Genomic DNA, 126515 nt, shown 5'->3' on the forward strand with positions numbered 1-126515 from the left:
CAGCACTTCAACAGCTATCACCCATGGTAATGTTTACAATTAACCCACTGATGTGCGCAAATATGCATCAAGCCACTTCAGCTCCAAAATAACCTTAATTTAACATGTACTTGAAAGCAAAAACATAAGTGATTTTTTTCTTCTTTATAGCTGGAAATACATGTAGATGTCAAGGGGTTAAAGCATACCATTTGGGCGTGGTAAATATCTAATAAAAAATCCAATTTAAAGAAATAAACATTTGATTTTTGTTGTTTTGAACTGTTTCTTTCTTGGAATGTCCTCTAAAGGAAGAAGAAGAAGAGATGAAGTGACCCACTACGATGAAATTTTGGTTTTTGGTGTTTTTAACATGTTCTTGTAGCATTTTCTCATAATGGAGGGGGTATATCAAGAAATTTAGTTTAAAATTGCATTTCTGAGTATTTCTTTATTCCAATCCTTGTAAATGAAGAGCAGACAAGAAAATGCTTTTGGAAAATTTCATATTTTGTACGGAGAAATACTGTGGGCAAGCCACAAGCTCCCTGCTCTGCTCCATTCTGATGCATCCATTGGCAGATGACTAGATAAATGCACGTCTTTATTTTCCTCGTCTGAGCTGGAATCAAAACTGCTGGAAAGCTCCAATATTTTACACCAGTTTTGGTGCACCAGTGATTTTAGATTGGGGATGTGAGGGACTGTAAGCTAGCGTGAGAGCATGCAAACAGAAAGCTCTCAGCAACAAGGAGGGGAAGGGGGGTGGTGTTGCTTTGTGTCAACACTTCAGTCCACAGCTCAGAGGTGAATTTATAATAAATGTGTGCTGCTTTGCAGAAACCATGCCCTAAAAAAACACAGTTTTTTTTAATTTTGACTAAAAGCGGCAAAATCATCATTAAATTAAAAAAAACACTGGAAACACATTAAAAATAGATCAAAAGATGGATGGAGTGGGTCTTTCAATCATTGATTTAAACCAAAATCTCGAGACTGAGCTAAATTAGGGACAATTTTAACCTTAAAGTGATCAAAGCTCATTCACAAAAAGCAGTTTATACTTCTAATGTCCCTCGAAAACAGGGTCCGTTTGGTTAAATTTTTTGACAAGAAATATTTTTAAATGTAATACCATCTCAAGAGACCGATGCTTGCCAAAAGGTTATGCTTTTCATGGCGTTTTCGCCTGCTGGCCCATTGAGCTTCATCCAAACCTCAATCAGATGCACTAAGATGCTTGGTTGGTTATTTATAAAATGTTGTAATTTCAAATGTTTCCTCTTAATTAGGCTGCTGCTTGGATTTCAGTCTTTAAATGCAAAAATCTTAGCTTTTCATTTAAATCCACCACAAATGTCGTTCTTTTTTCAATGAATATTTCTACTTTCCTGTTAGATTACCCTTAATGATAATTGAGATCAGGAAATGTGGTGTAAACCTTTGAATGGTTACATTTTTCAGAGTAAATTGGTTTTGATTAACTCTATATTTGTGCATTTTTTTCTGACAAATAATAGTCTTGTATTTTATTGAACACTGCAAAAAAGAATCTCTTCTATTGTTTGCAGGAAAGGGGACCTGGTCAGAAAGAAAGAGCCGAACAAATGATCGACTGCAGTGTGGCAGGAACTATTTAGGAGAAAAATTGAACTGGAAAAAGGAAGAAAATGATAAGAGAATGACAGAAAAGCTGCTGAAATGAAAATCTGAGTGGAAATATTAAGTAAAAAAAAGTACTGATGGATGGATGGATGACTAAGTAAGATGAGAAAAAAGGGCGGTGGAAATGGCTCAAGGGAATCTGCCATTATAAATGCAACTGCCACTCAAGATTAGTGACATAATTAAGCTCCTGTCGCTCCACTCGTGGCTACAAATGACTGGTGTGAGCATATTTGTGAGTATACCTGTGTGTATGTTTCTTGGGTTTGGGTGTAGGAGGAGCAGCCTCTGACAGAGATTGATGGTGAAGGGGAAGCAGCCGTTATGTTGTATTGCCAGAGCAGTGATGGCCCTCTCCACCTCAGTGTCTGTTAAAGCTACTTGCCATTTTAGGCGTGGCACACTTAAACCATAAAGACTCATGTTCTGCAAAATTTTAATAACTTGAAGTTTCAAGATTCATACATGCAAATACCTTATGAACTGCAAACAAATCACAAGACCTCATATTTCTGTTGTCTTTCATACTTTTGGAGCACAGGCAGAGGATGAAAGCTCCTATAGAGAGAGACTATAATTAGTTAATTTATGGAGAAAACAAGCAAACAAACAGGAACACTGCCTGGTGACACAGCCTGGATGATCGTGGGTGAGTTCATGCCCACGAGCAGCTGCACAGTCAGGCTTCCTCTTTCCCTGTCGGCTTGTGTTTGAGGGGGTGAAAGAACCCCGCCGCTCCCCCGCCGAGCTCAGTCTCAGAACCGACAAGTCAGCGTGCAGGAGCACATGAGCAGGGATGCTTGCCTTCAAAATAAAAGCCTTTTCAAAAAAAAAACTCCCAAGCTTTTGTGACAGTATTTCATTTCACAGGAACGCCTATAATTTCTTTGGAGCAAATTCAATTAACTGCAATATGACTCTGTGCATTGAATGACACCCTATTATTGCTGAATTGGTTAAATTAAAAAATGTAACACATTTTCTGTGCTGCAGTTAAGATTTTGGACAAAATGACCACATCTGCAACTAAGTACAGACTTCAACCATCATCTTTGGCTTTCATTGTCTGTACGGTACTAACTCCTAAACTATTACAAAAAATCTAAAGCAAAATCCTAAAGTCAGAAAATGTTGTGGCAAAAGCCCAGATGTCTCAACTGCCAGCAACGGGAATGTGTCCTTCGTAGAGGACATTTCTAAAGCAGAAAATCTCCCAACCACTAGTGAAGTGACCTCTTTTACCATCTACAGAGGGCATTTGGGGTTTTCAATGACACCAAATGTGAACTGGTGGAGCTCTCGGAATTGTATATTATGGAGAATTTGACTGGACTTTTTTCCTTTTGTTCTGTGGTCAACCCAAAGGGCTTGCATGGTTTGCCTCAGCTGCCCTACGAATGCAGGGGATGACCTACTGTATATCTTTTTAAAAGCAGAGACCGGTGCAAGTAAGCACTGTACAGGCAAAACAGATACCACTATTTGTTTTGTCTGCACTTTGTTTTAATATTAATCACATATTGCCCATTTTCTGTTTATTCTATCAAAATTTCTGTCTTGGCACATACAAACATGAATGTGACCGTCTACAGCTAGGTTCCTCCCATCAAGATTTTTTTGGTGCTATTGAAATAAGTGAGTTTGCCAAATAGGGGGTAATTTCAATAATGCATGGCACCAAAAAAGAGGCAGGGCAAAATGAAATAAGATAAAAGTTTATAATACATATTTGCAGCAATTAACCCATTAAGACCCACATTTATTGGAATTACACATTTAGTGGAATTTTTGCACTTTAAGTCACGTAAATAACGTTGGTAAAAATATTATTAATAAGTCACAATACAAGCTAGTGTAATATTTTTTAGAAATGTATTCGTATCTAAATTCGAATGTTTTTATGAAGGAAAACAACCTAAATGTACAGTCAATGGCAGGACCACACGGAAAGACTTTTATTATGAAATTCCGTTCCGGCGCAGGCGCACGAAGGCGTGTTATTTGACTTGACAGATGGCGGGCGGGAGACGCTCCTCTCGGCTGTCTCCCTCGGTCCGTTGGTCCATCCTGGTTTCCATTGTCTCCCCTCTTTCCACTCCTTGAAGACAAGCCCGAGATGACAACATAAACTTCCTGCGCTCCTCTTTTCCGCGGCGTTTCATTGGAGACTTAACCTGGAAAACGAATTTCACAACCATGTTTTCCTCCGAAATCTGGACATGTGGTATTTTCTGTTTTTGTTTATTTATTTTTTTCTCCCCCATGTGATCTTTGCTGCTGTAAAGGAGGCTGCGATCTTTGCTCACCCAAATGTGGCTGTTTAAAGAGAATCTGCTGTGGAGATGAACCGGAGGAGGAGGAGGACTCATCATCCAGAGATCTTCTGCTTCTTCTTCTTCTGGTAGCTGGTGATATTTCTTAACATCCATGCAACAAAATGTGCAAGGATGGATTCAACACAGCATTTTGAATAATAATAATGATAATAAATCTGAGAGCAGAAGTTTTCTTCTTCTGAGGATTCATGATTGTTTCTTCCCCAGAGAGAAGAGGAGAGGAAGAGCTAGGGACCACTTTCACTTGTTTACTCCGCCTGGAAACAAATTAGGCTTTTCTAATAAGCCATAACACAAAGTGGTGCTTAATTGCATTACTAAACAAGCGATCTAATCTGAATATCTCCATCTAATACCAACATTTGGCTCTAACTCTGCTTTAAATGATGGGGACGAGAATGCAGCCTTACTGGAATTAGTAGGTCAGGGGGTGCTGGAGTGGACACGGCTTTTTGGCACCTTTTTTTCCCTAAATAAACCAAGCCCTGATTTATTTGTCTCTAGGAGATTCCTCCAATTGTCAGTTAAAATGCATCCCACCAGCTGAATCATTTGTTGTTTCGCCCCCCCCCCCCCCCCCCCCCCCCATCTTTGGGCCCCTGGAAATCCAGTGGAGGCTTCAGGAGCCCCTCCGTCTGAACGAAGCAGACAGCTTTGATTCCCCCGAGCCCCCCAGAGCACAGGGGCTGAACTGCTCGCTTTGAAGCCGCCCCTACCTGGGCTGCTGGCCAGACAGACGACCCCCCCCCCATTCCAAAAAAAAAAAAAAATCAGGGAAGGGAGGGAGCTGTCGGATTGTAACGGGAGGAATCTGGGAGCTCTCCCGAGCTTTTGCTCCACGTGGACCACCGCAGAGAGGGAGGAGAACATCATGGGGTGCTGTAGTGGCAGATGCACCTTGGCCTTCATCTGTGGCATGCAGCTGGTAAGTACTACAATTACTATTGATCCTGTAAGGGGGGGGCGATCAATCAGAGGAGCGGAAACAGTTTTTTTTAGTGAAAACTAAACAAACAAACAGGTTATCCTGGGGAATCAGCCAGAGACACGTCTTCAGTGTGACACTGAGCTGAAGAGGAGGATCTGCAGACAAGAGGTTAGATGGATTACTCAAAGGTCACATTTTCAGACCGTAATAGGTGTCTAAAAGGTCATGACGTTGCTTGAGATATTGAGTAATTGAAATATGCTGCAGATGAGAGCTTTCAGCGTCAACACCGACCTCTGATGGGATTGGAAGAGGGAGGAAAAACGTGATTTGGATGGATCGGCATCGCATTCCTCCGACATATGCTCAGCTTTGTGCAGGATGAGAGAATATTTGACCTAACTTTCTGGCAGTAACCCTTCAGTCTCCCATCACCATCTGTGTCTGTTGAACCAGTCTAGACTGGGGGGGAAAAAAAGGCAAGGAGCAGCAAGCGGGCCTCCCATGATGCAATTTCTAAAACACAACTAAATGAAAAATAGGGTAAAAATGACTGCAGTTGACTAAACCAAATTCAATATTTTAGATGTGAAGCATTTCACAAAGATTTTTTTTGCATACTTGTTCCTTCTTAAATTGTTACTGGACTGATGTTGAAACAAGAGTGGGGCAAACAAACTGCCCTACTTAGGACTATAAATATTGTTATCAATTGTTATTAATAAATGACATAGTTCCTAGTTACTATGCATGAAAATAGTTCAAAGCCTTTAATCTAAAGACAAAAAAAGCAAAATATCCCAAATTCACCCCTTCTTTTGATGTAGTCCATGCATTATTCAGCTTTACCTGCAAATGTAGTCGTTTTGCTCCTACATGTGTTTGCCTTTAAAGAGTTTTTTTTTCTTTCCTGAACAGAAATCATCAAAGGAGTCTGATTTAGATTCAGAGGTATGGAAAGCCTGTCATGCGTGCAACAGTGATATTGCACAACAGATGTCAGCTGTCACAATTTGCAAACAATACTCTAGAAACTGAACGAACTGATGCCTTACTATGGTTCTTGTGTTATATATAAAAAAACAACAGTGTTTGTACAAATTTATCTTTATTTTTGCTTTGAGTATTCTAAAAAATAGAGAATTGGGAGCTCCTCCGAGGAACCACATACTTTTCTAGGGCTCTTTATGGCACATTTGCACTTCACAGAATTGCTGAAGAAATGTGTTGGCAAACGCGTAGGCGGCAAAACAGTGAAAATCATATTATTTCTATTGTATATTGGCTCAGTAAATGCTGTGCCGCTCTTCTGGCCTTTTGAGTTTCTTTTAGGTTTTAACAGGCTGGCAGAATGGGTGTGTTTAGACATCCTTAGTCTGATTTAGCTGGAAATCCCAAAATTGTTACCGCTTTTTGTGTGTGTTTGGCTTGAGTTCACATTACACGTTAGAGAGTGAACAAATCCACCCCTACAAGGTCACACAGTTTTTTAAACTCCTGTTTGAGGCTGGAATAACCAACACTTGAGCTGCTGAACAGGAGACAAGTTATGGTGGACTGGCAAACCATCCAGGGTGAACTCCACCTTTGCCCAATAATAAAGATAGGCTCCAGCAACCCCAAAAGAGATGAATCCTTTAGCACCAGCAATGTTGCCGGTGACACCTACACAACACACACTCTTTGATCATCGTGAATCAGCTGATTCTGATGCAGACAAAGCGGCTTTTCATATCGGCTTTGCATCGATTTGCATTATGGCGCTGACTTTTAGAATGTCAACACTGGAGCTAGAGCTCCGGTGTTAAAGGGTTAAGTGGGTTTGGAAAATGGCTGGATAGATAGATGGGAGTACAAAGTGCTAACATTTTCCTTTAACTGCCAGTACCTACTTGACATCTAACAACAACACTGTTTCAGGATTTTCCCTTTCTTTACTGTAAATGGAGAATTATTGTGGCGCTTTTTCATTAACTAGAAAATTTGGTAAAAAAAATCAGTATCTTGTGTGTACCAGACAGACCCCATTAAAGTTTAGGAGAACTTGGGGACAGCTGTGGTGCAGAGGTAGGGCGCTTGATCTCTGATAGAAAGATCAAATATTGGGTTCACGCCTTGCATGTCCATATGTCGAAGAGTCCTTGGGCTAGGCGCTTGAATCCCACATTGGTCCTGGTGGTTATAGGTTGGCGCCAGCGTTCGTCAGCGGAGCCACCATCAGTGTGTGAATGTGTGTGCGCATGGGTGTTTGAGACGGTGACTGTGATGCTATGTTCACGCCGGGCATGTGACCAGCTTTTCTTTGCTGAAACTGTGAAGGAGATGGACCATCATAGATCTGGCTCAAGCGTACTTGGTCTGAGTGCACTCTGAAGACCTTTTTTATTTCACTGCAACATTTTAATTTAATTAAGAGCTAACATACCTTAAATTATACTCCAAATGACCCTAGTCTACATAGGAGGCGGGTATCTAATCTGAAAGGGCTCCATCCGATTGATCAACACTGTGAAGGGGTCCATGCGATGATGTCACATCTGATGTCACAAATGGTTCTCACAACGATAACTGCCCCCCAAAAAAAACAGTGCCTCCTGAAACTCTTTGGTTGTTTTTGCGAAAGTAACCCATTAGGGAGAGACCTTTTTCCTATTGGAACTCCTAGTTACTTTACTGGGTGTGATTTACTTTTCATGTGTGGTTTCTCACCTTTTACAGTTCATTTCCCATTACCCAACAACGTTTCATGGGATAGAATAGTGACACAGGGTACATTGTGGGGAAAAAAAATCAAGACAACATTATTGGTGAGGTATTAAATACAAAACTATTTTTGGCCTGGATTTCTATTTACAAAATAATATTTTAGAGGTTTTTTGTTTGTTTATTTGTCTGGAATTGGATGCGTTCCTGTGTAGAATGAAAAAGTTACATGGCTTTATATGTGCACATCTCCATTATAGGCACATTAGTTATGCCAACCAAATGAAACCTTGTTGAATGGACTTTTATGAGCTCAGTAAAAGTGAATCACTAAGATGTTATATGTATGACTCGGATGTAAGAGTGTGTGCTTGAAAAGCGCCAGTTATGCCGTGGAAGAAAGACCCCGCCTGGCTCATTTTCTTCTGAATAGGAGATACAACTGTGCCAGTGAACATGTTTACATCAGAGTGCTAATGGCATTTCCACATGCGGCGAATATACATGAAACACGCCACTGTGCTGTAAATGGGAAGGCTGCAGATTTTTGCTGATGATAGGAAGGGAGTGTGTGCGCCTGTGAATGAGATGCTGTCACAAAGATAGTGATTGTGTCTAATGCAGTGGAACTAATGCCAAACCACAGTCAACAACATGTTTTGCTCTGTTAGCTGCTGTAATAGCTAAGCTAGATGATAGCATCACAAGCTGCGCTGGATGTCTAACTGTTTGTTAGTTTGGTTGTGGACAATTAGCTCTCTCTGTAGTGAAAAAGCTAGATTTTACACTTTTTAACCCTTGTGCTATCCAAGGCACTTTAACGTTGGGAGTTGGGTCATCTAGACCCCACTAGACAGTGTACTGAACCTTTTTTTCTTCAATAATGTGATCTTCACTGGTGTCCATGGATTGCATGAAATCCTCTTCACATTTATCCACCTTTGTCATGGTAGGGGTAACACGTCACTGTAAGGGTGGGGTCATTTTGACCCCACAAGATGGTACAAGGGTTACGGGATACTTCACTATGAAAAGGCATTTCCTTTGCACAACGACCAGTAACCGCAGTGCCCTCAGTCTTTTGTTGAAACCAACCCTGCTAACCACAAATTAAGTCTCTGAGACTCATAGCTGAAAGTAATTGTTTTTGCCATGTGATTTTCTATTTTTTCTTTTTCTTTTTTGCAGGCCTCACATAGTGAAAAACACTTCTGGTCAGTGTGCCTTAAGTGGAAAAACTGGCGGTTTGTGTAATTTAACAGCAGTTTTTCTCCCGCTTCATTAGCTACGCTAATTGCATAGAGCTGACGCTACTGCAGCTGAGCAGAGATCAATCAGTCAGGCTTGAAGATGTGTGTGCTTCAAAAGTTATGTCATCATGGGTTCATAATTAATAAAAACAATATGCACTTGTTCTTGACAGATTGCACCTGGTCATCACGTCTTTTCTGAAACTTCTACAGTTACCTCCAATTAAGTATTTTCTTTTTTTGCCTAAAATAGTTCTCACACTCATGGTTAAATAAAAAAACAAAGTTAAACATCATCTCTGCTTTCAATAAACTCTCATTAACTGGATTTGGGCTATAGCAACAGTAACAAATATTGGAAGATTTGTTTCCAGTCTAAAAAAATACCAGTAACAGTGTGTTTGATAAAAAAGTAATTCAACCATTTTCTGCTTTTTAGGCTTAGTAATCTTGTAAGAAAAAAACAAAGTGGCTTGTTGAAGCTAAAAAAGACTTTAGAATTGTTAAATTAGATGTTCTATAAGATAAAAAGTTGGATTGATCACAGCGAAAGCATAACGTGATCAGATGGTGTTTTTCTACCAACAACATCACACAAGCACCCACACGCTATTACACGAAAGCACGTATGCCAGCGAATACACAAATACATTTCATGTCATCGGTGACTCACTGTCTGTGTCAGTAGTCCTCATCGCTGTATCAGGCCATAGTGCCCACCGGCTGCTGTCACCGAAACCATGACTCAGACCTCCAGCGCTAGTAGATGACACAACCGTGACTTCCCACTATCGGCTGGCTGAGTGGAGCCGTGCAGATGACTCGTGGGTATTTGATGTTGATGGATCTTTAATTATGTTGCTGGTTTGTGCGTTAATTGAATGGAGTCAATGGAGTGAAATTACAGGCTTGTAATGCAGTGTAGTGATTAATTACATTCTGATGATAATTCATAATCCGATGGCAAAAAAGACACAATAATCAATCTTTCAGATATGAGACTATAGATGATGTTACTCGTATAGGTAATTTATTAAAACCAATTTCAAGATACAGTATTTTGTTCATAAATTTTGAAAGTGTAAGGATTTTCTTACTTGAGGCTAAAAAACAAAGGCTATCTGAGACATAGTGTTTGTCTGTCTGGGGCAGTACATTCCTGTGACATTTCCACCACTGAGGGACATGATGAATAATTTACCCCTTGGAAGCTGTGGCATGAATGCAGAAATGCTATCAGTGCATGTGAGTGGGATGCATTTTCCTGATTGCAAATCAGTGGAGATTGTGTTAACAGTCCAATCTTAAAAGTCAAAAGCCCAGAAAACCTTCAAAAAGACAAATCCTACAGACAAACTAACATTAAAGCTGACGTACATTTTATAAAACAGAAAAAAGATCATTTTCTTCTATTTACATCTGCAAAATTGGTCTACAAATTTATGCAATAGTCTTATTTTCTTTTTGTTTTTTGCAGATTCGCAAATTATTTTCTTTCTCAGATAAATTCAGGCTTACCTGCTGTACCATGTCAATTTATTAGTAATACTCGGTCACAGTTGTTTTGTAATCTGCATCTAACTCATGCTGTTAGTTTTTGAGGCTTTCAAAGAAAATCTACTGAGAGTGTTTAAGCTGAAAGCAAACACTGCTCCGGCTTTGTAGCAACAAGTGGAATCTTTAGATATGTTTCTGTATTGAAACAACTTGGTAAGATTTTTTTCAATAGTAGGTTTTTTTTTGTTGATTTTGTGCTATGCTGCACTCAACAAGACCCACACAGAGTTTTAGCTCTTCTAGCCTATAGATTTCCTGTCGGGCTTCTTTTTTCACAACTCTAATTTATCAGCCTTTCTTGTTCATGTTCTCCATCTTTTCACACACATCCACCTTTTGTGTTCATGTTTCTGGCCATTTTCATGTCTCCATCCGTCTTCACCTTGCTTTCCTTTCTGTTCCAAAGAGTGCAGCAGCTGTCACACCTTGACCTGTGACTAAACTGGTGGTCCATTCAGTGGGCTTAAATGGATTTTGTGCACAAAACCGCTTTTTTTCCTGCTGTAGCTCTCATGAGATACATGTACACAGCAGGTCCTAGGGCTTGCAGGTTGCTTCCAGGAACATTCTTTTGGTTCTTAGTGTTTTTCTAAATCTAACATTTCTCCGATTTTTTTTAATCTATTTTGTTTTGAAGACAGTAATTTACAGTTTTCAGTACTTTTATATACTTTAATTTGTAGATTAATTTTTAACTTAACGTGTTTATAGATAAGTTAGTTGCACCATGAATATTGTTTGAACCCAAGCATTAATTTGTGAGGGCACAGGGAGTCCTTTGGACAGAGCACAGCATCCAAGATTCATAGTTACGTAGTTACAGTAGTTAGGGTTATGGAAGTAGAGCGGTCAACCTCTGATTGGATGGGAGGTTTTGTTCCCCCATTGCCTGTCCTTATGTCGAAGTGTCCTTAGGCAAGACACTAAACTCCAGGTCCGGTGTAGGTACCATTACTATTCGGCCTGCAACAACCGTTCGGGGTCCTTCGAGTAGTGCTGACGTCACATAATGTGATTGGCTGTCCGTTGGTCCGATGACGTGTCAGATAGTGATTGGTCTGGACAAATTACGATACTACCATAGTAGAAGATATTATGCCATCCGTTGTAAACAGACAGAGCTCCGAAACAGAGCGAGATTATCTTCTAAACGTGCTTTTATTATTGTCATGATTATTATTAAGTGGATTTGCAGCCAAACGGACTGCGGTCCAAACCCTTCTCCGGACTGCACACTATAACAAAGTGCCTTCCCTGCCTCCGAACACGAAGCTACGAGACTCCAGCTGGTCTGCTCAGAGACACGGTTCGCTTGTGTAGAGCAGCAGGTTCATTCTAACAGCCACACATCTTTTTACAAAGTGGGTTGTGGTAAAATCTCTCTATAAACATTGCAAAGAATAATGTCAGACACAACTTATGAGGGAAAAGAACTTTATGTTACAAAAGGAAACGTGAAATGAAAATATGTAGAGCCCGAGTAGATCTCCACGCTACATAGTTTGTCCAAGTGGGGCTACCATAGTGTGACATTATCCTCAGTCGAAAGGACCCCGAACGGTTATTGCAAGCCGAATGGTTACGGTACCTTCACCTGCTACATCCTTGCATGGCACCTCTGCCCCCATCAGTGTGTATCTACATGGGTGTTACGAGATTGTGACTGCAAAGCGCTTTGGGTCTTAATGTTGGAAGTAAACAGTTATATAAATATTTGCAATTTATCACTTATAATTTTCACATACATGCTACCTTACCTGTTTGTCTCTAGGGTCTTGCAATTTTTTTCGATCTATACTTAGTAAATTCTGTCAGCACATATAATTAATCAATGTATTATGCCCAAATCCCCAAAATGTCTGCTAAATCTAAAAGCTAACACATAACATTCATGTAATGTAACTCTTGTAACTCGCTGAGCAAGGATTTATAGAAAAGGATGACAAAAAAATCTTGATTTTGTTGGCTTTTCTTAAATTTTGATAAATATAACTCATGTCAAAATCACAATTATGTATAAAGGTGCAAAATTGGTATGTGGGAGGGGCACAGACGTATATGCTGCTCATTGCAAAACTAAAGAGTTTCAAGCCAAACCCAGATGTGGAGGTTTAGCTGCAAGTGAAAAATCGATCGATTTATTAATCCCTTAAGACCGGAGATGGCAACACCTAAGTAGCCCAGGCTCTATGATATACCATAACACTTAGACCGTTAACACGATCAATCAGCCGATTCTGACCCGGAGAAAAGCAGCTTTGCACTTTAGCTTAGTAATGTGTTGCATAACGGCTCACTCACTTTTCTCTGTGACAGAATCAGCTGTTTTACGTTGATTACAAAAGCAATTCACTATTGAAAAGTGTTGCATATCAGTGAAAGGCTGCTGTTCTCCACTCCGAATTACCAATTGTAATTGTAATTAAGTTAATTGAGTTAACAGTTGAAGAATTACCTAAGTCAAAAAATGTAAACACTGGAGTAAAAGCGCTGGTGTGAAGGGGTTAAATAAACTTGAACAACTTCTGAAAAGTAGAAAATACATAAATAAATAAAACTTGGAACACAAAACAGAGACTTGACAACAGACTTCTCCAAGCTACCTTGGCACATAAACTGGCAAATGACAAGTGAATCCATGGAACTACTTTCACACACACAGACAAATGAGACCAGAGGCAGCTGTGGTGAACAGAACTCAACAGCAGGTGTGAGCAATTAACCAGAACTTAAAACCTGCAGGACAGAACTCAACTCGGGTCTGTGAAAATAGAAATCCCCCAAAATAAGTAATACATTATAAAAAGAATTATCAACCAAGAGAGTTTAAAAGGAAAACTGAAGTAAAGATGCAAACTCCTAACATCTATCTCTCCATTTTCCAAACCTACTGACCCCCTTAAGGAGTCATGGGGTTGCTGGAGCCTATCCCAGTAACTGTTGGGTGAAGGCAGGGTCCACCTTGGACAGATGGCCAGTCTGTCGCAGGGTCACACAACCACACAGAGAATCCAACACACACTCATACCTAGAGACAGTTCTGAATCATCAGTTAACCTATAGAGCATGTTTTTGGACCTGGGGGTGGGTGGGATGGGGTGGGGGTATAATGCCAAGAGAAAACCCACACATACATGGGAAGAACATGCACTCGCCACACAGAAAGAACCCAGCTGGGATTTGAACCAGGGCCCTCTCACTGTGCAGCCCCCAAATTCTAACAGTTTGCACATCATAGTCTCCAGAACTCTTTAAGAACAGCAAAGCAAAAGTTTCTAGGTGTTTTTTTCAAGTTTTTGCCACATTAATCTAAAAACAAAAAAAGTTTATTAATATTTGATTTGTAAGTTGTAATTTAGGCAACATTGCTACACACAAACAAGACGAAAAATGATAACACTAGCTGGAATCAGCTAAAACAGGGCAGTGGTTTATAACGATTATAACTCAGTGCTGCTGCTTGAGCAGTGAGAGTGCATAATCGGCGCAAACGTTTATTAGAGGTTTATGTTGGCCTTTACTCACTCAATTCATCTGCTACTAATTGGTGGTTGTGAAAATCCGACGAGCCAACCTGCACCAAAGGTACTTAAATTAAAAACTTTATTGCAACTCAAAGGTAATGTGTCCGCTGCAGTAATTAAATCTAAGGCGTTTGAACTTTCCAAAATAATTGAACCGCTATTGTTAGTCAGCTTCACTTAGAGACTTTAGGCAACCGTGTGCTGCTGGGATACAAATGATGTCCCATCTAGCAAAAGATTAGCTTTATTCAAGCTAAGACTGACTTTCAATTACCCAGTTTGGACCATTTGCTTCCTTCAATGAAGAACACTGACGATAAAGGAAGATTTTTTTATCACCTTAGTTTTAAGCATTGATTTGTTTTTCTATTTGGTCTTTTGAGGCTTTTTACAAATTCAAGTACCTAATCATACTTTTAGACACATTCAGTACTTAAACTATTGTTTGAAAACAAAGAAAAAATTAACTAAAAACACTTGACTGATAGATTTGCAGTTTTTTTCCCATTTCTGCCGCGTCTGAATGTTTATTTTTGTTGTTTGAAACGTGACACACTGGTGGTTGTGGGGAAACTCCATTAGCCCATCAAAAAACTGTCCCCAAACAACATTCATTCTATCCAAAGCTCCTCCAACGAAGTTGACACATGCAGTTTGGAATAGAAACCAACTCTGGAAATGAAAAACAAACCCAGGTGCATTTTGTTGTCTGACTTCCGCTGTTTGAAAGAAATGCTCCAAAACACCTCGGGGTGAAGCACCGGGATCCTTCCTGTGAAGGTTTTGACGCCGCAAGCAGACATACATCATTGCGCAGTCATCTGGATATCTGAGACCTGCTCTTAGCTCCTGGTATCATATTTGTGTTCATTACTCATTTTGACAACAGAGCGGTGTCTTTTCCCGCTTGGTCAGGTTGTGTTAGCCCTTCTGTAAAAAGCTAAAATATCTCTCCGTTTTTGGCCTAATTTTGATCCCAAGCTTTCAAAGGTTGTCGTACGTTTTAATGTTTTTTTTTTTTTTTTAAGAAATGAAAATAGCATTAGTGGTTACAGATTAAATATGTATATATGAGTTTGAACATTTAAAAACATAAGGGGGCCGTGATAGTTTTTTGTCAAATTGTCTGCATGTGTTTTGAGGGTAAAACAGCTGTCTAAGATGGCAGTTTACACCAAACGTCTGGTCTGTTTCATAGAATTTTTTTTTTATCTAAATGAGTCTTTTGATCCCCTTTTAACCAATGAAAAACAAATATAAGAAAAGAGACGTCTGTTCTGGGACCCAGTGGTGGTGCAAGGAACAAAGTACTGTTTTTGATCAGGATGGGTCATCAGGGCTGTAATCTGGGAGTCAATGAGGAAGAACATTTTCATAAGTGCTTAATAAAGGTAGGCTACCGCTACTTTGGGACATTGTGGGCATGCTGCCGTATTTCCGTTATTTGTGATAAATTGGTGTCAAATGCAATCGATACTGTTATTACATTTCATGGAAAACACTCGTATGGTTTAAATAAACCCCACTTACAGCCTGTTTACACCGTCGTGTTTTTAATAAAGTTAGACGATAAACTATGAGGAATAATCCAGGAAATCTTTCTCATTGTTCCAAAAGACTTAGAAGCTTTCCCCTTTCTCTCCATAAAGCCATTGGGAATTTAAATATGCAATATGGCTGCCATTGAAGACTGACCAATGTGACTAAAAAAGAGAAGAAGTTTCTTCTCTGGATTGTAATATATCTGAGGTGGCAAATTATACGTGTTCTCTTCTCATGAATATTCCTACATATTGTAGGGAAATAATAAACTATACAGAAAATCTCACAGCCTTAATTCTTTATTGGTTATATCAGATTTTATGTATCTTGTGACAGATTTAAACCTGTGTAGAATTATGTCACAATTATTTACATGTATTATTTACTTTACTTTGTACACTTCCCCTCCACCTGTAGTCCAAGTAGTTGAGTATTGAGGATACTAGGATTATCTGCAAAAGAAATGAGGATACAAAGTAAATCCATCCATCCATCCATCCATCCATCCATCCATCCATCCATCCATCCATCCATCCATCCATCCATCCATCCATCCATCCATCCATCCATCCATCCATCCATCCATCCATCCATCCATCCATCCATTTTCCAAGTACACTTGATCCCTTTTAGGGTCACAGGGTTGCTGGAGCCTATCCTTTCTATTCACATTCATACCCATTAGGCCTGCACAATTAATCGCAAATTTATCGTTATCGCGATTTCAAGCTGTGGTATATCCATATCGCAAAAGTCGACAAAAATCACAATAAATGGTAAACCTTAAATGTGCTAAAACAATCTTTTGGCAACTTGGACTATTTAATGAATTGAATAAATCCTTTTATGCATTTGACCAATCAGATGGAGCTTTTATGTTAGCTGTTGCCCTCCTAATTAGACGAAGATCATTTGGAGAATAATTTAAGGTATTTTGACTCTTATTTAAATTAAACTTTTGCAGTGAAATGGAAATGTTTTTGTTGTTTTTGCTACTTGTTCATTTATCGCAATTTATATCGTCATCGCAATATTGATCACTAATATCGCATATCCCTAGTTTTCCTCATATCGTTCCGCCCTAATACCCATGGGCAATTTCGAACCATCAGTTAACCTATGAAGCATGTTTTTGGACTGTGGAATGTAACTGGACAAAACCCATGCATGCACAAGGAGAGCATGTAAACTCTACCCAGAAAGGTCCCAGCTGGGATTTGAACCAGGGCCTTCTAGCTGTTAGGTGAGATTTCTAACCAATACACCCCTGTGCAGCCCTTAAATCCAAGAGATCTACAACCAAAAATAATTAAGAAATGCTGCTGTCTTAAAGGAATTTAGTTAGGCACCAAAAACCTAAAAGCATGATTTTTCCTTAAGAGCCAAAATGAGGGTTTTAGTTCAGCATAAATTACTTTCCCATCATTGCTTCTAGAAGAAAACACAAGTTTTTCCTATTGACTCTGACAGTGGATAGTCTGGTGAAGGCAACTCACAATTCAGCAGGATTGATAGGAAACCAGGAGGCTGCGTCTCCTCATGCTGACATAATAAACCCGTCTGTGGAGAAGAGTGAAAAGTAAAATCCTGTCCTTTGATTTAGAAAAGCTGACTCAATCTATATTCCTGTGCAGCTTAGCAGAGGCTTTAAATTGATCTCTAATACTGCTGAATTATTTGTTATATAGTCTCAGCGATCGTACGCCGCCTCATGTTGAAATCACTTCCAACACATCAAACCTTTGAAAGAAGATATGCTTCACTAAGCAGCATTATCACATCACACTGATTTGATTAAGAATCAAAAACATTTGCCTAAAAATATTAATGGGTTTCAGTTCCAATTCAACTCCAACTCCTCAGTAGTTATTAAAAAAACCAAAAAAACAAAACAAACATCACTTATCTAAGCTAAATCTTCACTCAGAAACGCCATTTCTTTTAAGAAAAAAGAAAACACTTTTCATTTTTTAAACACTTTATTCTTCTTAAACTTTGATTTTTTATTACCTATTCTGTTAGAATTAGTTTTATACTGTTGTAAAGATCAAAACTATTTTTCCTTTGTTGTCCTGCTCTTTTTTAAAAACTTCTTTAAAATAGCCAGTTGGATTTTACTTCAATCACACTTCGATTTTGTCCTCTTATATATTTTGTTCTATAACCCTCCATTTGTTAAACTCATGTGACCCTAAAAGGAAGTCTCATTTGGAAGCTATATCTGTATATGTTAAGCTTTCTGAGTTTGTTCTTTAGAGGATTTCATCCTGTTTAAACTTGTTCAGGTTTTCTCAAGGTTATATTTAGTCCTTTGTGTTTTTCACTCTGGTTTATTTTGACACCAGAGTTTTTTTTATTTATTTTCCAATCAAGCCAGCTGCTTTGTATTAGATAATTACCTTTAATCTATTTGAGAAGTTGATTTGTCAGTTTTATTCTTTCCCTGACCTTCTGTTTATTACTGTTTGGTTCAAGTTTTTCTTTTGCCTTCTCCACCAAATCATTTATTTCCCTTATTGTGTTTAAAGAAGAAAGAAAAAACCCTCCTCTGTCCCCCTCCTTTGTCCATTCATTTATCAAGTTAATTTAGCCAAATGAGTTTCATGTTTTCGTGTGAACACAGAAAGTGCTAAAGCTCTTTTTCAATATTTTTCTTTCCAAGTAAAGATTTACATTTAAATAATTAAATAATTAAATATTTTTTGTTTTTTTCTTGTCGAGTCAAACGGTTATCTGTTCTCAAAGTGAGTTTTCAAGCATTACTTATCTTCAGATTTTATTGCAGTCTAAGATGATGCAAGTCAATCAATGATGTAGCTCAACTTATTTTTGACATGCTTTAGGATCTCTGTATTTACACTTTAAAGTAATTTTTATTTTGTTGGATTTTCTTTTTCCACTTGGATGCATGCAGTGTTCTGGGGCCATTTCTTTAAGTGGTTTCATTTATAAAAGACACAGGTTGTGTCCGAATTCCTTCACTACTCAATACTTAGTGCACTATTTAGTTTGATGTGCTGTGAAATTTCCCAGAAGTCTCTGTGAAAAACCGGTGTGCATCAATGCTCAGTGGATTGGGGACTATAGACCATAAGCCATCACAGTTTTCAACATCAGAACATAGTGGATTCATAAATAGTCTTCATAAAATGCTCATATTTATTAGGTTTGTTACTTCAGGAAATTGATAATGTCATATTTGCCCTTTAAAAAAAGAACATGGTGTTTGAATTGCTTTTAAAATCCAGGGAGCGAGATACTATTTAGTTTTTATCGTCGTTAGGGAGTAGGGCGGAAATTTGGCCATATTGTCCTTAACACCTTTCAGCAAACTTTTATTCAAACTTTATTTTCAGGTCTAAAAAAAGTCCGATCTGAATGGCTAAAAAACAAAACCTGTCATTGTAGCACACACATAAGCATGGCTTCTTTAATTGATGCAACAGGCTTTTGTCATCAGCTGTCAATCCAGTTAAGAAACATTACTTTGTCCTTGGGTTGATTTTAGGTTCTGTACTTTTTAGTTTATACTGCCACTTGAGGATGTCATCAGCAGACAGCATTAACTTTTCACAGCTACGCTGTTGATACACTGCTTTACATCACTGCGTCTCCTGATGACCGTGAACCTATTTACTCTTTAAAATTGTATTTGAGACATAAAGTCACTTATTACAGCTCAACCAGGACAAAACAGAAGTTTTAATTATTGGTTCCGAAGACAAAAGACAAGTGATCTTACCACCCTTCAGAGTTTTAAGCTTTTTCACTGTGTGAGAAACCTGAGCATACTTTTCGATTCTAAATTTTATCCCACATATTAAAAATATCATTAAGACAGGTTTTTATCATCTTAAAAACATTGCCAGAGCCCTTTCCTCTTTCTTGCCAGCTGATGCATGCTTTTATTTTCAGTAGTTTGGATTATTGTAATGCCCTGCTCTCTGGTTTACCTAAAACATCGTTTGTAGGCCTACAATTATTACAGAACTCAGCGGCACGAGTACTGACGAGGACCAGGGGGTGGGAACACATTACAACCATTTTTAAATCGCTGTATTGGCTTCCTGTGTGTTGTAGGATTGATTTTAAGATCCTTTTCAATGTTTTATAAATGTTTTAATGGTCTTGGGTCTTCTTATTTAAGTGATTTGCTTTTCAAGTATGGGCCCTCATCGACCCTGAGGTCCTCCAGTGCTGGCCTTTTAGTTGTTTTTAAGATGAGGATCAAAACTTACGGTCCTCGTCTCTGGAACAGCCTGTCGAAGAACCTCAGAGTCGCAGAGACCATAGAGGTTTTTTTAATTTTGCTTTAAGATAATCACATCGCTTATTTATTAGTTTTATTAGTTTTATCATGTATTATCTTCAGTACCTAATTTTATTTTGTGTTTAATTTATGTTCTATTTAATGTTTTTACATTTGTGTTTTTTTTATTTTAATCTCGTTCCTATTGTGATTTTAGCCCCAATGTTCCTCTGTGGGGATCCTTTATGCCAGGGCTTGCCGGCTTGGTCGGTGGTTGTTGCTGAGTAGCCAGGGAAGCTGGGGTCCAACATTTCAGCCTCACGGCTGTGGAGTGGCCCCTGTTGCTGTCCTGATCTGGGTGGGCACTGTGGATGTTCCTGTGTCTGAGCTGGCTCCTTGTATGAAGAGGCTCCCACAGTAGAGCCAAGCCTTACACTTCTTTTAGAAGTTACTTTTATACGTATTCATTGTGTGGGGGATTATGGGATGTATTTTCTAATGGAAGGGAGAGGGTAAAGGGTGGGTTGCAGGGGTTGACATAGCCCAGAAATTTGCACTGGCCCACAGGGCCAGTAGTTTTTGAAAGTTACTGGCCCGACACCGCACACAGCGAGACCCGCCGCTCCGCAGGTGCTTGCAACTTTAGGGGGGTCCGGGGGCATGCCCCCCCCGGAAAATTTTAATATGGTGCAATTTGGTGCATTCTGGTGACATCTAGCACTTATTTATACACTTTTCAATGACTAAAAATAGAGCATATCAAACTTAAATCTGCTCTAGTCTGTTTCAGATGTTTTGAAGAGAGCGCTGCAGTGTAGTAGTTAACACTAGTTAAGAAGTTTTCATGCTGCTTCTAATCACTGCTATTTCACATTTGTTCCTAATCAATAGTTAAGAAGTTTTATTGACTTTTTTGCCCTGACTGCCTTAAGGTTCTGCTTTTTGTTACTGTTGCAAAGTTACATTTACTTTTTAGTTACTTTAGTTACCTAATTAAATTAAATAATTGAAAAAGTGAATACAATTAAATTACTGAGATCATTCAGCTAACTAGAAATACTTACTGCTTACAGTGTTGTAAAGAAAAACAAACAAAAAAATAGTTTGACCTTATACTCCATTTGAGTCTGAGATTCAGGTATTTTGAGTTGCCTTTGATTCTTTGACATTCAGCTTAAAGCTTAGTGCATACAGTTTCATCTTCAATGCATTCATTAAATATCTTGCTGTCCATACTACTAATTAATAACTACTAACATATTCCTATCTATTCCTGCCATGTCTTCCACATCTCTGACATGCTTCAGTCTCTCTTCAGTGACGGTGTTGAATTTATGATCATCGCGGTGAAAAACCACCAGGGGGCGCGCTGATATGTGTGTCAGTTTAAATATATCTGCCTAAAATGTAATAATAACCCACTGGCTTGTTCCTTCGTTGTTGCTGTTTAACATTGTTTAGTATTGAATTGTTACATTCAATAAAGTTTGAAAAAAAAATGAGTGAGCGCGTGCCGCGTGGTGCTCGGCAGTGACAGCCGCGCGTGCAGGCGGGAGAGGAGGAGAAGAGTGATAAAAGGTTTCCCATAGAAACCCTTGAAGTCTGAACACAGGACTAGCAGAAAAAGTGAATTATAAAGACGAGGTAAATCTACACGTTTTCGCAAAATATACTTTATTGTAAAAGGTGAAAATTGTATTAATTGTTAGATATTTTAGTGGCCCGAGCGGACAAGTAAAAAATAAAGTCTTGTGGTCCGTACTGCTCGAAAAACAGGACCGGGCCAGCGGACAAATGGCTATGTCGAGCCCTGGGTTGAGTTTGTATTTTAATTTCTGTCCTTTTTTGTTTTTAACTGAAAAACTCTTTGAGCTTTGCAATGTATGAGAAGTACTTTTTATAAAAAAAGTTTGATTTGATTGTGTTGCCATAATTAAATCAATTTTAGAGTTTTGGAGGTACACAAATCCTGTTTTGAATTAAAATGAAAATTATAATCATAATCTATAATTTGTTATTGACTTCAAAGAGTTGTATGTCCAGACCAGCAAAAAAAAGAAAATAGCCTTGGCTTTGAGTTGCTTACTGTGGTTTGCTCAGAAAAGGAATTGATCGGATTTCCAGACGTTTCCCATTATTGTCTTGTCCTTCTTCTAATAGGTGATTTTTAGGATCTAAGATATGTTTTTTTGGAATTTTTTTTTTTAATCTTCACTAAAAGAGACAATAAATCCCAAAAAATATTTTAAAAATTCAATGTATAATTCATCTCAGAGGACATTTTTCCTTTTTCAAATAATAAAATAACATTAGTTTGCCTCAGTAATCTCATTAATCTAGATATGTAAAATAAACACCAAACATAAAAGGTTTTATTGCTTCAAAAAAGCACTAGTAGGTTATATTAAAAAAAAAAAATGAAGGTTTAAATTTTTTGATTTCACACTGCAGCTGTGAAGAAGTTTGACAAAGCCATTCCAGGCAGATCCCTGTCTTCTTTCATTATTCCCCCAAGGCTTCACCCCACCTCTGGAAGTCGCAGCAGGTTTCACATTGGTGTGCAGTGACAGAAACGTGAGGTGGCGATGAACAGCAGAGGTCATCAGGTACCCCAAGCACAGGATCCTGCTAAGATGCCTATCGATGGAGCTGGAAGCTGACCTTGTTGCAGATCAGTACTGATGGATGAGCTGCAGTGTTGCATCGCACAACTCTGCTTCATTGTTTACACACAAGCAGACAAAAGGACAGCGATTTGTTTTTCACTTTCATTTCATCTGCCATGGCTGCTCCTTTTGTTTTTTTTTTACCCCTGGAGGTGAACTGCTTCTTTCTCCCAGAACTTCCGATTGAAGCAGCTGTTGTTGCAGCAAATCCTGATATTTTGCCTGTGCAGACAGTTCTGATCTCATTACATCAAAGAAGCTCTTGAATTATGACGGTGTGTTTGTGCAAAGAAAGGCCTTATGGATTATTTAAAACTTTTATAAGTCATCAGTATAGATGTGGATGGTTTCAATTTCAACAGTTCATTTTTCCTGTTTTTAAAGCTTTTGTTGGAACTTGGAGAAGTTTTCATTTTTGAGTATAAAGTTTAGAACCCAGTTTATAAGCCTCATAAATAAGATTTTTGTTGATATTTACTGAAGCTCTACATTTTGTTCTCCTTCCACCATTGTTAAATCTAGCTTTTCTTCACTTTTTTTTTTACTCTCCCTTCCAGTGCTCTGCCCTGTCACTCCCGGGCCATTTGAGTTGCTCATGGAGCTGTGAAAACAATTTGCGTGCGTCTTTGCGTCTGCATCCGTCTTTGTGCGGTTGTCAGTTTGTGTGTGTTCCCAAGCAGGGACAACAGAGGTCGTGGACCGTGTTAAGCCTCACCACAGAAGCCCTTCGACTTGGATAAGGAGCTGAGGGAGAAGGGCGGAAGGGCAGGAAGAAGGGATGGTTGGACAGATGGAGGATAGATGAGTGTTTGCGTGGATCAATAGTGGGGTGGGGGAAGCTGAATGAATGAGGAGAGAGGCTCTTGGGGGATGATCTGGGGATTCAGGGGATCGGAAGATGAAAACTGAAAAATGGAAGGGGAGAAATTTAAAGAGATGATCAGTGGACAAATAAGTCATTTAAAGCTTAGGTTTGCAGTTTCAGTGGGAGACATTGGGGAGCAAAATATAGTATTTTATGAGATCAATCTGAATTAGAGGCTCTAACCTGATATCACTACGACACTCAATCATCAATTGAATCTGGAATTTAAAGGAACCATTCAGAGGGCTAAAACTAAGGTATATAACAAGAAAATATGCTTTAAAAACTACTTAACTGTGGTTTTACCTATACCCTGGTTGTTACATCCTAGTTTTTATTCATTTTTAACCCTTTACCCTCAAGTTTTGTATGCCCTTATGACTGGTCTTTTTTTTATTTTCCAAAATGACTTTCATCCATGTTAAAAGGCCAGCTAGTAGAAACTCTTATTACGGTCCTTCTTAAAATCGGATATTTCAAATTCTGCAGACAAGATTGGCTATCATTTAATGAGTTAAATGTACCGGTATGCATTTTTTGAACACTAGTTAATATTCCTGAATATTTGGTAGCTACACCTGACATTTGCATTCATCATTCTGTTTTAGCATTTTTTTCTTTTCATGTACACAGAAATCGTAAGAAATGTTAGGTAGCAGTGACAGATTTAAGAAATTTAGGTTTTTATTTCATTAAAAAAGGTATTGAGGAGTTCCGCTGAGAAACGTTAAAAACATGTAAATTACCAAAGATTCCTTCCTTTATTCTACTCGTCTTGCATCTCTGTTGATCAGGTTTAAGAAAAAAACTTTTTGTGTAGCACCTGTTATAGATTTATTGAAAGCCTTTGACACTTAGGACCAAACAGGTTGACTCGCTTGGTTACATATCGGCGTATTGGCTAGTTTCCAAAACTTTCTCTGAGATCAAAAGTGTTAGGCTTTAAGGTCTTCCTTCCAACTTTATCATTAACATAGGCGTTCTACAAGGCTTTTTGTTTTGACTTACACTTTTTATAATATCTATTCCGAAGATGAGGATTTTTAACAATACATGTATATAGCTTTATGCTGATGATACAATGGTTTGATAGTTTATTGCAGAAGTTACAGAGCTACATTTTTCACAATATTAAATATCTATTTTGTAAGGGAAATAAGAATTAGAATTGGAAGTAGATGACCTCAACTTGGACATTGGGTCAAGGTGTAAAGGATGGTTCATTTGTGGGAAACGAGACATTTTGTCTCATATAGTTAAAACAGTCCTAGTGGTCATTACAGCCATGATATGTCACACTTCAGTTGAGGCTGAAATGCAAAGCTTCTCTGAAATTCTCCCTGGGTTTCCTTCTTCTATTCACGTCATTTTCTACTGTTGCAATAAATAAGTGAAAACTACAAAACAAAAAACGGCTGTTTTTAAGTTGATTGTTGGAGAAGATACAGTACCTGTATGTTTGAAGCAAAGGAAGAATATTAGTTGTTTTTATAAGCTATTGTGAAATAACTGGAGATACTCTATAAAAACACACTTACTGGATCACACGTCCCCACACCTTCAAACATATGACCAATCAATTAAATGTTTTCAAATCTGTAAGATCTTTGAGGAAAAAGGGATGCAGTTTTTGTCTTAGAACATACCTTTGAGATTGTTCTTTTAATTTGCCATTGCTTGAGAACAGCTTTAGCCCATTTCAGATAATGTTATCATAAAATTTTGAGGTTGATTTTTTGTTTTGTTCCCCAAAAGTGTCCTACCATCAGTGACATAATGCCCCAAAGTAACAAAAGCCTAAAGTTCAGACCCATTTACATCAAAACGTGTCATAATGAGGCCAAAACCACCTTCACGCTGGTGTGGAAAAGTAAATTTAGGATCGTTTTTTATTTTTGGAAAATAGCATAAGTGTTCTTGGGAAAACATACTGGTTGAAAATAATGTCTCTCTCGGCATGTTTGGATTCTACTCTGGCACAAAAAACTTGCAATTCAGACCATCTGGGTGTGTCCTTGTGTGTCTGGCATCTGGGATGCTGGTAGCAGGTCCTTTTGATTATATATGATCTCTCTTTGACTGTGATGTTGCAGCTGAGCGCAGAGTTTGGCAATTTGCAGGTTGGACTCTCATTATGGCTTCTTGTGTCATTTCTGGGAAATTGTCAAAGTTCGTTCTTCTATGGTAGCATCTTTACATCTAGCTGAGCTGTGCTCATTGAAGGGGCCAAGTGGTTTGCTTCAATGCTGTTTTGTATTCAAGTATTACACAAGATAGGCATAAATTAACTGAAAGTGATCTTTTTAGTTATTTCTCTATAGTTGCAAAACACTTGAATATTAGACATGTACATTACCTTTTATTCTTTTTTTTACTACATTTGTGCTTTGAAAACATGAGACTAAGCACTGCAATTTTATTTCTCTGATAATGGGTAGCCTATGTTCTTTTGGTGGCATGAAAAGCTTTCTTATCTGCAGTGGGTCACATTTCTGCTGCCGCCTGCCAAGCTCTTCTGTCAGCGCTCCAAGAGCAGACATTATTTTGATCTATAAATATAATACTTGGTTCTTTGTTGTGTGACACACAAAAATGAACACCCACTGTCATGCGCGGCATAAATTCATATCCGTTGACACACAGACATGCAGAATCAGTCTTGATGTGCTTTGGTGTCTTATGAACACTCAGAATCCTTGTTTTGTCTTCTGCCTTCGGGGGGAAGGCACTAATGAAGGAGAGTTTTGTTTCAGATTTAGGTACCTTTAAGGAACATGTGAGGTATTGGCTGATGTGTGGGAGCAGAAAGGGCTTCATACTTTGTATTTCACTTTCATCTTCATCTGCAGTTACTTTTTTGCTAATGTAGATTCTTCTTTTTTTCCTAGTCTCCTTCCCAGTATAAACTGATTAAACTTGCTTCATTATATACGGACCTCTGCATTTACTCTGGTACTATCTACTCCTTATGCAAAGTGCCACCTTAATTTTTTGTTTTTTTTCAGTTGGTCCCACTGTTGTACTGAAATGGTGACTCACAGAGACTCTACCAGACATGTCTTTGTTGAGTGTTTTCTACTCCAAGTTGAGACGATATATAGTATTTTTTTTAAACCTTTCCTTTAAACCAAGTATCAAAGCTTTAGCAAGAAATGTAAAAATCTAAAACTAAGAATTAACCAAGATACATGGTGTTTATACATCTCCAGGATTGCATCTACCACAAATTTGTCACAAGCATTTACATTATTCCTTTTTCCGTCTTAGATTTAAGAACCTACTTTTACACTTACATTCAGCCATTGACTAGATACTTTTATCCAAAGCAACTAAGAAATGAGATGCATGTCAAGCATAAAAGGACTCAAGAGTCAACCAGTTCCAACATAAGCACTGTAAGAAAAATATTTCAACTACAAGAAATATCAAGGAATAAAGTATGATATCTCTTTCTGTGAGATCACAGAGCTCAAAAGTTTAGCTAGTGGTTCATTGCTGCGTGGTGCAGAAATCGGCAGTCACTGTTCATTGGCTGAGCAAAGGGTGTTTGAGTAGGATGGTGCTTTTGAATATGTAACCTTGTAGATAGGAGTCAAGACAACCCCAGAAACCTAGTGTAGAGATTCAAATGGTGGTGGCATCTGTAGGAGCTTGATTCTCCAGGAGCGTTGCATTAATGAAGCAGAAGCATACATGGGAGTTGGGTAAACCAAAAAGAAGCTTTCAGACTCCCTGATGTTATAGAGAGCAGCATGAAGATCAGCATGCCTGTGAAGTTAGAGATATTTTCTTTGAAGTTAAGATGCTTGTCAACGAAAGACCCCAAATTTCTCACAGACTTTGCCAAAACGATCATAGAAGATCTCAAATTGACAAAGAAGTTGTATTGTATGGAAGGGCCAGCTGGATTTCTGAATTTGAGAGATTAAGTTCAAAGAAATGTTTTTTTTACACTCAAGCAAAAAATGCGAGACAAGCAGAGATTTATGATGGCAGTCATGTAGAAAAACGAGACAAGAGCTGAGACTTATGAGCTTAGAAATAGTATAAAAAACAATGCTTAGAAATGATGGACCTCAGAGATAAGGTAGGAGAAGAGAAGAGGGCTGAGAACAGAACCTTGCGGAACACCAGTGGAGAGGCAATGCAAGTTGGATTTCTCAAATAACTTTGATAGATGATTTATGGTGTCAAAGTGCTGACAGACTGAGGTAATGGTCTTCTTGAGATGACCACCTGTTTGATCATCCCTATTTCAAGGAACTTGGGTCTCTCACAACGGGGCAGCTTGGTTTTGCTGAACACTGATGAAAGTTTCCCTACAGCATGGGCCCAAAAACTGTGAATTGAGGCATACTGATACTTGGAGCAGACATCTCCTGACCATGGCAATTTTATTAAGACAAAAACTCAAAAACCAAAAAACTGCAACCCTTCTTAGGAGGAATAGTTCCTCTGAATCCGGCCTAATCACTCACCAAGCCTGATGAAAGCAAACCAATATCATTTGGCAATCTGTGGGCCTTTTGCAGCAGAGGGGTGATTGATTGAAATAAAGGGAGATGAAGCGTAATGCCGACACTGTCAGCTGTCCAATCCCCAGAAAGGATTTTATGATTGATGGCAGGCTGGAGCACTGAGAGCTCTCGCACCTTTGCACTACACTCTCAGCACTCAGCGTGATTAGATCGGAGTGTATGCGCACCAACGTGTGCACGACTGACAGGGCGCTGAGGTTTGTGTGCACGTGTGCACATGTGGGGCTGATTACAGTGCCAAAGTGTCTGTCTGCTTGCATCTGTTAGAGTGAGCATGTGCAGGAAGGTGATAATGGTGTCTGTCTATGTGCGATTTTTGTGCGTTGCTGTTGGAAACCAGAGCGCACGGGCCATAATGTAGGTCTAAAGGAGGAAGGAAAGCAATGAAGGACAAGTTAGGATGTTGCAAAGAGGGATAGGCTTGTGTGTGTGTGGAGGGGGGGTCAGAAAGTGAAGAATGCTCTTGATGGAAAGGAAGAAAAAATGTTTCTCAACCTCAGCCAAGGAGGGAACTTAAAGAGATGAAGACTATATTGAGGTTTAGAAGATGTATAGGAATAAAAAGGCATAGTGATGTATTTTTGTGGCATTTTAAAAGAAATGGGAGATATTTGCACATATTATGATCAAATAAGATAACACATAAAGCAGAAAGTCACTGCACTGGGATTGGCTGGTATGGGTGTTGTGGTTTTCAGGTTGTCTGGCCCTTTGAGGGGTCAGAGGTTGGAATGCAGGTCTGTCTTGCAGTTCACTTGAGGTTTGTTCAGCCATCTGAAGGGACGTCGTGACAATAAAACACACTATTGCTGTATCGTACGGCCACGGTGTGTTCTATTGGTGTGTTCAGTGTATCGGGAAGTTTTTGCATTGATAACGCACGTTACATGCACTAATGATGTACGGGTAATGCTTTATGCCTTTATGCCACACTCTTGACATTAGTGAGGTGCATGCACTGGTCCTTACTGGCAATTGCTGCACACACCGGGAGTGCTTGTAATATCTAAGTGTCCAAAGGATGTCCACATAAACTACAGCCCAACAGTTGGGCTGCAAGCAGGGGGCACGCACTTAAACAGCACCAATGAGCCTATTGCTCCTGTGCAGGTTCTAGAGGCGGTTAAAAAAATAAAACATCTGTGCCTTCATCTCACCTATTTCATCCTTACTTACCTATACATGTTTAAGTATTCACTACGACCTGTCACCCCCCAGTGGTCTACAAATCTTGAAATTGATTGCCCTATACAGGTTTGCCAATTTTTTCACCCACAGACATCCCATATCCATCCATAAGGGCACTTGTGACTAAGTCTTTATGTGGAGCCCCATTAATGTTCAGGTTGAAGGGCAAGTCCCAACTCAAACATATTACTTTTCTTATCAGGCTGTCTGAGCCAATCTTTGTAAAGTATATCCACAATTCCTTCACTGTGCTGAACATTTTCAAGCTGCTGGGCTTAGTCTTACTTTCATAAGCACTTAAATCTTTTACACAAATGCTTTCCAAGGTGCTAAAATTTGGCACAGCCTGACCTAATCTCAATTGAAACTAATGTAATTCAGCTCTTTGCCTTTAAAGCACCAGGCTGCTTACCAAAACCCCAGTAAGCAATGAGCAAGTGCTCCTTCTTAGAGGAAAGATGTGCACTGCGCGATCTGTTGATGAGTTTGCCTAGTGCTTAGAGTTTCAGAAGAGGAAGCTTTGATAAAATAGAAAGTGTTGAAAATCAATATTGGATTGCTTTTTTGTGTTTTATTACACCCTAAACTTCACAAATTGATCATAACTGAGGAGAACTTTTTTTTAGCAACTGTCGTTGATTTGGAAAGCAAGAATTTGCCTGTTGGATTGCTCCAAACACCCAAATGTCAGCCTGATATTATATAAATGTTTCTATTTTTATCCCAAACTGTTTGATAACTGTTTTTTTGTTGGATCAAAAAGTGCAAACTCATTATGGATTTTTTTTGTTTTATAAATGGAGAACTTCATATCAATTTTCATGTCTCTTGTTTTGACTCTCGGGGCAGCTGTGGTGCAGATAGCACTGGGTTGATAAAATAGATTTATTGATCGGAATCAAGCCAAGCTTAATGCATCAAATATTGATTTATAACAGTAGAGATCATGTATGTCTTTCCTTTTCCGGTGACCTCACACTAAACAGCAGCAAAAGTGATGCTAACGCTTGAGCGACCTAAACACATATAGCTGCCTAAATGAAAAGCTTTATATACTCACAGGCATGAATTTTCCCAAATTTTTTTTATAGTAACCATTTGTGGTCTAAGGCACAATTTTTGCTCAATCTTCTGAAATAAAGTGTAATGCTATAGCAAAGCTCCACCTAGTGGCCAACCTGAAATGCCTTCCAGGAGAGGCAAATCATGATGACTGACATATTTATGTTGAAGCTTCTACGTTTGAGAACTCATTGAGCACTGTATGGTGTTAAAAGTCTGATTGGTTTAATATTTAACAAACATATTTTACAGTATCTTCAAAAAATATATAGAATATTATTGTATTTCTATGCAAATATGTCTACATGTGTACACGCTGTAAATTCAAAATTGAATTGAATTGAATCGATTCGAGTGGATTGAAAGAATCGAATCGGTCCAGGCTCTGGTGGATCGAATCGATTCTGGAAATCATTGTCGATACCTGATCCTAGGCACACAGGTAGAGCGGTCATCATCTTATTGGAAGATGGAGGTTAAGGCTCCCAACCTGCCCTCCCGTGTGTTGAAGTGTCCCTGGGCAACACACTGAACCGCCATCAGTGTGTGAATGTGTGTGTGTGTGGAGGGGTGATTGGGACTGTGACTGTAAGCACTGTATAGGTACACGCCATTTCATTGGATGTACTTTTACGATAATAAAATGGTTAAAAAAAATAAAAGCACAGCTTCGATTCTATTCTAAGAGTATAAATTATTCAAATGTATCCACCAATTTATTTTCTAACGTCAGCAAGAATAAATACAGCACCTGTCATACTTTAAGCTATTTTGTGTACACAATGAAATCTACATGAATAGCGACAAAAGAGAGCTGGGAGTTCATTGTTCGCCACAACGCCACAGGTTCTGCCTCACATTCAGGCCGGGACGCAAAGTTAATTTGGTTTTGGCTCATAACCAAACTAAATGGACCACACTCAACTACGGTCTCCTGATTTATTAAGAGAGCTGGAATATTTTAGAGAGCTGCGTCTGCCGGGAAATGTGTACCTGGTTTCCACACTCCAGGCAGATATATGATACAACAAACTTGCATACGAATCCAATTTTAGATCATTTATTTCCTTTAAGAGATCTCTTTTACCAAAGACACCAATTACTCAACACACACACACACACTCACTCGGATGCTTTCTACTGAGACACACATGCACACACCACAACCACCAATAATGTGGTTGATTTCATTCGGCTCCCATGTGGTTGTTCGGAGAGAGGGAGAGGCCAGTATCTGCTTACCATTCTGTGTGTGTATGTGTGTGTTAATGTGTTTGTGCACTCTTAATGTTTCTCGACCCGCTGGGCATCCATCTGTGGGTTTATCTGGTGTGATTTCCACAATTTTTCTTTTTCCCGCACACACTTGCACACATTTTGCACCGCGAACCCCTCTCGACACACACTGCATTTACCGCCACCACGAGCAAACACTCGACAAAAAGCACAGACATTTAACATGCAGACACTTAACACACACACACAAAACAAGCCCCTGGGTACGATTGAGGTTCCTCCCAGTACTTCAACTTTATCATCTAGCTGTCCAGCCTATTAGAACACACGCACACAAACACACACATTATTCCCATAAAAGCATTGCCTGTATAGATCGGCCATTAAGAAATAAGAGTGTACGAATGGAAAATCATTGTTGGGTTGATAATTCATTTACAGACTGACTGAGGAAGCACGCTGCTGCGCGAGCGTGCGCCTCTCAAATAGTGACACAGAAACTGATTACGAGAGGGAGGAAGATAAAGGTGCGGGAAGAGAGGAAGAGAAAAAAGGAAGGGCAGATAATGGAAAATAGATGGTTGAAAGCTGAAGGAACGAAGGAGAAAAAGAGAAGGCTGGATTAGGAAGAACAAAGGAAATCGCTAAAATAACAAGAGAGAGAAAGGATAAAGGAGGAGAGCTGGGTAAGAGGAGACGCAGAAGATGGGAGGGGAAAAAAGCAATAAGCAGTTGAGGCTGATGTTGTTAGGTAAAGAAAAAGCAGCAAGCTTTTGCACAAATCGTATTAGTCCCCACATCTGGTTGAAGCATCTTTGAATATTCACTTCCCAGGAAATTAATTATTATAAAACCACAGGATGTAACAATCTGTTAACACAAACTGCTTTAGAATCTGTCATAGATTGCTTCAAACATATATGACATTTACTGTCTTGTAGAGTATTCCAGCTATATCCAACTTTTTTGACATTTTGATTGGGCTTTAAACTTTTTATTCCTCCTTCTATCCACTGACGTCACTGTCTTTGCTGAGATTTAAAAAGGGCAGTCAAATGGAGGAAGAGTTTTCGAAAGTTGTGTACACGGACAAGCCCCGAATAACGGTAATAGCCAAATCCGAAAAGTTTGACTCATACAGTAAAACACAGATAAGATCAGCGAAAAGAGTCCAGAGGTGGAGGGAAACAAAAACACACAAGAGAAGCAGGACAAGAGGGAAATTATGTGTATGATATTAATGATAATCAGTTGATCATTCATTGTAAATGACTTTAAAGAGCCAGCGCTGCAACCAGCAATTATCACTAATGACACATTCAACAAGGTATCAGTGCACAGTCCAGTGCGCATAATGTGTGTATGCACATGTTCTTGTCTGAGGCAGGCTAATCATACCTGATTGATATTCAGAGAAAGAGAGCATCCTCCATCTGTGTGTGAGTCTGCCTGCATTTGTGTTGTTGTTTTTGCAGCTTGTTCACTTCTGATCTTTGTGCATGTGAATGCATTAACATTTAGATGTCATTGCTATAAATAACCCTGATGCTCTTTGTGCGTTGGGATGCGGGACATGCCAAAGGTGGAGGTTAAACTCAGAGGCTCTTTGACAACAAGGTTTTGTTGGTTTGATTTAAAGCAAGACTCACTAGGTGTCAGCACCCGGACAGTGATTTATTGATCAGTTTTGTACTATAATATTTCCCCTACCCCTTACTTGATTCTGTGTATCATTTTAAATGTGCACATGCTGTTTTCTTCAGGAGTCATAGACATCCCTTTTTAAAATCTGGCCTAAGAAATGAGCAAACTGCTTATGTAGTGTTGCAGAAAAGAGCTGTATCTTTTTTTTAAATATTTTATGTAGTGATGCTCAAATAAAACATGCATTTTAATTCACTTAAGGTGCAACATGTTTTGATTTTGTCATTGGAGTAAAGCCATAAATTCACCGTCTTGTGACATAAACTGAGTTTAGCATTAATTCTTTACAGGTCTTTTTTCTGTAATGAGTTCCTTCCTCTGTGTTTTTTTGAACTCTGTTTTAGCTGGAAAAACCTTGATTTATAAATTATTAAGCATTTAGGTATTTTTGACATGTTCGAGAACTGTATGGTTATTAGCTTTATAGTTTATGTTCTTTTTAGCCTATTGTTTTAGTCTATTAAAGCATTTTGTTTGAGACAGACCCTCCTTTCATAGCTACATAATGTATAAATTTTTTAATCAATTTGTGATATTTGACCTGTTTCCAAACAGTATGTATAAAGTTTTCTCTCTTAATAAATCAGTTATTATGTTGAATCAAACCAAGTTTTTGGTGTTCATTTCTTTCCAGAAGGAAGGTCTAAGGGCAAGGATTTCCAGAGTCTGTCTAGTATAGCTTAGCAGTTAGCTATTGTTCATTTTTATGACTAATTCTATGTTTTGTACAATTATAGGTGTGAAGCCTGTAGAGACAACTGTGTTTAGATATTGGCTATATAAAAAGAAAAATTGAATTGAATTGAATTATTTTCTACCGTATCCAGAAGATTTTCCTGTCTGTCTCCACTGCAAACCAAACCTGTGTCATCAGCAAACAATGTTGTTTTTAGAACACTAGACTTTAAATGGATTATTGATGCATAAAATAAAAATCAGTGGTCCCAAGAGCAAACCTTGTGGAACACCAAACTGAATCTTCAGAGGTTCACTACTACTACTCCATTATGCGTTACTCCTTATGGTTTCATTATTACCCCATAGGCAATGATGTCAAAAATCAACTTTATATCTAAAACAAATGAAGTATTTTAATTGTCTACGTACAAAGTAGTATTTCTTATGTTCTCTGTGTTTGAAACATTAAGTGGCATCAAATTTATGGTAAAAATCCTAACTAATGTGTTGCATTTGAGTAGAACTGTCCTTGGAAAGCCCTGCTCTTGTGTGTGCCTCAGTGTGCTGCAGCATAAAAATAGGCTAGTAAAAGTGTAAACACAACTCATTGCTTTATACTCACCCCTCCTTTGTGCTCCCTGCAGTTTATTTCACTAGGAAGTATTTAGTTGTTGTTTTGACAATTAGGAGGCTGAGAGTCAAAACCTTCTCTGATTGGACAATTCTGATATTGGTCTCTTCGCATTTCTAGTTCATTTTTGTATTTGGTCATTATATTAACCAATCAGAGAAATGGCACAATGTCAAACCTGTTCCTGATTTAAACCACCAGTTTTAGATGAGTTATGTTTTAATCGTATGAAGGCCTTTCAAAAATGATAGCCTTAGCCTTATTATTTTTAGAAGACAACCTGTACTGCACTGCAAATACTCAGTTTGGAAATATGCTTCTAGTTTCACGCAAATAGATTATGAAAATAAATTTTTAATTAAACAATGCGAGTCAGTTATATAGCATTAAAAATAAACACCTTGCAGACATTTTTAAAAGCAACCTTTTATCACCTGAGTACTATAAACTTCTGTAGTTTGCAGTAGATTTTCAGCAGTGTTGTACGAGTTAAAAAAAAAGTACTGATTACTTGTTACTGTTTTCTTCAAGTTATCTGTTACTTCACTAGACAGTTTCGTAAATGTACTCCATTACATGACTTGCACATCATGTTTTTGGTTCAATGTTACTGAAGATCTAAAAAAATTTAGAAGAAAAAAATTCTTTACTGATAAACAGTCTTGAATATTTATCTGACAGTGTTTACAATCATCTGCAACATTAGAGAAAAAAGAAAACTACAGTTGGGATACCACATCTCAGTCTTATTTATGTCCTTTATACTCATTAATTTTTACTGTTGTTTTTATAATATGGACCTAAGCTTGATCCGATGGTCCTAAAATATTTTTTTTTACTTTAACATAAGCCTGTCTTACAAATCTTTTTATTCAATTTGCTTGTTTGTGTTTTTTTATCTTTTCTTTTTTTTCCTTTTTCTTTCTCCTTTTGCTTTTTTAACATTTTCTTTGCTTAAACACTGCTGACTTTTACTTTGCTCTCACAAAAATCCCAGCATTATGATTGATTGTCTGTTATTGTATTTCTGGGATTTTCCTGCCCTAAAATACTACCTTCATACGTTCATACTTTTGCTGTCAAAAAAAAACGGATCACCGTTTCTACAGGAATCAAGGCCTGGTTTATCAGCTTTGACATAAGAGCTGTGCTTTATTTCCAGACGGCTGATTACTTTGCTTGTTTTTGAGTGTTGTTTGATGTCTCCTTTGTTAATTTAATACTATATTACATGGTAGTACGTTTTATTCCGAAACCAAATTGAGAGACCTTTTCTTGAAATTCATCTTTTGCCTTTGTGGCTTGTCTCTTGGGCCCCATTATGTTACCTTTGCTTGAGTGGCCTGGTCTCAGTCTGGTGACTGCTGACTGCTGATGATGGAGGATTTCAAGGAGAAGCAGGAGATGCTCCTGTGTTGTCCTCCCACATTATTTTTCCTTCTTTTAAAGAAACACAAAGTCAGCAAAAAATTACTCCAAAGTGATGAGAAGCTGAGGAAATTGGACCTAATGGATCTTTAAATTTGAATAAGATAAATAAAAAGACAAAATCATTTTTTTTAACTATTCGTGGTGGTGTGGATGAAATTCCCAAGTTTTGATTTGAACAGTCAGATTCCTTTAAAAAAAAGCTGCACAGGTGCTGGAGCTTATTTTGGCAAATTAGGAGAAAAATCTGTATTTCACCTGTGGCTCTGCCAGTTCCTCACCGTGCTTCTAAATAGTCTGTCTAGAGCTGTGGTATAAAGATGAGTGACCATAATACCAGGATGTGAGAGCTTCTCTCTAAGCACGGCTTTCATTAACACTCTGCCATCTTGATTCATCGTGGTAGTTCCACACGAAACTCAGTGTTACTAAGTTTGCCTCTGTCATTCTCTTGGCCACCATGAAAGTATGATGTGTATAAAATGGCATTATGACCCGCTAACAAACGTGGAAACCAGATGAATCCAACATACACCATCTGAACTTGGATTTACTCGTGTGACTAGATATTCAAACATTTAAAAAATCAGTGAGTACAGTATAAGTGTCCAGGGATTGCCCAAAGGTTAAATAAAGACTTATCTTCTTAGAAAGCTTTACTAGAGTTGGTGGCATCTTATTATTATATTATATTATTTCCCACACTATATGGAATATATATTCATTAAGATGTACCCTTAATGAATAGTCCATTTTTGAACTTATGTCTCAGAAAGGCACATCAAATCATAAGGCGCATTCAATCCCTGTACAGTCACTGCGGGTTTTTGGGTTGTCTGGTTGTAGAGTGAGGTTGCATCTAAAGAGCAGCGCAGGTGTGTCCTGCACTTCCCTTGAGACCCATATAACCACCTCATGAAAATGGAACGTAGCGTTGTCGTACTACGTGTGAGTGTGTAAGTGTGTCGTGAAATATTTGTAACGGTAATGTAAGTTACATGCACCAATGACGTACGGTTGATGCTGTCGGAAGTCACCCTTTACAGAGCACTCCAGTCATTAGTGAAGTGCGTGCATTGACTCCTGGGTGATCGCGTGCAATGCTGCACACACGGGATGTGCAAGTTATATAAGTACCTATAGGACGCTCTCACACACGACACAATTGTCTTATTTCCTCATTTCTAACATCCAGGCTGAGCACAAGGGACGTGCGAGGAGTGTGCACCTTTCCCTTGGAAAGCACTAATGGGCTTCCTGTGCTGTGTGCAGTGTTCAGGGGGGGTAAAAAAAATGAAAAAATCTATATGACATGCCTGCGTCTCACCTACATACCCTGTGTTGTTTCTCTACAACCTGACACCTGCATGCCTTCAGAAGAAGACATACTTGAACATTTTTGCCTTATGGTTGTCTACCATCCTTGTACAAATTTGCCCTTTTTTCACTTGCAGACAGTCCATATCCACCCAAAAGAGCCGTTATGACTAAAGCACCTGTTGTGTTTTATGCTGTTGCTTTTACATTTTTGTTTTTCATTTTCTCAATTTGTAATCTCTATTTATTGTCAAGTGCTTTGTTACCCCCCTGATGGCGTTGGAAATACATCAAAGCCAAGTACCACAGCTGAAAAAACAGATAAAAGAAAAAAAACTCTCCTCAAATATTACAATTCACGATTCTTCGAGGCTGCTTTAGTTTGTAAAAACCTACCCAAATTATAGAGTCAACTTTAATCTGGTCAATCCATGTAAAAATGATTTTCTTCAGTTTCTCAACAGTCCACGGTCCACTCAACAGGGTGCTGAATATCTGCGGACGTCACTGGAGAGCGACAAGGGTTTTTGACTACCTGATAGACACGCCACAGACTGTGAGGTTGAAGATTGTGTAGGTTTGAATGGGTGGTCAGCGGCACATTAGCACGTCTGGGAAATGCACTTTTCCCAATTTCTATTCACCTTGAATAATCAAGACTTTCCAAAAAAAAACTCAGAGTGCTGTCATCTCTGAAAAATTCTTCAGACGGCAGTGAGAGGTTTATCACTGATGGGCAGGAGGATGGGTTCTGAAAACTGATCACTCTGTTGAATGGTGTGAGAATATTCTCCACCTCATGATGAAGAACATGCAGGATTTTGGATGCGTTGACTTCCAAGGATCTCAAAAAAGAAAGATAACCGTCTTCCATGTTTATTGAAAGTTTAGTCTTGACACTTTTTTTATTCAGTCACAAGCAGAATTTACTTGAAATGGGCGTTGAGGTAAGTTAGCCATACTATTATTGCTAAAAAAGAAAGCTATATATTTTCATTTTATATATAAAGATAATAATTTAGACTGAGTACAGTTTTATTGGCTTTTTCATTCTTTCCTTCCTGGTGCCTCCTCAAAAAACACAAAACTCTAAAAAATAATCAAAACATTTAGAGATTGGAAAAGAGTGAAACAACATCTCTTAGCAGTCACCAAGTTACTTTTTATATTGGTTCTTAATTTAGTTTCCCAAAGTGACTGCTTCCTACCTGTGATTACACACACTTGCTGAGCTCCTTAACACATATTTAAGTAATAAAAACTATTTTGCTCCACTTTCTTCTTGTTGTGAAGAAATTAGTTTTAGAATTGACTTTCCCCCCTTCGCTGCGTATATTTTTAAACAAAGATTGAAGTGTAGTTGTTGGCACATCACTGTATTTGTGGTACGTTGGTAAGAATCCAGCATGCTGGACTTTAAATGCGGCTTTTTTGCCCTTTCCTTTTGTAAGCCTTTCAGCAATGCTTTGTTGTCTTCTGGGCTTCACACCACCTGCAGCTCACAATTCCTAGTATGTGTCCTCAGCATCTTTGCTGGAAGCAATAAAACAAATTAAGCTGCAAAAACTGAACCTAAAGCATATTTTTATTTATTATAGTTTGTTTGACTTGAGTAATAATGCCTCTTCGAAGAGTAGCTTCTAATTTCAGAGCCATCAATTCTCATATTGGGCTGCTATTACTCTTGCTTTAATAACCTGCTTTATTATGTATCAAATAATGCAATAAACTACCGTACATTTTTATCATGAATAAAAGCTCTAAAGTATCATTTTAAAATTGTATATGGCACTGAAGTTTAGGTAAAGATATCTGGCTGTAACTGTAATTGAAGTAGGTTTGCGTTTGTTGTCGTTGTCTGAGTAAAGCTGAGTGACGAGGGGAATTATGGGTATTACAAATATGATTGAATGGTTGTGATGACGATAAGTGAGCTGGGATTGGAGGAGGGAAATTGGAGATTTAATGGAGAGATTTTCACATGTGATAGTCACTGTCATTCCATCACCGCTCTTCCTCACTTTGTGTCTCAGCCCCCTCTTCTGCAGTCTTTTCTTTCTCATCTCTTTCCTCCTTTCATCTTTTTTCCTTTTGCTCGGCTCGGCCCGTCTTCCCTGCTGTCCTCTCTGTTCTGTGAGAGGAGCCTAAGTAGTCACAAATAGTCCCTAATAGCCTCCAATGGAGATGAATTGATCCTCTCATGAACCAAATCGATAGGGGATTGCTTTTGCTGCACACTGTGGGATCTTGTGCAGGCAGCTTTAATTAAGTTAATAGTAAGCCAGCATTGCTGGAGTTTTATTGCAAGTAAATGATGATTATAGAAACAGAAAAATAACAGAAAGTTGCATTTGGAAAGCCCTGGAGGCAAAAGGGCACATATTCACTTCTGATTTGTTGGGATGCTGCTGCCCAGCCGTGATTTTCTCTGTGTGACTCATAAAGCCTGTTGGGGTGTCCTTTTTTTTTTTTTTTTACCTTCTCTGCTCACTTTTTCATCGCTCCATCCCTCTTTTTTCTCCATATTCTTCTAGGTTTCATCCCTTCCTATCTGATCTATGATCCCGGTCTTCATCCCTCGCTTTCTCTTCGTCATCAAGTTTGAATTTGATCAGCAGGTTTTTTTTATTTTTTATTAAAGGTAATACCACCAGGAGAAAATTTCTTAGCCAAAGTGCAGCAGAGGCGAGGATGAACACAGGAGAGGAAGAGTTAGACAAAAAAACAACAACGAGGGCAACAAAAAGGTAAAGAAAGATGTGTGGCAATGGAGACAAAAGAGGACAAATGAAAGGAGAAAGATGGAAAACTTTGTAAAAAATGAATGAGGCAGATCAGGTTATTTTCTGGTTTGTGTCAAAACATATCTGGTAACGGATGAATGCATATTAAATATGCAAAAGATGAGGGGAAGTAGAAAAGATGATCTTATAAGGAAAGCCGATGGGAGAAAATTAGAGTTTGGATGGATTATCCAGAGAAGAAAAAGAGGAGAAAGGATATCTAGGTATCAATTCATTTCTTTTACTTAATAACTCCATTTCCTGTCTTCATCTTTCCCCTCATCCTAAATTTCTATGCCGTCTCATCCCCCGCCTCAATCTTTGAGTTTTATTTTTTCCTCTATTCGTGATAAAAGAGGCTCTGTAGTGAGTGTAATGGTCACACAGTGGCTTACCGTATGGAGCAATGGAAGGTCTTTGATAAACTTCAATGCTTTATCATCATACAGAACAGAATCTTTTCCCAAAGCCCATGAAGGCTCTCTCTGCTGTCCCTTTCATCAGCTGCTAGTCTGTACATCTCAGTTCATCAGTAGCTCCATCTCTGTGCTGCATTCAGAAAGGGTTGAAGAGTGAAACAAAACATTTCCATACATGGGTTTGTAGGTCCAAAAAAACAAAGGAAAGCATTGAGGATATTGGTTGAAAGTTAGAAAAAACATGATCTACATATAAAGAAATCACATCACTAGGCATGAGCTGCAAACAAAAGCAAGTTTAATGCATTTATGGCTCATAACTGTGCACACACAAAACAGAGAAATTCACATTAAAAACAGGAGTTTTTGTCGTTTTAAGATACTTTTTGACAGAATTTTCTATGAAAAGGTAGAATTTAGGGGGCAAACATGACAAAACAATTTAAGATTTGTTTTCGTCATAAAAGGTAAACAACTGATTTTTATTTGTTATCTATGTTAAATGAGAATAATGTACATCACTTCACAGTGGTTAGTGCTTACTGATTCAAATCATTCGCCAGAATCTTGCCTCTAAGTTGTGGGCGGGACTGTTAGCGCGGAGCAACCCCTCCCCCCATTCCCGTCCCCCTTTAACTCAGAGCTATCATTTTGTGCTCTTTCCCACTCGCTTACAGCCCCTCACAATCCCAACCCAACATTAGCAGTGCAACAAATATGGCGAGGAATATTTGAGCTATCCAGCTGTACAGTTTTGAGCCGGATGTCAGCTCAGATGACAAAACGAAGACGTACATGGATCTATTTGTCTGCAAGTGGATGCATCAGAATGGAGCAGAGCAGCGAGCTTGTGGCCCACCCAGTGTATTTTTCTATTTCACTAATACCATCTTTTTAAAATGGAAATTTTTAATCTGGTCCAGATTTACAACTATTCGTATAAAGAAATACTCACAAATGCAATTCTGACCTTAATTCTCTTTCCATATGTCCTCCATCAACAGAAAAATACCACAAAAACATGTTAAAACACCACAAACACAATTTTTATTAAAACTTATTAAGTGGGTCATTATAAAGTGGTTTCAACAGCTTTACCAGAGTTTAAGATTTAGCAATATATATAATATGCACAAAAAGTACCAAATAGTGTACAAAAAAAGATAGTAATAGATAGTAGAATAAAAAAGAGAATAGAATAATAAACATTCTCTGTCCCTGTGTGGTTTGGGTTTATCAGGTTGTCAAAAAGGACTTCTCAAAGTTTTTCATGTATTTTGTCAGCTATAATAAAGAAAGAAGAGTTTAAAAAAAGATTCCAAACGATTTAGTCAAAGCAAACGCAATTTTTTTTGTTACTCTTACAGTGAATGTCTGAAGTGGCGCAGTAACCTGAATGCAAGCGTACCAGTGTCCAAACAGGCAGCGCGAGCATCAAATGAAACATCTCTTTGCAGCTTCAGAGCCTGTCGCAGGCGATCCCACAGGAGCCGGCAAGGCAGCTTAAAGCTCCACCCGTACGCTGCCGAATCTTTCATCAGGCACCTTCCAAATACTATATCTACTAACATCTGCTTCTGTGCTCTCAGCACACCCTATCCATATCTGTCCCTGCAGAGTCAAAGTTGTTGAAAAGCCAGGGAGATTCAAGACCTTCTGAGGGGGTTCTTCTGCCGTTTGATGGGTGTTAGGGATGCTGGGAGTAGGGAATGGGATGTGTGTGCGTGTTTTGGTCTTTTGTCTGTCAAGAGGACTGGATTTCAAAGAAGACTTCAAGACAGCTGATGTTGTTCTGCAGCTGAGCCATGTAATAATTTCACATGAAAAGGCGATTGCAGGACAAAAGAAACAGATGGCCTGGAATTAAACCTGGATTTTTCCTGGTTTCTATACCATCCCAGGTCAGGGAAACAAATCCACAAACAATTAATGCATAGCTTGACTAATTTCATTCAAGTGTGGTAACTTGTTTTCCTTGAAACTCCCCTAAACACGCTTTTGTGCAACTTATTGAGTGTGGTTCTAAGGGGAGGGTGTCTGTGTGCAGCAGCTGGGGTGAGGAGTGTTCATATTATTGGCAGTGAAGGAGGGCCCCCCAAGGGCCTGATGGGGCCTCTGACTTCCTATAATGGCTTATGTATGGGTGTGCGTCCACACTTGTAAAGGAGGTATACAATTGCAGTGGTATGTAATTGTCAACGAGATGACACACTTCTGCGTTACACAATGACGGAAATTTACAAGGGAGGGAAAAAAAATAAGAGAGTGGAACAAAAGGAGTCCCCTCTTTCCGACACACACATTTACACAAACACTCACTAACACATTGTGGTGCCAGCTGAGCCCAGTGTGTCCAATAACAGCAGGTGCTGTCAAGTGCTAACGTCGCAGACCTGCCCTGACATGGAAACACACACAAAAAGGAGTGGGAGGGCATATATCACTCCCCCTCACTCATTCATTTGTCCTTCTCTGCTTCGTTTTCCAATTCTCACCTAAAATTTGTTGGATTTTCTGTTTGTCAAGATGTATTTTTTTGTGTGCCTCTGACTCTGTAGTTGCAGCGCTGCCATATGGCCTCACATCGGGACACCATAAACTCATCCATGCAAGATTTTTTTTCTGCGTCTGGGTGTGAAAAGAGCGTGGGGATGAAAGTTGGACCTTTGATATATGGGCTGCTGACTCTTTAACACTTCAAGCTGAGATCATGCCGCATCAACAACAAAAAAAGTGTAGCTTCTGAATTGTCTTATTTCTACCCCCTTTTAAAAAACCATTCTTTTCTTTCTGGCCTGCTTGCACTCAATGTGTCTGTGTATTAGTATATTTAGCAGCACCGCATTATATGCTGCGCCAACTTCATTAACTATCTCAGCATGAGACTCCAGTGATTGAATGATAATAAGCTCAAATACACACTTGGCCCTGCAAGCTTAACAGCAGTGTGTGTATAACTAATTGCAGGTTACTTCATTATGATAAAGTGTTTGTGAGTTATGACAAATTCAGATTAATAGTCTCCACAGACCCTTTCAAGAGTTAATTACTGTGGTGGGGCGGGTTTTAAGGAGAAATCAACAAAAAATGTTCAATTTAAAGAAAAGTAGGCTTAAGGGAGCTGAAGGAAAGTAATGGAAAAGGAATTTGTATCACTATAAACCACTGACTGTATATGAGAACTGGACTGAGTGATTCCTTCCCCCCCGGTGTTCCAAACAGGAAGTACCTACTGGTTCCAAGAAGGCAAAACCCCATAGAAACAAACTTCTATTACTCAGTCATTATATCATTTTTTATTGACACTTTTCTATTGCAAGTTATCCAAGTTATAAACTGATGCCTCAATAAAAGGATGTAGTTTCACATTGAAGTTTATAAACGTTTGACAGCTTTTCCTAAGCTCGCTTTCAAGTGGTAGGGGTGCGGACTTCCAACAAGCTCATTCCTGATTGGCCAGGGCGTTTGCCATAGAGACCGACTCAAACTAATTACTGCTTACTGATGATTTCTGGTTCCAAAATGGCGACATCCATATCAGAAAAAAATGGCGACTGAATTGATCTACTTTCGTTGGAGCCAGATGTAAGTGATGACAGTCAATGGCTGAAAAAGAAACTTTCTCGGAAAATACAGTTGAAACAATTTGTAATTTTGAATCGTTTTTGTTACTTTTATTTAAAAGTAACAGAGCAACAATGGAAGCTTCACATAAATACGTTTAAAGTACAACAATACATCAAAAAATGTTGTTTACTTTTATCTTTTTTTGTAAATCCATAAAAAATAAATATTAAAAGTATCGCATTCATGTGTAGCTATGCAAATGTCTAGGACCATTTTTGAGCTCAATGTACAAAGTGAAAGTTAACTAGGTCGAACTTTGACCAACTAGGAACTTGCATTTGGTCAGAAAATTCAACCATTAGCAAATTGATTATGAAAGAGAAATTAATATTTGCAGCTTCTGCCCGGATGGAATTCCATGACACCAAGTGTTTCATATATTGGAATAAAGCTGTGAAAAACAAAAGCCTGGAGCAAGATTTGGGAGATTTGCACCTCTTCAACATTTCGCATCAAGCCTCTTTCAACTGCAGTTCGTGGACAGTAACAGAAGAAAAAAGAAGAAGAAACCCCTCCCTGATCGTCCAGTGTGAAAACCATGGGCTATATGCACTAACAGGAATGCGCATTTAGCACGTTCTTGAACGTGCATCACATGCCCGGGCTGAACTTAGCTTTAGTGTGTCATCTAAAGGCTTTCTCTGGCTCTAGTGTGTTAAAATCTATTGATGTCTCTTCATTTCTTAATTAAACACACAGATATTTTTCAATTCTATCTTTGTCGCTGAAAGTTGTTAATTTTAAATCCTGTTTAGCAATTGCTTTTATGTAAAGTTTATTCCTCAGACTGTTCTTATGTCTCATGTTCAAGGACTTGGTGCTTCTTCATCAGGAAGAAGTCTTGATATTAAACTTCATTTCAAATCAAACAACTAAAATATGGACAGTTTTTTCCCCCCTTCCTTTTGTTTGACAACTATAAATCCCTGTAAATAAAACGTTGCTTGTCCTCTCTGTCTCCTCCTTTAGGTCAGTGTACTGGAGCGTCAGGTGATAGACTTCCTGGGATACCAGTGGGCTCCCATCCTGACCAACTTCTTTCACATCATTATCGTCATCTTGGGGCTGTTCGGCACAATTCAGTTCCGACCGCGATACGTCACCGGTGTAAGTTGTACGCCCACCGAAGACAGACATTTCCCATCATGTTCCTCTGTGGATTAAGCAGCAGCCTCTCATTAAGTGATCCTTAGGTTTCTGCTTTCAGTAATGAGGGCTGAATGTTATTGGAGTCACTGTTTAATGAAGCGAGGGCGCCCGCAACTGAAATCGAAAGGAGATATTTTAATAAGTCTGCAAATTTTAACATCTTTTTACATCTCACTGGGTGGTATCTGGCAGAGGATTTAATTAAATTAACCCTGCAGAAGTCTGATGCTCGAGCTTTTTAAAAGGCCTTCGTATCAAGCAGAACAATTCAGACCATAAAGTTCTGTAAATCCTATCTTTTAGTCATTCCTTTGGGAAACTGTGTTCCGTGTAGACGCACAAATGTCTCAATCCATCTCTGTCTTATTTGATTCAGAACATCAGTTGTTCTCATATCAGATGTTTTTGTTTCTCTACATTGTAACAAAATGGGAAGTGAAGCTCTGTCTTTTCTCTCCACCTTACTTAAATCATAATGCAACATGTTGCTTTTTCGTAAATGCAGTCCCTGCAGCCCAAAAAAAGTGCTGTTGGATCATCTTTTTATCTGATTGTTTGTCCCCGTGTGTCTCTGTATCTGCAGTACGCAGCCTGGCTCGTCGTGTGGATGACCTGGAATGTTTTTATCATTTGTTTCTACCTGGAGGTCGGAGATCTTTCAAGAGTAAGGAAGCATTTTTTCCTGTTCTATTAATTCTGAGGAGTAACTAGCTGTCTCGCTTCGGCAAAAAATAGAGGGGAGTTTTCCCGTTGTCTCATTTACACTTGCATTTCACCAGTTTTAGGTTCAAGGCACAGGCAGTCAATAACTCCCATGAAAAGGCCAAAGCAAGCTGTGCATCGATCCCTCTAACAAGTGTTGCTTTAAACCCTATTGTATAATCTTGGTCCTCAATGCAAAAGACCCCAGAAGTCTTTCAAAAAGTTAAGAAATATGTCCTCAAACCTAATTGGATCTGGAGAGCCCTGCTCCACAGCAAACTTGACTTAAATCGTAAAAAAGCATGATTTTTTTAAATATAGACCTTTGAATTCTATTGGGTTTGACATAAAGACCTGGTAAATACAGATCAATTCAAATAAAAGGAAATGCACCCTGGAATACTTTATAAAAGCATAGCTTTTACTCACTGAAGTGAATTTAGAAAAATTATAAATTCAGAAATGGCCCTACTCTGCCTCTAAGATCTTGCATTGCCTCGTCTGCTGTGATGAGAAAGGTCACATGATCGTGGCGTGATCTTAGCCTCGTTTGAGAGGCGGTAATCACAGGGACAGGACCCTTTCAGCAGCCACTCTCCGACTGCCGTATTCACACATTTGCACTTCAGACACGACCAAATCCATGCATCTGAGAAAGATGCGTGGATTTACACCTGTCATTCACACCTGCGTGGGCTGTGAGACATAAAAGGGAAACACTGAATAACCATTAGATGTGACAAGTAACAGTAGAGTGTGAATGTGAGAATAAATGTATAAAAAAACGTGTTAATGCATGTTCATTTCATTAAAGAAAAAAATCGTTCTTAAATATTCTCTTTTAGACTCTTTAAGACTTAACGTTTTAAATCTGTACCAAATTGCACCAAATTTTTCAAAATAAAAGTAAATTTGCCAATGTGTTTCTTAGCAGCTGTTTTAGATAGCATATATTTTATATATGTGATAAGGCATTAAAAATTAATAACTGAAACAAATGTTGGCATCATTTTAAAGCCATCCAATAATACATAACCCCCAAAAAATATTTTTCCATAATATTTCAGGAGGTAGGAGTTGAGAAAAAAAATGTGTTCTTTTATAAACAGCATCACTGAAACTGTTCTGTATGGACTTCCTTCCAAATCTGAACACCCAAAAGAGCCGAAAGTGCAGAACAGCCAACAAAATGTTGAAGAAATTGAAATCTTTTTTGCAGGAAAACAAACTGAAAGCTGTTGCAAATTGTGTTACCAAGCTGTGACTTGAGGAGGTGTTAAAAGCTAGCTGATCAAGCTTCTCAGCATATGCTTTGAAAACCGCAACGTTTCTTTTTTTCTTGACAAAAGAAGTAAAAAAAAAGTCCTTGAGTATAAAAAAAGAAAAATTTGATCACAAATCCCACCTGAAGGTGAGAATTTATATTGTACCTGTACTTACTCTATAACATTTATCCACATATATTAGTCATTTAATTTCTAAAGGTAACGTTTTTCTTGCTTTCACTTTGCATTATAAAAAAAATATTTATATTATTTATAAAAATATATTTTTTTTTTATAATGACTAAACAAGTTGAGTATAAACCCTTATTTTCATTTGAGTTGTCAGGACTAAGGCAGATTTGGTAAAATCCAAAATCCACTGCTTGTTTGTTTGAAGTAATTGTCTTAATATTGGAATTGGTTTCTTTTAATACATAAAATAAGATAATAATAATATATCTTTTTATAATATATCATAATAATGATAATAAGTCATAGATATTAAGATATTAAATCATAAATTGATTGGAAAATAAAAAAAATATCACTCTTAATTATAAATAGACATTAGGTTGGAAGAAGCAAATTTATGTCCACCCCTATTAGGTCTTACTTATTTCTTTTTGCCATAATCTGCTCAAACATATCTTAAATTAAATCTTAAATATTATATAAATATATCAAATATTTCAAAAGGAACTAATTGTTCCCCTTTTTAGCCACTGTTTATTATTCCTTCTTTGTTAATCTTGCAGAATGCTGAAGATTCTATTGGAAAAAGATCAGTTTGGAGTCTCAGCCACACAACAGTGACATAATCTTTATAGTTTTTAGCAATTGTTGGTTTAAATGAGGCATCCACTCAAACTTACCTGCAAAAATGCTGTTAGTTTATAAAAACAACAACAAAATAAATAAATTAAATCTGTCTTTGAAATGCAATCAGTGGTGCACCCAAAAAGCAGAATTTCAGTGACTGGATGCACTGATTAGAGTTGATTACACCAAACAGCAGCTTTAAAGGAAAATCTGTTTTTTTCCGTCATAATTCCCTCCAATTTATTCAGTGTTGAAAAGTCATTTAAGATGTTTGCCGTTATTTTATTAAATCACAAAAAAATGTCACCCGCAGAAGCAGCAGGCATCAACCTCCTCTTCATCACATTGATTTTACCATCATTTCAATTAAAAGGAGCATTGGTCAGATATATTTGGTATAATCTGCAGCCTATGACAATTTCTTATGCTCTATACATGCTTTGATTTTCACACATTAGCTGACATTGTGTAATTTTATTGCCATCAGTTCCCTACCGAAGGTTTTTAAGGGGTTTCCTTGTTTCGTCATGAAGCTGAAAACATCATGGATCTCGAATTCTAACAGCGTTTTCTCCTTCATGGTCAAATAGTTTCAAGAAAATCAACTCATCTTATAGGAGAAGCACCTTTTAATGAAGTTACCTTTTATTACACCAAGATTACAAGCCCACCTGCTGCTTTAATCCAGTCAGAAAGCAGATTCTTAACATATCTAAAGTTATACAGTACATTATATCACCACAGGTGTCCTTTGTCTTCCTCTAAAGTTGAACGAGTGCACTCTTTTTCATCTTCCTCATCTAAAAAGTCACTTGAAAGGCTTCATCTCCCCTGACCAAAATCCACCCATCTGATTACTAATGAGAGCAAAGCAAACTACTAATCAGCAACACCATTGCCAATTACAGTCCGACCAATCAGTAAGAGGCGCGCAGCAGACGCTGAACAGCTTGGTTTTATGGCCAGGAGCCTCGCTGAAAGCCCATCAACCTTGACCCAGTTTTTTGAAGGGAAAGGGGAAGCCACAAAGTCCCTAAGCTCCACCCCTTAATGGTTGAATCCACCAGCTGTACGGTGTGAGGCGAGCATTCATCACCTTCAGTTGAGGAGTTTGTTTACCTACCCGAGCTCTGTTTTACAGCAGTCTTATGAATGTTGCCTCTCTAGTAGCAGTAGCAAGTGAAAAAAAGAGTGACTTTTTAAAAGAAAAATGCAAAACCTAAGACAATAACCTTTTAAAGCAATCAAAACGCATCTAAAAACGTTTTTTTATATATAGAAACCACAGATATTAATTTGTATTTGCAGAATGTTAAAGTTAACTTTGCCCTTTAGAAAGTGCTAATGAAGATATAATCCATTTTGAGTGGATCATATTAGTCTTCATACCAATTATACTGAGTTTCTGTCAGATAGACAGACGTACACATATTTGAATTCTGTTTCTAATCTAAACTTTATTGATTACATCACAACTATGTGACAAATCAACACCGACTTACATCAATAGAAAACACATTATTTACGGCTGACATCACTGCAAGGTTACAGGATCTCAGTTGTGTATCAGAGAGGGAGATGAGCCCCTGCCTTTTTGTGAATATTGCATCTTTGTTCCATAGCGGTAACGATGCCACATTCTGTGTTCCAGGAATACAACGGTGTCGATGATATCTAGATCAGCTTCCCTCTCTGTTGTTTTATCTATTTTTTTTAATGTCTCCTCCTGCGCCTCGCTCTCTTCATCTCCAGGGTTATTCATCCCTCCTCTTTCCTGTTCTGCCTATAAAGAAGTTTTTTTTTTTAGTTGTTTTGCATAGAGTGACTCCATTCCATCCTTTGTCACATCTAAATCCTAATCTCCTGCTCACTGTTGCTTAGGATCATGAAGCATCTTTCTGTCAGGACGCCACATTTATTTATGGTCGTAGTTTGAATGCAGTTTTCTGTGCTGTCAGTACCTTTGATTATTTTAATAGCATAGAGGGATTTCTATTTATTATGCAGATCTGTAATTTGATGCAAAACAGAATAAACCCCCTCAAATTTATGTTGCCACTGCTTTTGAAGTTTATTCTGTGCAAATAATCTATTTTAGATCTCAAAACATTTTAAAGATATTGAATAATCGGACAGTTTCCTAGAGTTTTATGTTGAACTCATTCAAGGAAATACACGAGAATTCTAAAAAGTAGTGCAAAAATGTAACTTAAGTTCTTTTTTGAAAGAACTTTTCCTTTTTTGTTTGTTTGATATAAATCAATCGATTGATTGATCGATCACTTTATTTGACATCAACAGGCTGGAGAACACAAGGTGCTTGACATAAAGTACATGTATAAACATAGATTAAAACAATAAAAACTATTAAGACGCAATAGATTAAAAGCAACACTGATAAAAAAAAAAAACTTATAAAATGAAAGGAGAAGCTGTGGCTAAACACTTTGAGGAGGCATTGTAAAGAGTAGGCGATAGAAAGGGTAAAATGTGCAAACAATTAACCAAGAAAGTCATAAAATATTCAAAATCCAAATAAATAAATGAGTTCATGAAATGACAGCTGAAAAAAACATTTAAAAACCTCCACAAATCCAGACACGTTCAGATTTTAAATGAACTTTACCTGTTCTTAGACAGCAGGTAAAAACACTTCATCTCCCACATCTCTCTGTTATTTTGAAAAGTAAACCAGAAACGAACGCCTCTGTTTGTCTGCTGGGCTCGGCGTCCTGAAGTCAGGCGAGCAGATGGACGGTCATTGGAGGAAAGATCAGATCATTACCTTAGGTTTGATGACGGGGAGCCAGCTTTGAAAAGAGTCAGCTCGGTCAGTCGGGAGTCACTGGTGTTGCTTTAAGTCAGGTCTTAAAGCAACATTATTTATTAATGCACAAGTTTTCCTTCGCAGCCAACAAAGGAAGGAAAACTGCAGTTCAAAAACCAGCTTTACATTTAGTGCGGGCGTTCTACCCGCCTGCCAACATTTCACAGTCCTCACCGGCCAGATGGACTTCTTTTCCCTCCATATACCTGTCAGTTCGTCTGTCTTGACCGCTGATCTGTCAAATATAGCCACCATTCATGATATTTCAAAATAAAAGGATTTCAAAAACAAAAAATTACTTCAATAACTAATTAGATTCAAGATTATATTCTGCAGTGCATATGTGAGGATGTACATGCAAGTTTATTGTTAAATTAGTGACATCAATTCAAATATTAGTAGTTGTGCATCAGTGGTATCAGGTTGTAGTAGCTAGTATTAGAAGTAACTTGTGATGTTTTTTCATAAAAAGTTATTTGTTTTTAGTCAGAAGAATTGATTTTCTGCCTCTGATTAATATATATATATATTTTATCCGTTCAGGACATTTCATAAGTGTGTGCCCACTAAAACATAACTAAAGGCCTTATCATTTCACACCTCACATGTAATGCACCTCTGAGTTGCAGTCTGACTACAACATGCTTTACAGTCCATCAGCATCCGAATCTACACAGTATTTTTTCTAGGTTTATCTTCCGACTGACAACCAGTCGGATAATTTGCTTTTCCTGATTCGATCTGTAGGTTTAAGCAATATTTTCTCCTCCTTTTCAACTGTCTGTGTTTAATAGAACTTCCTGTCTCGCCTGTATCTTCACCTCCCACAAGGCCCCGGCAGACTCCCAGCGGCAAGATGAGGTGTATATCCCATTTTGACAGCAATTGGAGTTTAAGTCAAAGATTCGCACCACATTTCATTGTGTCACATTCCCATCCTTCCTGTCAGCCGCCGCTACATTATCTAATGTAGCAGCAATGCCATAAAATGAATCTTTGAAAAGATTGGCGATATGGCATCCCTGACAGATTCGGGGACAGACCTGTGGAGGAATGGCTGCTGTCGAAATGTTTACCGGTGGACACACATTTTTCCCCCCACATATTTACATGGTTTCTTCCAGATGGCTACTGTCCGCCGTGTCAAAAAAAAAAAAAAAGAGGTTGGGACGCCTTCTGGACATCAGTTACCTCACTGATACACGAGCTCAACCGTCAGAAATCGTCTCTGACTTTGTCGTGTATACACAGACGCATTGCGTTTTGATCAGTCGAAGCTTGCGACACACCTCCAAAAAAAATTTTCAGATTGAGGTGTCGCTTATCAGTCAGGGAAAATGAAAGAACATGGGAAAAAAAGGGCAGAATGATTGGTTAAAAATAAAAAAAAATGGAGATGGGAGCAGCTTAAAAAATCTGACAGTCTGGTGGAGGAGAAAGGCCTAAGTGGCAGACAGCCTGACAGAAAGGTTTAGACAGGTTAGATAAGAGTTATTGAAGATGATGTGTTTTGGTATGAAGCCACATGTGATTCAGGGCTGCAAGGAAGAAAAAAAAAGGACTTGAAACAGAGAAAGCTCCACAATAAAATCTCATGGGAGGGTAGCATTTCTTATCTGACAGTGCAGAAAAAAAAAAAATCAAATGCACCTTTCAAATCAATTTCATATCAACTTCAATGGATTCTGGTGCTGATGCTGGGGAGCGTTTTTTAGCTGCGGGATGAAATGTGAAATAAACATGTCACAAAATCAAAGGGCAAATAACCCATCATCCCTCGGGAAAGCAAAAAGAAAAACAGATCAGCCGCATGAAAGCTAATAGTTGCGTAATTTTATTCCCCTCGTTCCTGACTCATGCAGCGTAGCCAATCGGGGCGATAAATGGGAGGACCCCTCACATTTCTCAAGTGAAATCTTCTACTTTGATTCAGTGAGTTAATCCATCAGCCAGTAACTGAGTCTGATCAGTGGATTTATTTGTGGAAATCATACCATGAAATTATTATTTTTTTCCTGGTACTCCTAGAAGAGACCTGATGGATTTTATTAATGAAGCTCGAAATTATGTCTTTTCATTATCGTACAATTTTGTACACAAAAACAAGCTGCTGTGTAGTGACTTCTGCTTCATGAAACTGTTCAGCAACCAGGAAATCAGGATTCATAATTACTGACTATTACTTTTTGCTGCTTCCTCTTCTTGTCAGATACACATTCAGGGTAGATCAAGTTGGATTTTGACAAAAATCATTATAAATTATTTAATATGAAGCAACATCTTTACAGAAAAACATGCTTAAGAATCCATAACCTTTTGAAATTATTTAACTTTTTGGATTCTTGTTTTTTCTACTGTTTTATGTGGCAGATAGACAACTAGACTGCAAACAGAGGTACCCTAAACATAAGAAAAGAGCACTCATTTAAAAAAGAAAATCACTAGAAAGTAGTAAAATGATCTGTTCATGTAGCAAGGAGTTTTACTATTAAGAAATAATATAATAGGATATTAAAATCTAGAACCAAGGAGGTCCACACAAACATTCAATAAGGGAAAAAATAATCTGAAAAAAGTTGATTGATAGAATTACTTCAAATTGAATGCTAGACAACCCAAAAATAACCATTTCCTTTGGTAGTTCTTAGCAAACTTTTTACATTTTTTAAGTTCTTATCTACCTAATTGTAATTCATTTTAATTAAAATGACAAAAAGCTAGTTTAATAGGTGGAAATGAGTCGTTTTAGAACAAAATGTGAACAAAATGAGAATTCAGTTTCAGTACAAATTTATTGGCCCGTCTTAATAAGTCTTCATGAAATCTAAAAGTAGCACCTGTTCTGAAAAAATAAATCTACATTTTAGTTTCCAAAATAATGACAAAAAATTCCAATTGCATTTGTCAACATTTATTCAAAAAACATCCTTAAAATTGAACCAAAAATTACAATGTAATATAAGTTATTTTGTCTAAAAGCAAGTTTTTCTATTCTTAAGAATTTGGACATCATCAATCATTTTAATCATTAGTCCGTATTTCTAGATCCAAAAATCTTAATTGCTGATTTTGAGAAAACTTGGAAAGGTGCAGAGAAAGAAGTTAAAACAAATTAAAGGCTGGTGCAATATCTTTAAATGTTGTATTTCTTTGGATTACCTGACAAAGTACTAGATCTTTATCGAGGTTTAAATGTTCTTCTCCGTCTAATCATTTCTAATTCTAATTTCTAATTCTCTTGTTTTTAACGCACAGTTTCATAACTTCAATTATTCTCACACAGACTCTTAACCAAGTCATTTAATTAACAAAGTAATGAGTTCTTTAGGTAAAATAAAAGAAGGAAAAGTCAAAAGCAAAAACACACATTTATTGAAATATGGTGTGTTTTGCACCAAAAGAAACATGATTGTTGCAACAAAAGCCATTTACACATGTATCATGTAGAATTTCTCTTGTTTTATCGAGCAAAGATGCAGCAAAAACAGAAAAAGTAAAGACCATTTTAGCTCTAATGAAGTTCTGACAATTAAAACAGTTTTTGTCATTTAAGTTAATGGAACAAGTACAAACAGGAAACTTAACAGATGAGATATATCCTCTAAAATCCAATCAAAGAACTGTGCGGGGGTTTTTACAGTTTAAAAATTGATAGATAATTTTTTACGTATAGATGAGCAAAAAGGAGACACAAATATGACAAATATGACATTATTTTTGTTGTTGTTTTTTGTGTGTAAAATGTGATTATTTTTTAAATCTCAAAACGAAATTATAGAAGGAAGTAGCTTCTCTGTTGGATCCAAAAGATAGTAGGTTCAAATCTACATGGGGGGGCACATGCATCATTCACACACACAAAAAGGAGAGGGAGGTATGGAAAAGACAAATAGTCGGTTCAAGGTTTGTTCTGAACATGAGTTACATGGGTGGGCCAGTGTAAAAGACCACTATACCAAAGTAGGTTGGTAAATTGGTACTTGGCACGATGAAAACTGACCCAAAGGGCACTTTAACCATCCAGATTTATTGCAGACTTGTGGCTGGGTTGATTGACAAATCAAAGAGTTACCTCACTGAAAGTTTTTATCTGCGGTCTTAGGCCTCAATGAAAATAAAGATTCTCAGGAGTGCTTGAACAGCCCAAACATGTGGAAAGTTTGGAGAAGGACAATGGGAGTTTGTGGTATTTTTATTAGATGTATGACCGAATTTAGCTTGCTTTAAGTCAGGGTTAAGGTCTGAAATGGACTACATCTCTATCTACCCTTTGGCAAATTTGCACACAAACCTAAACCCCCCCCCCCCCCCCCCCAACCAATCTGATAGGCGCGAATGGCCTCAGGCAAAATAGATTAAGGCTTCATCTAAGACCCATGGGAAATCATTGAAAAATAATGCAGTGAGATGCACCGTGACCGATTGTGTTGGTGTGAAATAAGGCAGACAAGGCCACACGGAGAAACACCGGAGAGGAGAATTGGAAAAAGGGGCCCGAACCCCAAATATAGGTAGGAGTCTATTTAAACAAGTTAGTTTAAGTTAAGTTTAAGGTGAGTAAAACAAAGATCTCCTATAATGATTTTTCTGATTTTTGAAAAATCCTCGGAAAACAAATGTCAAATGGCACTCCTATTTCATTATATGGAGTTTTTGAAAAGTTCTTTAACTTAATGCCCTCTCTGATGAAAATGTCATTTATGGTGCTTTAACATGTTCTTGTGGCACTTTTCTGATAATGGAGGACATATACGACTGCATTTCTCAGTATTTCTTAATCCAAATCGTTGTGAATAGATTGTGACGTAGAAAATATGCTGGGCGGGCCCAAAGCTCCCTGCTCCGCTCCATTCCGCTGCATCCGATGCAGTCGACTAAATCCATGTAAGTCTTCGTTTACCTGAGTTGGCATCTGGCTCAAAACTTTATGGCTAGATAGTGCTGATATTGCTCGCCATTGTTGTCACACCGCAAACATTAGGTTGGGGGTGTGAGGGGCTGTAAGCTAGCAGGAGAGTATGTAAACAGAAAGCTCAGTTATGGGTAATGGGATGGGGGGTGGGGTTTGTCCATGCCAACAGTACCAATTCAGAGGTGACATTCTAATGAACTGCTGCTCTGCAGAAATCTTAGAAATTTTTTTTAAATGTCTATTAAAATTGGCATAATCATAATTAAAAGACCACTGAGAATGCTTTTAAAATAGATAAAAAGATTACTAGAGCGGGTCTTTAACAGTTTGTGCTTCAAATAACATAACTCATATCCACTTAGAAGGATAAGGGTTAAAGATAAAAATGACACGTTTAGTAAAATACAGACAGAAATGGAAATGTGCTATGAAATCAGCATATAAATGAAAACTAGGGTTGGAACATGAACCATTCTGCTGCATTCACATCTGACTTGATTGAAACAAATCAAAAATGTCATCAAGCCCTTCATCATTCATGTTCAAAAGTCAGTTTTTTAACTGTAGATCCCAATCAGGAACAGCACAGTCCTGCTGCCACAAATACCTGATTGTGACCACTGATGGCACTTCTTACACATCTATCACTGACTTTTTTGTTTCTTCACTCCATTTATTTTTGTACGGAGCCCGTGACCTGACATGGATAAAATATTCAAAATTTCGTTCCCAAAAATTAATATTTTGTTCCCACAAATTAATATCTTGTTCCCACAAAATAATATCTCATTCCCACGCATTAATTAAGTTGTGCAAACGAAATAATATCTTGTTCCCACAAAATAATATTCAGTTCCCATGCATTAATGAATATGTGTGGACGAAATACTTATTCACGTCATTAGTCATTCATAAACACAGATGTGAGCAATATTTGGATTTACAGCAGAAACCTTCACATTTCTGTCTGTGTGTCTCATTACATTGCACGGAAGACACTGAGGATGTTTAGAGATCAAAAGTATTTATTTTAAAAAGCACAAAAGCATCGGTATTCATGTTTTCATGTCTGGCTTCATTCACATCTTGGTACCCTGTCCGTCCATCCAGCTGCAAAAGCCGCTTTCTGCCGCTACTCTCTGGGTCTCTGTGACCCACATTCGTTTAAGAGGGGAAAAATAAAAACAAGAATGATTGATTTATTATTGTCTCGATGAATATAAGAAAAATATCATAAGATTTAGCATTCCCAAACTTGCTGCTTCGCCTACCGGACATAGCTCCTCGCTCCGCCACAGAGCTCTTTTCCTTGTCATGCCGGCATCCGGTAGACGGCCAGCCAGCTGCGGTATGGGATATTGTAGTTTAGGGTCAAATAGGAATTATAATATATTATTATATTTTATTAACATACTCGTTAGCAGTCACTTTATATCCGAAGACTAGTAGGCTACATGCTACGTAGCCTATCATTTGTCCTGTTTTATTTGAATGCGTCACAGTTGCAGGGACACGGTGATTGGATTATGCATTATGGATTATATGCATTATGGGATATGTGTGATGCATGATGGGATACTTGGCATGTAGCCTTCGGATAATTAGTGACTGTTAACGAGCATGTTAATAAAAGACAAGTCCTGAATATTATAATTCCTATTCGACCCTAAACTACAATATCCCATATCGCAGCTGGCCAGTAGACGGACAGCCCAAATGCCGACATGACAAGCCCGAGCTCCGCGCCGGGCCGGAGCTCGTAGCACATAGCTCATAGCTCGAGCGAGCTATGTCCGGAGAATCGTTGCGGCATGGGGAAGCAGCAAACTTGGGCATCCTAAGTATTATGATATTTTTCTTATTTTCATTGAGACTAATAAATCGATCATTCTTGTTTTTTCTTTTTCCTTTCTTGAACGAATGTGGGTCACAGAGTAGTGCTCATGCAAAGCGGCTTTTGCGGAAGGACGGAGACCGTACCAGGATGTGAATGAACTGAGACATGGAAACATGATTACCGATGCTTTTGTAGAGCTTTTTAAAATAAATAAATCTGATCCCTAAACATCCTCAGTGTCTTCCATGCAATGTAATGAGACACACACACACAGACAGAAATGTGAAGGTATCTGCTGTAAATCCAAGTATCGCTGACATCCGTGTTTATAAATGACTAATCATGTGAATAATTATTTTGTTCGCACAAATAATTATTTCGAGGGAACGTAAAATTATTTCGAGGGAACGGAATATTATTTTATGGGAAAGGAATATTTCTTATTTTAACCATGTCAGTTCCCGGGCTCACTATGTTTGACACAAGTGTGTGAAACTTTTTACAAGTGGCTTTTCATGTTTTATAAATCCTAATTTTGACCTAATATCAGTGAGATGAGTTATGGCCTCTGTTAGGTTGGAAGTTATTTAAAAAAATATGAATAAAAATAATTATCATAAAGGGTCTGACCGATACCTGGAAGTTGAGATTGCTCACATCATCATCATCATCCTTCACATTGTACACCGGCAACATTTTGCCCAATTTTCCTATTCAGACTATCCAACGCAAGAATAGATGACGTTGTTATATTTAGGATCGTGGCGTTGTGGTCAATGAAATGGTGCTAAGTCACGCCATCATTCTGCAGTTATACCCAATCAAAGTCTGGCTTCCCTTCACCACCTCTGTGACGGCTCCACTTTTACAGAACAGCACAGCAGGACGGAGGAGGTATGGAAACGGCACAAAGGGACTTAAGGACAGATGAATGAACTCAATTTGTATGAGCAGGGAATGAAATTACAAGTTCTATGATCTGGTCCTAAAAGAGAGTGGACGAAGCCACCTGGAAATGTAACAAAGATACAAAAAAAAATACTTGTACCAGGATGAAAAAACAACAACATGAAGACAGATATTTCTGCAAAAACACAAAAGGTCTCCAAGTATTTTTTGTTAATTTCTGGTTTAAATATTCGAGAACATTTGTTATACCACAAAACTAACTTCTCAGTAACTCATCAATGAGATGTAACACCTTGAATGTCTTGAGTCATTTGATCATGAAAACATCTCAATTTAAGCATAAGATGAAGTTTTTTTTTAATTTAAAAATGAACTTATTCTTTTTTTTATTTTAAAAATAGCATAATAGATGTCTTCTTTTCACATCCAGTTAGAACTAGAGCCACTTTTTTTTCAATATTTTAACATGAATATTTCTTTATATGGCCATTTAGCCTTAAAAGAGTGTTCCTCCATCTTTATTGACTATCAATCAGGTGAGACACTGCTCTGAAAGGTGGCGTTACTCCCCCATTTCATTCTTTTACCTCTTGGGAGTAAAAGACAGGAAAAAGCAGAGGTGGAAAATTGGGAGGAAATTGAGAGGAAAAGAAATGGGGAGGGAAAATGCCAAAGGCATAACGTGGAGGAGGAGTGAGGAAGAAGGAGGAGGAAGGACAGATGTGGTTCATTGAAGCGGTTGTAGCCTACAGTTGGAGACAAGAACCTAAAACTATTAGTGTACGATCCTCTTCTAGCACCCAGGAAATTATGTGCAGAGTGTTTCTGAAAGAAAGTGCCTAAACGTGCAGAAACAAAACAACAAGACGTCACCAAAACTTGCTGCACCCGAAAACAGAAAGGCATTAAAGCCCACACAAACCAAAGCAGCCATGCGCACCAAAAATGCCCACCAACAAAACAACGCGGAAACCACAAGACACATCCCGGACGAGCCCCCAATTTGTTAAGATTGCTAATAAACTTTAAAAAATATTTGAGGGTGTATTATGTTGTGATATGTAAAAAAAAACATATGGTAAAAGGCATTACACAATTCTGCTTTTTTTTTTTGCAGACCTAACATTTTGTGCTCATGCAAAATGTATGTACATGCATGGACTTCATTTATACACCTGAAAAATATGTTTGCAATATATTCAAAGCTCCATAGAACATAGATTTCTGAACAAAAGCTGGGTTTAGTCCAGACATCTTGCCTTTTATCCCATTCCCATCACCTGCATCGAGTGAGAGAATATTGCAGAATTAGCAGCAGCGCATCCTGCCGAATCTCATTCACGGTTGGCCAAATACAGCCTTTCACTGAGAATTACTTTTGTGTTTGTGTGTGTGTGGCTTTTAAAAGGGCTCATTAAAATCCACTGATAAATGAAACCTCCCTGTAATAATTGCTATCCTTTCCCCCAGCCTCTTAAACACAGACAGAAAAAGGAAATGTGATAGGCAAAGCAACAGGAGCAAATGGGAGCAGAGTTTAGCAGAAAAAGAGGCCGATATGGTAGAAAAGTCTGTGTTGAGAGAAATCAGGAGCAAGATTGGATTCATTAAAATAGGAGCACAACATGGGGAGGTGGTATTAATCGGAGCTCTGTGCTAACAAGGCTCACTATGCTGGAAAAACTGGAAAGCCAGGAGAGTTGCAAAAATAGGATTAAAAAAAAGAGGAAGATAGACGAATCAAGATTCAATGATAAGACACAAAGCATGAAATCAGGTTGTTTTTTTTTTAGAGAGAGGTGACAGAGTGAGAGAGGTGACTCTTAAACATGGTACAACATCCACCGTCTGGAAAGTGAGACACTTTCTGATTAAGAGGGACAATTAACAACTACGTTAACCCAAAATGTATTTTCTGCGCACACTTTTTATTCTTTGAAGAATAAAAGGTGTGCGCGGAAAATACATGCGTTGGACTAATGGTGTCTAAGGTGGATAAGTCACAGCAGCAAAAAAATGCATAATAAAGAATAAAAAAAGGCATCAATAAGTTGCACTTCTTTAAAAGTGTGATTCTTCTGAGCAACTCGGCCAAGCCCCGCGTAATGCTGCATTCATGCCCAAAACGATTCATGTGTTAAATTCACATCCGCTCACTCTTTTTCAACGCACGTCAAATTCGATGCTTTTCCATAAAAGTATTAGCCTCATCACTACATGGAAGCATTAACTGAATATGGCGTTTACAATGCATGGAAGACACGCATTGTGCTGAGAGATTACGTTTTTTATTTTGAAGAGTTCTGCAAAAACATCAATAAGCCCGTCTGGGTTCATGAGATCATTCAGTCTTTTTACTTTTCGGTGAGGTTTACCATCTACTGCAGGAGTTGTGTCTGAGTTAAAGCACTTTCAGCGGTAGTTCCAACTCTCTGTAACCCAATTTGATGAGTTGCTGTCCCGCATTAGGAAGGAAAAAATAAAAACGAGAATAATAATGTCCTGTTGCAATTAAGAAAAATATCAAAAAGCTCAGGAGGAGAACAATCCGATTGTCCTCCATGTTTGGTTGGATGGCGCTTCTTCTGTGCTGCTGTCTTTAGCAAATACTAACTCTCCCACAGTTGTTGATGGTAAAAAAAACGGCTGAAGGGCAACAGGTTGCTGGTGGGAAAATAAAGAATATATGAGCCATTATTCGTTTTTTTTTTTAATCACATAGAAGTCGCTCCTGACTATAAGTCGCACCCCTATGCGAAATATAAGGAATGGTATGAGGAACAGGGCCTCTATTGGATGTCCTGCTTCAAAATCTGGGTTCGGTGTGATTAGAATTTGTGCCGCCATTCGCAGCTTCCCGTCTTTTGTGGCACCGCGGTTGATTCCAAGAGGCTGCAGTTTGATGACATGCAGTTGCAGATGGCACCCTGTGTAGAAACAAGCTAATTCTGATAGACAAATGGAATGTTCTCAGTGTCATTGTGAAGCTGTGTTTGCCTTTATAGGAGCATTAGAGGCTTTTCCTCTGCCACTGATTGAACTAAAGTGTCTTTTCCTTGGTTGGAATGATCCAAATCTTAAGTAGAATAGTTAATATGTGCATATTTTAAATCAGGACAGTGGAAACTGTTTCATTGTGCTTTTTGAGGCTATTAGATTTTTTTTTTAGAAAGTGTCTAAGAGCCTTCTTTAGAACTCCTATAGTAGAATAAAATAGTAGATCCGGTCTGTCAGCCTAACATTTATCTCTGATCACAGGGTGCAGCTTAAAAGTGGTCCCTCCGAGGTTGGAATGTTAAAATCAAGCTGGTGCCGGTGAAAAAAACAATTGATAAAAGTCAAGTGGTGATGGTGAAATCTGTTGGCAAAATTTAAACCAGGTGAGTCATTGGGATTCAGGCTGATCGAGCGCCTGTGGAGATAATTAAAACTGGGTCAAAGAGGTACCGGTATATGGATCATGTTGATGCCAAAGTGCTAAAAATCCCCCTTTATTTGTGCTTGGATTGTCCAGGAGAAAGACAAATACATTTAGAAAACAAAACACTGTTGTCTAGCACCTGCACAGTATTATTTTGGCTAATAAGTTATGTAAAAAAAAGAAAAAAACAACCTTCTGTTCTTTCCCCCAGGCGGAAAGCTTTGACAACAGCATTTAATCCATGAGAAATCTGCACTCTAAAACTCTCAATTCCCCTTGTTCATCTCTTTTTTTGGCCTCTTCTCATCTCCCTTTCCTAAATGTCCATATTCCAATCGTGTCTCTGCATGATTCTCCTCTAATCGGAGCGATCGCACAAAGAGAATTCTAAATTTCCCATCTATTTTGGGCTCAAAGCTCCACAGTCTGCTTTTAATTAAACCTTTTGGTAAAAAGCTGCCCTGACATTCAACATTCATCTGCCATGTTTCTGTTCTGTCCTCCCTCAGAGGATGTAATTTAACTCACCTCCCATCTCTCTCTCTCTCTACTCTGTGTCTGTCTTGCCAGAACTCTGACCTTGTCCTGACGTTTAACTTGTCCATGCACCGCTCCTGGTGGATGGAGAACGGCCCGGGGTGCAGAGTGACACCGATCAGCCCCCCACCATCTTGGGCACCGGCAGACCACAGATATATATCTATATCTGACTGTCTGATGGACTTTCAGTTCATTGAGGTGGCTCATTCTTCTCTGCAGATACTCTTGGCCGTAAGTATTTAAGAAAAAAAGTCACTTTTCTGCTACATGTGTCAGCTTAAAAACATATATTGTCGTACTTACATGAAGTTTGTTTTTAATTTAGGTTTAAAATAAATTTAGATTTTATTTGTTTTATTATGATGCAGATTAATTGCTATCACAACTTATCTGTTATATTATCTCTTCTTTGCAAATCTGTCATTGACAACAGCTTTAAATCTTAACCGGATTTGTTTAGTTTTCAAATACCTGACAGAATCCCCAAAAATACAGGTCAAAATAGGTTATTTTCAGGTATTCTACTGCATGATCATAATTGCTATTTTGTGCTCATCTAAAAGTTATATGTCACTTGGTTGCAACTGTGAATGACAAATAATGATTTCGATTTTACAAATGTTTTCATGTTCGCAGGCCTTTTATGTTTCCTTGTTTCAGTGGTGGGGGAAAAAATGACCTACAAAACAATTCCACGTCCATATTTCTTAAATGTTCTGAGATACTGACAACATACCTGTTTTCAATGTTTTAAAAACAAAATCCCATCCAGGCATGTTATCAAATTTAGATTTTTTTAAATCAAGCCCAATACAGGTCTTAAAACAGAGCATTTTCCCAGTGTCCCCCGCATTAAAAAGTCCAACTTTTTAAGCCTAGCATTGTGCACAGTTCAGTTACAACATAATTTCATCAATTCTTTATATTCACAAGAGCAGCAGGGAAGGAGGGACAATTTTTATCAACTTTTCTGATTATTTTAAAGTCATATTGGTTTGTTCAGAATGCCTTTATATTGGATTAAGTATAAGATCTGAATTTATTTTGTTGTTTGTCTCACAGCACTTAACCCAGAATATGTTGATTCTGAGTTTCAAACTAAATGAAGGGGATTGAGAAACATGTCTTCATTTGCAAGTTCATTTTGAAAGTTTTTCAAGTCAAAAAGATCCTTTACTTTTCAGTTCATTTTATCAGTGGGAGCAAGTTATGCACACTGCTGGATAATCAAAGGTATCGCATATCCAGGGAAACAAGCAGGCGGCGCCATGACAACTCTACAAAACGGAGATGTTTTCCTGCACAAACGTGTCTGGGGATTGGAAATAGGGGGATGACAGAACATTGCCTCGACTATAAAAGGAAAGAATCTTGCAATCTAGACACTGTAGCTGAAGTCTTAGTCACATATGAGTTTTTGGGTGTCCGGGCCGTAGGGGGTTGAAGACAGGAGCGGCCGGATCTTAACTTTTGTGCTATCTCATGAGGTCCAGATGACCCCACCCTTACATTGACATGTTATCCATGTGATGTGTTATCTGGTGGAACCATGACAAAGGTGGATAAAGGTGAAGAGGATTTCATGTAATCCATGGACAACAGTGAAGATTACAAATCATTGAATAAAAAAGGTTTAGCCCACTGTCTTTTGGGGTCCAGATGACCCAACTCCCAATGTTTAAGTCCCTTGGATAGCACAAGGTTTAAGGTTAGTGCAGTGTGTCTTGCAGTTCCCTTGAGGCTAATGCAGCCACCTTAAGGGACGTCATGAAAATGGAATGTACCATTGCTGTGCGTGTAGTAAGTGTACTGCGAATTATTTCTAAGGAAAATGGAAACTGCTAAAGGAACTCACACTTGTCACGTGAACTGCACTAACAGGCTCCCTGCACAGTGAAAAGGATTTAGAGGGGTGTTAAAAAGGAAAAATGTACAATACACCTACGTCTCACCTACTTCACCCTAACTCACCCGCATTATGCCCATAAAAACATTTTTTCTTTACTATGGGTTCAATGAACGCCCTACTACCTTGATATTTCCTGTGGGCCATTTATGGCCATTCATCGCCTACTGACAGCCCGTATCCACCTGTAAGGGCAGTTGTGACTAAAGTTTTAGTGTGAGACCTTATATCTTTAGGATTTGTACCTCATGCTTTAAATTATTATTATAAAGGGAGCAGTGACATGCGGTTAGGTTAATGGCTGGTGAGGCACTGACGTCATCAGTCAGATTTACAAACATATGAACCATACTGAGTAACTTATTCACCATTTGATTGACAACAGTTAACGTGTTTTGTTTAAAATATCATTTCAACGTGTTTTTTTTTCATATGCAAACTGCAGCATAGGAAAAAACACAAACGTTATTATCGTCTTACCTTTACTTGTAAATAAAGTCCATACGCTGCTCCTTCTGAAGAAAATGACTTGCCGCTTGCTATCACTTCTTCTAGTATTTTTTAGCGTCATAATCTCAGGGCTCACCGGCGCCCCCTAACATGAGGCACGAGAATGTCTGGCCTCACCCAGCGGCTCAGCGCTCAGTACAAGAAACACGTCCCTCACATACAGTTATTTATAAAAACAAACACTGTACATTATATACATCTGCTAAATTATGTAAACTCAGCTCATATAGTACAAGTGATTGAACCGACATACAGAGAGACAGCAGTACCGTCTGACTGCATAGGTATTGCGCCATCCAAGGTGAGGCTCAGCAGGCTGGTGCCTCATCGCACGTCACTTAGTATCTGAACGGCAAATGCGGAAATTCAGCGATTTTGAAAAGAAAAAACACCCAAAAATGGTACATTTAAATGGGAAATGACTGCAAAGCACAAATTACTGATTAAATATAATAATTGAATTTATTTTTTCTCTTTTCTTCCCATAATGACAGGTGAGGCACAGCCTCACCTGCCTCTCCTGACTGCACGTCACTGAAAGGGAGTAGAAGGGCAAAGCTTAGTGGAAGGCCAATGAGATCCTGTTAGACCAGAATTGACAGTTAAAGAAAGTGGAATTGACAAGTGCAAAACACACATTTATTAAAGATATGCTTTTGCTTTTTGAAGTATCGTCCAAAAAACATGTAATCAGTTGTCTTTGGGCATTACAAAGAAGGAGCTGCTCTCATATCAGCGTTCTGTTTGTCTCTAATATCAAAAGTCAATTTTCACCTCCTTGTTTTCCTCCGCTTCCCCCTTAGCCATTCCCCGCGTTGGGTCCTCTCCCACAATGTCAAATAGCAATAATTAGGAGGATCAGACGAGTGAACAGAATGAGTAACATGGAGCTGTAAGGAGGGAGATCTGCCACTTTTCATCTCAGCCTCCTCTGTAGTGTTTTTTTGCAGAAGGCTCACATCCAGGCGAATACAGACACAACAAACAAGCTGGGGCTGTAATGTGACTGCACGGATCATTACGCCAACAAAAAGAGTGGATCTCTTTCTTTTGTTTCTCTTTCTGCATCTTTACCCCTGCTGCACAACTGTCCCCTCTCATCATGCGCTCACTGCGTCTCTCTCAATCGATAGTGGTAGTTATAGTGTGGCTGAGTGGTGCCAAACAGCTGTCTCTCTGTAATTGGTGTGTTGCAACACTATGATGCTTCCTGAGCACAAACTTGGCTTCGCCGTCTGGCTGAAAATGCTGGAGTTTATTGGAGTTAGGGTTTCATCTGGTCAAAACATAAACCACTATTTGTCTGCATTCATAAACAAGAAAAAAAAAACAGATTTGATAATACTTTGACGGTTTTCAGGTTCTTGACGTTTTTGTAAAACTGGGGGAACACAAGTCTCACAAAGTTACTTGTGAACATTGTATTGAGGGAAAATGACCACTGAGACATAGCAGCCGTCATTCTCTTTAGAATATAAGAAATATATATATGTCTGCTTGGTCTTTTGGGCCTGAGATGGACTAGATTGTTTGTGGAACTGCCTCCCTTATGGTCTGGTTTCGTCTTCAGTTTTCTGTCTGACAGAAGAAAAGGACTGACTGCACACTGAATATGGATTCACTTCCACAAACAGTTTTTAGATATGATAAAATATTTATCAGACTAAGTCAATTGATATTTTTACTCATGTTTTTCCAAGCTTGGTGGTTTTGCTTTGCTCTGACAGTTTGAGTGGACGGACTTCATTTGTGAAATTGAAAGCAAGAAAAGTGTAGTTTAAACTGTGCACTGAAAAAAAGGGAATTTGACAGAATAGCACAAGCAGTGGGCTGCATGGTGGTGTAGTGATGAGCACTTTTGCCTCACTGCAAGAAGGCCCTGGCATATATGAATCCTGGAGGGACTTTGCATGTTCTCCCAGTGCATGCGTGGGTTTTCTCCCACAGTCCAAAAACATGCTTCATAGGTGAATTGATGACTATTGTTCCTGTGTGCGGCCCTGTGACAGAATGGCGACCTGTTCAGTGTGTTGGGGGATTGGCTCCAGCAACCCTGTGACCCCGAAAGGGATTCAGAGAGTCGAGAAGTAGGATGGATAGAACACCAGCTGCTAAGATTGCCAGACTTTACTTTAAAAAGATGTCAAAACATGCTATTATAATACAGTAAAAATATATATTTCAGCTAAATTTACAAATAATAGTTTGTTGTTGGTCACCTTTCAGCATATCCCTTCAGGGGTCACCACAGCGAATCAGATTTCACTGATTTGGACGGTTGGTTTGGCAGAGATCTCCTGACACAACCCTGCATTTTATCCAGGCTGGGGACCGGCACAGGGAGACCCAGACTTGGCAGACTTCTCATTAAATCATTACAACATGTTTTACTGGAATAGTATAATTAGGCATAATGCATTGTAAAGTTTTTATCGAAGAAAAAGCAACAAAGAAAAAAAATATAAAAATGTTTTTGAACATAGTAATTTTCTTTTTTTTTTTCAGCACACAGTCATCAGCTGCTCTGTCACTGTTAACAATGCAGACACTGCAACTGATTATTTAGATTTAATTGCAAGAAAAATTCAAAGCATTTACTTTGTTGATAAGTGGATTTCTGCTTGTAATTGCAGCGATTAGCCCGAAGTGGAGGAATTATTCATGAGTATTTCCACCTTTAGGTTTCGTCTGTGAAGTTCTCAAGTGCCCAAATAAACCTAACTGTGAGGTTTTTATGGTACAAATTGTCATTAGCTGCAGATAATCTGTCTAAAAAAGTCTTAAACTGTTACGGGGAGAGGAAGAGGGAGTACCCAGGCGCAGAGAGGAGAGGAGGCAGGAGGTTGCAGGGGAACAGGGCTTTAATTATAACAAAAGACTACAAACCAAAATCCACTGCTTAGCAGGCTAGAAACTCGAAACTTGAAAATACACAACGCTCGAAACCAGGGAACAGCACAATATGGACCAGCACAGGAGGAAGGGAAAGACAAGACTTAAATATATACAAGGGAACAAGACACAGGTGGAAACACTCAGGACAGATGGGGAAAGGTAAAACCTGAGACAACAACAAAACAGGAAATGCTACAAAATAAAACAGGAAGTAACTCAAACAGGCCCGAACATAAAACAACTAGAACATAAAGGCAAAGAACCTAAAACCGTGACATAAACTTAATAATGTTAGCAAAAGCTGCACAATTACATAGTTTCTTCAGTTTTAAATTAGCCCAACATTTGACTAATTATTTACAGCAGCTTTATGTGTCAAATATAATCAGTCACCACATTAACTAACCTTGTGCAATTTTCATAGACAAACCATAATGAATTTGGAGACCATTTGCATGGGACATTGACGGAAAAATTGAATGTCACTAAAGCAAGGCAGCCATTCCACTCCATTAAGCTAATCTCCCATTTGCAGAAAAAAGATAAACCTTTTTTATTTTGTTTGGATGAAGTTAGCGATCACCCCTAAACCTGCATAACAAAAGCATGCAAAGATGTCTGCAAACAGCAGAACTCCTGAGCATCATCAGAACATTTACCCGCTGTAATGAAGTCTTGTTGCAGAAGAACACATTTCCCATCACAAAAGAAAGTGTCCAGCACAAAACCTGATGAAACCAATCAGACACAACAGCAACACCACTGACAAGAGAGCTGAACGCCGCCATCGATTGTCTTGTAAAAGTGAAGTGTGGGAAAAGGGTGGGGTACATTAGGCAGTTGTTGAAGCTAAAGTGAGATGACTCGAGGAGAATACTTGTGGGGCAGGTCTGCTTTCTATCGATTAACTATCAAAAAGTCTTCAATAACACAAGACCAGTGGATCTGAGCTGAGATCTGAGCTGAGCTGCAGCAGGAATATTTCTTGGTTTGTTATTCCCATGTGACTATAATTCAGCATGAAGCAGTTTTAGTCTATGGAGAGTTCAGATCTTGCTAGATTTGGCATTTGGAGTGTAAAAATCTCAGCCATACGACATAAGATAGGATCGAGAGCTTGTTAACAGATAAATGATAGAAAATAGAGGCGGGCTTAATCCGCTCCAACAGTACCAACCACAACTCACAGGCAAATTACGAATAAACTCATGCCACTCTGCAGAAACTATGTCCCAGAAAACGAAACAAAAGTTTTTATTTTCATTTTTGCTAAAAGCATCATAATCACAATTAAAGGTCCACTGGGAAGACTTCGAAATAGATCAAAAGATGACTGGAGTGGGACTTTACCACTGTAAAAAATATGTCTCAAAATATTCTTGTTGGAGAAGGGGAACTTTATGTAGCTAATTTGTAGCTAATTGGAGATCAAATGGAGAATCTTAGATCCCAAAAATGTAGATGTATGGAAACTCTAGGCAAGTCAAACTCCTAATCACACAGTAAGTGTATGTGACACTCCAGCAGTTTTGTGTGTTTTTTTAGACTTTTCTTTTAGATATCCATCCATTTATCTTAAGAATCCGTTCAACCCCTTTTGGGGTCACAGGGCCGCTGGAGCCATCCAAGCTCCTGCTGGGTAAAGGCGTGGTACACCCTGAACAGGTCACCACTCTGTTGCAGGGCCACACAACCACACACAATCACATTTACACCTAAGGCAATTCAGGAATACCAATGGCCCTATGAAGCATGTTTCTGTGGGAGAGAAAACCCACAAATGCATGAGGAGAACATGCAGACTCCACACAGAAAGGTCTCAGCCGGGATTCGAACCGGGGATAACCACTACTACGCCTTCTGATCTTTGCATCTACAGTTTTACAAAAGTTTCATCTCAAGCGGAATTAACAGAGTTAATGTCGCGACTGATCTGCAGTGCAAACAAACAGAGTTTCTACAATTAAGATTCAGCAAAAGCAGTTACAAAAAAAGAAAACGTGAATGAGGAAAAAGCTTGTTTGGATCCAAATGGTTTTGTGATGCCTGGAAATGGTAGTGGTGAAATAATTTATGAGGTGATAATCAACCCCAGCCTCACCTTACACCCAGTTGGAAGCAAATGGGTGACTTGCATAAGGAAACTCTTATTTCCTAAGATCTATTCATTCTCTCCTAAGTGTTCTGGCCCTCCATTCCTATAGTTGAATTTCAGACAGAATGCAGTCTGGAGGTTCCCTCGTCTTCATCGAACACCAGCTGTTTGAAAATAACAGAGCTTCTCCCCTTCCTGCCTTCACACCTTCCAGGCGCTCTTGGAGATTCTGCCAAGTGAGCATTTGGCAATTGATTCTTGCTGGAAAGAATGATGTGATGTTTTATAGTTTAATGAGAATTCTTCGCCAGCACAGAAGACAAGTGAAGAATCTGTACTTGAGGGGTTTCTCTGTGTTTTGGCCAAAGTACTTTAAGGTGGAACTGTACTTCAATTTTTTTTCTATTTGCACAGCTCAACCCAAGTGGATGACCTTTAAATAATCCAATAATGCACCAAATTTTAATACTGCCTCCAACACTAAAAAGATGGAAGTTTGAGGTGATGCCTGAATGCAGGACGTTGCACGTGTTTAAAAATGAACACATTTAATTTGCATAGTCCATTACTTTACCACACAGGATTTTTTGCTTTTTTTCCCCATTGAATCATTTTCTAATTATAAAATGTTTTCTAATATAGTTCAGTTAAACAGATTATTCGCAGTTTCCTGTTTTTTACTGCTACTGTGAGATGTGAGATGACCTTAAATAACTCTAAATCAAATTTGCTCTGGAGCAGGATATTAAAAAAAAGACATTTTACTAAATAAAGGAGCAAAATATGAATGCTGATCTGACAAGAAATCAAAAAATCCAAAGACTTTGAACAAGACAAAATAAGACTTTTTTTTTTTATAAAATCCGGATGCAGATTTTAAAATAACAGAAGCCTAAACAGGATATTAAAAGCGTAAATTAAAGGCTACATGGGTAAAAGTCTGGATCTTCATTGCATCAGGCACCCTTTGTCGTCTCATGCATCAGTTTAGCAGAGTCAGTTTGAGCACTGAAGGGGAAAATATTGCAGTTAACTGTTGAAAAGTTAGAAGAACATACATTTTCCAGTACATAAGCCCCGCCAATTACCTCCATGCACCTTTGAGTGACGCCACAAGGTGTACTGGCTTCCTGTTGAATAACCAGCCGCATTTATGATCTTACCATTGCAAGACACAGCTGCTCTGCAATCTGTTTCAGAAACTGGGAAGAAAAGCTTCCTATCAGCCTGGGATTGTGGACGCGTGTGTGCGTGAGTGCGTGAGTGCGTGTGTGTGTGTGTGTGTGTCTGTGCGTATGTGTGTGTGTGTGTGTCTGTGTGTGTGCACATAAACAGGTTATTGCTCATCAGCTCAATCAGGGTGCACATCTTGCTGGGGTCCATGCTTCATTTGTGATACTTCCATTCCCACTGGTCACGCTGAGCAGTTGTCAGTTTGTCACCTGTAACCATGTAAACATGTTTATATAACTATGCAAATAGATGCTAAAAGGGAAAATTGTAGCCCAGAAAAATCTGTCGTTTGTCCGCTTACTTTTAGTGGGGACTATTATTGTATGAATCAGTCTTACAGAAACCAATAAAAATTATGGAATGTCTAAATAAATATATTCTAATTTATTTTTAGTTTCTTTTAAATTAAAAATCTTGTTACAGACAAAACAAATGTTTAATGGAGATGGAAAGGTATTCATCTGCAGGCTGATCTGGCTTCATTTTTTACTTACTTCCTCACAACAGGTCGGTAAAATATATGCCAAGGCAAGAATTTTACTGCATCATAAAAAATTATGTTTTAAAAAATGTATTTGCTCAGTTGCTTTTTGGTGGGATGGTTCATATCCATCCGCATAATTCATTTACATTTGCTGCAAAAATGATACAGTTTTCTCTTTCCATTCTGACCCGGCCAGAGATGCTCACACAAGTTCTACTTTACAAGTCTTCAGCTTTATCTTAAAGTCAAGTCTTAAAACTTTTAGTAAAACGAATAAAAAATATTGTCATAATGTCATAAAGGACAATTATGTAATGAAAAATGAGTTATTCTCATAGCTCATTTTCCCACGCCAAAGTAAGACGACTTGATCGCTGGGGCACCGAATTTTGCTCCTTGTGGGTACCGCCCATTTCATGACATCAGCATAATCCGCCTTGGCAGTGTGTCTGTGTTTCACCCACAACAACATCCAAAGTTTTTTCGAAGATGCATGTACATATTGCGGGTATAAAATTAAAGAGTTTTTGTCGATCACTGCAAGCTCCACAGAGAAAGTGGGTAGTTGTGTTAGCCTGGGGGGCGTTTCTGGCAGCGCAGACTCTTCCTGGAAGGGGCTGTTCTCACTTATCTACCTCACAATGTGAGAACCCGCTCGTTTTACTAGATTATTCCTGGATTGGGAGGGTTGGTGCTCAGGGAGCAGGATTTTACAGGAATACTCAAAGATGTGTGAATGGAGCAAAATGCCGTTTTGGTTTGTTTTGTGTGTTAGGAATTAACATTAAAATGCACTGAGAAGTTAAAAAAAGCGGATTTTGCATGGTTTAGACCCTTTAAGGCAGGTCAGCATTAATGGTTGTAGGATCAATGTTTAACAAATCTGTCAAGTGATTACATCTTTGTACGGTATGTTCCAGAATATAACATATTTTTTCAGGGCTTTTCTAAACAATCTCATCTCATCTATGAATAGATGGCAAACTTTTAAATATTCTATAAAATTTTCTCACTTTTCAATGTACATTAGCAAGATATAAGTTGGATAGATCAGCTGCAGAGAGAACACCAAACAAGATAAGGCACACACAGCATCCCCACTATCATTTTCTCAGTTTGCGGGCAGATAGAATCTGATTTATTGTAAGCAGGATATTATGTTTACATGCAGCAACACCAAGATGAAATACCTGAGTTTCAGAAATATTAACAGGATATTGATGTGTAAAAAATGGCTGCTATGTCACAGCTGAACAAACGTTAGGTATTGCAGGTATTGCATCGGTGCACTTGCCTTGACAAACCTGCTCCTGAAAGTCATTTTTGGGAGGCAATGAGCCTGCAGAAGACGGAGCAGGTTCCAGTTCAGCTGGAAGTCTGAGTCTAACTCTTGAAAGTCTTTTAAGCAGCGTTTTGGCTTTGCGGTTTTAAAATTCTCAGAGATGAGCGCTAATATAAAAGACCTGTTCGGCTGCAAAACCAACTGAAAGCTTGCAGATTACAAACCACTCCAGAGTTGTAGGCAGCAAAGGTTTTTGACCAGCAGTTATTTTGCAAGGTAGATGTGCCACATAAAGCCCATTGATGACGCTAAAACCTTCAATATTCACCTCAGTATGGAGAAAGTCCAACCCCCCCCAAAGGACCAAAAAAACGTGTAATCCTTGAGCTGCACCTTTCTCCAAAACAGAGTGGCCATTGAGGGAAAAGTTAAAGAAACAGTGGAAGAAAAGATGTGGCAAGGAAAGAGGATGTAGCCGTTCTAGACAAAGGAAAAGAAGCAGGAAGCTGGAGGGAAATCGTGTGAGAAACAGAGAGATGGGCTTTGGGAGCTGAACATTATTTAGTCTAAATGAGGTCAAGACCTTGAGGTACTCGTTGAATCTTAAATGTAGTTTCTCACAAATTCAACTGGCTGTGCATGGATGCGTGTAGTCAATAGAATACCGACCAGGTCAATGTCATTTTCCCCGACACTTAAAGCCTGATTTCAGCACTAGGGCTTCTTTATTGCGGGTAAAGCTGGTTTCTAAAAACAGGTGTGTACCTTTCCCTGCATCATCTTTTCCTTCCACGTCTCTGTCTCCCTTTGCCTACTCTATCACCAAGGGGGTAATAAGGTCACTAAAATGCCGACCTTACATCGACTATGCTTTCCTGCGTCGTTGCGCCCATCAGCCTACTCCTATCGGTTTCCTTGGAAACTGGCAGCCAATGGGAGATAAGATCAGGGAGTAAAGGTGTTCAGCAAGTCTGTCATAGTCAAAACGCTACACACAAACAGGTGTTATGGAAATACAAAGATTGAGATTATAAAAGATGATTTTTTTTGTATAACTAAAACTGTGTTACTCATATTGTGTCTCAAACAGTGTCTATTCAGCTTTACTTTAAAAATAATGACCGTAGTAGAAAATCCTGTTTGACGTTCACCCTCTTTGTTTTTGGGAAAACAACAAAAACTGTTCTGTTCTTGAACGCTCTAAGTCTGCTGCACTAAGAATAATCCTCATCCGTTTTGTTTTTTCCTCTTTGTGTGCAGTTGGCGGGGTTTATCTACGCCTGTTACGTGGTCAAGCTCATTTCTGAAGAGGAGGATAGCTGTAAGTACACATTAAAGATAAGGCATTCAAAAAGAGAGGCTTACAATTTAAAAAGTGTGTTTAAAAACCTGCTTTTTCAAGTCTAGTGTGTTTTTTTTCAGAGAGGCATGCAGTTAGGACCCGTCCTGCTTTCATTGGTTTCTTTTATTCTATCAGATTAGTTAAAAGTTAGCTTTCGTCAGTTCATGTTCTTTCTGTATCAGTGATATTCTGTTTTCTATGTATTTGATATGTTGTGTTTTGCTCATAAAGTTTATTGTTCTCGCTGCCTTTGGTTCCATTGGTTCTTGGACTTCTCCTTCCATTTGTTCACATTTGCTCACACCTGCCTTTAGTTCATTAGCACACCTGCAGCTCGCCTCACTCTGAGTATTAATACTCTTTTTTTTTGCCTGTTTAGTTTATTTCACTAATTCTGTTTTATTTATCCATGTTTTTTTTGTGTTGCCAGATTTAAGCTTGTTGACTTGAGTTCCGTTGTTTTAAAGATTCATATTTTTAAGGAGTTTAAGCACCACAGCATTTGTAATTTATATGAGAAAAATAGTTTTCAATAGATTCCAGTGATAAAAGTAGATATTTATTAAAAAAATGCATTATTTAAAAAATAAAAAGTATGTCGTTTTATTAGTAGTAGTAGTTGTATATAGGATTGCACTAGTGCACGTGAAGTTTCTTTTTTATTATTATTATAAAATCTTTTTGAAGGATTGTTATAATCTTTAAAATGATTCTTTGCTGTTATTTTCCATATCATTTATCATATTATTATTGAAATGATTTGAGTGTAAACTCATAAGAGGAGGTTTTTTTAAATATTTAATGAACAGGTTGGTAAAGACTTACCAGTTTGGCTACAGTGTTCTACCGCTGTCACAGTTAAAAAAGTCAGAGTTAATCCCATTTTCTTTAATCAAAAAGTAAAGATAACTTTGCAAAATGTAAATATTTCAAGGGATTAGTCTTGGGCCGACAGAACTCAAGAAATTAATGTTTTAATTACACGAAAGTTGTCTTTGAAATGCGGCGTGCATCCCCGTCGCATTAACATGAATGAGCCCATTAACCTGAGGTCATCAGTTTCTTTATTCAGTTAAAGTAGGCACAGCTCTTCTTGCAGCCGATCAATACAGCAGCATGTCTTATTCAACGCTGGGCTCAGGATGCTGTTTGCCGATGTAAAAATACTGAAGGGCTCTGAATGCAGTCGGGATCAGTGAAGACTAGTTTGGAGAAGAGCAGACGTGTTTTCCTGCTTCCTAAAAGCCGGTTGTGCCTTGAAACTGACAGGGGAAATTATTCCAGTCTCCCTTTAAGAAAACCTGTTAGTCATAGCTCAGAGGCTTCATGTGCGATCAAACTTCGACAGTAAAATGTTTTGTGTCTATTCTCTCAGGGAAATTCTGTCCTACAAATACTATTCTCTTAACTGATTATAGGTGCGTTTCTTCCAGCTAAATGATGAATTTCTGCTCTTTCCATCCACAAATCATATTGTTATATTTCCCCCTTTCCATGGAAATCCATGGACTAGTACTTTCTATGCCTCCAGTCAATCTGCAGTAAAATGTAGGCCTCTGGATTAATCAGAAAAGGCAGACACACAGCGGGAAATCTTGCAAAGACGGGATAAAAAGCCTCAAACTTTTGCACATTAAAAAAAAAAAAAAAGCAGGAAGCTGCAAGGGGGACTTGTCAAAAGAACATTTACTGCCAGAAGGACTTAGACATATCTCAGGATTTTCCAGCAGCTATTTGAAAAATGACAAAGTGTAAAGATGCAACTTTTTCTTTTTCAAATGCTTCAGGGAATCCTTGTAATCTTCTTGTTGTGGAGCTTGAGGTCTTGTGGTTGTTCAGCAAACAGTCGGAGAAAATAAACGGTAATTAGTGGGATTTGTGCGAAAAAGTGCCACAGGTGAAGAAACTAATATTCACTGAGGACAGAGCAGGAGGGTTAATTACTGTGGTAATTATTCAGGGTGTGTTATTATAATAATTATGGACAATCTTCTTGGTCTCATAGCTACTCGATGAATCTGATCAGACAAAAACAGTTTTTTAATTCATATTTAATTGTCTCAGTCAGTTAATGGCAGAAACAGAAATTTATTATGCAAAAATATGGAAATCTCAGCCGTACACCTGCTAGAAAACAGGTTTTCTAAAGATCCTGGAGAAAATGGGACTAAATTCCAAACCTTGTGAATAAAACATTTTAATTTTTTAAGTTGGGTCTCAACAAGTTGATGGGCAGCACGCTGACCACTTTAGAGGCTCGGTTTCGTCTGAAACGCCAGGGTTCAAACGAAGCAGAAAGTCGAATAAGACTGTCCGACTGCTGCGTGAATCAGCAGGAAAACCTTTTCCACTCGGCCGCTTTTCCACAAAAAAAAAAAAAAAAGAAAAACATCCAAGCCAGCAGAAGTTCTGCCCTGTCTGACTGAAGAGACATAATGAGCCTAGCGACAAAAAAAAAGGAGAACTGCTATTAGAGAAAGATTGTCTGTTTCCCTGTTGTGCAAAGAAATCAAAGTCTGTCTGTCATTGTGAAAAATGGGACAATAGGATTCTTTTGCTGCACATATGTGCAAATATAATAGTGTTTCTGATAGACGTCCGCAATGTTTAAAATCATTTTTCTATCAAATAAAACTACCAAAATCTGTTAAAGATGCACATTTGAGGAAATGAATCAGTGATTTGCGTGTTGGATCACTCTATTTAGTGTTTTCAGGTCAGATTGCGTTGTAGTGCAACACATGTAACTCAGGTTTTTACAATAAGGGTTTCCTTCACCCTGATATTTAGACTAACTCTTCCATTTGTGTGATATGTTTCTTTAATCTCAACAATGACTTTGAGAGCTGCCTATCACAGATGGCTTTATGCGATGAGATCTCAGACTAACTGCAGGTGTGATGGTAAGCGAGGCGGGGAGCAGGCCCCATAGTCAGCTCCTCAGCACCAGAATCTGTGGAGAATTTCCCCACCATATAAAGAGTTAGGCATGAATATGTTGCTAGGTTCACTCTTAAAGTCTTACTCCGAAAATCTTTTGATGTATTTTTAAAAATTCCCGTTGTTCTCTTACTCATATTTATGCCTGTGAGTTGTGTGTGGAACAGTTGGCATGAAGCAAGCCCGCCCCTATTTTCTATTATTTATCTGTTTATACGTTCTCCTGCTAACTTACACCCCCTTATAACCCCAACTTAACATTAGTGGTGCAACAAAAATGGTGAGCAATAGAGGGCCCCTCCAGCCGTGGAGTAGTTTTGATCCAGATTCCAGCTCAGATGAGGAGAACAAAGACATATGTGGATCTATTTGTCTACAAGTGGATCCATCAGAATGGAGCGGAGCAGGGACCAATTTATTTTCTCTGTTGCAAATAAAATCTTTTTCAAGCTGCATTTTTCATCTGCTCCTGATTCACAACAATTTGAATATAGAAATAATTAGAAATGCAGTTTTAATCTTAATTCATCATCAGAAAAATGCCACAAGAGCATGTTAAAAACAACAAAAACACAATTTTTACCCAAGTGGGCCTTTAATGTTTGCATGAAATTTGGATTTTTGTACAGTTGAGGCTGATTTTTAAGTAGTATGTGGGCAAGCAGAGCAATATAGTTGGCGGTTTGGATGCACAAACTTCTAGAGAGATCAGATACTTTGTGTAATTCGTGTTTTTGTGTGTGCAGTTGATTTTATAGGGGGGTTTGACTCATATGGCTACCAGGGTCCTCAAAAGACATCCCATCTCCAGCTGCAACCCATGTACATGTGAGTAAACCCCTACAGTCTCGTTGTATACAAACCTGTGTGAAAAGCATCAGGAAATGAAAATAACAGGAAACCATCATCTGTTGTCCTTCGTGTGGATGCTAATTTTTTGATTACCACCCTGAAAAAAAACAACCTCGGTGCTGACAGCACTCCCTGACCGCAGCAGGTCAGAGTTACCCGCTGCGCTGCCCTAAAACGCTTCCTACAGCCCGCCTGGGGCGATGACCTCGCATCCAAACACCCCAGATCCCAGTCCAATCAAGCTTCTGCAGGAGAAGCAAACCGGATCCGAGGACGCCCCGCCCCAAAACTCAGCAGAGAGCCCAAAGGAACAATCAAGTTGATGATGTTCCCACATGACATCCTTGAAGTTTTATTTTTGTGCCCTCATGGGTGATGTCTGGGAAAACAAGATTAGACAGATGGTTAAAGAAGCATCTGTCTAAAAAAAAAAAAAAAGAAGCATTTTTCTGACATCCTAACTCCTCCTTAAAGAGATGGCAGTTTTCAGTCTACATTGATCCGTATTCTGTGGATAGATGATACAAGCACATTTACTGAACTGTCTCACTCAAAATGAATAAAGATTGTCTGGTTTTCTATGTTTTTGGTCTGTAATCATGAACTTGGCTCCTAAGAAACCCAAAGTTTGGACTTCAGCTTTATTAAAAACCCTGAAAATGAACCAGACTTCAAGGTTAGACACTGTCTTACACTGAGGGGGCAAGAAAAACAGCAAAACAAATATACCTATGTAACAAACAAGATTAACCTTTGTGCTATCCTAGGCACTTTAACGTTGGGAGTTGGGTCATCTAGACCCACTAAACAGTGCTCTGAACCTTTTTTCTTCTGTGATTTGTGATCTTCACTGGTGTCCATGGATTATATGAAATCTTTCCACCTTTATCCACCTTTGTCATGGTAGGAATAACACGTCAATGCAAGGGTGGGGTCATCTAAGATAGCACAAGGGTTAAAAAAACCCGTGATGCTTCCACTAGGGGGCGACAGACATATTATCAATATCCGTTTGCATTAAAAAAAGGGCAATAACAAAGTCTAAAGACAGGAAAACTAGTATCAAGGTGAAACTGTGGAGTAAAAACAGAGAAAAGGAAGGAGCAGAATGATGGATGACACACAGGACTACACAAAGAACAAAGGCAATAAAGGGCCATTCCATAGTTTTATTTGTCCCCAGTGGAAGTCATAACGCAGACCATAAATCATCAACCCCCCCCCCCTTCTAGATATTAGCCACAAACATTCACACAACAGCTGGAGCATAAATACTCATATCTATAGATGCACCGCAGACCACAAACACACACACACACACACATGTATCAGTGTTTGTGCTGATGTACAGGCTTTCTCGCCAACCTGCACATACTTTCCACGTGTGCGGGCGAACGCAAGCTTACGCAAACGTCATCAATATGCTATTATTGCTCCCCAGCTGTTGTCCTCACGCTTTTGGTGTTTATAGTCTCTGGCCAGAGGGACCTATGAAATAATGGCACATTCCCCCTTTTCACACAGACACACACTGGCAGCGCATAACAATCATCCCCTCCAGAGCTCTAGAGAAATACCCCCTTTTTTTATAACCACCCCGCTAAAATTTGGTCGTAGTTGACCTCTTTAGCCCATGATACTATAAGTATTTTTAAACATGCTATATGAGTTATTTTTGGGATTAAAATAAGTGAATTTTCAAGATCTGGCAGGTTATTTTGAAATGGATTGTTGGAAAAATTGAACTATTTCTTGAAAAAGGTCCTCATAAATTTATTTTTGGGTATTTGAGAGATTTTAGCAACCAAATCTGTAATATAATATAATATAATATAATATAATATAATATAATATAATATAATATAATATAATATAATATAATATAATATAATATAATATAATATAATATAATATAATATAATATAATATAATATAATATAATAAAGGATTTAATCTATTTCTGCATGAAGTTATCAAAGCATTTTAACAGATTTTATTGCTTTAGAAATGAGAAACACAAGGGAGGAAAAAATGTTTGTTTGAGGAATTAAAGTCAAAGAAAATGAACTTAAATAAAATTAAATGAAAAATGTCTTTAAAAACAAAGCAGCTTCATGGAGGGTCACATGAGTAAAGAGTCAGAACACAAAAAAAGTCTGAATTATTTTGATCTTTTAAAGGGAAAAAATAAACTTTTATTTGTGTTTTTGGGCCAGAGAAATTAATTATTAATGTAGATTAAAACTCAAACTGTTTCTTGACCCATTTTACACTTTAAAATGAAATAAATTAGATAAAGTTTTTATTATTTGCTGTCTCTTACATGAGATTTTTTTTCATTTAAACTTGTCAAAAGAAAACAACTTACTTGTTTGTTTTAACTGGAAAAAGGTTTTTGGGCAAACTCTGAGCTCCATATTTGCCATTGTTGATTTTGTCCTGTGTTTGTTGAAGAGGCATGGGTTTAAAAAAAAAGGATAAAAATGATTTCATGAAAAAAAATGCTATTTTAAATGTCAACATGATAGATATTTATAGCTTTAACGTTATAATTGTTTATATCAGCAAAAATAAGTTTTTTAGCTGCATCGATAACTGTCAATACGGGACACAAATCAAGTTTTCCTGCAGGTTTAAAACTGATTTTCAAAGAATTATTAATGTAATAAAATCTGCATTTTTTCCCTTCTGTTTTCATTTGACATTTAATTTTGAAACATTTTAACACTTATTAAAATGACAAATGTGCTCCTATATCTGTAGAAAGTGCATTCTACCAAACCTAAAATTGAAAGCACAGAGGGAAAAAAATTCAAACTTCCTGAGCCTGTGTTGGTTGTCAACAAAATACTTTTTTTATTCTGAGCTGAAGATTTGTTAAGGACATAGATTCAGAGGTTCTGGGTTCTTAAGAGAGTCAAGATGTCTCCTGAGTGTGTTTTAAGTCATAAAAACACACACAAGTGCTTCTGCTGTTCTCCTCAAGCATCACTGGCTTCCTAAGCGAGAATTAGTTGATGATACTGAACAAAGTAAATGTGACGCGTTCCATCATTAACCTTTGAACCTTCAGTGTTTTTTCAGTTATCCTAACATGTGTGCAACACTTTTAAAGATCTCAGATGGAGATAATACTTCGAGTGTGTCATTGTACACTGATTCAGAGCAGGTTTGGGTTTAATTGAACTGTTTGAATTTGTTAGTTGTGCTTTAACAGCTTCTATTTTCTTTATCTTTTTTTTACAACAGGTCAAAATAAACCCACTTCAGGAGAGCTGCCTCAACCAAGGAGCATGGCTTAAAACCACACAGAGACAAAGACGAGTCATCAAAGATTGGATGAGTCATTGCTATTCAAACAACAAATCCACTATATCCTCAAGCAGACATCCTCCAATGACTCTTGTCTGCGAAAGGATTTCCTGAGGAAACACTGACATCAAGTGGCTGAATGAAGTAACTGCAAGAAGGTCCGATTAGAAGCCAGTGACTTGATCCCTTGATTTATGCTCATGGACACATTTTCTATAAAGGAAACCAAAAGGGTGCAAAAAGGCAACAGCTCAACTTTTCGGGACATTTCTTGTTCTTTCAACAGTAGTTCCTGAGGGGTGGACGACTTAAAGCCTCTGCAGGTTGAGGAATGTGCAAATACTCCTGACCAAAGACAAATTCTTTCTCATCCTTTGCTCTTGGTGCCTGACAGGATGAACTCTGGAACACCAAACCGCCGGTCATGGAATGTGAGACTCCTCTCTTATACACCAAGAATCTGGAAGCAGGAGCTGCAAAAAATAATAAAAAAAACGGAGGCTTGATGCAAACTGGAGCTGCACACAAGCACAAGTTCCCTCTTCGGTCCTGTGGAATGTTGATGGCGGCGTGTCCGCTCACATGCGCTCGCCTTACTCATGCATGAGGACAAGCACCAGGAGAGAGCATATACATAGAATAGAGCGCTCATCTTTTCTACTAACAATATCAATCTTACTGTTTACAAAGAAGGTTGTCGGACAAAAAGACTTGCACTTCAAGATGGGGGGGGGGGGGTCTTTCTGTCATAAAAGGACAAACTGTTGTTTCGTCTTTTGCCATCTGAAGTTTTGGTCTTCCGCTCGAACGTAGGTGCACAAACACTTCTGAAGCAGTTAAAGCGTGTTGCACAGAGAGGTAAAAAAAAAAGGATAATATTACAGCCTTTACAAAAATGACAATCAAGCCAGAAAAGTCTTGATCTAAAAAAAAAGGCAAAATTGAAAATTAGATGATTGGAATCACCAATTCTTTGTTTTATCCATTAATGTCTCAACCTGCCATAGGAGGTAAAAAAAAGTAAAGAGAGACGTGGGATCTCACTGAAACTGCCCCTTTGATGGGCTTTAACTGCTCAAATTCTAATGATGAAAGTGCAGGAACTCCTTTAGCTTCAGAATGAACTGAAAAGGCCTCAAATGTCTTAATGGTGGGATAGAAATGCAGCTTTTTGTTAGTTGTAGTCAGTTATAAGACCTTTACTTTGAAAGGAAAAATTTTGAGGCCTTCTCTCTTAATTAAGGGAAACTCTTAAAGGACAGACTTCCATGCCGGATCCCGCGTGTCCGTCTCTACCGGGTTCAGGAGTTGCACCGCCGATGGTTTTACCGGAGAAAACATTAAGTGTGCTTGCATGAGGTTGTTTTCTGAGCTGTTGCATATTTAATCTCATGCTGCGTGTGACTAACTAGCTTTGTAAACATGGGAACTGTCTGGTGAATGCTCCTTGGTTTCCTTCAAAGAATCCTTAATGTGAACTTTGCTGTGCTTTTTTTCTATAAATACCAGTCTGAAGTGTCTGCAGAGTGTAGAAAAATAGCAAATGTAAAAGACCCTCAATGTAACTTTGAACTTTTCGATGTTTTTTATTCACATGTGGCTGTGTTTACTGTTTTTTCTAGTCGAGTACTTATGTGCGGTGTGCTATAAAAGTGGGACTACTTGGTTTTATTTTCTCTATCTGTACAGTGTGTTTGAAATAAGAGGGTAGGACAGTGAGAGAAATGATGCAATACAGTCTACGGCATGTTATTTAGGACAAAACTTTAAATTATATCTTGACTTTAAATGTTTCTTTTTAATAAATTAAACTTCTCCTGTGAAAATATATTTAGTTTACCTATAAGTTCAAATCTGGAAAGTTTATTATTTCACCTTCATTTGCACTAAAAAAATGATTTTTCTTTATTTTATTTTTATTTAATCAAAGTTTGAACATTCACTGGTGCTAATACAAGAGAATCTGTCAGTTTTAACACGGGTACATTAGAAAATATTGATAAAACCAAGTGATATTGAGGGATAGGATGATAGTTTTCTGGTTTGGTGGACCTGTACAGCAAACCATGGTGTGTGCTGATCCCTTACAAACATTTACCATTTAGTAAAACTGACTCTAAAAACGACCTTTTTAAAAAATATGTCAGGTAGTTAATCTTTCATTCCTACGTCTAGTTTTTTTATGTTACAAAAATGATTTAAAAGCATTAATGCAACCTCAAATTGAAAACAACAAATGTCATTTTTTTCTAACTCGGTAAACCAAAAGGGAAGCATCCAGGCATTCATTATCTATTCTTAATTCTGAGTACAGGGTTAAAGGGGGCTCTGGAGCCATTCTCAGCTAGCAAAGAGCAAATGCACATCTTTACCTGGACAGCTCAGAAAATAGAGCAATTTTGAAAAAGAAATGTGGGCAATACAAAGTACCTCCACCCTTCAAAAGCTGGTTAATTGAAGTATTCTCAGCCTCTTGTGCAGGTTTTGGTGGTGTTTCTTTGTTTTGTTTTGTTTTTAATTCCCTTCTGCTTCTTTTATATGATTTGCTTCTGCACAGCCCACCAAAGCTGTCTGGATTTTAATTACGGGTCAGAAAACCTTAATTCTCTTCTGTTTTGGTCCGACTTGTGTATTTACAGCTGTTCTTCAGATCTATATCTTTCTGCAAATTTGAGAAACCTTTTGTGCTTCACATTTCTCAGTGGAAGACATGTAAATATGCAGGGAACTTGTAGTCAACTTTCATAACTTGGGTCCTGTAGTGGCTGCAAGAAAATCCCGCGTCATTACCCTTCCACTGCCGTGCTTGGTACTGATAAGTATCAAGTGGTTCTGTTTACCTGCTGTGTTTGGGTTTCTGCTAAAAGCATTGAAGTCAAACTCCTCTAGTTGTTCAATAAGTGATGGATTTTAATAATCTGCTTAGACACCAGAGACTTTTTCTTGCTTTAAATTCTGCTGTCATGGCCTTCAAGATATGGAATGAGACCTGCTGGATCTGCATAAGTTAACCTAAAAGGTCTGACTATATCCACCTGTGGACTCCAAATTGTTTGAAAGTGGTGGATTTATGACCCTTTCCTGACTGATAATAGCAGCAGTTGTATTAGACGCGCCTCGTCGTTATTGTGTTGATTTAAACCTAAAGCTCCAGACAAACCCTCTGCCTTCACAGAGGTCTGCACATGTGTAGATGATTAACCACCACAGGGCTGATGATTTGCAGGACCTACTTAGCCTCTGAAATGCAATTGAAGTTGTAAAGTGCTACTTAGTATTGCTCACAGATTTTCTTTATGGATTTATTTTTTGGTGAGTAAATGATGTGGTTAGAGAAAAAAAAAGTTATTTGTGGTTTTTCTGTCTAGGTCATGGTTGGTCAACAATTAACTTTTGTAGATATTGTTTACACTTTTTATTTAAAGTAAAGGTACGAAGTTTTGCACATGAGCACCTCCAGAGCTTACAGTCAATCCACCAGAAGACACAGGCGAGCCTGGTTCTGTTGAGTTGTCAGTAGATTTATCCCATAGAGCTGAAGGAAGAAGAAAGAAGTGATCTACAATTTACAGGTTTTGCAATAATCACAAATCAGTGTAGCACTGACTGTAAGTTAATGCATCAATGTGACTTTATGCCAGCATATCCAGTAATTCTGTAGCTCTGGAGTGACTGAATTTTGGTTTACAGCTGACGCCAACCATCTATGTACAATAGTTTCTCCTGCAGGTGACTGTATGAAGAGAGCTGGGATTAAAGTAGAGTTAAGGTGGAAAGGCTGCTGTCTTCTCTTTTTGATTTGTTTTTTTTAATTACAGTGACAAATTCTGAGTTGCATGTTTACAGAACTTTTCAATTTTATTTCCCAGGCAATGGGGATTTTTTTTTTAAATAGAGTTTTCTTCTACGGTCAATGGAGGTCTGAATTCTGTTTCACCAATATCCAGATTGTTGGCATTTTTATTTCATCTTTAAATGCTCAAATGTGAACATAAAGCTGCAATTTCAATAAGTGTCAGAGTAAAATGTTTTACCAATTAGTGACAAACATGCTGAGGGAGAAAATTGTTGTTAGAATTCACATGGTTGCATCCTTGAGGTAATTTAAACTCAAAGTTGACATATTTTTGAGTGAAAAAAGTATAAAAAAAACATTTAAGGCTGGAAATATAAGGGTAATAAAATGGTTGCCAGAGTGATGCAAAGAAATTCCGCCGCTATGCATCAAGTGATGCCTGGTGATGTAAAAATGATGTTAATCCGAGTAAGCTTTGTTGCTCTAAGAGCAGAATGGGAAGACGTGAATTTAAATTTTATCCTTATTTGCCAACACAGTTTCGACCAACCAGGTTTCTGCCAGTTTCTTACTGCGCAAAACCATGAGATCTACAAAGTCTCACTACACCATCAAGAAAAATACACTTTATTAAATGTTTTTGAGGCCATTAAGCCATTCATTCATAAAATATGGCTTTAAATATTTACAATAATTAAATTATAACAGTGTGATATCTTTCTATATTTAAGAATTTTAACTTGTTTTTATTAGTGACAGCAGCACATTCAAGTTCCTTTCAAAATAAAATTCATCCTGTGTGTCAAATAAATCTGTATGCTGCAGCAGATTTACTTGAATAAAAACTAAAGTTTAGTGAATCATGGCATTTTCTACTATTATAACTTTGACGCAATGTCATCCTTTTTCTCCTCAAATGTAAGCATGACAACGTTGGTGTAGTATACCTTTTTTTATATATAAAATTTAAATATGTAAATGCCATTTTATAGTTTAAAAACTCTGCCTCTAAACAGCAACTAGACACTGATGTGGAGCAGAAGGTCAGAAAGTGTGTTAAGCCTATTTTAATAGTCAACCACTCTCATAGTCGGATTAAACCTTTTACCGTCGTTATTTTCTGTTTTACGGCATGTTAAAAATCTGTATATAAATGACTACATTTAATTAACTAAAACAAACTAACCAAAACTATTATTATTATTTTAAATACCGTCCAGATTTTTCCTCAAAGCCAAAGAACCACAATAGAGGGATAAAGGAGCTGCATGTGGCTCCAGAGCCTAAGGTTGGAGACCCCTGGTTTAGACTAACATCTGACAAAAAAATATTTCCTGTAAATGTACTTCTAAACAGTTTATGTTGATCATTTTAAATAACAACACATGAATTCAAACTGCAGAAAAGTTATAAGGCTAAACTTTTAAGCGTTTTTTTTATGTGAGAGATTTGTGCTTGTTGCTTATAAAATATTATTTTACATAGGATGACTTTAAAAAGTATTATCAAAATCAAAAAGCTGACACTTGCTGAGCATTTAAGATATAAGAGACTAAAAGTTTTGCTTAATTTGTTTTTGGAGTAAGGAAGGAGGAAAAAAGCTGTTAGGGGTCAACCTGCCCTGTTTTCCTATCATGAAACCTGAGCCGCCAAAGCTGACCTAATGAGACACTCGTAAATCCTAATTCAGTCAGGAATCTGGAGCTGGTCCAAGCTTCGGTTACTATGGAAACACAGATCAGGATGAAAGGAATCTAAACAGTGGATTAACATTACACTCTCACTGTTGAAAAACCAGTTTGGAAAGTGATTGCATTTTCAATGAACTCCTCTGAATTTGACTGCCCATTCGGTTGCAAAATCCTCTGAAGCCAAACATTTATACGTTTTTTTCAAGTAAGATTAGCCTTACTTTAAAATCAAATTAATTAAAGTTGTCCTAATTAAGTATAAAATTAACAAGTGAAAGAACTACTCGTGTACTGGGTAATAGATTGACCAGCAGATGTATTGCCTGATATGATTTCCATTAGGTTTATTTGAACAGCTCCAGTTTACAAATTTAGTTGTGTAAGGATGTTATGCAGAAACAGCAAAAAGGACAAAAATGTCAAATGATTCATAAAGAAAGAAAATATAATTAATATAGTTGTTATAATACATTGTATTCCACAACATCCAGTTTGGTCCAGATAATTTCAACAGGAATCAGGAAAAAGGAAAAAGAAACAATGCACAAATTTACCTAAAAAAAATTTTATTCTGACATTTATGCTTGAATACTTTTTATATACTTGTATTTACTCATCTTTGACACCCAAAATGTAATTATTTAAGCTAAAAATAATGTTAGGTTTGTAGCGCTGATGGGGGAAGGGGAGGGGCATCCCCCGTCGTCCTATCACAGCTCTCCCGTTTGCTTACGTCAACACCCGGAAGTGGCTGTGTATTTTGTTTTGTTTTGGTTGCGGGAGTTGGGTTGACGGCAGGCGAGCAGTGAGAGGTCCGCCCAGGGCAGACCCGCTCGCGCATGGGGAGAGCCACATAGGGGATGGAAGATGACTCACCGGTTGCTCGAGCTTGTACCATGCCGAGGTTTATCAGCGGTTATGACGACGCGAGGAAGAAATTGTCCCGCAACTTACCAACAGAAACTTCCTTTAGGGACGTCAAAGTTAAGCGGCAGGTGAGGTCGTCGAGCGTCCGAGTCAGTAGGTCAAGCTCCCGGTTGTGTCTCGATGAGGACGACGGGGACCCGGAGGAGAGGAGCCGCAGAGAGGTGAAGGATACGGAGGGCAACAACAACAACAACTGCAACGGCGTAGGAAGAGCGAGGAGGAGGGCGAGCGCTGTCGAAATACCGAGGAGGAATTTGGGGGATTTTAAACAACGTCCGGCCCTTCTAGGTGCACACAGTCGGATGCAGCGCGACGCCGAACAAGGAAGCGCGAAAACCGACATTACAGCTGAGAGTGGAGCTGAAAATGAGGAGTGTAAAAACTCAGACGGGGAAACGAGACAACCTGGCTCTAAAAACGAACAGACCTCGAGCGACTTGACTTCTATTGTGCGGAGAGTTGAGAGTGTGACAGCGGAGTGCCAGCATGCATGCGACAGCGGCAGCAACGCAGTCACTTCTTCAGGGGAGCCCTTTAAGGCCAAAGAGCACGTCTACTGCACTGTTTACTGCATCGAGAACGACCGTCATCAAGCACGCGCTGAAAGCACGGACCGCCGCGGTGACGCCACGCAGATTGACCTGGAAACGGGACAGGTGGCCAGCCCGAGCCCGGAGCCGGAGCTCTACTCGCTGGACGACCTGGTGGACCCGTTCGAGGACATCTCCCAGTGGCTGTACAGGGAGCAGGTCGAGGCGGGCACGTTGATGCAGAATTGCCGGGTGTGTCTGGAGGAGAAATCTATCGCTTCCCTGCCTTGCTGCGGGAAGGCCGTGTGTGACGCGTGTCTGAAGCTCTACGTCAGCTCCCAGGTTGGTGGGACAGCGCAGGTGTGCACAGCTGTTTGCATGGATGGTGCTCTGCAGCACATTTCCCATTGTCCCCATTACGTCTGTCTGTTCTTAAGTTATGGAATATGTGTCATCCACTCAGCAGAACACCACTTCACTTAAGAAACTAAAACTTTATGTCATATAAGAATATTTTAGGCCAATACCTGCAGGTTCTGTCTTGTGATGGGTATTTTTTCTGAGATTCTACGTCATGGCTCCAAAACAAACAAACAAAAAGATCTGGCAGGAATGCTTTATGTAACAATAGTTTATGAGATAGTTGGCTAAAACAAAAGTAATTGTTCAGCAATTCTTATACAATACAATTCTTGTATTGTTGCTACAATAATTGAAGGATTGACAGCAGAAAACAAGAAAAAATCCATGACTGTGTAACTGGACTCCTGCAAGGAATTACCCACCGGCTCTTGCTAATCCTAACCTTTTTCATAATATTTTTTTCTGTAGTTCACGTTATTCAAGGTATAAACTGACCGATCAGATGTCTCAATAAAAGAACAGTAATTTTCCGACTACAAGTTGCTTTGGACTACAAGTCAAAGCAGCTGAAAATCCATGATAAAAAAGAAAAAAACAGATAAGCATAGCAAAACATGCTAACAAGTCAACTAAACGCATTAAATGTCAAACTCCATTGAATTTTTCATCCTCTGTGTCGCTTTGGAACGCTCGGCGTGAGACTGAGCGGCGTTTCTGTCAGTTAATACCAAGACACGCCCACAGAGCCCTCTAGCAATTGTTTTTTAAAAACCACATATACTGTAAGTTAAAAAACCATGCAAAAAAAACAGCGATGTATACTCCAAAAAATAAGGTAGGTGGTGCCTGCTGGCCTCCATGTTGAATGTTCAAAATGTTTGATTGACAGATACCCCCAAGCCTGCTTTCCACTGGTAGGGGTATGGACTTCCAACAAGCTTACCCCTGATTGGCAAGAGTCACAGAAACAATGATTCAGACCAATTCAGACCAATGGCTACCTAAACTGACAATATCTCCAGTGGGAGAAAAAAGGGCTGGTGCCAGAAGTAAGCCGTTCATTTTTCTTTGAAGGATGATGACACTCTCACTTTGTCCAGTTCTCTTACACAGGCAATGGAAAAATCCCAATTATTAATAAGCAGGGTCATTTTGACCCGACTACCCTATGTTAATATTACCAGAATTAAACTAAAGGTGGAACGCTGTATTAAATTTACAAAAGATAAAGTCTTAAAATGCATTTTTTGTTGCTACAGTCTAGTTCCCCGAGCAATGTTACTGTCACAGAGATAAGCTGGTTGAAAATGGAGGGGGAGAAAAAAAGACATGGAAATAATCTGGTGTAGGTGGATGGTTTTTCTCCCATTGTACTGCAAATTTAACTTCAGAACATCTTTAGAGATTATTATCAACAAGCCTTTACATTAAAAATCATGATACTGATCTTTATTTTAGGGTAAACACTTGACCTCTTTGTAGCTTAATGCATGTTGAGGTTATTCTCCTCAGCTTGTTCTCAGTCTGTTTGCTTTTTAAAAAAAATCTGTTTTCTGCCTGGCTGACATCATTTTAAGGGAAGCTTTGGTTTTTCCTGACACCCCTTTCCCCACTTAAGCCTGCTGTTTAGTGAAATCACCATATTTATAGATGTTAACCGACCTAAATATAGCAATCTGCTATAACTGAAACTACCCATCAAGACATTGTCGCAAAGATTTTTTTTCTTTATTTGCTCAAGTTTAAATCACATTGAAACACTTTTGATCAGATGTAGTTAGACATATTGCATTTGAAAAGAGAAATCACTGCTTGCTCTCTTGATACATTCTTTCGTTAAGCCAACAACTTGGACAAAAGTGAGACTTCTGGGGAAAAAAAGTTCTTAAAGAGACAGGAACTCAAACCCTCTGAGGCTGGTGGAGGCTGCATAAAGAGTGCAGATTAATGAGTTGTAAGCTTAAAAAAATGTCAAATTTAGTCTTAGTGCACATTTTTAACTGGTCGGATGGAAAAAATTCAAAAACCTATTAATGGGGAGCAAACAGTATCCATGAAGACTATTTTAGAAGACTACAAGACCTGGGAAACCGCAGACGTCATCTTATTTTAGGCTTGTATTCTAGTTTCTGTGTTATTTTTCGTACCTTTGAGATTTTTTTTGTGTGCACTCAACCGTATTTTTAAACATCTTTCCACCACGTGTTTTTTTCGAGGGATAACCTGTCCAACCAGTCTGGCTGCAGCCACCCTGCTAATACCCCTGCAGAGGACACATTTTTACAGTCCGGGTCGGTTGTGTTCACATGCCTACGGTGATATTGGGTGTCGGAAGCTGTCAGAAGTTGAGGCCTTTTGAAGAAAAACCCGGATTTGATCAGAATGAACACACCCTTATCAAGTGTCCTATTGTATTTGTGAGCACCAAGGTGCTGAGAATTGTGGAGTAAAACACATTTTACCTGGAAAAGAAGACGAAATAGAAAATGATTGGTTCTCCTGTTTAACTCCACAAAACAATATCACCAGAGTCAGTGACTGAGGGCCCCTCTGTTCCAATGTTTGCCTGCGTTCCTTAAGAAAACATTAACCTTCCTCTTTGTCCACGTCTTTCTTCAGTCTCCACCTCAATCTGCCTACTCCTGCTTGTCTGTGGTGAATTATTCTCTCAATCCCATCAGGGCTGTGAATATGTTCTTTAGGGAGTTTTAATGCTGATAAGTAAACCTTTTAATTAGAGAAACTCCAGTCAAGCCAATATTGCCAAACGTGCACACATGCTGAAAAGCTGATGATGCAGGGAGAAAGCATGGAAGGCAATGACGTGTCTTCTTGGCCCAAAACATGCTAAACCTGCTCTAGTTGGGTTAACAGTGTGTAGGTTCTTACTTTTTTTTTTTTTTTTTTTTTTTTTTTTTTTTTTTTTTTAACTTGTCCTGTCCAACAGCTAGGCAGACAGATGAGAGCTGAGGGCCTCTTGGGTTGGACATATTTTACTTTAACAAGAGGGGTTATTAATCTTCAGACAAACCAAAGGTATGTCTGAATAAACCCCTTTTGTAATTGAGGCCAAACTTTATTAATTTCAAACATGTCTGAAAATCTTTGGTGTTGGACCGGACGGAAAAGGAAAGAGGGGAAGAAGAAAGAGGGACGTTAGAGAGAGGGGGGGTAGGGGGTGATAATAGGAGGGGAAGGGGGATAAGACCATGAAGCAGCATAAAGCAACAAGTTTACTGGTTGTTAATCATTATGGTAAGGTTCAAATGTAAAAAAAAAAAGCAAAAAAAAAAAAAAAGGGCGGAGCCTGTCCACACACACACTCAAATGTTATAAACACACCTGTTAGTTGCAAAAATGTCCACCTGTCGACATGTACACAAAACAGATAGTGTTCACACGCATACTTATGCCTTAAAACCAACTAGTGTGAAATATTTCAGTCATTCAGTCTGTTGAGCTGACACCTGTGCTCAGGTGAGTGTTTATGTTCTTCTAAAATGGATGGTGGAACGTGAAAAGAAGGAGGGAGAGTGCCCAGCCATCCCCACCCCAAGACCCCCACCGCACCAGCAGCGGCAGCCGGATTCCCCCCAACACCACACGGGAACCGGCAGGGAACAACCGCCGCCCGGGCGACCAAGCCCGCCACCCAGGCCAGGGCCAGCAGGGCCGCCGCAAGGCCCCCAGAGCCAGAGAGCAGGGAGGCACGGAGGGAAAGAGGGCGCCGCCCCAGCCCAACCAGGAGAGCAGCCCCCCCGCCTCGCCGGGAGAACCCAACGCAGGGCCCCACCGGAGAAGGACGCCCACAGCCCCAGACGAGCACCCCACCACCACCCAGGAGTTCCGGGCACCCCCCCGCCCCAACCCCAGGTACGGGCCAGGACCCCCCAAGGGAGACCCACTCCGCACTCCAGGCAGCCATCCGCCCGGCCAACGGTTGGTCCAGGGAGGAGCGAGGCAGGGGCCCGCCGCCCCCGCCCAGGAGGGGGGAACCCCGGGGAAAAAAGAGGGCCCACAAGGGGTGTTGTAAATATGGCCCGACCAGGCTCGGCCACAGTTGGAAATTTGGCGGGGCCCAGCACTCAGGAGCAAGGACCAGAACCCACCCCCCAGGGACACGAACACCCCCGGCTCAGATGTAATGTGAACCCCCCCACCGCGCGGAGAGAGCACCGCCGGGCCCAGGAAGCCAGCACCCCGGGGACACAGCCGCCGTTGCAAAGGGGCCCGTACCCCCCACCAGGGAAGAGGCAGGGGACAGATGGTCCTAGGTCCCACCTTCCTTGCAAAATGTGTGTGCGTGTATGTGTGTTTGAGAGAGTGTGTGTGTGCATGTGTGTGTGTTTATGTTGGGATGTATATATTGAGGGGGGAGGGGTGTGTGTACTAAGGGGGGTGCGGTTAAAATTGGCGGGTAGGGCACTAAGGGGACGTCTCCTGATTACTCACAGTGACGTTGACAATTGAGTTTTGGGTAGGGTTGTGCCGATGGACGATATCATCGTCCATCGTGATGGGTGACTGACATCCCGATGGAGAGACCACCATCGTGATGCCACGCCCCCGCCACGTTGCGCGTCTACACCATAAGCTGCGGTTACATGTACAAAATATCTTGATGGGATCAATGGTCGGATTAGAATCCAACCGTGTACATGGGCCCAGAAAAATGTTTTCAGAATATAAAAACGTTCACTAAGGTCACACTTTCCGTCGGAATAAATCATTCGCACATGCGCAGTAGGGTTTGAAAACCGGAAGACTATAAATTCCGCCAAGCGGCTTTTTTTTTCCAAACTTTATTGAATGTAACAATTCAATACAAAACAATGTTAAATAGCGCCGAGCGGCTATATACATTGACATGTCAGCTCGGTAAAATACGAGATGATCTTCTAAACGTGCTTTTAATAATGTTACGGTTATTATGAAACACCTGTTCGCTCATCATTTGAATTTTAATCCGCGTGGTCAGTGCTTTTTCTGAACGGAGCCAGAGTTAGCAGTATGCTAACACGGGCTAACAACATTAGCTTTGGGTGGTGCTGCTTGCTGGCTGCACGTAAACGTGGGAATAACATCAGCCTTTATTAGTCGGGACACGACTGGAAACACAAATCTGCGTGATTGTTTGAATGTTTTCTAAGGACTGAGCGACATTTCTGCTTTGAAGCTCAAACTGCTGTGTGTGCTGACGATCCGAGCTGTGCTCAGACACACTTTTAGACCCGGTTCTGAGTTCGGTTGCTTGTACCCCTAGAGCTGCGGGACGGATCGCTGTCTTAAATCTCCCACACATACCGCTCATGTAACAAAGCACCCCACCCCCCTTCCCATCAAACACAAAGCTGTAATCCGCGCTCCGCCGGTCCACTTCACTAGTGAAGTGGACCGGCGGAGCGCGGACTACTTCTTTTCTATTTTGTTTGTTACTTTTTTTGTTAAAGTCACTTCCCTCAGTTTATACTGGATCATCGCGGATTAGTCATTAGTTGGGAAATAAAATGAAAAAAGCAAAAAAACGAATAGCAGTTATATAAGAACGAAAAATGTAAAAATCCCCCCCCCCCGACGATGTCATCGTCCATCCCGATGATTGACAGCAAACATCATCAACGGCCAATTTAAGGGACATCGCCCAACCCTAGTTTTGGGTGTTTTTAACATGTTCTTGTGGCATTTTATGATGAAGGACATACAATGAGGCTGACACAACTGTGATTTTGCAAGTTCTCCCACTTGTCCGTGTGAGAGAGAATCTAAGAAAAGATCTTGAAACCACATTGCATGTTTTTCTCTCTTGATATGTAGGTCAAGCCCTATTGCTTCCAAAGGATTGTACAACGGAGACTATATCATTAATCTATTTGAATGCTACTGCTGCAAATAAGTTTTTGAGCTCCTGAGACGGCCGATGTTGATATTTGGTACAGTGGCCTTTGTTTGCGGTTACATAGGTCGAACGTTTGCACACAGGAGGGATTTTGGTCCACTACTCCACACAGATCTTCTCTACTGTAGATCAGTCAGGTTTCTGGGCTCTAACAGAGAAACAGAGTTTGAGCTCCATCCAAAGACTTTCTATTTTGTTGAAGTATTGAGACTGGCTAGGCCACTCCAGAACCTTATGCTTCTTACGGAGCCACTCCTTGGTTTCTCCTGGCTGTGTGTTTTGGGTCATTGTCATTTTGGAAAACCCAGCCACAACCCATCTTCAATGCTGTAACTGAGGGACAGAGGTTGTTCCCCAAAATCTTACAATACATGGCCCTGGTCATCCAATATCTGATACAGTTCAGTCGTTCTGTCCCATATGCAGAAAAACACATCCTCATGCTTCACAGAACAGTGATGAAAGTCTTCCGGGTATCCCCATAAATCCGGGTTTTTAAGCAAACCCATCATACCTTCCGGGAAATAAAGACCTGATCTCTACGGACAAATCACTTTCCGGATGAAAAAATTGTCTGAAATCGGCGAATTTTAGCTCTATTTTCGATATTTCTCCGTGGATCGCTTTTTACGGCCTAATTGACCAATGACGGGACGTTTTAGTTACTTTCGGATGCGTCGACGGCTCTGATTGGCTCTGTCTGTACCACGTGGTCAGCGTGACGGATTCCCTAGAGACCAGAAATGGCGGACCCACGCTAAACTTTCACAAACAAATCTGAAGAGTTTGCAATCAAATTTGTGTTAAAATAATGGCGGGCATCGTCATTATTGAGCGTGGTCACGACCTCAATTGTGAGAAGATGATAAAAAGCAAATTTAAGTGGTCTTGGCTGGAAGAAAAAGACAAATATGGCGATTTCTTTTCATTGTACATTCCCAAGACAAATGTTGGAGGTGGGTACAATTTGTGTTGTTCAGAATTCCACTCTCAGCCGTTCTTATACAATTAGTTACGGTGGAATTTATGCATAGATTAAAACATGCTAACTGTCTTATACATTGTTTGAAATTGCCATTTATGTCAAGTCTGTGAAAGGTTTGTATGTACCGTTTTTAGTAGTTTTTTAAATCTGGTCTGGGATCTTATTTTTCTTTATTCTTTGATCAGTGCCCCATTGACCAGGAGATTTTCTTGTAGATTTTCTTGGTCTGACTGCAGAATAACCAATCACATTGATCAAAACTCACAGCAGTCGGACTCAAAGATGCAGATGAAAATTAAATATACTAGTAGTGCATATTATTGAATAAATTCTTTTTTAGGACCAGCAAATCCTTAATTGCAAGTCAAACTAGGGGTTTGAATGACAAATCATGATGCTCCAATTAGTCTTAGTTTCTTGATTAAGAAGTGAATAACTAACTGCCAGAATGCATCAAAGACCATGTATTTATCAAAAATTTTGCTCCGCGCCCGCCATATCGCTCAAAGAAAAGTTCAGGGATTTTTTCCTTGCCTGGCTTTCATCACTGACAGAAGGAATGGTGTTCTTGGGATGGTACTCATCATTCTTTATCCTCCAAACACAATGAGGGGAATTAAGACCAAAAATGTCTGTTTCTGTCTCATCTGACCACATTTACTCCTAGAGTAAAAATATTAATCGGGCTGGGTTGAAGTTGGCCACACAGCCATTTATTCGGGTGACACAACATAAAAACCAAGGAAACTAACTAACCAAACACCAAAGGCGGAATAAAAATGAAATAACTTAAACTCCCAGGCTGTATAACAAGTGAACTTTTACAGAAATGCAGTCTCCAAACACAAAATGCAAACAAAGACCACAAGGTTAAATTTAACAAAAGGACAAAGACAGAATAAAACTAAGAGACAGCAGAGGCTTTTACAGGCTGAGGCCAGGCAGACAGCAGGGGCAGGCTAAAGAACAAATTCCTCTCAGGAATTCAACCGCCACTGGAGCAAAGGATCCTGGGAGCTTTTAAACCTTCCCTCCCAGCCAGGTGATTGGTGGAGAGTGGCAGCCTCTACCAGCTCTGCAGTGGGGCGGAGTCAGCAGCTGTGCACATGTACACACACACCAAGCATGGAGGCAAGACCAGGGTTCATAACAGGGGAACCCTTCATGCCACGCATGCTTTCAAACCATGTTTTAGTGGATTACCAACAGTAACCATGGAAATGGCAGTCCCAGCTCTTTTCAGGTCATTGACCAGCTCCTCCTGTGTAGTCCTGCGCTGAGTCCTCACCTTTCTTAGGTTCATTGAGAACCCAAATGGTCAGATGATTTATGGACGGACAGTCACGTTTAGCTTCTTCCATTTTCTAATAATTGCTAAAACATGGGATCTTTTTTATTCATCAAGCTGCTTGGCATTTTCCTCAAAGCTACTTTCAGCCATGTGAAAGTCTACAATGTAGTCTCTGGACAGTTTTTATTTATATTTATGTATAACCAAAGTATGTTTCTCTTTAACCAAAATTCCTTGGGTCGTCTATTCCAGTCAGTTTTTCTTCTCTTTTTTTAACTCTTTCTTTCCAACAACAAGCTATTCCATTTAAATTTCAAAACTCACAATCTTTTTCATTGCTGGAACAGTTGTTTTTTGTCTTTTTCCCTTCTCAGGTGAGGCTGGGAAAACACCTCATTAGCTGTCCCATTCCGGAGTGTAGTGGCACCCTGGAGGAGAAGTTGGTGCTTTCCCATTTGACCACTGAAGACGTGGCCAAATACCAATACTTTTTAGAACTGAGTCAGCTGGACTCCAGCACCAAACCGTGTCCACAGTGCAGCAAGTTCACGTCACTGAAGACACACAACCCCAACCGGTCCGAGTCCAAGTTCAAGGTACCTCCAACTATGCAGAAGTGTGCACACACACACATGAACACTGTCAGTTGTGGTTGGACCCATCAGTGATTGTTGTAATGTATAAAAATAATCTAATTAAAATGAAATCAATTTATGTAAATACTAGGCCAGCACAATAAATCGCAAATTTATCGTTATTGCGATAACAAGCTGAGCAATATGCAAATGGAAAAGTTGGCGAAAATTGCAATAAATGGTCACCTTAACTGTGCTCAAACAATTTCATGGCAGCTTGAAGTATTTAACGAATCAAATAAATCCATTTATGCATTTGACCAATCGGATGGACCCCTTTACATCATTGACCAATCGCATGGAGCCCTTTTATGTTAGTTGCCCGCCTCCTATGTAGACGAGGGGCATTTGGAGTCAAAGTTATGTTGACTCTTATTTAATGGAAACTGTTGCAGTGAACTGAAAATGTTGTTTTGCTATTTGTTCAGAGTTTTCCTCATATCATGCAGCCCTAGTAAATGCAGAACCTTTGTATTTTGAAAAACACTGGGTTAACCTCATACAGTAAAATGCATGGCCCTATTTAGGTTATATTTTGCTTTTTTTCAATTACTTTTTAACTTTGCTCTTCTAATAAATTCCTATTTACTGAGCACAAATATAAGAAGTACTCTGGTGTGAAAGAATTTGAACAGAATCGGGTCCTGCAACAGTTATTATAGTTATTTTGAAATGATAAAAGCAAAGGTTTGGAGGATTAACATTATGTGTTTGTTGGGAAACATTCCTATTTCTCTGCTGTAGATCCAGTGTAGCAATTGCCAGTTTGTTTGGTGCTTCAAATGCCACGCGCCCTGGCACGATGGAATCAAGTGCAGAGACTACAGGAAAGGAGACAAGCTGCTACGAAGCTGGGCAAGCGTCATCGAGCACGGGCAGAGAAACGCACAGAAGTGTCCACGATGCAAGGTATGAGAGCCTGGTCAAAGCCCAGCCCTTCTGTCTGGTTTACAGATCTGGTAGAGCAGAGGAACGCCACATGTGGCTGCAGCTGTCTGTTAATGGAAAGCAAGTAGGTTCATGGAGGATGAGAGGAGTGGTGCTAAGTGAACCATTAAGGTCTGGGGCGATATATTGAGAGCTGTTGAAAATATGGCGGCAAAGATGAAACCGCTTGTGTTGGTAGACAGTGTGGCATCACTGTGACTATTAAAAAACCAGCCTGCTTTTATTTCACGCTCTAATTACTCCAAAGTTGATCAGCACAGCGCCTAATCTGATTGCCACATATCCAAAGGAAGACATAAATTAAGATCATTGCAGGTTTATGGGAACTCATTTCTGTCTGCTGTTGTGATTTTTGTGACTCAGCTCCTCATTTCTGCACTGCGAGAATGAAGAGTGGAGTTTTTTTGACTGTGAAGCAGGTAAATTTGTGTCAAGCCGTGTTTAGCTGGAAAAGATTACAGTAAAGATCCCCTTTTACGTTGAAAAAGCATTACTTTAAACTGTCAAGCTGTTTTCTGAAATTAGCTCCTTTTTTTTAAATCACATTTTCCTTTTTAGAAATGTATTAAAAACTAAGTGTATGACGACTGCTTTTTTGTGATTCACTTGTTTTCTTTGTAATAAAGAAGAGTGAATACTTTGCCCTTCAAAGAGCGCAGTGGAGTAAAACACGAGCTAATAGTTCTTTAATTCCATTTTCAGATCCATATTCAGCGAACAGAGGGATGTGATCACATGACTTGTGCCCAGTGTAATACTAACTTCTGCTACCGCTGTGGAGAACGCTACCGGCACCTCAGGTCCGATTCAACCTCCTACCGGTACTTCTCTCTCTGAATTTGTCCTTTTTTATTCTCCTTATGTCATTTTCTACTTTACATTGTTAGGTTTTTTGGCAACCATGCATCAAATCTCAGCGTGTTTGGCTGCAAGTATCGCTATCTACCCGATAAACCTCACCTAAGACGACTAATTCGAGGATCTGTTTGTGGTAAGTTGCAGAATCATCTTAAAAACACTTGTTTTCTTTTCTGTTACTTTGTATTGTGTTGCTTTACTTCACATGGAGCGAAGATTTGCACTAAAATTGCCTTATTTCCTATGCGTCTATCATCTGTGACTCAAACTCCACAACTGGCAGCTTTTAACTGAGGATTATAGAAATGTGTCTCCGAGTGGGAAATAGTGGTAGAAACAGCAGTAGGATATTCTTTAAGCTGTTTAGGTATTGGATAACATAAAAAGTCATAATAAAGGCACACAGCTTGGCATGCAGATCTTCAAGCCTGCTCCAAAAATTTCCACATGCCTAACATGCAGTTAGTGTTAAGTAAGGAAGTTTTAGTGTCTGTATTTGTTAGCTTATTGGCAAACCAACCATCTGATAGACTTTGACTTATCAATAATCCCAGTAACCACGTTTCACATGATATAATTTTCTTTAATGTATCAATTAATCCAGTTTAAAGCTAACAGTAGATTAAAAAAAACAAGTAGCTAAGAATTTGGGGAAGATTTTCTATTCTTTGATTCAGAAAAAGTTCAAGACATTGCCTTTCTTTAGGCATTCTTTGTTAACTCGTGCCAAGTTGTTGTCTTGGTGCGTGACCCATTTTCTGCAGAGATTCAGAGCAAATCTCTGCAGAACTTTATTTTTAGAATTTGCCATTTGTCATCCACTGACTTTAATGTAAGTTTACACTTGCAGTATCTTCAGGGAAACAACAGAATGAGATGGTGTCAGAACATTTTCATATGGTGGCCGCATGGCGTCAGTTAAAAACATGCTACACCACAACTACAATGCCCCTTTTTGTTGCAGCTGTATTGATTCAGTTTGCCAACAGCTTGTCATTACATTCTCCTTTTAAATAAAATAGTAGTATGCTTTCAGTATATAACTCAGTTTTGACATATGCACAAACATCTGTGAAACATGTTTATAATGATTTTCTTTGGTTTATATTTACGTCCCAATCCTGAGGCTGGATGGCTCAAACCAGAGTTTGTTTCCCAGGGGGCGCGATGGGCTTCAACCAGTGTGGGTCATTTGGCAAGACCCCTCACACTACTGCCTAACTATGTAGCCTTTAAGGGGGTCCCAAGTCTGGGTCTCCCTGTGCCGGTCCCCAGCCCGGATAAAATGCAGGGTTTTATCAGGAAGGGCATCCGGCGTAAAAATCTCTGCCTACAACACCTGTGCAAATCAGTGAAAGCTGATTCAAAGCTGCCACAACATTTATATCCGACCCTGACTTTAAGCACTGCAGTGGCAGTTGTTGTGAGTTATTGTGGGTCTTTGTTCAGCAAATTATCTCTTAAAAACACCCCTGAATCTATTTTAATTAAACTTTGAAATGAAATAAATCCCAATTATAAACAAAAACGAGTGTTTTAATTTGCAAAATGTAAAATTTGTTCTCTGTGCTTCTTTGTCTTTTAATGAAATAAAATAAAACTCCACTCTGGTTATCATTGTCATCAGAGTCACACAATCTTTACAAAACCAGACTTTTTGTGTTTCATTTTAAATCTTCACAATGTGTAATGCCTAACTGCTAAGTGACATTGTTTCTTCCTCTGACTTCTCAGCAGACTCCGCTCTTTTAGGCGCTTTACTGCCCCCACAGGTGGAAGTTAGAATAGCTTTCCCCTTATTGAACAAACTATTGAAATTGGTGGGCAGATGTTTTTTTTTTTTTTTTTTTTTTTTTTTTTTCATGGGTGCTCTTGTCCCTTTCTGGTCCTCCTTGTAAAGCTTCACTGAACGTATTGGTTATTACATGAACAATACCGCCTCATTTGTTGTTCTTCTCTGTGTTTCCACCTGCAGCCACTAAGGTGCTGATAGCTCCAGTGGTCATTCTGCTGGTCATTGTTGTTGGAGCGCTTGCACTGGTGATAGGTAACATACCTTCATACAAAACCCACACATAAGTAAAAAAACAACAACCACACACTATGGCTGCAGTATTTCTTTCAGCAAGAGACTTCTTATTGACTTATCTGAACACAGATGGAGATTGTTAGTCTGTAGGTACCAGACTGCATTTACTGCCCCATCATCCAGCTGGAGACACACGCTCTCTGGTGCAGTTATTGTGAGCTCAGCTAAACTGCAATTAGTGTTCATTTCTGTCCTGTGTTTGGCACCGATGCTCTGAGATGGAGAGTTCATATTGTTATGCTGCCGTCTTTCCAATCATTCCTTTTACAGATCAGTTTTACATATTCCTAATCCCTCTGGATGTTACTGTTCAATAAGACTTTGTGGTGAAGACATTCGAAGAAACGATTGTCTCTGTAATCCAGCTCCTGTGTGTCTGTTCTAGGTTTGGTTGCTTTTCCTGTCTACTACGTGTGCAAGAGAAAGAAGAAGCAGCGAACTCGAGGCTCTGTACGCTGGATCTGACTTCCTCTTCTCCCAGATGACGGACACATCTCCTCAGGGAAAGACATTTCCACCTTGAGACAGGAGGAAATTCAGAGCGAAAAGAGAAAATTGTCAGTTAGCTGTTGTCTTTCAGCGGAGGAACATAGCTATAAAGAGGCTTGGATGGTTGCACATTTATAATGTATTTATATTGCATGGGACACTATGCTAGAGGGAACGAATGTTGGCATGCTGGAAGTGGAAGAGGAGTTGAGTTTGGTTACGCAGTGAAAAGGGACTTAATGAATCCCTAAAATTTCTCTCTAAACTGCACCTGGGTGTCCACTTTTTTGTGATTTACATTTATCAATAGTGCAGAACATGAATATTCGGCTCCCTGAGAGACTAAATGGTCACCAGTCAGCACCAGTTAGAGGTTGCTGGAGTGATGGGTAATTGAATTCACGAGGGCGACCGGAATTGCTGGCTGCTGGGAGACATGGACAGCCATGGCAGCGCCGTCCAGGTGCATGTCCTGAAAGAAGGCTTTTCTGTCTTGCATACAGTGTTTGTGCCACACACAAAAAACATATTTCATCAAATTGTGGTGAAGATCTTAGTTCTCATATTGACTTGTATTTTTTTCAAGCAGATACTCTGCTTTTGTTGTGGGAAAAAGTTTCCACTGCGTTTAGAGTCACACACTGGGGTGTGAGGTTCTGACCTGGATCTCAAATTCTTGCCAGAAGGCTTAAAAAAGGTTGGGCGTGTGCCCCAAACGCCAACCTTTAATCCACTGACATTTCTACATGATATGTTCGTTTCAGCGACAGAAGTTTTTAGCTCTTAGTCTCGTTTTCTGTGTTGGTTTTTCAACACGCTTTGCTCTTCACTCTAGCCGTCTGTTTAGGGAAACTGAAGGTGTTAGCACCGGTGCTGCTTTTGCACATCATCTATGGAGCCTGTTGCAGAAATGGACCGATGAATCAGATATGTGGAATGTAGAATTCCTGGCGAACTCGGGTGAACTCTGCCTTTGCCCTGAAGTAGCTGGGATTGTATCCAGCAACCCCGTGATCCTGCACAGGACTAAGCTGGTATAGAAGATAGATGGAATGTAGAATGTGTTAGAGAAATATACCCTGTAGTTTTGTATTAAAAAAAGAAAAGATAAACATACCTCCTTTCATTAATGGATTATATTTTTTTCTCTACAAGGTTAAACTGTTACTCAAATGACCATTTCAAGACCAGCTTGCACTAAAATACAGGGTTAGATTTCTTTTTCTTGTTTTTATAGTTTCATAGAGTTTAAACGTGAAGCAGAGTTTCCATAATACTTTTGAGAACAGGTGCATGTGAGAGGTCTTCTGGCTTATGCCCTTTTTTTTCCTCCTCATCTTTCCTCGTCTCTTTTCATCCCGTGCCTGCCTACAGATGTCTGCGCAGACCGATTCCGTTATAAGTGGAGCTAGAGAGTCAACGATGAAAATTCATAAACCCCGGCTCCCAAAGTGATGCTACAAAATGATGCTCAGACTGAATTCTCTTGAGCTTCTGATATGCAAAACAAACCAAAGCTGCCAGGTTCTCAAATCAGCCGCAGAGTTTTTATGTTGATTGGATTTTACATGGAGTAATCTGTCTTTTGTTTGAGCTTTCCCTCAATGAGGAATTTCTGAAAAGCCAAAAATGTGCTTAAGCACAATGGAGCAGAGAGGAGTCAGTTTGTTACGGTGTGCAAACGCATAGAAGAAAGAGAAATAATGAAGATTGGCAGCGTTGAGTGGGCGCCTCTACATTTCCAGTGGCTGCCGGTGGAATAAATGTTTCAGCACATTTCATAGCTGAAGGATTAGTGACCTGAAGGAAAAGCAGGGTTTCTGCGTACTGAGATTTAGCAGTGGAACCATTTGTTAGGCTTTATCCAGGGGATCTAAAATATTTCCTGCATCTGAGAGTCAATAAATACACTGTACACATAAGGCTCAAAAAGGACATTGCAGACATTATTGTTACAGAGGAATTACAGGCGCCGTTAAAGGTCCCCACTCTGGGTTTAACCCACTCTCAGGGAGTTTGTTTTCCGTTTCATATACCCAGAGCTCTCCATCTACATATGCTGTGCCAAAGAAGTCACTGAGCAGAACTGCAGATTCAGAAACGCTTGCTGATGGGTTTGCCTGCAGCTGCCTAGCAACTGCACAGAATTCCAGGCGGCCAGAGCACTGTTGTGTCAAAAGAGATCAAAAATGTTTTAGAGTGGCCAACACCGTCTGTGTATCCCTGCATGACTCAGCTGGGCTGTGAATGCGGCACTGAACCAGGGATTAAAAGTGGGACTCAAAAGCTTTTTTTTTTTTTTTTAAAGGACTTCAAAAATGGTTTTAGGGAAACTGAATGTCTAAGTTATACTCTGAATAAAATTCTGAAATGTATATGATTGTGATCTAGACCTTCACTGACCTATTTAGCTACTGATTTTTTATTTTCTAAGTGTGCAAATTATGTGATAAAAGAAGTTTTAGAAGTCTTTGTAGCATAATTTGATCCTTAATTTTTCTAAAAATGTAATAAATTACATTATTTGCCAAAATGTTTAAGAAAGCCGGTCTTGATTAACAAACATGTTGACTTTTATTTTGAAGTCTTTTTGGAGATTTTTAGGGTTACCCCCATTCTGCATATTTCACCTTCATTTAATAGCTGTGTGGCTTTAGATCTGTGCCTTAAGTGCAACTGCAGGTATGTGTTTTACAGCTTTTCATGGCCGCTAAGAAGAACAGGATTTTATCACAGCTTGACCTTTCACCTGATCCATTTAACAAAGACCAAAAAAACCCTACACAAAATTTATAAATCATAATAGTACCCCTAAAAACTGCATGTAACTATTGTCCAAAAATATCTCTCCCACTGCACACACTGTAAATTCAGGTCTCTTGAAACTGTTTGACATGTTGCAGTCCTGACTGTAAGCTGCATCCCAAATATGCTTGTAATTTTGCACATGTGTAACAGTTGTGTCACTTTATTTTGGTTTCTACTAGCCACAGTTGCAATGTAAGCCCTGGTTCCACCATTAGATGCACACTTAAGGCTTCTGTTGTCCCTGTTAAGGAGGTGATGAAAACAATCATGTTTGATTTACAGTAACACTGGACATTTATCGCTGCGGAAACGACCTTAATAGTGGTTTTGGTATCACTATCAGGATAGCCTGTCCTTTTGCCGCACAAGATTGTTTCACAGTGACATGTTTGTGTAAACATGCACCGCTTACTTTCCAGGTACCTCCTTACAGAGTAATTTAATACCGCTCGGTTAGTAACCTCCTTGTTTGTATGTGCTCCATCACCTCCAGGGAGCCTGTTCACACTACAGAGACTCACAGCAGCAGGCACAAACACTGTTGTACCTGAGGATTTAATGGAAAATAAACTGAAACAATGCCAACATACCAGAATTTGCTTCTGACTGGTTTATTTAAAGGATTTGCAATAGACAGCTATGCAGCTACAGCAAACATTTTCTGTTGGATGTTTTTGATCAGTAGAGGTCACAAGTGTACCACTGGAGGCACTATCTCAGGAGCTTTGCGCTATTTTCTCTGTGTTGATCTTGAGTATTTACATGTACACAATTTATATCTTTTATTTATCATAACTTTTTTGATTATATAGAATATATTTACTATTTAGTTGTAAGAGGTTTTATAAATTTATTTGTGCTTTAGAAAAATGGTTAAGATACTTCCAAATCGACAAACTTTATTTGTTGTGTGGATTTCATACATTTTCTTCATTATCTGTTCAGATTATTTTTTTATGTTCATCGTTAATTTACCTTTTTATATATAATTAAACTTATTTGGACATTTGACGAGACTACTTTTTGCCTGCGTTACGTGTGTTGTTTACCAGGCAACTTTTTTTTTAAAATATTAATTTAAAAAAAGAAATCCGACCAAAATATAATTTAATGTGTTTTCCTTTCAATGAAACAACCAGAATTTATTCCAGTAATGCAAACTGAATAAACACTGCAAGCGCGCGAGCCTACTAGCTTGAGCTTTAAGCTCCGCCCACGTCTTTTCACAGCGCGTGACACTCAAGGTGGATTGTTTGATCGAATAAACGCTGCCGCGCGCGCTGTCAGGATCTGTCTGTCCGAAAAGGTAATTTGAGGATTTCACCTGTTCCGTCTCTGATGGAAAACCGACAACAAGGTGAGACACCGGAAAGTGAATTCTCTTTTATTTTTATTCATTTCAAACGTTCAATAAATCCTCGCTGGCAAAACATTTGCTATTTTGACTGACCAAATGGAATATTCCTAAATATTTTAACAAAATATCAAGTGGCTCCTCAGCAATAATTACATTGCAATGGCTATTTTTCTGCCTTAACCTTTTGACTGTGTAACGCCAAAGTGGCAGCTTTATTGAATGTAGTCATCCTAGCATGATGTTGTAGTTCTTTACATGATAAAACAGAGAAGACAGTGAAGGTTAATTTTTTTTTTTTTTTTTTTTTTTTTTTAGCACTGTAAAGGTCTGTAGAATGTTCCATGGTGGGTTTCAGATGTCGTTCGCCTTTTTCTACTAAGTAAAGTGTTTTAACCTGGAGCAAGCCTTTATTTAACTGCAGTAATGGAGCATGTCAATGAGATCATGGAGGCATGTTTATCCAGGTAGTTGGCTGCATTCCATCGCTAAATGTGTACCTGTTGCAGGAAAAGTGGGGAGGCCACTTTAAAAAAAAAAGTTCTGTTCAGGGTGTTAATCATTTACCAACTTGAAGTCCTTAAAAGGTCTTAAATTGGTCTTTTTTTTTCCAGCTTTTTGTTCAGATCTTATTTAAAAGCTGTCATGAACAGTGGGCCCACTTTTCTTTCTGGTTGTGAACTTGACCTCCAGTTCCATCCTAATTGATTTTTCCAACCATATGACCATCCCTTGGCCTCTGATTTAGCCTCATGACCACTGCGGCAAATGGCAATCTTGTGACCAAAGGTATTTTGCTCCTTCAAAAGACAGCAGGAAAAACGGAGAGTAAGAATAGCAGAAGGATGCTTTTCATTCTTGGAATGAATTTGAGGAATGAGAAGGAAAGTGTAGCTGCGATGTTTTTCATTTAGGCTGTATTAATTGGTGCGTTGGCATATAGAAAGGCATATACCTTAATTTTTTTTTTTTTTTTTTTTTTTTAATTTGTTTTTAATGATCTCTGATCTTCAGTTTGGTTTGTTTTAAATGCAAATCCTCCTCTCGACTTCCCTCCTTATCTGAAAGTTCAAGTATGTTTAAGAGCTGAAGAATGTCAAATCGGTGTGTCAAAAACAGATTTCCTGTTCTTGTGCAAATGCGCCGCCTGATAAACTGAAGTGAAACCGAACTCCCTGCCTGACTGCTACAGTTGACACAGGAGTAACTCCACGTCCCTTCTTTGTGTGCACATAATGAGCTTGCTTGTTTCCTCTCACTGCCGCCTATACTGCAGAGTTGTACTCTAGTGTTCTGAGCGAAGCAGTGCTGGACTGGGGCAGCACGGGCCCTGGAGAAGAATGGCTAAACTCCTCCTCATATGAGGGAGAGCAGGGTAAGACGACAGACAGGAAAGCAAATCCACACTGAATCTGGGAGAAGAGGCTGCCCAATCTTCCGTGCAGCAAAATCAAGTTTTTCCCTGAGGCCTTCTGGGATTCGGTGTGGATTTGACCTATTAGTCAGGAGGATGAGTGTGCATGCTCCAAGTCAATCAATTAGTAGGGCTGTGTGTCTTTACTCTTGCATGATTTGATACATGATTTTCAAATTGATGCATACTAGGCCTGCACAATATACCGCAAATTTATCGTTATGGCAATATCCAGCTCTGCAATATGCATATCGCAAAAGATGGCGAATATCGCAATAAATCGCAAACCCAAAATGTGTTAAAACAATCTTCTAGCAGCTTGAAGCATTTAACGAATCAAATAAATCCCTTTATGCTTTGACCAATCAGATGGACGCCTTCCCATTGCTGACCAATCAGATGGAGTCCTATTATGTTAGATGTTTGTCCCCCGTGTCGACGAGGGTCATTTGGAGTATAATTTTTAAACTGTTGCAATGAAATGGGAATGATGTTTTTGTTTATTTTTCTTTTTGTTTATTTACTGCAAATTATATCGTTATCGCAATATTGATCACTAATATCGCAAGTTTTCCTCATATCGTGCAGCCCTAGTTCATACTAGGTCACGTTTAAGTTGTGGGCCTCTATCTTTTTTCTTCATTGTTCATTTATGTTTTGGCCACAGCTATAGGTCTTAACTTTTTCTCCTTTTTGAAAAAGACTTGGATTTTAAGTTATGTTGACTTATTTAATAACACTTGCAGTAAAATGGAAATGTAGGAGACACCAACCTATTTTATTCCTGGGCATCTATATACATTTTTTGTAATCATTCATCATAGTTTTGGCAAGTTCTATGGTAAATATATTTTCTTCTTTTTGAATAAAACTTGCACGTTAATTTAAGTTGTGTTGAATTATTTGAATAAAACTCACACTGAAACCAAAATCTATTGGTATTTTTGCTTTTCTATTTTTCCATTTATCGCAAGTCATACCGTCATCGGGTGCAGGCCTAATGCATACTTTTTATTGTGTGCAACAAATGCAAATTGTTTCTGACATAACAGCTTCAAACCTTTTGGCCTGTTTTGTTCTTCGTTTAAAAAAAGTGTGTCATATGTCGTTTTTCAGGCATTGTTTGAAGGGATCTGATGTTTAGTGCACACAACACACACACATCCCCCACTGTGGTTCAGACATTTGTAATTGGCCCGACTTGATCGAAGCAAGCTTGTGATTGGACGTCTTTTTGTGCGCATCGCATGTACAAAAAAAAGGCACAGTAGTGACACAACAGGAAGAGAAACTTACAGAAAATTTTACTAAATTTTTACCAACATCTGTAGTTTTCATTTAGTATTATTACTCTCATAACTCGATCATTTTTGTATGCGCAACTGTATCTTTACATCCATATAAATTAGTAAATAAAGCATTAATTAAGTTGCATTAAAAACATTTGTGTCCTTTCCAGTCCAACATTTCCAAAATCCAGTGCCCCAGAATTTTCCCAGAAGTCTCTGCAAAAAAACAGTGGATGGTCACTCCATTGACGAAAATTGACCACAATGGATTGCATTTGAACGATTTTTTTATTTATCTTTTTTACAACACATTGAGGTTTTGATCTTCAGAACACAGTGGATTCATGATTAGTCTTCATAAAATGCTCATTTTTAGTAGGTTTTTACTTCATAAAATCAGCGAGGTCATATTTGCCGTTTGGTTAAATTCTCCTGAGCGTCTCTTCTTGGACACTTTGAACCCCAGGTAGCTCCAGATGCTGTTGTCATGCCGGAGTTCCTAGCAGGGAAGAGAAAGACGGAAGTTCTTTGGGATTCACTCGTGTTTGGCCGACCAAACCTGTTTGCCGCCGAATCAGGCTGTATTTTTCCAAGGGGGGGCTTGGTTCCCATTTGCTTATGTAAATGACCAGTCCATTCAGATTGTGGCTCTACCGGCACAGATCAGCCTTTGTCCCCACAGAGTTACAGCAATCAACATGAACGCACTTCAAGCAAACAGAACCAGATGTCATGAAATGTGGAATGCTTTATGCCGTTCTCTCATGGTTGCACTAAGCTGTGACTTTGCTCAGGTTTGAATCTGGGTATGTTTTACCCCCCTGGTGAGGAGTCAAACGGCAGGAGCTCATACAGGGAGGACCTGGCTCCGCTGGTCCAAAATGGGGAGAACCTGACACAGTGGTGTAAAGCCTCACCTCAGGAGAGGGATCAGTGGTGTCACACATCTGTGTCCTACTCTGACCTGTGGGTCACATCCTCGACTTGGGACATGCAGGAAAACGGCTCAGGTGACGAGGGAAGTAGACTAAAGCTAGACTAGATTTCTAGTCCTTTTGGTTGAACATCTAGACTACAATTTGTACTCGTAATCTTAAATATTCTTAATAATGTGATTGTTAATCCAGGCATAATGGATGCTAAACTGCTTCCTACATATTTTCGGAAATGTTTCTTATATCTAGAGTTCAACCAAAGGTAGATGTCTTGATAGTGTAGAAGATGAGGAACCTGTTAGTTTACTTTAAAAAAATGTAGATTTGACAGAAGATTATAACTTCAAATGTAGATCTTTTTTTAAAAATTGAGCTAAAAATGACCCGATTTGTGTCTGATGTGCCATATTTGTTTGATGTTTGCATTCACTTGAGTACCCAGTCCTGAATGTTTTGGTGTGTAAAGAAAATCAGTAGGATGTTGCCCAAACATGCTAAGACATCACATGACCCAGAAAAAAACCGGCACCATTCAGTGGCTTCATAAGGAGCATGTATTAAACATGCAGATAAACAGGTCTCTCCTTATACTGTATGGCATCTAAAGCCGTCTTCTACCTCAACCACTGCAGTCTGCTCCCCTCTATGCATTTGAGCGGGGAAAAGTTTCTGCATTTAAACAAACTTGTTCTGCTTGAACTCTTGGATTTGAAGCCCCAACTTTAAGGAAATGCTTCTGCCGCGTCTCTTCGGTTGGCTAACCTTTCCTTCAATGCTGTAGAGACAAACAAAAAAAAGAAGATTTGAGGAACTTTGAGATGAGACCCCTGATGTGTGATGCTAGCTGCAGCAGCTCTTTGCTTGGCGTGAGCGTGCTGTGTTTGAGCTAAACCTCAGACGTTTGCTGTAGTTTTCACCGTCAACAGCAGTCAGTCAAATCCAAAAAGCCCCACATCAGCCTTGACTGACCCCACTGTTTTCATTCATGTTGTCCTCATGCGGCCAAATCTAGAGCGAGGATACCTTACTGCAGGTACTGTAACCCTTTATGTTCTGTCAGAACTAATGTTTACACATCTGTTTTTGCCCTTTTTGTGTTAAATTTAAACGGTTTTCTCTGTTTCTTGTTCCTAATCTAAATCTGTTTTCCTGACTGTATGTAGTTAATATGAAAAATGTGGGACTAAAAGTTCTTGTGAGCCAAAATCTCAAGATTTAGCCAAATGTAGGACACTTTAGTGTATTTTTTTTTTCAAACTGTTGCAAAGAATAACTCTCTACTGCAGCCTCCGTGAGCTCCTTGGACTTTAATGGTGTTGTAATCGTCACACAAAGGGTAGGAGGTCCTACCAGCTTCATCAAAAGGATATGTTTAATACAAAAAACGCTACAGCAATGAAAAACTGCAGGTTGGAATCTCACAGTCTGTATCCGACTGCAATGCCGGTCATCAGAGTTCAAGCAAGATAATCCACATTAGTAAAACCAGATTAAAGCGCCACCGGCTGGGATTACATAACTGTCAGACAGACAGTGTGACAGATGCACGGACACAGATCAGTTAGGCAGGGCGCTTCTAGCTTTAGGGAAGAAAACAAGGTAGAAATGCAGAACCCTGAAATGTGAGCATTTCCCCTTTGATTCTAAAGAGGACAATCTGATTGGGAAGGTGCGCTGCACTAAAATTATTTAGGACAAACGGGGGAAGTATGATCAATTGGAAGTACATTCTCTTCCTCAAAAATGTAAAGAAAAGGTGGTGTGAACTTCATTAACTCTAAAACTGAGCATTTCAATATTGAAAAAATTAAAGAAATGACTTGTTTTTTTTATTTTTTTTATTTAATCACCTTATTTCTGGAGCTTTTGTGTGTCTCACACAGGTTTTCTTGACTCTGAGCCTCTAAGAGAGGCGGACGAAGATGCAGCATCAGAAGTCCACCTCAATAACTCCACCATGACGGAGGAGGAGAGGGAGGAGATTCAGCAGGAGCTGGTTAAAGTATGCACAGACATGCACACACGCAGAACGTTACGCAACAGAACAGCAACTCTTTGTGTGTGTGTGTGTGTGTGTGTGTGTGTGTGTGTGTGTGTGTGTGTGTGTGTGTGTGTGTGTCCAGCTGGAGGAGGAGATCGGCACACTGAAGCAGGTGTTGTCTTCCAAAGAGAAGCAGCAGGCAGAGCTCAGGCAGAAGCTGGGCATCACTCCCCTGAGCGAGCTCAAGAACAACTTCAGCAGAAGCTGGCATGACGTGCAGACCTCTGTAGCGTGAGTTAAGAGGGGCTCCCATCATGCAACTGGGAGAGACTTCAAAGCCTTTCACGGGGAACAGTCACAAAAAATCCATTGTTTTTTAGGAAACACTCATTTAAAAAGCACAGCTCATTGTTTTCAGTTTTTTTCTCATTGAAATACATCATTGATTTGATTTAAAAACACGGTTTGAGGCTAGAGGCTGATCTTTGAGCCTGATTAGCTGCACATGTTCCCTGCAGCCACTGGAAATTATATCAAGCTCCTGTAAATCGCATTAGTTGCATTTGTAATTTATTTTCTTTTTAAATAAATGTTCCACTTTACAGAGGATGACATATATCTAAAACATCTATTGGTCTAAGGAACTTGGTATAATCCAGGAATAAAGAAATGACGCTTGTTTTTATTATTTAAACTACAACGCGTTTTTTGCAACTTCTCTTTTTGAAATTCGTACAAAAAATATTCAAATTGTTGTTTTTTAAAACTTTGATTGGCATGTTATTTTCCAAAAAACCACGACAATGCTGTCATATGTAGAAAATATGCGTTTGGTTTAAAGAAATGTTTTCACGGTGATTGTTGTCAACGTGGAACTTTCATCCAAACACCAAAAGACAAAGTATAGACAGCGGACGGTCTCCACAGGCTGCTTTCCTTATCCGGTTACACATTAAGGCGTGGATCGGCTTCCACATGCAGCTCCTATCCTCATCTATAATGAAGGAGGGTGACCACAGCGCTGTGATTGGCTGAGGCTGCCACATGTAAACAAACGCTCGCACAAACATAGTCAGGAGATCACACCATTTCAGATTTTACACCATATTTTGAGTGAAGCGCCTTTTTTTCATATAAAACCTTACTAAAGTTTATGGTGCTGCTGACATCACATGAAGTATTTAGTCCCCTCTTTTCTGTAATTGTCTTTAGATTTTTACATTTATCATTGCTTTTCCTGTTACCAGATTTAAGAAGACGTCTGAGACCTTTTCCACAGCAGGACAGAAGACATCGGCAGCCTTCAGCACCTTCGGCAGCGCCATCACCAGGAAGTTAGGAGACATGAGGTAAACGATGTTTAAGCATGATCCCTCAGGTGAAAATAACCCAAACAACCCTGATATGTCTGGGATTTTATGTGGCGACAAACAACACCGTCACATATTATGTCTGAGGAGGAAAAAAAACTCATCCAAATCATTAGTGAGAATCAAATCAAGGAAACCAGAAGCTAATGTTCTGTGTTGAATGACTAGATCAGCTTCCTGAAAACAATGTGAAGCGATTACCAAATGTCAGCAGACAAAGACTTCCTCATCATAAGGAGAAGAATGTATACATGAGGTGCCATGTTCTTCTTCTCTAAACATGATTATTAGACAGCATGAAGGTGGCAACATCATAGCTATGAATAATTAAAAAAAAAAAAAATTTCACTGGAGACATAAAGATTTGAAAGAATGTTACGTTTTGCTAAATTCAGCCACTAACTTTTTTTAAAGTTATTTTTTAAGTCAAAAATAAGTGAGTTTTTGAAGTAATGGAGACCGATTTCAAAATGACCAATCTGTTGAAAAAGATGCACCTATAATCAAATATTCCAAACTCACAGAGAAAACAGGTAAAACACCCATTCTTATCATCTTTGGATCTACTCCTTAATAGCAGTCCAGTCGTCTTTTGATTATGATTATGTCATTTTTAGCCAGAATCAAACTTTGCCGCTAGCTTACAGCCCCTAACATTACCAGTGTCACAAAAATGCAGAGCAATATTGGAGCTATCCAGCTTAGATCCAGATTCCAGGAAAACATAGACGTTCATGGATCTATTTGTCTTCAAGTGGATGCATCAGAATGGAGCAGAGCAGGGAGCTGGAACCCCGCCGATAGCAGCTGCAATCATTTTCATCTGCTCCTGATTCCAAATCAGTTTTATCATTTAACAAAATGCCGCAGTTGCAGGCATTTCATCTTTATAAATGTCCATTATCAATGGATTTGACTGCTCCATCCTCTGGTGTAGTTCCCTTCTTTTTTAAAAACAGTTTCTCTTTCTGTTATCCATTTCTGCATCCCAGAATTGTGACTCTTGCTGTAAGGAGTTTAGAGTTTCAGGTTATGTAAGTCAACATTAAGCTGCTTCCTGAGCTGAAAGGCTTGTGGCAAAGCCTGTCTCCTTCAGTCACTCTTTGTCTGGTGGTTGACCCCTCAGGCTCTGGAGTCCACGTCTGTCTGTGGAGTTTCCGAGGGCTGGACAGTGTCGCTCTGTGTGACCTCGTGCTTTGCTGAACATGCACACAGTATGAAGGGGAGAAGAAAAGCTTTTGAAATCAAACATTTCTAAAGAAGAAGCTCTAAAGCTTTTTGTTAGTATGAGGTTTAAAGTTCAAACCAAACTTATCTCTGCCATTAAAGTTTGATCATTTTCTACAGCACAACTATTGGACAAAGCAGCCAGGAGCTGCTTTTAACTGTCCTGTGTCCCAGTCTGTCTGTTACAAAAGGATTTATATGAAAAAACAAAAGGTTTGTTTCCTCAAAACCCTACAATTAAACGAAAATAGTAACTCCAGCACTAGCAGATGCTTACAATTTTCTTTAAAGTTCACTCCGATGAAAATGGTGTTTATAACATATTTCTGTGGCATTGTTCTGATGGACGGCATATATAAAGAAAATTCAGCTTAAAAATGCGTTTCTGAGTATTTCTTTATTCAAATCGTTGTGAATCAGGAAAAAAAAAAAAAAAAAAAAAAACCGCTGGGTGGGAACTGAAATACCCAAAACTCAGCAAAACTTTCTAATGATCTGTAGCAGCTCTGCAAAAACTATTTCCAAACATGACTGCTTTTTTTGGGCTAAAAATGGCATAATTATAATTAAAAGAATGCTTTTAAAAGAGATCAAATGAGGACTGGAACACAAATTACATTTCTTTGAAAAGAAAAGTTACAAATAGCAGTTTGGTCCATTTAAGATTACCTTAAGAAATATGAAAAACAGCACTTTATTGTCCTTCTTTTTGTGTCAAAATGTTTCTGGGATGTTGGTATTAAAAACCAAAAACTGTATTCCAGCATGGCTGGTCTAGAGTTACTGTTCCCACGGAGGTATGTGCCGCCCACATTTGCTTTCGTTTTTTTTGGAAAGAAGCATGTTTGATAGGAGCACACTTCACTCGCATGATCATTTTTAAAGCTTTTAAAATATTTGACACTTTTTTTTTCTTGTCTTGGTTTGAAATCTGAAATCTGTATTAGTCATGCTGACTTTTGTTCAAACTGTTTTTCTTCTTTTACTCTGAGTATTTGTTACATAAATGAAAGCTAGCGTTTTAAATAGTATTTACTTTAAATATAATAGAAGAACAAGAAATATTGCATCTGTTGGATATAGTTAGAATAGGAAAAGTCAGTCATTGAATGCTGATTTACTTTTTTCAGCATTTTTCACATTTGTTCCATCCTTTTTTAATGTGTTTCTCTGAGTGTGCTGTGTGTGTTTGTGTGTCACTTTCAGAGCATGCATGTGTGATTTAAGAATCAAAAACATGTAACATGTCCTTTCTTTCGGTTTATTGTACCCTCCCGTTTTTCAAAATGTTCTTCCTCCTTCTTCACGCTTCCCAAGGTCCAACTCAATTGGGTAAGAGCTCCACAGCTGATTCCTCACGTGGTCACAAAGCTGAAGCTGCAGGTGAAACCAGACCATCCTTTAGAGAAAGGAGCTGCTTTCTTTTCAAACAGCTTGCCTAAAAATAAAAAAATAAAAAGAAAAAGAATTGGGTTGTTCCCTGCAGGAAAGCTTTTTGGAAAAACAATTCTTCCTTAACTGACTAAAGCTGCACAACACGAAGGAAAACCCTTTCCTCTGTTGCCTTTGTGTGTGTATTTCTGCTAATCATTGACTCTTCTCCCACCACGCTCTCTGGGGGACAGCTACTCTGTCAGACATTCAGTGAGCATGCCCACCATGAGGTAATGCCCCCGCCTGCTCCTGTGTTTACATGTGTGTGTGTGTGTGTGTGTGTGTGTGTGAGAGAGAGAGGCTTATTGTGCATTCAGATTATTACACTTTTACAGATAAAACAAGTTTTTGTTAACATTGATGAACACTTTGCGTTACTTCAGTGGGCACAAAAAAGGATTTAGATATGTATTAAGTTTATGGCTGAGTGGAAGGACTGAATACCTGGAAATTCAGTCACCTCCATGTTTCCAGCAGCCCGTACAGGTTTTCCTGAAATAAATCTGTATTCTTAAGGTTTTTTTTTTAATGTTCTGTCCTCAAAGAACAAATGTGTTTTTTTGTTTTTCACAGAAACTCTCCCAGCTTTAAGAGTTTTGAGGAAAAAGTTGAGAGTACCGTTTCCACTATCAAGGTAAACCAAGTCTTCCTGTTTACGACAGATTCTTAAAAACAACCTGAGCAGCACAATGCTGAGGATTTTAACAGGAACCGTTTTCATCTCCACATTTAATGAACTGTTTTAATGCTTTAATAAAGGTTGTGGTTAAAGATGGGTAGTTCAGTTTTTCTAAAATGTACAAACCAGTAGTTCCTAATTTCAACTCTTAGAACGTATTCATGTAGTGGACAAAATCAGAGTTAATTTTAAAAAAAGGTTTTGTGAAATCTTAAAATTCCTGAGTATATTTGCATTTTAAGGGAAGGATTTGCCAAAATGTGAAACGGAAATGGGCCAAGACAACTTCCTTGAGGAACTCCGTCTTTAAAGGATTTAGAAGACTTTCTTTAAAAAAAAAACTTCATTACCACTTCAGTAAACATAAATTGGTGTTTATAGCAAATTGTTGTTTGTTATTAAAAGATTTATGACCTAAACTCGTAAGTCAGCAGCATAATTCACTTGTTATTTTCCCATTATGTTTCAGATGCATTTTAATGGAATATAAGCGGTAAAAAACACTTATGGAGACCTTTGTGCTGCTTTTAAACCCAATAAGAACTTTAAAACCAAAGGGGGGAAACATGTATGTAATCACTGACATTTACTCTGACAGTAAACGCAACGCACAGTAATGCAGAATGAAGCTGCAAAAATGAGAACAACTATTTATTTTCTCATTAGATCAAACTTTATTTATAATGAAGCACAAACTCATCAAAATACTTGGAGAGGTGGTGAAAGTGCGCCCCCTTGAGCTGAATTTTTACAACGATAACTATGCAAAGGAAGCTTAAAAGACAAAAAAGCCAGTCTTGTTTACTTTCCTTGTTTGTTTCTTAAAACAGACCAAAGTTGGAGGTTCAGGTCCAGGCGGCAACTTTGAGGAAGTCCTCTCATCTGCAGCGAACGCCAGCTCTCAGGAAACGCCAAGCAACAACTTAACAGACGTCTCCCAGGTGCTAGAGAGCTAAACGCCGACCGACAACCCGGACTGAAGCCAGAAACTCTATTTCTGCTGAAACAGCACTTTTCTTGTATGTAGTTCTGAGGTGGCGAACAGTTCATAGACGATCTGGAGTTCAGGCTCGAGGAAATCCTCTTAAAATCGGACCAAAAGTGACTCGTTTAGCTTTTACATTTATGCAACTTTAAAAAACACATTTGTGACCTTAATTTGATTATTTATAAAGCTGCATTTTTTGGAATAAATGATTTCATACCAGCTGCTTAAGAAAATCAACGCAGAGCTTTGTCAGAACCAAAGAAGTTATTAAAGCTCTTTTTTGCTGTTACACCCCATTTCCCCCAGAAGTCTCTTTCTAAATCAAGATTTATCTTGAAAAGATGCCCTCTTTTATTGACAAAAGCTGATTTTATATTCACCATTAGTTACACAAAGTGTAATAAAAATCTCTGCATAAAAATAATTGTTCTCAAGTCAGTTTGCTTTTATTGGACCCCTTCCTCTGGCATTTCAGCATAAACCTCTTTATATAAAGGTTGTTTGGAGATTTCTAAAGTCTGCTTCAGATGACCTCTCTGGAAGTTTTTTTTATGTCTTAAGGATTGAATTTGTACAGTTCTAATACTTTCCTAAAGATTTCCTTTGGTGTGGCAGAATATTTAAATAACCTCCACATTTATCATCAAATCTGAAACACCAGAAATGCTGTTTTATGAAAAATAAGTGGATGAAAGACATTTTTATTACTCAACTATCTGGTTTACGTTTAACACATAATATACTTAACATTCAAATATTTATTTCACTAGAACAAGGTTTCCGGTTTGATGAGACGATGTGTGTGAGTTTGCAGAGTATCCAATAGCATTTGCCGTTTTGCCAGCAGAACACCGACTTCAGACTGTTGTTCCAAAAATAGTTTTGAGACTAAATAAAAGAACATGCTGCCGTGTTAGCAGCTACATGTCATGGCAACTTTCTTTTTTATATATATATATATATATATATATTGACGGTCCTGTAATCGCCAGTCTTTCTGATGGTGTGTATAATCATTTAATAATAAAAAATGTGTTTGAAACCGTCAACAGTTGTATTTTCAGAGTCTGTGAGTCTGGTCATGTGACCTGTCGGTTCATCAACCATTGAGAACGTTTTGGTCTTCAAGTCGGAACATTTTCTGAAGGGAGTTTTTGCTTGTTTTTGCCCTCCTCCTCCTCCTCCTTGGCCGTGTGACGACCCCTTTCTTCATCTAAAGAGCTGATCAGCTGGAGGACGTCTTGGTGCTGAAAGCGACCTAAAAGGAAGATTTCATCCAAGTATTTAGAAATTCAATTCTAAAACGGTGACAGATGTTTTGAAACGGTTCAAAAATAAAAATGCAGGAGCAGGAAGGAGTCGAACCGGCAGTGGAGTCGAAGAACTCCTGCAATCTTCCAGGTGTTCCCTCCAGCTCCTCGTACTCGTGAGCCTGCAGGATCATCTCCAGGAGGTCAAACTGCTTCACCAGCCGAGCTTCTGAGCTGCTCTGGAACTCGTATTCCTGCCCGTCATGCAAACACGTTTGTGTTTTTTTTTTATTTGAAACGGTTTATTTCAAGCAATCAAATAAGAATAGTACACAAAAAACAATACGATCATCAGTTATACATTCATACAATGATGTATCAAACTAAGGATAATTGGACATTAAATTAAATATTGCTTGGAAGGAAGTGCATTTATATAATCCCACCCCTGTTCTACTGTAACCATTTTATTACATGATTTATCAATATCCAGTTCCTAGCTTTTATCAGATAGAAGGAAGAATCCTTAAGTATCAATAAATCACATGACAAAGATGAATTACTTGTGTTAAAAAAAAAATAGACATAACTATTTTAGAAATCAACATAGCAAATGCAGATCAGTTATTAAAAAATATGCAGATTATGTTGATTAGAAAAATAATACTATATCAGTAGAATAAACAACACTGTTTCAAAAATCTTCATAGCATAAATTCATCAAGTATCAAAAGTTAAAAATATTTGCAAATTATGTTTAATTAGGAAAAATCCTGAATCCGTTTTTGGAGCAAGTGAAGTAATATAATTAGAAATCAATCAGTTTAACCATCTTCAATAATTGATTTAAGCTTTTTATTTTTATTAGTATAATAAGGTAATTTTAGAAACAGTGTCTGGGATGTTTTTACACGGCAACACACCTCCCATAAAGAATAAATCTCCTTTTTGAGTCCCTCTGGCAGAAGACTGGTCAGATGTCTCATAGCTTCCTGAAGGAGAAGAAAAAAACCTCGTGTTGGTGTTTTTTTGCATCCTTACGCTTAAGTAATCATGCAGCTTACACTTTTTTTCCCTTCTTTTTTGGTTGTAATATTTTTTCTTCACTGCGTCCAAACTTTATTTAATATATCCCTCATGCCTGTAGTGTACCGATCCTCTGCTTAACCTCTGTTTAACTTGTCATGTGATGCAGAAACCTAAAACGTACCTTCTCTCTTCTGTGTTTCTCTTCTTTACTGACATTGTCTGATGGAGCAATGTCGCCCACAATTGACTCTGCCATGTCATGAACAAGAGCCAGTTTGATACATCTAAAAAACAAACATTGACATTTTTTTCTTATCCCAAACGTCCTTGAGGGTTTCAATCAAATCCACAACCCTCAATCAGAGCATGCTCAGTGCAAAACTCAGCCCACCTGTCTTTGTCCACGGCCGGGTCGGTGATGGTCAAGGACATGACGGCCATGCGATACATGTGGTCAGAAACACTCTCGGGTTCCTTCACCTTCCGGTAAACCCAGCCGGTCCGCGGAACCCTCTGTAAGACAGCATCAGCTTTATCACGAGGAAAAACATTCACCAAAGTAAACGACCACATATGCAAGTCATCAAAATAGCATTAATCATACTTAGGGGTGAATAGTAACGAGTTAGCATTGTATTAAAAATGCTTAATCCATTTAATTACAATAAGCTGTATATATTTAGTTACTTTTTTTGTTTGTACTATTTCTATTAGTGATGTACAATACCAGCGATTTCAGCATTTTCTCATAGTTTAATAAAAATGAAAAAGACTCACCAGGGCTGTCAACGTGATAATACTTTAGTTTACTGAACTAATTCAGAGTTTGACTGCAGGAGAAAACCAAAATGTTTGTTCTTTTGGATTTTTTGTTTGCTTAATTCCATAATTTTGAGACCTTCAATTAGATATTTTAAAAATGTCACACTATATTGAGTAATTTATATTCAACACTTAATAATTTCACTCTTACTGGTATTTATTTTTACTCATTCCCATTTTGTCGAATTTTGAAGTAATCCTGATCTTAAGTGGGTACAGTTTTAAATGTTCCTGCTCCTATTACTAAAACGCGCGTGTTCACTTAAGCCAAGAATGTATTTTGCATTCCAAATAATTAAATTTGACATCAAATTTCTAGAGTTACCAATCAACATAATTATATAAATACTTTTTAAAGACTATTACAAGCGCATCACAATTTAGAAATGATTGGTCTTTACACTCCACCAAAGACCAAAACATTGCAAATGTGTGTTGAATTTTCCCGAAAAGCCTTACTTTAAGTTGTCCAATAATTTTTAAAAATTTGAGCATGTTACTCATGCCGGCTGCTTTCTCCTGGGGGGCCGCCATCTTTTTCTGCTGACCCGGATGGGATTAGTTGTGTTGGTTATCCCAAACAGCCGCTAGATGGCAGCATAAACTAAAATCTTACGTTTCTTAGATTGATTTTACATGAGAAGTTAAACATTTTTTTTCCTAAAAGTTATTATTTTCTCATCATAGTAAATATTTAAATTTCCTGCTATGAGTAAAAACATGACACTATATACATATTAGAAAAAAGAAAAAAAGGAAAAGAAACGGGGTTGTTCCGGAAGTTGCGTAAAGCGGGAAGATTTGGAAAGCGTAAACAAAGGTGCCGACTTCGTTTCTGTGTCTGATTTCACTCCGAAACGCAAACCAAGATGTTAAACAAAGCCCCAAAATTAAAAAGTACAATCAGAGCAAAAGCGAAAGGCCACATAAACATGGGACCTGCGTCAGAAGCGATGGTAGGTGACAATTTGAAAAGAATTATTCCTGTTTTTGCAGGCAGAGTGACAGTGTTAGCTCATCCACAGCTACTTTTACTAGCTATACGTCAGATTTGTTTTCTTGTTTTCAGATTGAATTGCTCACGTTGCTGTTCTTGAACAGCCTGGCTGAAGAGGCAAAGGCTAAAGCCTTTGAGGAGAGATCAGCAACGATCCGGGGTCATCATGTTAGAGCCGTCTCAAAGGTAACTTCTCGCTTGAACGAGATCTCTCGCATCAATGTCCCCCTGAACATTGTTGCCTACAGGCTTCCGTACATCGCACTGGAGTTGATACAAATAAAATACTGCAGATTAGGCTTTATAAAGACAAAGAGCAGCTACATGGTCTAATGTATAAACACCACCTGCATCTTACAGTCATTTCTCCTTGCATTTTGGTTGTAATATTTTTACTTCTTTGGGTACAAACTTTATTTAATGAATCACTAATGCCTGTTGTAACAAGTTACAATCCAGTCGTATTTCTATAGGAACAGCAAACATGGCTAGTTTTGTATTTAGCCAAAATCCATGTGGTTTGAGTCCAGATTCCTGAACCTACATTTATTTAAACACGAATAGCTTGTTTAGGTAAGAAGCATCTCTATTTTTAACTTGGTAAACTAGTCATAGAATAAAAATTAACTGTATATAAATTGTTATGTGTATCAGATTTTAACCAGAGTAAACAAATAACATTTTTTGTGCTTCTTTGTTAATATTTGATGAGAATATTATGTGTATTATAAGCCCCAAGTTTGCTTACTAATGTAGCTTAAAGTTTCTGTCTTTTCCAGTCTATTCGCTCCCACATCTGTAGATTTTATTCATGTTGTCCCAGAGAAGCCTTTGTCTATCCAGAAAGACGTGTGTGTTTGGTCTTCCTTTTCTCTTTCATGGCAGTTTTTATTCATTCTTTTTTAGTTGTCTCGTATCATAAAAGCAGGGAGTCTATGCTATTAAAAAAGTGGGGAGCAGCATGTGATGCTAAAAGTTATGGATCTAGTCAAACGTTTTTTTAATAAAGTTATTTTGCGTGTCAGGTAGTTTGGTATCTGTGAATGTTTGCTGTTAAATTTTGTTGTACATTTCATTACTACTAGACCTCTCTGCAGTGGATATTATCTTTTTTTTTACTTTTATGACTTAAATCACAGGTATTACCATTATTTCTTTGATCAAATAATTGTGGTTAATATTGAATTTCTACTGTGTTTTAATCTGACTGAGTTTTTCTCAGTTCACGCTTTATGTAGGCTGGAATTTTCACTTGCTTTTGTATTTGGGGGATTTTGAAAGCACAAGGTTACCCAAATCTCTCACCAGAACAGGACTAGTTTAAATTATTGAGTTTCCAAGGTTACATGAAAATACTATAATGCGACAAGACTGAAAATGTAATATGGGAAGGCTGTAGCATACCTTATTGATGCTTTTATGTGTGACTTGCTGATGGATGTTTTCTTTTTTTTTCTTTCTTTCCTTTAGAAAGTTTTGAAAAAGGCAAGAGGATGAAGACAACAAAGACGTCTCAACGGACAACAGTGCTTTTTGCTTTTCTCCCATTTTAATTTTTCTGTTTTATAAACTTTGTTATCCATTTTTCCTTTTTAGAAGTTTTCCAATGCAAAGTTACTTTGATTTTTTTTGTTTTTATATGTACTTATGTAAGTGATTGCAAAGCCTTTTTTGAAACCGTAGATAACAAAATAAAACATAGAAAGCTCATTCATTTGTCTGTAGATGATGTAAATATGCATTGGGCCGCGTTCGACTGCTCCATCACGGTTTGCATCTTCAGCTGCATGCTTGGCAAACTCTTTGAATTCCTCACCTTTTCACGCCCTGCAGATCCTCCGCGCTCCAGATCACATCCTGCTGGTTGTCTCTGCAGGGTCTCCGCACTGCCAGATATTTGCATGCTAAACTCCTGACAACACTGCGCTGCAATAAATTCATCTGTTTGCAAAACAAATGGGTTTTTTAATCCACAACTAATGTGATTTGCCTATTTTGTTATTTATTTCCAATACAGTAATCCATATCAAAGAGCTGACTGTTCTTCATATAAGGAAATTGAGTTCTAACTTTAGTGTTTCCATCTGAAAACTAATGGCTTCACATAGAATAGTTTCTCAGCTCTGCATCCATATGTTTTATATTGGTCTCTCCGGCACCACGGTGAGTTTTGTTCGCCTTGTCATGTTTATGTTCCCAGTCGGATTTAGGGAGGTGTTGTCCAGGCTTAACAACTCCCTTTGAAGTCTGCTGCCGTCTGTAATTCATATATTTGAAAAAACTAGAGCCTCTGAAGAACTCTTAGCCTTCCAGTTTGAGATATTTGCTTTACAGTAAAAGTCCACAAATCTTATCTCTGCATGTTTGGATACCAGCGGATGGAATTACTATGCAGCAGCTGGCTGTACATTTTGTAGTTGTTTCTTTTGAAAGATCTGAAGGCGACAGCATCTCTCCAAAATTACAACTGAGGCAGCCGGTGACCCCCCCCCTCTTAGGATAAGATCCAAACTGCCCCCCACCTCCAGTAACACTTTTCCAGGCAAACTGATGCAAAAAAACAAAAAAAGTCGCCTCAGTCTTAACTGAGAACACATGGCGTAAAAGGCATTGGAACAGGCCATTATGCTGATCAAAAAGGAGTCTCAGAGGAATGCAGAACTTGGCCCACACCACGTTTGTCTTGTTTGCACAAACCCAATGCAAATAGAAATTGACAGGCTCTGAAAACACAAAGACCAAAACAGGATTATTGGGACACAAAGTAGAGAGAGAAGTCTGTTTTGACGAAGTGCAACCTCTGAGTTCTCATAACAGCTGATATCAAGCAGCAGGACGCCAAACATTGAAATTCCTGAAAGACCCAAATTCTCATTTGGTGGGAATTTAAAATGCTTTCTAGCTTCAAAGTGTCTATTCTTATTGGGAGGTAGTTTTGGTCCTGACTGCCCAAACCCACATATTTAAAGGAAACTCAATGTCAGCACACGGCTGATGTGAAGCCTGACAGTAAAACGTTTGGACACAAGACTTTCAGTCTGTCAGCGGTGTGCTATTATTGCTAGTTTCTTTGTCATTCTTGGCTTGTCATATTGAATTTATTTGCAGAAACCTTCAAAGGTTATCGCTTATGTGACAGATGCCATTAAAGCACTGCATTTTTATTTGAAATGGAAACAAATGAGGAAATTCTTTATGTGCTTTCTGAATTGTCATTTTTGAAGCCCCAAAAATGGGAAGTCCCTGCTTTAAATTGTGTAGTGAAAAAAGCACAAATAAATGAATGAAAATAAAATTGAAGCTGATTTAAAAGAAAAAGACATAACCTTTATTATAAATGTAAAAAAACTTTTACTGAGGGGTTATCTTTCTGATTATTATGTATTTGTTCACTGAAAGGATGGATTTGTTTAATTTGGACAAATCAGCATCATAGAAAGAGATCCTGCATAGAGGATGAGGAGGAGGAGGGCTGAGAAGAGAGCAAAGGGCGGTGGGAGTGTGAACGTCTGCAGAAAAAGCCCACAGCAGCTTACCCAAACTTTATATTAGGTCTGGGCTGCGACTTTCACATGATCAGTTCTCTCCTGTTGGCACTCTGTGTTCTTGAGTGATTCCACGGAATCCTCAAGGGAGTTCTCCCCAGCAAAAGATCTCTATTGCTCATCTGGAGTTTCTATGTGGGTCCATCTGAGCGATCATGGAGAGCCACAAAAGCTTTTTGAAATGAGAGCTGAAGAGAGGTACTTCTGCTGAAGGAAAATGCAAATACCGTCATTCATTTTCCTAATTCATTTGCTCTCGAGTATTTCTATAGGCCATGGACGCTTAAATATTCAAAGAAGCAAGCGTAAGTACTCAAATGTGATGTGAGATGAGTTTTCTAAGTACTAGAGTACTGTTGAATGCCATCTGGAGATAATGAGTTTGTTTTGAGGTCATACAGGATTTACCTGCATCTACCCCAACAGACCATCTTGTAGTTCTGGAGTCATTTATCCTCACAGGTTCCTCTTCTTTCAGGAAGTTACAACTGTCTGCCAGGATGTGCAACCTGTTCTCCTCTGAATGGCTGTCTGTCCTGTAAGCCTCGCTTCTTCTTCCACCTGGTGCTGGAGGGGATCCGGCAGAGGGGCGTGTGTCTTACCTCCTGTCCTCGGGGTCACTATGGCGTGCGCTCTCCACACGTCAGTGTTTGCATCAGTAAGTATCTGCAAACGTCCGGTCGGTTGGTTTCATGTTTATGCAGCTTTTGCTCAGCTGGAACACTCGACTTTCTTTTTTAACTTTTCTTGCTGCATAGGTTATATGTTTCTTTTTTCAAACAAATTCAGTTATATTCTCTTTATAGTGCACGACATCGGCTGGGTACAAATATTATTCCTTAAAATAAAATGACAAAGCCTTGACAAAGGGACAACATTCTGATCTCTCACAAACACTTGTTTTCCTCTCCAAAGTGCCGGTTCAACCTTGTTGTCACGGAAAACAAAGGATGCAAAGTCATCCTCCAACTTTTTGATCACTCTTTTTTCTTTTTTGTACCCTTGTCCTCCATCTTTAATATTCTTCCTTGTTTCTCTTTTCTCTTTCGCCTGGTATTAAAAAGATGTGCACAATTTTAGGACAAAGTTTAACTTCAAATATGCAACAAAAGGAGTTTATACAAATATTCACCTTGTGTGTCTGAATTCCCCCATTGTACCTGTAAAATCTGTTCAACACAAGAGGCCCTCAGCTTTAATTTGGTTCAGCTGCTGGACATAGCAGGTTAAGTAAAGAAAAAAAGTGCAAGTGTGGCCATGCAAAAGCTGTGAGAAACTTATCTTACACAGGTGTATTATTTACTGGGAAAAAAAAAACAGATTTTTTATCCACCTGAATAATTTGATACGCTAATCTCGAGGTTATAGTTGAAAAAAGTTCATTGGAAATTGATGCCTTGGCCATCTACCCACAATGGGATATCCCCACCACCATGCTTTGCAGCTTACATTGACTATATGAGAACCGGATGAAACGAGTGTGATGTCACCTACAGGAAATGACTTACCGGTACAACCAAAAGAAGTCAAGTCAGTCACAACTTTCTGCAATACGGATGCCACCATGTTGGAGCTGAACAACTTATTACGTAGTGACTGGTCCAAATCTGTCCGAGTCATTGATTAAATGGCAACCACTCTGGCCAATCAGGAGTGAGCTTGTTGGAAGTCCACACCCCTACCTCTTGAAAGGGGGCGTGGGAGAATCTGTCGTTTTGTACGTTTGAGGTGGGAGCCAGCAGGAACCACACACTTTTTAGAAGTATCTTTTGGCCAGTTTGTAACTTG

The 126515-nt window shown here is 38.8% G+C and overlaps 4 protein-coding genes across 11 annotated transcripts; 3 read left to right on the top strand and 1 right to left on the bottom strand.

Annotated features, from left to right (window-relative positions):
• The first annotated feature begins 3625 nt into the window (after window positions 1–3625).
• Window positions 3626–84883, top strand: nkain2 (sodium/potassium transporting ATPase interacting 2). Of its 2 annotated transcripts, XM_004083732.5 has the most exons (8): window positions 3626–4045; window positions 4188–4905; window positions 44845–44982; window positions 45608–45688; window positions 62287–62487; window positions 73922–73982; window positions 77690–77771; window positions 81045–84883. In XM_004083732.5, exons 2-8 carry the CDS (start codon window positions 4852–4854, stop codon window positions 81052–81054), a joined length of 627 nt encoding a protein of 208 aa, XP_004083780.2. In that variant the 5' UTR covers window positions 3626–4045; window positions 4188–4851; the 3' UTR covers window positions 81055–84883. The 2 variants fall into 2 exon arrangements, with proteins under 2 accessions (XP_004083780.2, XP_023808850.1); XM_023953082.2 differs by lacking the exon at window positions 81045–84883 and having other exon boundaries at window positions 77690–77775.
• Window positions 84884–87331: 2448 nt separating this feature from the next.
• rnf217 (ring finger protein 217) lies at window positions 87332–105008 on the top strand. 3 transcript variants are annotated; one of them, XM_078942780.1, is made up of 7 exons: window positions 87333–88411; window positions 96961–97182; window positions 97966–98130; window positions 98872–98969; window positions 99057–99160; window positions 101003–101074; window positions 101502–105008. In XM_078942780.1, exons 1-7 carry the CDS (start codon window positions 87455–87457, stop codon window positions 101579–101581), a joined length of 1698 nt encoding a protein of 565 aa, XP_078798906.1. In that variant the 5' UTR covers window positions 87333–87454; the 3' UTR covers window positions 101582–105008. The 3 variants fall into 3 exon arrangements, with proteins under 3 accessions (XP_078798907.1, XP_078798906.1, XP_004083900.1); XM_004083852.5 differs by having other exon boundaries at window positions 87334–88393; XM_078942781.1 differs by lacking the exon at window positions 101003–101074 and having other exon boundaries at window positions 87332–88411; window positions 101502–101671.
• Window positions 105009–105618: 610 nt separating this feature from the next.
• Window positions 105619–118133, top strand: tpd52l1 (tpd52 like 1). Of its 5 annotated transcripts, XM_011491859.4 has the most exons (10): window positions 105619–105770; window positions 109265–109480; window positions 110418–110438; window positions 111289–111407; window positions 111529–111677; window positions 112634–112735; window positions 115301–115315; window positions 115609–115647; window positions 115991–116051; window positions 116927–118133. In XM_011491859.4, the coding sequence occupies exons 1-10, from the start codon at window positions 105752–105754 to the stop codon at window positions 117050–117052; spliced, it is 867 nt and encodes a 288-aa protein (XP_011490161.1). In that variant the 5' UTR covers window positions 105619–105751; the 3' UTR covers window positions 117053–118133. The 5 variants fall into 5 exon arrangements, with proteins under 5 accessions (XP_011490161.1, XP_078798908.1, XP_011490162.1 ...); XM_078942782.1 differs by lacking the exon at window positions 115301–115315; XM_078942783.1 differs by lacking the exon at window positions 109265–109480 and having other exon boundaries at window positions 105636–105770.
• hddc2 (HD domain containing 2) lies at window positions 116747–120781 on the bottom strand. Its single transcript, XM_004083729.5, has 6 exons — window positions 120645–120781; window positions 119755–119876; window positions 119545–119647; window positions 119258–119326; window positions 118450–118588; window positions 116747–118342 (listed from the first exon to the last, which is right to left on the bottom strand). Exons 1-6 carry the CDS (start codon window positions 120717–120719, stop codon window positions 118209–118211), a joined length of 642 nt encoding a protein of 213 aa, XP_004083777.1. The 5' UTR covers window positions 120720–120781; the 3' UTR covers window positions 116747–118208.
• Between the last annotated feature and the right edge of the window lie 5734 nt (window positions 120782–126515).

The sequence above is a fragment of the Oryzias latipes genome, chromosome 24 (assembly GCF_053564925.1).
Source record: "Oryzias latipes strain Hd-rR chromosome 24, Olatipes_Hd-rR_3.1".
NCBI lineage: Eukaryota > Metazoa > Chordata > Actinopteri > Beloniformes > Adrianichthyidae > Oryzias > Oryzias latipes.

Coding starts and splice junctions, on each gene's coding strand:
- hddc2 (XM_004083729.5), bottom strand. CDS start 120,719: ATGGCGGCCCCCCAGGAGAAAGCAGCCGGCATGAGTAACATGCTCAAA. Junction 119,877..120,644: donor AAATTATTGGACAACTTAAA/GTAAGGCTTTTC, acceptor GCTGTCTTACAG/AGGGTTCCGCGGACCGGCTG. Junction 119,327..119,544: donor AGAAACACAGAAGAGAGAAG/GTACGTTTTAGG, acceptor CTTCTCCTTCAG/GAAGCTATGAGACATCTGAC.
- rnf217 (XM_078942780.1), top strand. CDS start 87,455: ATGGAAGATGACTCACCGGTTGCTCGAGCTTGTACCATGCCGAGGTTT. Junction 98,131..98,871: donor AGAAGTGTCCACGATGCAAG/GTATGAGAGCCT, acceptor TTCCATTTTCAG/ATCCATATTCAGCGAACAGA. Junction 99,161..101,002: donor AATTCGAGGATCTGTTTGTG/GTAAGTTGCAGA, acceptor TTCCACCTGCAG/CCACTAAGGTGCTGATAGCT.
- tpd52l1 (XM_011491859.4), top strand. Junction 115,648..115,990: donor GTGAGCATGCCCACCATGAG/GTAATGCCCCCG, acceptor TGTTTTTCACAG/AAACTCTCCCAGCTTTAAGA. Junction 116,052..116,926: donor GTACCGTTTCCACTATCAAG/GTAAACCAAGTC, acceptor TTCTTAAAACAG/ACCAAAGTTGGAGGTTCAGG.
- nkain2 (XM_004083732.5), top strand. CDS start 4,852: ATGGGGTGCTGTAGTGGCAGATGCACCTTGGCCTTCATCTGTGGCATG. Junction 62,488..73,921: donor CTCTGCAGATACTCTTGGCC/GTAAGTATTTAA, acceptor CTTTGTGTGCAG/TTGGCGGGGTTTATCTACGC. Junction 73,983..77,689: donor TTCTGAAGAGGAGGATAGCT/GTAAGTACACAT, acceptor TTGTGTGTGCAG/TTGATTTTATAGGGGGGTTT.